This window comes from Diospyros lotus, chromosome 6, assembly GCF_014633365.1.
Source record: "Diospyros lotus cultivar Yz01 chromosome 6, ASM1463336v1, whole genome shotgun sequence".
NCBI classification, from domain to species: Eukaryota; Viridiplantae; Streptophyta; class Magnoliopsida; order Ericales; family Ebenaceae; genus Diospyros; species Diospyros lotus.
Window position 1 is genome coordinate 3,196,691 of NC_068343.1, and position 140,478 is coordinate 3,337,168.

General features: G+C 36.9%; 17 protein-coding genes, 1 long non-coding RNA gene and 1 other non-coding gene across 23 annotated transcripts; 8 read left to right on the plus strand and 11 right to left on the minus strand.

The window, feature by feature from the left end:
• Positions 1-1,708: 1,708 nt before the first annotated feature.
• LOC127803674 (serine/threonine-protein kinase PBL34-like) lies at positions 1,709-9,978 on the minus strand. The gene is made up of 6 exons (XM_052340094.1): positions 9,309-9,978; positions 5,685-6,022; positions 5,454-5,589; positions 4,617-4,753; positions 4,413-4,536; positions 1,709-2,588 (listed from the first exon to the last, which is right to left on the minus strand). Exons 1-6 carry the CDS (start codon positions 9,487-9,489, stop codon positions 2,074-2,076), a joined length of 1,431 nt encoding a protein of 476 aa, XP_052196054.1. The 5' UTR covers positions 9,490-9,978; the 3' UTR covers positions 1,709-2,073.
• Positions 9,979-12,687: 2,709 nt separating this feature from the next.
• LOC127803679 (homeobox-leucine zipper protein ATHB-13-like) lies at positions 12,688-15,027 on the minus strand. Its single transcript, XM_052340103.1, has 4 exons — positions 14,909-15,027; positions 14,603-14,802; positions 14,057-14,436; positions 12,688-13,241 (listed from the first exon to the last, which is right to left on the minus strand). Exons 2-4 carry the CDS (start codon positions 14,730-14,732, stop codon positions 12,873-12,875), a joined length of 879 nt encoding a protein of 292 aa, XP_052196063.1. The 5' UTR covers positions 14,733-14,802; positions 14,909-15,027; the 3' UTR covers positions 12,688-12,872.
• A 3,766-nt stretch (positions 15,028-18,793) lies between these two features.
• On the plus strand, positions 18,794-21,151 carry LOC127803675 (uncharacterized protein At5g39865). Its single transcript, XM_052340095.1, has one exon. It carries the CDS (start codon positions 19,455-19,457, stop codon positions 20,676-20,678), a length of 1,224 nt encoding a protein of 407 aa, XP_052196055.1. The 5' UTR covers positions 18,794-19,454; the 3' UTR covers positions 20,679-21,151.
• A 619-nt stretch (positions 21,152-21,770) lies between these two features.
• LOC127803681 (binding partner of ACD11 1) lies at positions 21,771-27,329 on the minus strand. Of its 2 annotated transcripts, none has more exons than XM_052340105.1 (5): positions 27,183-27,329; positions 24,630-24,789; positions 23,829-23,904; positions 22,997-23,098; positions 21,771-22,586 (listed from the first exon to the last, which is right to left on the minus strand). In XM_052340105.1, exons 2-5 carry the CDS (start codon positions 24,743-24,745, stop codon positions 22,146-22,148), a joined length of 735 nt encoding a protein of 244 aa, XP_052196065.1. In that variant the 5' UTR covers positions 24,746-24,789; positions 27,183-27,329; the 3' UTR covers positions 21,771-22,145. The 2 variants fall into 2 exon arrangements, with proteins under 2 accessions (XP_052196065.1, XP_052196066.1); XM_052340106.1 differs by lacking the exon at positions 27,183-27,329 and adding an exon at positions 26,816-27,149.
• A 2,633-nt stretch (positions 27,330-29,962) lies between these two features.
• On the minus strand, positions 29,963-31,153 carry LOC127803683 (transcription factor PRE6). The gene is made up of 2 exons (XM_052340111.1): positions 30,687-31,153; positions 29,963-30,181 (listed from the first exon to the last, which is right to left on the minus strand). The coding sequence occupies exons 1-2, from the start codon at positions 30,831-30,833 to the stop codon at positions 30,029-30,031; spliced, it is 300 nt and encodes a 99-aa protein (XP_052196071.1). The 5' UTR covers positions 30,834-31,153; the 3' UTR covers positions 29,963-30,028.
• A 4,207-nt stretch (positions 31,154-35,360) lies between these two features.
• LOC127803685 (ABC transporter B family member 19) lies at positions 35,361-42,539 on the minus strand. Its single transcript, XM_052340112.1, has 10 exons — positions 41,927-42,539; positions 41,783-41,837; positions 41,291-41,466; positions 40,934-41,134; positions 40,371-40,630; positions 39,969-40,285; positions 39,661-39,884; positions 38,755-39,574; positions 38,421-38,662; positions 35,361-36,908 (listed from the first exon to the last, which is right to left on the minus strand). Exons 1-10 carry the CDS (start codon positions 42,173-42,175, stop codon positions 35,700-35,702), a joined length of 3,753 nt encoding a protein of 1,250 aa, XP_052196072.1. The 5' UTR covers positions 42,176-42,539; the 3' UTR covers positions 35,361-35,699.
• A 7,834-nt stretch (positions 42,540-50,373) lies between these two features.
• LOC127804312 (tubulin alpha-4 chain-like) lies at positions 50,374-52,347 on the plus strand. Its single transcript, XM_052341165.1, has 4 exons — positions 50,374-50,622; positions 50,714-50,948; positions 51,044-51,414; positions 51,513-52,347. The coding sequence occupies exons 1-4, from the start codon at positions 50,530-50,532 to the stop codon at positions 52,164-52,166; spliced, it is 1,353 nt and encodes a 450-aa protein (XP_052197125.1). The 5' UTR covers positions 50,374-50,529; the 3' UTR covers positions 52,167-52,347.
• Positions 52,348-59,539: 7,192 nt separating this feature from the next.
• Positions 59,540-61,654, plus strand: LOC127804311 (tubulin alpha chain-like). The gene is made up of 4 exons (XM_052341164.1): positions 59,540-59,772; positions 59,864-60,098; positions 60,192-60,562; positions 60,658-61,654. Exons 1-4 carry the CDS (start codon positions 59,680-59,682, stop codon positions 61,309-61,311), a joined length of 1,353 nt encoding a protein of 450 aa, XP_052197124.1. The 5' UTR covers positions 59,540-59,679; the 3' UTR covers positions 61,312-61,654.
• A 4,704-nt stretch (positions 61,655-66,358) lies between these two features.
• Positions 66,359-67,788, minus strand: LOC127804313 (uncharacterized). The gene is made up of 2 exons (XM_052341167.1): positions 67,235-67,788; positions 66,359-66,734 (listed from the first exon to the last, which is right to left on the minus strand). Exon 1 carries the CDS (start codon positions 67,674-67,676, stop codon positions 67,245-67,247), a length of 432 nt encoding a protein of 143 aa, XP_052197127.1. The 5' UTR covers positions 67,677-67,788; the 3' UTR covers positions 66,359-66,734; positions 67,235-67,244.
• Positions 67,789-70,868: 3,080 nt separating this feature from the next.
• LOC127804727 (40S ribosomal protein S9-2) lies at positions 70,869-80,632 on the minus strand. The gene is made up of 3 exons (XM_052341685.1): positions 80,488-80,632; positions 79,497-79,878; positions 70,869-71,282 (listed from the first exon to the last, which is right to left on the minus strand). Exons 1-3 carry the CDS (start codon positions 80,513-80,515, stop codon positions 71,099-71,101), a joined length of 594 nt encoding a protein of 197 aa, XP_052197645.1. The 5' UTR covers positions 80,516-80,632; the 3' UTR covers positions 70,869-71,098.
• Positions 80,633-80,830: 198 nt separating this feature from the next.
• LOC127803472 (uncharacterized) lies at positions 80,831-90,492 on the plus strand. The gene is made up of 4 exons (XM_052339713.1): positions 80,831-84,390; positions 84,717-84,976; positions 86,005-86,592; positions 87,841-90,492. Exons 1-4 carry the CDS (start codon positions 81,007-81,009, stop codon positions 90,290-90,292), a joined length of 6,684 nt encoding a protein of 2,227 aa, XP_052195673.1. The 5' UTR covers positions 80,831-81,006; the 3' UTR covers positions 90,293-90,492.
• A 156-nt stretch (positions 90,493-90,648) lies between these two features.
• On the minus strand, positions 90,649-91,681 carry LOC127803474 (non-specific lipid-transfer protein 1-like). Its single transcript, XM_052339716.1, has 2 exons — positions 91,041-91,681; positions 90,649-90,928 (listed from the first exon to the last, which is right to left on the minus strand). The coding sequence occupies exons 1-2, from the start codon at positions 91,382-91,384 to the stop codon at positions 90,919-90,921; spliced, it is 354 nt and encodes a 117-aa protein (XP_052195676.1). The 5' UTR covers positions 91,385-91,681; the 3' UTR covers positions 90,649-90,918.
• A 637-nt stretch (positions 91,682-92,318) lies between these two features.
• LOC127803473 (protease Do-like 8, chloroplastic) lies at positions 92,319-97,532 on the plus strand. Of its 2 annotated transcripts, none has more exons than XR_008023524.1 (13): positions 92,319-92,627; positions 92,744-92,862; positions 93,152-93,234; positions 93,316-93,414; positions 93,622-93,688; positions 94,138-94,213; positions 94,330-94,396; positions 95,047-95,264; positions 95,452-95,519; positions 95,679-95,758; positions 95,981-96,067; positions 96,213-96,306; positions 97,206-97,354. XR_008023524.1 is itself a non-coding variant. In XM_052339714.1 (13 exons), exons 1-13 carry the CDS (start codon positions 92,413-92,415, stop codon positions 97,332-97,334), a joined length of 1,416 nt encoding a protein of 471 aa, XP_052195674.1. In that variant the 5' UTR covers positions 92,319-92,412; the 3' UTR covers positions 97,335-97,532. The 2 variants fall into 2 exon arrangements, 1 of the variants encoding a protein (XP_052195674.1); XM_052339714.1 differs by having other exon boundaries at positions 96,199-96,306; positions 97,206-97,532.
• A 2,236-nt stretch (positions 97,533-99,768) lies between these two features.
• Positions 99,769-107,454, minus strand: LOC127803323 (uncharacterized). Its single transcript, XR_008023494.1, has 4 exons — positions 107,305-107,454; positions 106,646-107,167; positions 100,289-100,363; positions 99,769-100,198 (listed from the first exon to the last, which is right to left on the minus strand). It is a non-coding gene; the product is annotated as an uncharacterized LOC127803323 (long non-coding RNA).
• On the plus strand, positions 103,656-106,470 carry LOC127803322 (protein FEZ). Of its 3 annotated transcripts, none has more exons than XM_052339450.1 (4): positions 103,656-104,126; positions 104,206-104,498; positions 105,011-105,312; positions 105,413-106,470. In XM_052339450.1, exons 2-4 carry the CDS (start codon positions 104,318-104,320, stop codon positions 106,136-106,138), a joined length of 1,209 nt encoding a protein of 402 aa, XP_052195410.1. In that variant the 5' UTR covers positions 103,656-104,126; positions 104,206-104,317; the 3' UTR covers positions 106,139-106,470. The 3 variants fall into 3 exon arrangements, with proteins under 3 accessions (XP_052195410.1, XP_052195411.1, XP_052195409.1); XM_052339451.1 differs by having other exon boundaries at positions 104,210-104,498; XM_052339449.1 differs by having other exon boundaries at positions 103,656-104,498.
• A 541-nt stretch (positions 107,455-107,995) lies between the features above and the next one.
• On the plus strand, positions 107,996-108,076 carry TRNAL-CAG (transfer RNA leucine (anticodon CAG)). The gene has a single exon. It is a non-coding gene; the product is annotated as a tRNA-Leu (tRNA).
• An 838-nt stretch (positions 108,077-108,914) lies between these two features.
• LOC127803084 (60S ribosomal protein L34-like) lies at positions 108,915-111,562 on the minus strand. Its single transcript, XM_052339107.1, has 4 exons — positions 111,397-111,562; positions 111,061-111,140; positions 109,321-109,430; positions 108,915-109,203 (listed from the first exon to the last, which is right to left on the minus strand). The coding sequence occupies exons 1-4, from the start codon at positions 111,473-111,475 to the stop codon at positions 109,110-109,112; spliced, it is 363 nt and encodes a 120-aa protein (XP_052195067.1). The 5' UTR covers positions 111,476-111,562; the 3' UTR covers positions 108,915-109,109.
• A 7,925-nt stretch (positions 111,563-119,487) lies between these two features.
• Positions 119,488-123,514, minus strand: LOC127804980 (uncharacterized). The gene is made up of 5 exons (XM_052342119.1): positions 122,833-123,514; positions 121,466-122,718; positions 120,234-120,647; positions 119,884-120,143; positions 119,488-119,781 (listed from the first exon to the last, which is right to left on the minus strand). The coding sequence occupies exons 1-5, from the start codon at positions 122,967-122,969 to the stop codon at positions 119,527-119,529; spliced, it is 2,319 nt and encodes a 772-aa protein (XP_052198079.1). The 5' UTR covers positions 122,970-123,514; the 3' UTR covers positions 119,488-119,526.
• A 7,930-nt stretch (positions 123,515-131,444) lies between these two features.
• On the plus strand, positions 131,445-132,027 carry LOC127804777 (mini zinc finger protein 2-like). Its single transcript, XM_052341782.1, has one exon. The coding sequence runs from the start codon at positions 131,522-131,524 to the stop codon at positions 131,804-131,806; it is 285 nt and encodes a 94-aa protein (XP_052197742.1). The 5' UTR covers positions 131,445-131,521; the 3' UTR covers positions 131,807-132,027.
• Positions 132,028-140,478: the final 8,451 nt, after the last annotated feature.

The window sequence follows — 140,478 nt, forward strand, 5'->3', positions numbered from 1 at the left end:
ATTAGAAAAGTACAATAATTTCTAGGTAAAAAATTAAGTAAATCAAATATGTTTAATTAACAATTTTCATGTAAATCATTTTTAAGCAATCCTATTGCCTAGAATTTATTTTCTTTCTATACAAGTTTCATGTTTGTAATCAAACGTACTAAAAAAGAGATGAATGTCTCCATCATTGTCATTGATGACCGAGAGAGAGAGAGAGAAATAGAGGAGAAATTCGAGAAAAAATAGAAATTAAACTAAAAAATGAGAATTTTTTTTTTTAAATATAAGGGTATCTTGGTTATTTTTAATATTTAATAGGGGTTAAATATTTTTTAAAAAAGAGATAAAGAAACTTACTATTGCTATTATTTTTGTTGAGCTATTATCACCATCTTAGTCGAACCATCACCTTCGTTCCACCATTTAAAATTTTAGATTATTCTAAATTTAGAAGGATGATGAACTCAAATCAGATTCAAGTTAATTGAGAGAGAGAGAGAGTTATAATTTTTGTCATTTTGAACATTCCAGGATTTAGAATAGTCATTTAGATCTAAAATCTAGAATAATTATTAACATGATCAAAACTTAGAGAAAGACGAAAATTGTTGTTACTGCCGTTATTGGCAATTGAGAGAGAGAGAAGCAAAAGAAAGATTTGAGAAGAGAGAGAATAAAATTGAAAATGTGGAAAAAAAAAAAAACTTGAATATTTTTTTGATTATTTTTTTAATATTTAATGGGAAGTTAACCAACAATAGTCAAAAAAACTGCAACATAGCACTAAATCTTATGGGAAGTCATTGTGTTTTCTCAAAAGTCAAGGACATTTTTTATAATTTTGCCAAACCTTAAGGATGCCACCTGGAATTTACCCCAAAAGAAATTGGCAAAGACTAAAAAGCTTGGCGCCGTTGAATTTTAGATCGAAACCGATACCAGCCATGACAGTGATAATCCAGGAAGCAAGCGAGTTGATGCGTCAAATGTGAACAACATGCCTGCCATTTCCTATAAAACAAAACAGTGCTGTCCTTGGCATCAAGCATCTGCATGGTGTGGGTCTTAAGCTTGAAAACCGAACTACTATTCTTAACCAAACCTTGTTCGGCTTGGTTTTGGCTACTTTAGCCTCAGTGGCCGCATCCCTTTCCAAATTGGTATTTGGCATTCTGACAACAAAGCACTAAAATAACGCAGATCCCACTCCAGTTGGTATATTTCTAAGGAAAATGCTATTTGTACATAAGCATCCTTATAGAATGCTTACAGAAATTATATATCACGATATTTTAACATCAAAATATTATGATATTTCGCGATATATTTTGTTCATCCTCTTCTCCCTCTCTCTCCCCCCTTCCCTCGCCGTTGCAACCTCACATGTCGCCGTTTTTCGCCTCCGCCTACTCTTGCCGCTGCAATCTTTGCCGCCTCACCCCGTCGCCTCTGCCACCTTGCCCTGTCACCTTTGTTGCCTCATCGCATCACCTTTGCCGCCTTGCCGCTAGGGCCAACGGTGTGAGAGGGAGAGCGAGAGAGAGACAGAGAAAGAGATATAGTATTGAGCATTTGGGTCATTTGGATCCTTTATTGCAGGGATAAAATGGGTATTTTAATTGTCTTGTAAGTGTTTTTGTAACACATCTTTTGTACAAATAGCATGACTCATATTTCTACCACACATTTGATCTTCCAACAGCTGAGCAACAAATCTAGATAACTTTTCAGAAAAAAAAGTACAAGCCACCTGAAACACTCTGTATTTGCTCAAATTGGACAGGCTAAAATAAAAGCAATGAAACATGCAATTTAGAGTTCTATTCTGTTAAAAAAGAAATATAAATCATGGACAGATGCAGGTACACCAGAGGTTTTGAGTTCAAATTAAACCACAAGCCACGCTAGAGTGGCTTCAAGATTCTCTGCACTAGCACCTACCTCCATCACATAGACTGCACAAAGAGGCAAAACCCACCAACCTCTCAGCTCTGAAAAAAGAACTACTATCAACTTCAAGACCCAAATACAATTTTTCTCAGAGCCGCAAAATGGTTTAGTTCCTTGAGAGAGAAATAAATGAACTCAATGTTCTGGTTTTGGTGACCAGTTAGGATAGTTATGGTGACATGGAGAGACATATGAGCCGTTGGGTACAGAGCGACTCCGAGTCGGTTGGCCATTCTTCGGTACTACTCCCGTCTGTGGTCTAGTGCCATTTCTAGCATTCGGGTAGTTCCCAGCCCTATCAGCCTGCATAGCCTGGAAGTAGGAGGAGGAACAGGCCATGTCCTTGAGCTTGGGCAAGGGCTTTAGGATTTCAACAACTTCACTCATTAGAGGTCTGGCTTTTGGATCACGGCTAAGGCAATGCGCGGCCAGTGCAGCTGCCTTCTGAGCACCTCTGATTGAGAAGCAACCTTCCAGGCGGGGATCTATTAGTCGATAAAACCTTCTCCTATCTCCAAGAAATGGCCTTGCCCACTCCACCAAGTTGTGCTCCCCACTTGGTCTGTTTTTGTCCATGGATCTTCGGCCAGTCAAAATTTCAAGCAATACAACCCCAAAGCTGTAGACATCACTCTTGGATGTTAGATGTCCTGGTTCAAAAAGGACAGATATTAGACATAGAAAGTCATAGGAAGGAGCCGTGCATACAACTCGTCATATATAGGATAAGATCTGAGCAACATATCAGAATGAAATTGAAAAACAATGGAAACGAACAACTTAAAAGGTCAAAATATAAATGCCTCAGATTAAGTGTGGGTAGGCCAAATCACTGAAACATGAATTGTGTAGCAATGCAAAACACACAAGAACAGGAGGACTGGAACATAGAGTACTAAGACTAAAAAGGGAGAGAGACAAAGTAGGAGTGCTCTAATAACATGGATTCCAGATCACCAAAGATCCATGAATCTCCTAGGGTGAGAGCTTTCCAATAGATAGAGCATGGCAACCCGTTCCTCCCAGCATATAATTTATGGTAAGGATAAGGACAATCTCCACCCTAAACAATTTGAACCATCCAACATTCCTAATATTATTGAAATCCCAACACCAAACCAACTGTTTGTTCACATGCCAAGATGAACCTTTGTCTCAAGTGATGTTACCCCAATTTCAGTTATCATAGCCTTAGGTGTTTGATGTCAGCACTGCCTTTCTTCCAACACTGGCCAAGTGCCCTAATTAGCCACAACTCGGTTCAGATAGCATCCTAACTAGTGCTCATCACTTGCTGACAAAAGCATAGCCAACACGTTTGGTATTATAAGCTTGTGAAATTGTTCACAAACAACTAGGCATTCAAATGATTATCATGTGCTTCTATTGCATTTAACTCTCCATAGAATGCTCTGACTATAAAGCTTCTTAATTTTGTCAGGAGTGTGATTGCTTACTTTTCATCTGTAAAGACTACACAACTCATCTTTTGATATTTGATCACAGGCTTTTCAGCAAGATATCTAGTTGAAACATTTTGAAGGCAGCAAGCTGATCTATAACTTGTTGAGAGGCAACTATGACAGAAACCCACAATATACTACATCAATACGAAAATAGTTCCAGAAATTCAGTATTATTGTTACATTAGTTTATTATTTTTTGTTGTTAAGTTGTCCCTTTTTTAAAAAGATCTTTGTTATCAACATTTTGCAGCATGCCTAATGCATCCAGTTACATATTTAAGGGAGATTTGTAGAAGTTTTATGAATCAAATTTGAGGTAGATAGTACCAAAATTTGAGAAACCAAGCTACAAATGGTTGGCGACCTCTTCTAAGCATCAGAACTAAAATAAATATGAAACTACATGAGCAGTAATTTGTGTTTGTTCTGAGTTCATCCATGCTAAATAAGATATACATGGACTACAAAAACTTTAAGATTTTGCTCCCTAGCACATTGATCAGATCATTTTTCTAGCTATGATCATGTATATGTGCATTGCTCCTCACAAATTCCACTGAAAACTCCTCAAAAGATAATTTCCATAGCAAAGAAAACATCAAGGAGTAAGTTTAATTTACTTTTACAAGCTATACATGTGCCCTTCATTCATTTGTTTAGGATAGATTTTGGAATCATAATCCTTTTGCTTAAGTATATGAGTTATTCATATCTCTAAATCATCACGTTATCTCATGACTTAAAGTAATCAAGAGAGGGAAAAAGAAAAATAAGGAAAAACTCCAAGTTGAACCTTACTTGGAAACCATGGTGATAGACCAAATTAATGGAACCAGGAGAAATGTGCCAAAAGGGGTATTCTACATTTAAGTAGTTCCCTTCTTACAAAAAGAGGGAGGGCAGAGGAGAGAGAGAGGCATGCTTCATGTCCAAGCATAATAACAGTAAGAACGAGGGCATAGAGATTTCAAATAAACAGAAAAAGGCCATATAGTTTTAAGTGTTGACCTGTCATAACATACTCCGGGGCTGCATAACCATAAGTTCCCATTACTCGAGTAGATACATGTGTCTTATCCCCTTCTGGACCATCTTTGGCAAGTCCAAAATCAGAAAGCTTTGCATTGTAATCCTGGAAAAACAAGATTAAAAAACCAATGAGACTAAAGAATAAGTATTTCATGTTTTTCCAAAAAACATTGAGTAACATACCCCATCTAAAAGGATGTTAGAGGTTTTAAAGTCACGATATATAACTGGCCTTTCAGCTTCTTCATGAAGAAAGGTAAGACCATATGCAGCATCAAGTGCAATTTTAATTCTGATGGACCAAGGAAGAGGCAGAGACCCTGGTATAGAGATCAAGGTTGTTACCAAAGAGTGCTAAAATTGGTGTTGTAGATAGAATTGTACATTAACACTTTATCATTGATAATAATCTCCAAGTAATGGTTACTGGGTCATGAAAACTGAAGGAGACTTGAAAGGATACTGAAGTATCTCAAGACCATGGAAACAAGCATGAAAGCCAAGTGACATTGTGATTCTAAAAGTTCTTACATAAATATTGCTCTTTCTTACAGCAGTTCCCTCATAATTCATACACTACTAGAAAACCTTAAAAGTATTGAAGTAACATCATTTTCTGAATAAATATATGATAGAATTATCTTTCTCGAGTTTCTGCAAAAGTAAAAATAATTAGGGACAAATTGAAACAGTTTCCAGGATTACCTATATGTTCTTTTTATTTAGAATAAATCAAGAAGTTAAAAATGGAATATCTTATGGCTTGATAAGAAAATCACGTGAAACTATAAAAAAAAAGAAAAGTAAATAAATAAATAAATTTGGCTTGTCCAACTTTTGTCACTTCGGTCTAATATCCTTGACAGAAGAAATATCCTGGAGGAAAAGCCTATTAACGTAGAGGCTCCCATGTTATTGGTACAATTCAGGAGTTCAAGCATAGAGATCAAGGTTTATTCTTAACACAATTAGGCAACATAGATGGATACTTGAGAGAAATAATAAGTTCCAGTCACATACTTCTGAACAGGTGGTTCTCCAAGCTTCCCCGAGGCATAAACTCATATACAAGCAACCTTTGGTCATCCTCAATGCAATACCCTATCAATTTAACCAAATTAGGATGAAGGAGGTCACCAAGAAAATTTACTTCAGCCTGCCAGACAGAAAGTAGAAAGGAACTGTAAGTCATTTGCAAGTAAAACAAGTCTATTGTTCTGATGGAATCTTAGTGAAAGGAAATATCCATACAAGCCATTCTTTGTGACCCTGAAGGCCATCATGATTGAGGGTTTTCACTGCAACTGTGAGGCCCATTCCAGGTCTCACTGGGGTAGTTCCACTCTCACTGATCCAACCTTTAAAAACACAACCAAATCCTCCCTCCCCAAGAAGATTTTCAGTTCTGAAATTTCTTGTTGCTGCCTTAAGCTCACTGAAAGTGAACTTTCGAAGCTGAGAAGAAATTTTTAGTTCCTCGCCTACATTAGCAGTGGAGGGAATACTTTCTGTATTGCTTGTCGTTGAAGATGATATAACTGGAGCAACTGGTTGATCTCTGCAGGTATCATTTGTAGACTTACTCTCCACTGTTTAACATTCAAAACACAAAATCTTAGTATCTAATCATAACCAATTGGCTTGCTGAGGCATGGAAGCCGTCACGGTTCTGGAAGTTGACACACCATCAAACGCTATATCAGTCTCAGAGGAATTTTCTTAATACGGAGGAATACAACACACTAAATCTTACGCGTGCCTATATAAATGTGATCAAGATAGAAGCAGCTTTGCAAGTGGTTGACAACCAACAGATCCATGTATTGTGAGAAACACAGTAGATAATAAAGCTCCAACAATGACAATCAATGGGTTAAAACTTTTGAGTTCCTTCTGAATTTCACCATTGCATGTAAAGCTATAGCACATTAATCTTATCTTTCCATGTTGTTTTTGCCCGAGTGACACTGCAAAAATGCTAATATCAGGACAACTTGCTTGGAAGAAAAAATTTGGCTGGTTGTTTGGTAACAATGAAAATAATTCCTTTCCTACTAACTTTTTGCCAATAGAATATTCAGGTTTAAAAGAGGCAATTTGGTGTTTTATGATCTTTTACGATGGCGAAGATGAAAAATATATTTCCTAGAATGGCCTATCTTTTTTTGGTACAAGAATGGCCTAACTTTGCTAGTGCCAATAGGCAAAACAACTCATAAGTTTTGAGTTTTTTTTCATTTTTTCTAAATAACTAAAAAGACAACAAGAAGAAAAACTAAAAAGTGCAAACTCCCAAACACACGTGTAAAACAGGCCTTCCCAATGCACGAAGCTCCCTGCTTTGGCAAGGGTTGGGGATGGGCCATTTTTGTATGCAACCTTACTATTTTTTTGCAAGAAGGTTGTTATCACAACTCAACCCTATGACCTTCCAGTAATGAAGGAACAATCTTACCTTTGCCACCAAGACTGACCTTCATTTTGTGCTAACAAGAAAAAAATAATAATAACGAACTTAACAAAAAAAGTTCTTCAGAATGACCCCTAAGTTTTGCCAATATGAGTCTGGAAATTATGTTAATCATTTAGCTAACTTTTCATTCTTGCTCATCTCATAACGCATCATGCTTCTATGAACATATGCTAGTATTTTTACTCATTGGAAGATAAAAGCATCCCTAAAAGATCAGGAAAGAAGTTGACAAGACAACAGTAACTGTAAATAAAGTGGGAATAGAAAAATAAAATATGGATTTTTTTAAACTACTATATAGGAAAAAAAAATTACTAAGCTACTATCCAAACCAAATTAATTAGCAAACTACTATTCCAAGCAACAATCGCTAGTTGAACCACTGTTTCTTCACTATTTTTTTTGAGAGAGCCGCTAGTTCAATATGCGTTTCTTTATAGTATAGCTAATTTATGATAATGCGAAGCAACCAATAGTAGTTTGTCAAATAATTTCAGAGTAGTAGTAGTTTAGCAATTTTTTACAACTAATAGTAGTTTTAAAAAATCAATAACATGAAGGATCAAGGTTCAATCATTCGACATTTCTAGGTCAAATAAATTCTAACCATTAATGAGTATTAGAAAACGTAGGGCATGTAAAATATTTCTTAGTGGTTAGATAATATGCACTTGCTAATACATGAAATTTGGATCCACAAGATGTCTGGCAGAATTTATACCTGCAAACATCATCTTGAATAGGATCAAATAAGTTAATAGAATAAGGGGAAGTTCATGGTAGACATCCCATGTCAATTTGTTTTTTACACAGCATGGACTTGCATCACTGACACTGTCAAGGCCCAATCTCACATTGTTAGCCTACTAAGAAACCCCAAACGTTAATTTGAGTTTGTATTTTTGGGTAAGGGTGCCTCTAATGCTACAAGTGATATCAGAACTAACCAATGACCAATATATCATATGACTAAGAGCCAAAATGATATATTTGGAACTAAACATAAGTCAAAATTATTAGTAAATAAGATTTATGGTATAAAGAGCCTAAAAAGAAATGAGTTTGCCATAAAAAAATTTCAAGATTACTTTGTTACATTTTCTCAAACAAGTGTTATTTATAAGATTGGCCTTTCTGCATTTATTGGCATGAGTTTGGAATTTGTTATCTATTATATAACCACGCAAAATGAGAAATAATAATAAATAAAGACCTTTCCTTTCTCCTGGCAGCAGAAATGCTTTTGATATGGATGAAGCATTCTTTTCCAATATATATTTCAGCCCTGCCAGAAGTTTCCAAGCCACTACCAGTGGACCACTGGTTAGCCAGGACAACATAGAGGAATTTCCTGGAGTGTTTGGCGCTTTCCACCAACACAATCTTTTGTATGTGTTCAAAATGTGACTAGAGCAAGTGCAGTGCCCCTTTAGGTCAAAACACCCATCATTTTGTATTTTTTTCCCCTTTATATGTTATTAAGATGATATGGTATTTCATATTCTACACGAAACTTCTTGAATCATAAGGATACGTTTCTATGATCTGTAAACTTCTGTATCAAGAAACATATAAATTAAGGCACTCCATATTCAAATCCCAGAAGAGGAAGAATACAAATATGACACGTCCCACTATCAGGGCATGCACCTGTCATCATGCCTTAGTATATATAAAAGGACTCATTTTCACCATAGGCCCATGAGAAAGAGATATGGCAAGGATGTTTTGGTTAGTAAGACCATTAGGAGTCTATTCCTGATGTTTTGTCATCTTTCTTCCTTTCCTTTTCTATTGGTTACCATAATGGCTACTTGGTACTGATAAAAGAAACCAAGGCGATGATGAGGGGCTAGAATGGAAAGCCATGACACAATCTCCAATTCTTTCCCTATTCTAAACGGTAGTTAAAAGTTAAAGATTGGACAAATCAATAGGTGATCAAACATATCCAGAGTTAATGTAATTGACCAGGAAATATATCAAAAGCAGATTGCTATCAAGTACGAAAATTGATGAAAATATCAAAGACTTGGGTAGCAAAGCCAAGAACGGCAAAAACATAAGTGATCATAAAATCTAATCCGATTAGACGAAAAGGTTAACAATGCTGCACAATGAAGATAAATATTCGTCACAATCAACACACGAGAATATCACAGAAAAACATTATATTCAGGTCAAAACAATTTAAAAATGCAGAATATGACAATTGGCTGTTAGAGCAAAAAGAAACTCCATAGGAAACAAATCAACATGCACCAATTCGGGAATGTCATATTTGGGACACAGTTCCCACAATACTGACGGCAAATTTATGAATGAACATATAATCGTGTACAGAGTATTCCGAGGAAAGAAGCAGACCGAGAAAATTTGAGTAAAAGGATCGAAGAGAATACCATCCAGCGTGCTTGCGTTAAGTACAGAGACATCCAGTTTTGGCCTTGTGGGGATGCATTTCTCAAAAAATCTGAACTTAAACCAGCAACCCCTGTCCTCGCGATCGTCGTCTTCCTTCTTCGCCTCCTTTGATTCGTTCAGAACCCAAGTCTCCACCTTAACAGCAGCGCCTAACCCCATTTTCACCCAATGCCTAAATACGAATTCTTATAAGCCAGATAAAAACCTCAACCTGCAAATATCTCCCTTCTCTAAAGAATTTACCCTATTCCAAAGATTTTCAACACGAAAACCCGATGCAGAGTGCTACATTGGTACGAAGTACAGAAATCAGAACCCTAGAAAATGAAGCACAGATGTCGAAGCTTTTGGGAATCGAAAATGCAGTCGGAATTAGCAGTGGAGTGCGTGTTGTGAACACTCGGATACAGAGACACAAAGACAGAAACAGATACGAGCGAAACAATGTCCGAATCTGCTTTGGTGAAGCGTTTTCGGAGAAAGCGACGACGACGTCGACGACGCTGGTTGTTTCGAGGACAAGCAAGAAAGACAAGAGATCGCGGTGGCTAGAGAGAGAAACAGAGCGAGTGAGAGAGTGAGTGTGTGTAGAGAGAGAAGCCAAGCGTCTGCGTGAAAAGCAGTGAGCGATAGAGAGAGAGGGAGGGGATGTTTGTTAGGAATGATAATGGTGAAAAGATAGGGATAAGGAAAGGATGACAGGCTGTGACGGAAAACTGGTAAATGCGAGGTGTCATTGGTCTTTAAATGTCTGAATGACGTGAGAGTATTATGGGAAAGTGGGCCCCATTTCTGCGTCCGTCATGTAAAATTTGCAAATGACACAATAACCGCCCAACCCGGCAACATTCTGAGGGCGGGGGCCACCGACAACCAAGGGTCTTATCTCTCTCTCTCTACCTCTCTCTCTCTCTCTCTCTTGCTGGTTTATCCGGGTTTCCGGGTGGGCTGATGTGAATTTGTACCCGAACCCAGACCCAAGAAATCACGGGCTCAACATTATCTTCAAGTGAGTGGGTTGGGCTTTCGAGCTGTACGATTGAAGCTGCCAAAAAGGCCCAGGACGTAATGGCCCAATTTTAATGATTAAGACGCTCTTTAATATTATTGCCTTCTGTTTGATTTGTTATATTTTGTTGTGTTGTAAAAGTACGTAATATTGATAAAGTAATTATGGTAATTAGATGTTGTCTTGTGCTTATTAATGCTAAAATCAAATAACAAGTGTTTTATTATTATGTTGTACATTAGTGAGATGACTAAAAAATTAAGCTAGTAAGATATTAAATCGTTATTTTGTAAAGTAATAATATAATTATTATAAAGAAAGAGAATGGTTAAAAATAAAAAACATATCAATAATTGTAGGTCCATTAAGGATTATTGTGCTTTTCATAAGAAGCAGGGTCCCTTACTTTGTTTAAAAGAAACTTAACTTAACCTTTTTAGAAAAAGCAATTGTATTTTAAAAGCACAACAATACAAAACCAAAGCTATGGCTTGCATGCAAGTTCAAATTTTTAAGTCATTTAAGAGTGACGTAATAAGAGCTACAGGTAAGAAGGACAAACTTGCTTTATTAATGTTCATCATGGGGGTATTAATCTGGAATGAAAAAGGGTAAAAGATTATAACTTTATCAGATTTAAGAATTGATGAAATCTAAACCATGTTTAATTGGTTGATTCATGGGTTCAACTCATGGTTTCATACTTGGATTGATCAGGGGATTAATTGTTTCAACTAATTAATCGATTAACCTTAGTTATTCAACCAATTGATTTCTTGCTGCCCAAATTTCTGCCACTTGGACTAATTTGACAACTCGTTATCTATTAATCTTATTTGATCTGTCAACTTAATCTAATTTTCATAATTATAGCTAAGTATCTAAGGTATGCCATATTGGACCTCATAAATATTATAGAAAACCCAAACATTTCCCAAAAAAAAAAAAAAACACCTGAATCATATAGTGGTGTTCGCTAATTAAGGTGTGACTATTTACTTTATCGAATCTTGTTTGATCAAATAATTATTCTTAGTATGCTTAGATTGTCCAAGGTTTGGAACATCTCATCAACATGTATCTTTTTAAATAGACTGTACACATGGCCTAGTGACACCCACCTTACTCTTTAACCATTTCGTACCATATAAATATATATATATATGCTACTAATTATGTCTACATCATTGACTGATCAAACGATATTCAATTGATCCCACTTCGAAATCATCGTGGTTACATGGCAATGTCCAACCTAACCCTTAATTGAATTATCATTAATTTGTGCCAAACATTGGCGTCATGCACCAAACAGTACTAGTCATTTAAACTTGGGATGTCGACAGTCAACCTTAGTGACCATTGGGGCAAGGCCTAGAGATTTGTCCGGCCCTAAGAAAACTAAATCAGTGAATTTAATCACAGCCTAACAGCCTGCCCAGCCATTTATTTATTTTGTGCATGAATTCGTCACACAATATATAGTTTAATTTTTTTTTGATCGAAATAGATTAATTTTAGTCATATACAATTGCTATATATATAGGGCACAGTAGAGCGTTGCATGTTTTTGTGCAAATACTTGTATGGTTGCCGTTTTTGTCATCCTTCATCTGTCATCTGCATTATAGAAACAAAGACCCGTTTGGATGTATGGGTTCAGAAGCATTGCTATACACTCGATTTGATGAATGGACCATACAAAGATGCGATGAAAGAGAGGTTTGATTTGATGATGAAAGACAGTGTGGTGGGATAATTGGATATGCATTCACGATCTTAATTGTTGAAAGATAGGGGAAGGGGGGTGTGGCAGTGGCTCACATGGATCCACTGAAACACAGGGCCTGACACTTTCTCTCTATTGTCAGCACCATAGTTACAAAGGTCCCTGTCACATAAAATGACCCATTTCCAAGGACAGCCCTTCCCCCTTTTCCTCTCCCTCTCTCTATTAATTCTTTTCTCTTTGGCCTCTTCCCTCTTGGAAGGAAATTTCTTCTTAGATTCTTCTCTCTCTCTCTCTCTCTCTCTTTTGGAAGGATATTTTCTTTAATATTGGTTTGGTTGGGCACCCATTAACAGTCACGAACCCAATAACAAATTAAAGACGTGATCAACTCTTCGCCCCGGCCGCATCACAAAGAACCTTCTTCAAAAGCACCTTCCATGCATTTTTAAATCACACAGAGCCATGATTCTAAAGCACCACCAGCTATTTAATTGAATTTTAAAGAATTGCAGAAAAGACAATCTCTCTCTTCTCGTGTCATGGCCGCTGGCACAGCGAGAAACTCTTGGCTCACTCCTTGGCAGATGCATGCAAATTTCGTTAATGGGGCCAAGACTTGCAAAAAAATTTAATATTTCATAATTAATTAATTAACAAGCTGGTGATCAACAATAGTGTATATTAAATCCAAAAATGGATGTCCATTCCTCCTACACGCCACTCTTACAGAAATGAGTAAAAAAAAAATTTGAGAATTGGGTTTTGGTTTCGGTACTGGAGATGCTGTTGCTTCGGCTGTGGCTACGGCCATGGCCAAAAACCCGACTGCTCGTCCATGCCGGTGGCGAACATTTTGCAGAAGCTTTCATCGGCCGGAGCCACCTGATGATCAATTTTCTGGTATTGATGATGATGAAGAAGATCTGATCTTGAGGAGCTTTGTAGGAGATGACTGTTAACATTTGTGGCCGCAACCATGGATGGATGGAAGATGGGTTTATTGCTTTGAGTAGAATATAATAATGGCCTGTCTGTTGCCGGTGTTCTTGTGGTGGCCAGATTGAATTCGCAACTGTTGTCACTCGCATTGCTCCAAGAACCCTGATCGGTTTCTTTATTCAGATTAATGGGCCCATTTCCAGTAGACTCCATACCTTTTAGAGTCAATAGCTGCAACGTTTTTGGATCAGCCAATTGAGATAATGCAGGGATTTGACAGCAATTTAACCTCGGATTCTTTCAATGGAAGAAAAAGCTATATATGGGAATAGACCTTAATACAATAATAAAATAATGACAACCATGCCCCATTTGAGTTGTGGGGCGAGGCGACTAAATATTAAAGAAACAGTTTTTCTGCCGCGCCTGAAGCTTCCAAACCATTTATGAAGCAATCCATCGATCGACTCAAAAGCAAACTAAAAGACGGCCACTTTCATGGCGCCCTGCAACTCTCACTCACTTACATGCTTGATGAATTCATCTTCATCAAATTAAAATACTCTTAACGTCCAAAACACGTATGAATTAATTCCTCAAAAAGGAAAAGTATATACAAAACTAGCTAGGTATCGCATTTTTACATTAGAAGAAGAAATCCTCACTTCAACCTAAAAGATCAAATGCTATTTCCCCTGGAAAACCATCTAAACTAGAATTGCTTCTTCACGACTATATGAGAAATCGTTTTCACAGAAGGCAGAGTATCAAGTTAAGATCCACCTGAAGAGGCAGAAAAAAAAAAAACCAGAAACTATATATTTTTAATTTCTTAGCTGAGCAGAAACCTTTTCTGGGAACCTGAGTTTAAACCACACACACACACACACATATTAATCACACTGCAGGGTCTAGGTGAATTTTTTCATCTGCGAATTAATCTATGGTTGACTAGACCTAGTAACGAATTTGAGTGATTCATATATATATATATATATATGCAGTTATATAGAAAGAGAAAATAAGAGATGGTGATTGATTAGTACCTCGGCGTGAAGCTTGTTGTTCTGGGCATGAAGGGCATCGTTGTCAGCCTTAAGAGCCTCAAACCTTCTCTTCAAAAGATCATAATCCTTCTCCAGTTGCTTGGTCTTCCACCTAGCCCTCCGGTTCTGGAACCATATGGCCACCTGCCTCGGCTGCAGGCCCAGTGCCCTAGCCAGCTGCATTTTCCTCTCAGGCTCCAGCTTGTTGCCCAGCTCGAAGCTCCTCTCTAGCGCCTTGACTTGCTCCATGTTCAGCCTCTTCTTCTTCTCCCCAAGCTGCGATCCGTCGTCCGACATGTCGTCGTCTCCATGTACCTCTTCACACTTGCTTCCGACCCCTGAAAACGACATGGATCTCCTCATTTGCACAGCTGAAACACCTGCAACCTTAACGCTCAAACTCAGATATGAACCCAATAATATTTGAGCAACATATAAGCTATATATATAAAGGAAAAGCTCGAGAAAAGAGTGAACAGAGAAATGGAGACCGTGAAATAAGGTACCCTTAAACTAAAGTTTAGAAGAGAGAGAGAGAGACACGACCATGGAAGTCTTGAGGCGGACAAGGAAGAAGGCTGGGAGGAGGGTGGTGGCTGTGGGGGTCTTCATGTGACTGAAACATGAACTGATGATGATCAGCTGAGACAAATGCCATGGCATCATCACAGATCATGTCCAATATTGGCCTATACAACCAGAACCTAACAGTAGGCTGATGACTGCCTGACTTCTTGCGATGTGCCCTGTAGAGAGAGAGAGAGAGAGAGATGGGTTTTGAGACTGGAAGACAGCAGAGATCTAGAGAGAGAGAGAGAGAGTATAGTCTAATTTATAAGAATTTCTAAGCACCTCTAGTGTTATGTTATATGCTGTTGCGACTTGGGTACCAATGGGTAGTGGTGCTCTGAAAGATTATACCCCGAGAAAGAAATTAACAATAAAAAGCTTACAAGATAAAAACTTCTAATTATGCCCACTTCACATTGATCGATGACTAAGAAAAATTATTCTATATATACTGCCACGGTAGTGACTATGATCATAATTATATTCTATTAATGAATTTTTTTTATATTCTACCTAGTTACGTCATATAAGAACTATAATATTGGTCCAAAATTATCTGCAACTTGATTTTTTTTTTTTTTCTAAGATTCCCAACAATTTAAAAGATTGATACCTTCAATAAATTGACAACTATATATAACAAAATAATTCATATATTCATATAAATCGAATAAAGATTTAATGCATTACAATAAAAAGGGGTTAAGGCAACCCAGTGTAACTGAGAAGTTAGTTGTGTCGGTACAGTGTGCAAGAACGGCAAGTTCGAGTGAGGACGTTTAAAATATAACATGTTACTGCATCCAATTCAGAAGGCGCTGGGAAAAATTTATGGCTGCACTCGAAGAAGGTACATGGCTCATAATGTGACTGTGATATCTTTTAAGTTTACATGACAAAACAAGCGGTACGTATGCTGCACAATGAAAATGATGGAAGACGCTTCCATTGCCAACCACCGTCCAGGCCAACTTCCCGGAAAGCTAAAGCGAACCTTTCACTGTCCGACGGCAAAAGCTTGCGGTAAGTCTAGTGAGACATTTCGACAAACAGTTGGAGTGCAAAAAATCAGTACATATATGGATGCGCATATATATATATATATATAGTTATAATTTTAATATGAAGTCTGACCTGAAAACAAGCTAATGTCTCACATGGTGTTGGTTTATGTTAGAGGGGTAGCCCCCTCTAGTTGTGGATGGCTAGGTTGGATCCATGTTACTTGCTGTTTGCCCATTTCAAATTTAATTTCGATTTTGAGAGAGATTTCCCTCTATCTTCCCCCCACATGTTCCCATGTGCATGCATCTCCCCTCTCATGTCAACGAGTTTTCTTCACAATCATTATCCATTAATATTAATTATATTAATATTTTGGGGGACCCTATCTCTCGTTTTATTTAAAGATTAGGTTAATTACTTCTTCTTCTTCTTTTGGGGGGGGGTGTTAATTATAAGAATTATAGAGATTTGTACAAAAACATTTTGTATAAATGAATTAATTTTGACTTGTTTATATATATATATATATATATTCATGTATCGGAAAGAGAGAGAGAGAAATTAAAATCTATAAGAATGAATTATAATTGCTATTTATAACCATAGTTTCTACATAAAAATATTACATTTTTATTGGTAGACACAATGGGAATGCAGTTGATAGTCGTTGAGATGATGCTTCCCCCTTCCAACTTGTTATATTAATATTGCTCCTAAACAAACACACACACACACACATGATGGATTGTCAAATATAAAAGTGTATGCTCATGTAGTGATTGGCTGCAACAAGATTCATAGGAAATGGTACCAACTTAAATATTATTGTTTTTTATGTTGTTTTCATTGATCTTTGGACACTAAAATTTGACATATCCTTTGATGTATAAAAATATTAAATCGGTGTGGTTTTAATGTTTCTTATCTCAAAAAATTAATAAATATTAAAAAAACAATTTTCAAGTTATTTTTATAATTTTAAAAACGTTTTAAGTTTTTGACAACACAAAAAAATCATTATTCGACTATTCAAATAACATGAAAAAAATCAAAAGTTGTACCTTCCCTATCTATCTATCTATCCAACGAATGGAAGGGCATAATCCCTTGGTTTTCTATCCCTTATGTGTCGTAGGGTTGAAATCAAAAAATATGTTACTTTATTGATGTTTCCTCACTTTTTCGATAAAATCTTTTCGTATTATATTATTTTATAACATTGAAAATGCAATGACCACATTAAAAATGGAAATAATCTGTCTTTATTGTCCTCACAATTATATTATAAATAGAAGTAGCTTCTATTTATATTTGTTGAATGGATAATATAATTTATGTTTACTTTAATTGAATAATTATTTTTTATTAAAAATTATATTTACAAAAAGGCTTTATATATTTTTTATTTACAGGTTTTCTTGAGTTTTCACTTTTTACTTTTTTTTTAAATATTACTTTTTTTTATTTTCGTTTCGTTTGTATCATATCCGTTTTTATTTTCGTCCAATATGGATGTTATATTAATATTAATAAAAACATCATTTTCGTAAACTATTTATCTACTTCAACCATGGATGTGTTTCACTAATTTAAGCGAATACAAAATAAATTAGGGTTAGACAAAATTGTAAAGAAAAATTTATAAAGAAATATTAAATACATGATAAATAAGCATAAGAAACTCAATTTAAAGAAGCCCAACTGGGGGCGTAACAAGGAGATCATCTAAGGCTTATAAGCCAAGCATAGAGTGGACCTCATGCTCAATTTCTAATCTTGTCAATCCAAAATAGAAAAAATGACAACCCCCGAAAACCGGCTGGGAAAATATAATCCTAAGTTGGGCTGGGCCTCAACCTAGCCCAAATACATGCAGGACGGAAAACCTGTTAGTATAAGTCCCATTCTAATTGTTGGCCCAGAAACTCAAAGCCCACAAAAGGCCATTATTTCCCCCAAACCAGTACCATAATATGAAATTAATAGCTTGAAGCAAACTTGTTAAAATCGAGATTTTAAGTGAGAACGAAAAATGATCTATAAAATTAAATCGTAAGATTTTAGAGATAATTAATTTTTTTAATATATAAATATATATTCAAAATGATATAATTTTATAAAAAAATAATTAATATTACTTAATAACATGATTATTATAATTCGCAACCGTAAATTTTATAAATAAAATATACATGTATGCACTTATTTCAAAATAATTTCATCAAATGATTTTAAAAATACTAAATAATATAAAATTTCTAAATATTAAGTTCATCATTTGTCATCATTCATCCATAATCAAAATTTTAAATATTAATTTATATATAATATAAATTTCAAAGTTTATCAAGTTTAGTTTACAATATTGAATCGCGAGTCAACTCTAATTTTATAAAAATTTAAATTTATAAACAAATTAATTCGTTTAAAACTACTTTTAACTCGTAAATTCAAACGAATTTACTAGCCAGCTTCACAATAATAATATAAGTCCCATTCAATTTGCTAAGCCCGGAAGCTCAGAGGCCACAAAAGAGTAGCTTGAAGGGCGATTATGATCATAATTTGGAAGAGAAAAATATTTAAAAGAAACAAATATAAAAAGAATAATTTCGTAGCATCTTAACAAATGGCAGAAAGGATTCGAAGAGTAAAATCAAAGATAAAGTAAAGTTTTATCTCTATCTTATGGGGTAATGATAAGAATAATGAATATATAATTCTTGGAACCCATAAAGGACAGAAAGTATGTTTTACTCTAACTAACTATTTTTTGCTTATTACTTAGTATTATGATCATCGTAAATGATTATCCATTCATTTTTTCACTTTTGTAATTAGAAGTATGCTTTACCTCTTATGATTGCAAAGGATATAAATAAAGTGATTATTATTCCAAATGACTTCCCGTTAACGTCGTCGTGGTGGATTCATTAGCCCGGCCCATCAACGAAGCTGCCCAACTGGGCCCACAGCTCTGTCCAATTGTTACCTTTTTCGATGCTCCTTATTCACGCGCTTTCCATGTCTTCCAATTTTATTTCGGATAGAATTTAGGTACACTAAAATGAATTGTAATAATTACTAAATTAATTTGCCTTATATATTTACTTAAAAAAATGGAGATTGATTTGCTAGCCGCAGCGCCATCATGTAATCGTCTCGTCGTCAAGGCCTGTGTTTTGTTTTCTTTTCTTTTCCTTTCTATTAGCCCTAAAAGTATATATTTCCAAGAGAGAAAAAGTAAGAGAGAGAGAGAGAGAGGGAATGATGGGGTGGGTGAAAGCAATGCAGATTGGGTGGATCGTTTGACTAGTGATTCCCATCGCCTTCCCTTTCCCTTTCTCTGCTGCTTCATCAATCAAATTCACATGTCATCATCTTTCGAAGCTCTCGTGGATTCACATGATATTCATCCGATCCGATTTTCCTGAATTGCATTGCTTCATCTCCAAATCTTCAATGCCTGTTTCTCTGAGTGCGGAAACGGTTCTAATTAATGTCTATGGTTTTCGTGTCGGGAAGCTTCTATCCGGCGGTTCCTTCTATGGTAGATCCGTGCGAGTTCTGTTATTCTAATCCTAAATCTCTGCGATAAAAAGGACAATTGACCTAATTCCCCGCCCCCCCCTCCTTTTTTAGTTCATCGATACCTTATATTTAATCTCGGAATCTCTACCGAATTTGCTTGCCGTTCCAGCTCATTCAAACGGGAATGTTCTTTTAATCTTTTATTCGTTCCGATATTGTTGTCCCCTTCGGTTCCTAATATAAAAAGTTATTTGGCGGTTTCGATTCGAGTTTCAATCTTCTTGGTATCGCAATGGGTTGCGCGACTTCGAAGCAATCGCTCTGCCGGAACTGCAAGTCGCCGGTGGCGCGAAGCTACTCAATGCACGTCCACCACCCGCCGCAACGGGAAGGCGACACCTACCACGTCGTGGCTCTCACCTCCTCTACGCTGGGCTCTATCAAACTCGATCCGGTCAAGCTCGGCCGCCGTAACGGCGGAGCCAATGGCCGAATTCAGGACGACGACGGCTCTGTTGTGAGTTTGGATGACAGGAAGAGGAGCAAGGAGTTTCCGATGGGGATGATTGAAGCAAAAACGTGGTCCGATATGATCAGCGAAAAGATCACGAAAGTTGTGCCGAAAACGCCGGTGAGAACGCCGCCGGGCGAGCCGGAGACTATCAACGCGTGGGAATTAATGGAAGGCCTTGAAGACGCCAGCCCTCTCCAGGCCCATCATTTCCGCAGCTTCTCGTTCCACGTCGCGCCCAATTCAATGCCTTCTCCCTGTAATCTTCCCAGATCGAAATTGCCGGGAAGTGGCGACGCGTCGCCGAAACCAACGTGCACTGACGCGGCTGATAAAGAAACCAGTGCATTAATCTCCGAGTTTGATCCAGATGTCATTTCCAAATTCCGGAAAGCACTCGAGGAGCTCCCGCCGGCAAACCCGTTTCATCTCAATTCGCCGGCCGGCCAAAAACAGCAGGCCGCTGCCTGCAATGGCGATTTCACAGTCTCGAAATTCACTTCAAAGAGAAAAGACAGGGTAGTCTTATACTTCACGAGCCTAAGAGGAGTAAGGAAGACATACGAGAACTGTTGCCATGTTAGAGTGATTTTGAAAGGAATCGGCATTCGAGTTGACGAGCGAGACGTGTCTATGGATTCGGGGTTCAAGGAGGAGCTGAAGGAGCTATCGGGGGATCATGGCTTCCGCGGTGGCTTGCCCAGGGTGTTTGTGGGGAAGAAGTACATTGGCGGGGCTGAGGAAATACGGCGAATGCACGAAGAGGGGCGGCTCGAGAAGCTGCTAGAAGACTGCGAGATGGCTGAAGACGGCGGCACAGTTTGTGAGACCTGTGGAGATGTAAGGTTTGTGCCCTGCGATACATGTTCAGGGAGTTGTAAGATCTACTTTGAAGCTGATTACGACGATGAATTTTACGATGAAACTGCGAGCGATTGTGGTTTTCAAAGATGCCCTGATTGTAATGAGAATGGGATCATTCGTTGCCCATTTTGCTGTGAATAATTCTCCAAGGTATTATATAACAAATCTTCTTCTTCTTCTTCTTCTTCTTCTTCTTCTTCTTCAGTGCGGTCAAGTTGCTTGCTTGTGTACAGTGGATGTCTGATGATCATGTTGAAATGGGCACTCATACTTCACACGAGGTGAAAACTGTAACTAGTGTGGTTGAGGTAGGTTTTTACTTTTTCCCCACCCCTTTGGCTTTGCATATAAAAGGACTTGTACCGCTTTTCATCTTCTGGTTTCTCATCACATCTTCTTCTCCCATAGGCTTTTTCCTCTTTCCAGAAACTCCATTTGTAGTTCAACTGGAATGCCCAAAATAGTTCTACTTTTTATTCTTAAAATCTGCATTTACCTAATTTCAGTAAGTGCTATTGTTTTGACTGTTAGATAAGGTGCAGTCGCGCAGATGCCAATCCATGAATAATACTGCTACCCATATTAAGTCATTCCGATTATGAGCTGAAATTTTGTTTGATTCTCTATGATCCAGACCTAGCAAGGAAAATGTTGAATTATTTAGGGTTTAGGGTTCACATCATTTTGCAGAAAAGATTGTGGGTGTCTCAAGGTCGTGCTGTTGTGGTCATCATTGAATAATTCAATTGGGTTGAAAGCTTGCGTTGGAATTGCATTTGGAAGCAACTGCAACGTTCACACTTTGATTCTGGGGCAAAAGCCTGAGTTTCATTAATCGGTTAATTGCTTATTCCAGGAGTTGGGACACTTTTTAAGTTAAAATTCAATGGGGTCAAATTAAATAATTTACCACACACTTAGCTAACCCAAAGATGCCAACAGTATCAATTTAGCAAATAGAATCGTTAGTTTTCATGTTCTGTTCGGTAGAAACAACCTATTGAAATTGCTACTTTTGTGTTTAATGCGTGGGTTTTACAATTATGACATTTAAGAAAAAAAAACTTGGTAATACGACGACTTAGTTTGTCGACAGTTCTGTATTTCAAATTTTTTATACCGAAAGTGGATGGGCTTAATTATGAATGTGGACGGTGCCAGAAGGCTGATACTGACTGGGATTTGGATTGAAACCAAACGCCTTAATTGAAAATGTAAACAGATACTACAAAGTACTCAACTCGGCCTTTCAAATTCCAAAAACCATATATTCAAGATATTGTTCTCTTAACTTAGTCATAATATGGCCCCGCCTGAATTGGAAGAAACATAAAAACCGCAAGACTTCCTACATATGATGATATATAAGCCACCTTTGTACCCCCCCAAAAAAGAAAAATGTCACAGCCAAAGGACATTCTTGGATTTATGCAACTTTTAACCCTATACATGGAGAGGGGTCCAAGAAAGGAAGAAACCATGGCAAGCACAAGCACTGACTGGTCTCAAAACAAGATGACAAGTAGTAGCTATATATGGAGCGAGTCTATTGATTTACATAGGTCATAATTATCACCACAGCAAAGGCTTGTCCATAGACAAAGTAGTTCACTTTTTAACAGCGTTGTTACCAGCATTGTTGCCTAAATCGGCTGCAGCTTTGGCTGCCCGATTCAGGGCATCGGAGACCCAAAGAGCTCCCTTGGCGAAGTAACTGCTGTTGACTACAGCATTCCCAGCCGCCATGGCGGTTTTCCCAGTATAAGATGCAGCCCACATGCTGGCCTCTGAAACATGGTACTTCTCGTTGACAGATTTAGCGGCCCTGATGCCTGCACTGACCTTCTCAGTGAGGCCAATCCTATCGCTGAGCTCTGAAATCTTGGCTGCTGCAGTGGATGACACTTGGTAGGACTCGTCCAGAGCTTTGGCCTTGACTAATGCATCTTTCCCCAAAATGTATCCCTTTGCTATCATGGTTTTCACTGCATCTTGTGCCACTGTTACAGCTTCTCCGGGAGTAGAAATAAATGGCCCGCTTTGTGTACCCTGCTAGGATTATGGACATGAATGAATGCATACCCGGGGTTGTTTAAGACCAAGAAGATAGCCCTTTCCTATTGAAACTAAGATGTCAGCTACTCCTGTAAGTTAGTATTTTGCAGAATGACTTATTAAGCCCAGTTTTATTTTCTGATACTGATGTTGTCAACAGAAAATACTTGTTTCCTATTTCTAATGGAACTCTAGGAAGCAATGGCAGATAACTTTTGCCTCTAATATAATTCTTAAAGATGCGTGCTTTTTCTTCCAGTGGTCATTTGCGTCCTTTTCTATACACATCACCAAATAATTAGTTTCTGGCAACTGCATGCAAAGCCCACAAAAGATTTGAATCCTAAATCGCTGTATTATAATTCATGAATTTACCTATCATAGTAGAAGGAGAAGGTGCATACCATGGAGCTATGTTCGTCTAACGGGTAATTCCAAGGGTCTGATTCATCAATGTATGTACCCCACCGCGATATGTATACATGTTGATCCCCAATTGCAGCTCCCTGAAATTCCAATAGGCCATGTAAGAATATCTCCAGTTTGAGTATCTTGCTAGAGCCTCAGAACATGACATGAGACAAACTTATTTGCATCTTGTTCAAGACTGCAAAAGGTATCAAATACTACATCAAAAATAGGACCATTATCATGACATACAAATGCCAATTCAGCAAATAAACTTCCTAGAAATAACAGTATATTGTTATTTCAACTTCTTAGAAAGTTATAAAAACCAGTCGCTAGTATCACTGGTCATCAATACTTCCTCAAAGTTGTGACGCCCCAAATTCTGAACTCAATGAGATTGCTTAATTATTAAAGACAGACATTTTTATAAAAATTAAATCAAATCAAATTATGAAATAACTCACCGGTGACCAATAGCTGTGACACCCTAAATTGAACTCCAAGAGAGTGCTACCTCATGATTAAAGACTTGACATATTTATGAAAAAAAATGAAGCCAAATTATGACAACTAAATACATCTAAATTGTGATGCCATTAGCGCAATAATTAGCAATTTCAATGAGTTTAACCCATAAGGGCTTAAATTCTTCAAGTCCAAGAGAAATTGATGCAAGGAAAACAAGAATTTGGTACACAAAGCATCATGAAAATCAACAAATACCATTACTTTTTCCCCAACCCATGATTTATTTTTTTGGTGCTTGGTGTGTGTGTTTTCTGTTTTTTTTTTTTTTTTTTTTGAGGGGGGGGTTGTTATACTTACACTGAGCAGGACTGCAGTTTCCAGAGCATATGCATCTTTAAATGTCACATAAGCAGTACAAGCATATTCACCTGATCTGTTTTAAATAATTACAAATTCTCCAATCAGAAACATCAAACCACCAAATAAATGGACACATGTTTAATAAGAAAAACAGTTGGGCACACCTACCATGTACGTATCATGGAACCTCTGTTGCCAGAAGAAGACAGAATATAAGATGCATTTCAAATATATTCATGGCATTGTGGTAATGGGGAAAATACATCAATCTAATTGTCTTAAATTGAGGCTTCTTGTTTAATCTAGGATGGATGCCAGCTGATGTTCCCATTATTAATTTGGTGTATTAACCATCCTAGCTATGAAATGGATCAAACCAGATAGTTTCAAGAAGATATTTCCAGTTATGATTGCAAGCACTTAACAGGTGGCAATTTAAATTTTTATTATGCTCCATCTATCAACGTGCAAGAAAACAATTGAGTATCCATTCAAACTTTTTTATTTAATGATCACAAATGAACTAGGACATTAACTTCATAATATTACAAAATTGCCCATGAAAGACAACCTTACATTAAAATTTTGTAAGAGATTTATTTGGCCTTAGCTATTTGTAAATAAATAAAGAAGGCGGCAAAGATGCATATAATCTTCCTGCATTAAGGAATTGAAACTTGTGAAAAATCAAATTTAACACAGACAGCCAAAGAACTTGATCTCACAAAAGAATTCAAGTTTCCAAAGGTTTTGAAGAATGAATATGTAAAGAAGATGAAATTGTTTAACATTATGTACCTGATGATTTCCACATGTTCAATTTCACCACAGTGAGCAAAAAACTCATGTATGTCCTTCTCCGATGCACTAGGAGATAGGCATGTTACTTCAGCAGTGTAACCACCTGGGTACATTGTTTTGAAGTTCAACCACAAAAAGTTACTTCTGCAGTGTAAACCTGTTTGAAACAAGTATGAAAATGTCAAATTGTTCATGCATAGAAAGGAGGCATTATGACCATTTGAGAAACATGTTCACCATTCAAGTTTCAAGAGATAAGACTGCAAATTTAATTCATTGAGAATAGAAGAGCTTTAAATGAAATAGAAGAGATAATAGATATGCCATAGGTCAGAAAGAGATAGGATTATCATATTTGAGCAAGCCATACATAATTCCCTGGCCATACTCCAAAGTGGTCCCAATCTATCATTGTTAATTGTGTAATTCCAGAGGTGAACTGCACAATCAGAAACTCAGGCCTCCTAGATTTCTCAAGTATGAAAACTACCAAGATTGTGGTATTTTGAAAAAATAAGCCAAAATAATGAATGTTCTGATTTGAAATGAAGAATCATAATGTGCAGGACCATTCTGTATGAAAACAAAAACTATGATTGTATAGCAATAATCATGAGTGTTCTGTCTCATTTTCCTACAAATACTCTATTTGTTTTTGATCTCCTATCTCTGTAATTAAGAGGTCGGAAAAATTTGCAAGAAGATTTTGGTGGGGTAAGACAGGTGGCAAGTTCAAGTTTCATATTGTCAAGTGGAATCAGATGTGCATTCCTCAAAGTATGGGCAAGTTAGTAATCAGAAGTTTTTGCTTATTCAATAAGGCATATTTGGGAAATGGCATTGGAGGTTCACCTGAGCCGGTTAGTTTCAAGAGAAGAATGGCTACTTGTAAATGTAGAAGGGAGAAGGGGACTGGGAGGTTTACTGACATTACTTCCCTTGCAATGTTGGTCACTGGAGAGCTATGATGAGGTTGTAGGCTGCTTTCAGCCACAACGTTAGTTTCAAGGTAGGGAGGGGAGATAGGATTAGTTTATGGCATAACAGGTGGTGGGCCTTTGGTTCATTAACTTTTATGGCACACCTATGACAAGGGTCCCCTCGGATTTCCCATAAAGCTGTTTGGAAGACAAGCGCCACTCCCAGGGTAGACTTCATTGTGCAGACAACCTAAGAAGGAGAATAGGCAAGTGTTGGATTGGTATTGTTGCATTTAAACCAAAAAAAAAAGAAAGAAAAACACCAATTTCCTCCACTGCCCAATTTCATAGAAAATTTGGACTTTGGAGTTTGGCTTGTTATCTTGGGTATATACTAGGTAGAGCCAAGTTCATGAGTAGACTTTCCTTGGAGATAGACCTGCCCACCCTCCATAGAGAGATCTACCTAGATGACTATTCTCCTGTGTGTTTCATAGTGTACCTAGGAGGAGGGAGGGGAGAACCTTTCTAGCCTCCAGGAGCTTGGTTTTGCGCTGAAAAGCTACATTTTTTATGTTATATGCGTCACTGAGATTAGATGCACACTTTTTGTATATTCTCTATCGTACACTTTTGGATGATCTAAATTTTGATTCTTAGGCTAGTCGCAATACCTTGGTTCTTGACTAATTTTTTTATAGGGCCTGCTCCGACCAGTTCCTCCCATACAAGGTTTGCCCCCTTGAGGCACTTCTGTTCTATATATTCACTCTTACATTTCAAAAAACAAAACAGAACAAAATAAAAAGAACAAGAAAATTGTCATAATTAGTAGTCTAATAGAAAATTTTCATACAAAACGACAACTTCTGATTTAAGTGATCCATAAAATTCAGTAACTTCTGATTTACGCGACATTTGCAAGTCAAACAATGCTGCGTTTATGATAAACCCTCTGGTAAAGCAAACCACCTGGTGTACCTTACATCTTTCCCAAACCGAGGCTAATTATCCCCAAAGTCAAAAAACCAACATCCATAAACTTTGAATTAATCCTATCTCAGGTTTTAGAAATTTCGTTCATCAAACTACGAATCATTTCCGTGAAAGTTCCGAAGAAAGAAAAAATCACGGGCAGGCGATAGCTCAAAGCATATAAATATATGAGCATAAACACATGTAGATGAATATTATATGCATATTTATAAATATCTCCAGGCACCAGTACTAAAAAATCAATAGTGTATCGGCTGAAAGACGTACATTTTCGTTAAACATAGGGTGGAATTCCAAAAATCAATAGTGTTTTAGCAATATTTAAGCATGAATTCTTCAACCTCCTGTTTTGCGCAAAAACGAAGAAAACGGCCAGAAAGAGCTATCCGGCCGAATAAAACATATCAGAACACAGGAAAGCGGACAATCCAACTGTGAAGACCCATTTGAAGAAGGAAATCGACCAAATTAATCACCGGAAGCTTCCGAGAAACGGTTAGGGAATCCAAAAATCGAAAGAGAATCAACTTTTCGCAAGGGTTTCCAGTACTATAGCCATGGAAAAACAAATCCGATACTTTCCTGAAACAAAGCCTACAGAAAGATGAACTAAAAAGCCCCAAACGAAAAGTACCTGAATCTGATCTGATGATTCTGAAGAGAACTTTGATCACTTGGAGAAAGGGAGAGGGGGGGAGGGACAGAGGTAGGGGCAACCGACCTCCACCGAAATGATTATGCGCACTGCTTTCTCGGTGTCACGATCTCATTGAATGTAATGGGAAGAGTACGGCCGAGATCTTGAACTACGACGTCGTTTGTGCCGCTATGCTGCTGGCGGCTGAAGTTCTCGCTAATTGGGTCGCACCGCACGTGGGGCTTGAAATGAGACTAGTGAGCTGCGAGATCTGTGGGCGTGACATATTTGGGCCGGATGGTCTGGGCTGGGTTGGGCTCACCATGAGTCCACATTCTCGGTAAAGAAATTAAGAAAGCCCGCGAACTTTCACTCAAAGAGTCGGCCCATGAACTTGATATTACGTGCTCATAAAAAATTTCTAGATTTGATACTCAATAGTATTGTTCACTGTGCGTATTGTTTATTTACATTTAATATATTATAAAATTTAAATAATACAATATAGTCAATGAAAATAAATTAATTTTTTTTTTGATAAATAACGAACTATTAACTTATTTACTAGTAAACATCTTTTGTAAATAATTAATAAATAAGGAGTGTTATTAAACTTCATCAACTTAATTCACTCTCATGCTGTACAAAATTCATCACAAGGCTAGCTAGTTGGAAGAATTATTAAGGGTTTTTGTCTTTCCGCTAATCCAAAGAAACTAATGATACTGTTAAAAATCATATTTAGATCAGTTAATATGGTGATGGAGAGATTATAATATATAATAATCCAAATTCATGTAATTAAAGAACCGACAATCTATGCTTAATTAGCTATAAGTACTATAACCGTCCTAATCACAGCGGTGGCCAGGAAGGATTAATTGATCAGTCAACGAAAATGCGACGGAACCGGCGAGATCAGAAGAATCATTCATTGCAATGAATCATTGTGTCAATAACATGCGTAAATTAACTAACTAACTTGGCCTGCCTGCTTTAAATTAAATGAATCTCCTAATTTGTAATGGGAAAGAAAGAGAGCCTTCGAACAGCCTTTTTGACAAATGAATTGGGCGGCAATTAAACAAACAGCTGTTGGCTCGTCCTGTCGCCTGCGTGTCCAACCCGGCCCGCCGTTGCCTACTTTTAGCTGTTTTATTTTCTTAGGAAACTTTGCATTTATGTGTCTACTACTACTAGGCTGCTCACACTTTTTTCCCACTCAACTCCAACTCCAGACCAAACAAATTAACGACACCGACACATCAAGAAAATCATGGCTTCTTTCACAAAAAAGGTTAATTAGGTACACTGATTGAGTATATATAAATACGTCTATATATAATATTGTCGTAGCCCATGTTTAATTTTAATTAGCTTGCCCTTCTGATGATTAAACCTAGCTATATATATATATATTAATCTTTTAGCATGGAGGTAACTATATAGCTAGTAATTAATTAATTGGGATATTGGGTTGGTAATTTAACGTTTTTGACGGCGAGAAAGAAGGGTCGTAGTCAACTCGTTGGAAATATCAGTGGAGACAGGGACAGAATGTCTATGGTAAAACCTTACGTTAACATTATGGGTGTCCTCCTATTGTGTGACACAAACGAGAGCATTCATGTAAAACCAAACCAAGTGCAAGTAATCGACGATTTTGGCATTGCCTTTATCTTTTAATTTCCCCGCTTAATTTGTTCCTTTAGGGCCGGAGAGAGAGAGAGAGAGAGAAAACGGATCGAGAGCCCAAGGACACGAGGAGAAACATAAGGCAGCAGCCACCGCTTCTGGGAAGTTGCCATATATAGCTAGCTCCCTAGCTAATTATATATGATTACTCTTAAAGTTGGGTTGGTTTGGAGTGATGGATCTCAATTTTTCTTTCTATTTTTTTTTTTTTGTAAACAATTATTTTTAGTTTCGAATCGAATTAAAAAAACTATGAATCAGGATGAAATGCAAATCAAGGGGCCGAATGGATCGAGTGAAACCTTGGTGTCATATTCATGATTTTTAATCCGACTCCTTAATTTGTTGTTATCAAATGAGAGTTTAACCTGATGCTTAAATGACAGATGCGATAAAATACTATAAAATTATATAAATATGTAAACTTCTTAATTAATTAATGTACTTACTTGCTCCGTTCACAGCCCAAATAGTCTTAATTACTTGGTTTTCGTATTCTTTGGATTTGTCTCTTTTTAGTATAATTAATATATATATATTGAGGGAATTATATATATATATATATGAAAAATAGGCATTAAAAATATGAGATGTAATATTATAATAACTATTTCACCTTCTTTTTTGGATTTTTTTTTTTCTTTGCAGCTATTTTTACCTTTCTACCCATATCCGAAACCCTTATTGTCAAAAGTCAAAATAATTAATTAAATAATTAATTAATTGCTTCCAATATGGAAGACCAAGACCTTGCAAACCGAAATAGAGAATCATGGAGGTAATTAATGAAGTTTCCATGCAGCAATTAAGGAGAAGACTTTCATTGCATATTATCCAAGAATCATGGAGCTAATGAAGTTTCCAATGTAGCAAGGAGAAGATTTTCATTGCATATATTGTCCAAAAGCTAATTACACATCACATTCACTGCGATACATATATAAAATATTTAAATTCTAACCCTTGATTAATGCAGCAGCAGCACAAGTACGTACGTAGTAGTGTACTAGTTTTACGCAAATTACAAACCCTAGAAGTATATATATAGAAACAAGCAGCATATATATATATATGTGTGTGCCTATAATTAATTAGCAGTTGCATGCAAAATTAATTAGTATAATTAATATTATATATGATATTATTAATTAGATGATCAAACTCCTAACAACAGCGGCCTCTGGAGAATCAGCATCAATGGTGGCCAGAAGGTGGGAGAGCCTCTCGCTCAGGTCATCCACCTCTCTCCTCAGACTCCTTATGTAGTTGCACGTCTCCTGTAGAGCCTCCGACGCCGATACCTACAATACATACATATATAATTAACATTAATCATGCATTCTTTTAATTAGTTTATTAATTATAATTAGCATTCAAAGGTCAATGAGAAAGGGCAACGACAACTTCCAATATATATATATATACCTCACGTAACTTTCTCTATTACGGAATTTTGGACCACACAGCGCTAGCCACTGATAGTCAATAGATTCTTTTGTCATAGAAATATCTGTGTATATATGTTGAAAACTTATGGAAGTACTGGAGGTTAAGTTTAATAAATTATGATTATTATCAATTATTAATTATTCTTTGTGGTGATTTATATATATAGGATAATTGTAGGATTAGTATTCAAACAAATTAAAATACTAATCTGAGCAATGCAATTAATAAACTGGTTTTCTAGTTACATTACTGAATTTGCCCGAGTATTAATTTGAGCCTGGAGATGTAATTAGAATACATTATGCATTTAAAGTTAACCACATGCAGATACACAGAGAGAGAGAGAGAGAGAGAAACCTTGTGGGATCGTCGTCGAGTACGAATCTCTGGAACAAGCTGCTGTAACTTGGAAACAATGTCAATGATCTGATCATCAGTGATCCTTGAAGTAGTGCTACTCCTGGCGGTAGCTGACTGCTGCCTCGACGACCTTCTGCTAGACATGCTGATTGAGCTAATATTCTTGTATATGAGATAATGTGATGATATATATATATATATATAGAGAGAGAGAGAGAGAAAAAGAGAGAGAGCTGGTTAATTACTTAAAGCCGGAGGGTGGGGAGGAATTGGACGAAGGAAGGAAGAGAGGGAGGTTGCTGGCGGTGAGAGAGAGAGAGAGAGAGAGAGAGAGAGAAGAGAAATTATAAAGAGGGAAGGGAGGACCACGTGGGAGAAGATAGTACGTAATTTGGACAGTGACTTTGGACATGAAGAAGACAACTGCGCTCTAACAAGTGGTCTGCCCTTTCGCCATCCTCTCTCTCTCTCTCTCTCTCTTTATGTTTGTATGTGAGAGAAGAGAGACGATCAGGCGGGGAAGGGAAGGGTGGGGGCTGGGAAGGAGCTTAATTGCTGGCTAGGGGCCGTACACCTGCTTCCCTTTTTCTTCTCTTTCTTCCTGTGAAAGACCCCATATTTATTTATCCTAAAATAAAATAAAATACATATGTATTAATTAAAATTATGATATAAAAAATTAAAAATAAATTTATTACATAATATTTAATAAATTTAAAATTGTACTAAATAATATTAATTACATTATTATTTAAAAAAATTATACAATAATATTATTAACTGAAATTTATGATAAAAGTAAAATAAAGCTCATGATTAAATGTTTAAATTATAAATTACAAATTGATATTCAAATAGTACACATTAACTCTTTTTAAATATTTTAAATTATTATTACATTTCTTAATATTTAAAAACAAAATAAAAATAAAAAGTCTTGACCATTTCCAACACGTACAGTTTTTGTAAAGAATTGACCAATTTTAAATACTATTAGAAATAATCTATTAAAAAATATTTCATTTTGTAATTTAATAATGACAAAATACATATTTTAACCCCTTGTGCGTTTTTTTCATTTAGACACTTCAATTTTTTGTTGTTTCAAATGCACCATTAAACTTGTAATTTCAAATCAATTACACTTTTAAACTTTTTGTGATTTCAGTTACAACACTGAATTTATTGTTCTGAATTAATTTATCAAAATATGCAATTAACTCAAAATTATATAGTTCATACATGTAATTAAAATAATAAAAACTCTAGAATGCAATTGACTAAAAATTAGGAGTGTTTTTAAAATAATAAAAAGTTTACATAATTAAATAACAAAAATGTATAAATATAGAGACTAAAATTTAATGGGATATCATTATATGGATATATATATTGATCGATGGCATGCAGTATGCCATCTCTATGAGTTTTAAATAAAATTTGATATCACATACTTATTTAATTTAACATTTGAGCATACATTTTTATCAGATAAAAAGAGTTAGTTAATTACGATATATGTAACCGATTTGAAAGTCATACATTAAAAAATGTGTCTATGTATGTATAGAGAAAATATTATTGATATATCTTTATATATATCTTGGACTACATAAAAGTATACCAATAACAAAAAAGTTCCTCATGAGGCGAGTGAGACGCATATGAGGTGAGGGATATTTTGATCATAATACCCCTTTATATAGTCCAAAATATACAAAAGTGATGTACAACATCATTCGTATGTATAGACATTAATAAAAAAAGTGAAAGATTGGGGAAATTAAAGTGAACATGTTGGCTCTTTTTCTATGGTCTTAAGAAGGTGGGCCTTTTATGTATGTTTCACAATATACAGCACCATGTGGTTATGGGGGGCGATTTGCAGAACAAGTGCCAGTTATGTCACGTGTCCTTCTTTCCCTTTTTCAAACTCATATATATATATATATATATATACCCATAAGAATAAGATCAGAATAGTGTGAATTAAAAGGAACAAAAAGAAAAAAATGAAGGCATCAACGATCATAAACAAAAATGTTATTTAAAATATTACAAATAGATAGATATTGGGATGACGTACGTTTCTATATAAACCATATATTATTATTTATTAAATAATATAAGAGCTGAGGTTATATGAATAAATTGAATGGATTCATTTGAAAGAGACGAGACGAGACGCGACGATGGAAGAGGAGGAAGGCAAAAAGTGGGAAAAATAATAATTGAAACTTCCGGGGAGGTTATAGGGACATAATCACGAGAGCGCGCATAAGAAGCGGCACTGTCAATGTTTCCTGTCACGTGGCTTTCCGCACCGCACCCCACCCCACCCCTCACGGACAACCCTATCCGTACCCATTCATGTAACACAAATTAACAAACAGTCTTCATAATTTGTTATAATATATGATGACGGGCGTTACAAGTGACCAAAACATCACTCTCCATTTGGTACAAATTTGTTAAAATATAATGCTGGGTGGGGGGGTATATTGTATGATGTGACTTTTCGTCATTAAATCTATCAATAACAATATTATTATTATTATTATTATTGACGAATACCCTTTAAGATTAATTTCCATTTCTTTGTAATTTGAACAAGAAATACATAAATAACCTGTCCTTCAACAGTTGTCGAAATGCGGCATACATTTTAAACTGAAATGAAAAACGAAATAACTTGTCAAATTTACTTGTGGGTATGTGTTATTTTGGGCTTAACTTGCCGATGCATTGGGCTTTTTGGGCTGCCCATCTGGCTTTCTAAATTTTCTTATATGGGTTGGGTTAAACTTGAATGGAACAGGCTGGCCCATTCTATCATATTTGAATGATTCGAATTCCAGCCACAATCAACCCCACGGCCCAATTTCGGGAATTTGAATTTGCTGGGTCTGAGTGGGCCTATCAGGCCCAAGTTAAAATGACTCAGAAGAACAGCCCATTTTTCCGAAACGGACCCTGTGGGCCTAAATTGCTGGGACCAAACCTTTTTTGCTTTTACCGTTTTCAGCCATCGAGATCAAGGGATAAGACATTGGAAATTGACGCCACAGCACTGAGAAGTCATTTTCCTCAAAAGCAATCATCAATAAATAAATAAAGAGGAGGTTATTTTCGTAATCTTCTGTTACCAAAGATGAAACGGTGGCTTGTAAATTGTCCGAAGCAATTGACAAGAGGTACGACCAAATGCATGAATCGAAAGCCAGGGCCAGCTGGGTATAACAAAGATGTCATGATTCAATCATTTTCCAGGCCACCTCGACATTTTTAAGATTTGACAGTTAATGTCCCTAATTATTATTATTATTATTTTTTAAGATAACCCAGATTATAAAAGTCCGAATCCAACAAATTAACTAACCATCACCATGATGTTAGTTGATTTGGTGGAGGACACAGACGTGGTTCATTTGATGCAACTGTTTGTGAAGGGTGTCTTCGTCCATGTTGATGTTATCATCTCCTCTGACATGTATTGTTTGTCTGGAAACAAAGAGATGCATGGCTTTTTCTCTTTTCATGGAAACTTTTGACACCCCATTAGTTATGTTCCATCGTGTCAAATATCAGAACTGTGGGTGCCCAATTGTTTTGGGACACCCCCCACCCCTTCTCTGATGTATATGTTTTTTTAGAAATTTTATGGTATCTAATGGTATTTTTTTTACAACATTAAAGATGTATTATATGTAACATGACGGCATGATATGTACAAAAAAAAAAAATTAAAAAAAAATCTATTATGTATAAAACATGAGGATCATATATAGAAGTTGCCTTATATTTTCATTTCTTTAAAGCTAGCATCATTAAAACGGATAAAAGAGGTAGATTCAGTCCTTCAAATCCCAAAGATCAATTCAATCAATTAACCCATCAAAAGGAAGGGGGCCACTTTCCAGACAGCTTAATTTAGCAGCACTAGAGATCAATTATATATGGTGCTGCCAACAGCCATTCTTTAATTTGGGTTAGAACCATGTGACTTGTCTCTTCATCTGCTACTATGTATCTACCAGTTGTGAATAAAATGGGCTTGTTTTTTTCCCCCTCCATGGACATGAATCAACTGTGTATATCTATCTGTACATAAAAAGCGTTGAATGGGCAGGCATGAGCTTTTCTCAGTTTCTAGCGACTGCAGGGCCAAGTACAACTATGGTGGCCACCTTTTTCTTTCCAAGAAGCAATCAATTGGCCAGATAAAGCTAGTAGAGGTGTCCTCGCTTTTCTGAAGCTTTATCAAGAGATGAGGAAAAGGAAGCCAGCCCATGTTATGGTCGTAGGTGAATATATATAGTACTTGTCATCATCTTAAATTAATTCCAGTGTGGGACACCATCTCCATGCTTACAACAGTTCTTACGAAGCTTTACATCCATATCTATGGCATCATCTATATATATATATAGTTCTGCTTTATGCCCTTTTGGCTAGCTTTAGTGCAATAATAATAATAATAATTCAACCCATATATATGGGCCAAATGAATGTGTTAACCATTTGTTTAGAAATTTAAACGTCAGCCTTTGTGTTATTGGGTGTCAACTGTCCAAAAGTGGATGTGGGCCTTGAGAGCGAGGAAAAGTTGGCCCTTATCTTGGCTGAATATATATATCACACTAGCAAGTAGCAACCACATGCCAAGTGAAAAAAGCAGAAACATGAAAGCTCCATACACACACACACACACATATAAAATAAGGAAGGTGAGCTGATAAATAGAGATTATAGAAACAGCTTATCCACCATTGATATATTAATTAATTAATTAATAATAATAACAGATGCATCTTCATTGGTAATGGAGCACTTCCATATCAATAGAGTCTTCATCAATCTTCTTCTTCTTCTTCTTCTTCTTCTTCAACACTTCCCCTATCTACAGGCTATCACCGTAATTTAGAAAGCAAATATTAATCATTAATGGGACCCCAATAACATAATCTCCACAACCACTGCCATGTTGCTGCCATGATTCGCAAAAACTTGTCATATGTGGTGGTGCTGCAGCTGCAACAGCCTCGAATATGCCCCCTCCGGCCGGTTCACCAGCTCGGCGTGGCTGCCCTGCTCCACAATTCGCCCGTCCTGGATCACTCCGATGCAATCCACTCCCCGAATTGTCGACAGCCGGTGAGCCACCACCACGGTGGTGCGGCCCCTCATAAGCCGCTCTAGCGCCTCTTGCAGGACGCATTCGGATTCGGCGTCCAGCGCGCTGGTGGCTTCGTCCAGCAACAGTATCGCCGGGTCCTTGAGAATGGCTCTGGCGATGGCGATCCTCTGCTTCTGCCCTCCGGAGAGCTGGACTCCCCTTTCGCCGACCGGGGTCTTGTACCCGTCCGGCAAGCCGCTGACAAATGCGTGCACGTTGGCGGCGCGGGCGGCTTCGACGACCTCGGCTTCTGTTGCGCCTTCTTTGCCGTAGGCAATGTTGTCGAATATGCTGGACGCGAACAGAGCCGGCTCTTGCTGCACCAATCCGATTTTTTGCCGGAGAGACTTCAAGTTCAAGCGCCTGATGTCTTTTCCGTCGATCATAACTTTCCCGGCTGTGGGGTCGTAGAATCTTTCAATCAGCACAATCACAGAGCTTTTCCCAGAGCCACTGGCCCCGACAAGAGCTTGGCTCTGACCGGCTCGGATTCGGAGGTTAAAGTCCTTGAACACGATCACATCAGGGCGAGATGGATACGCAAAGTCGACGTGGCGAAGCTCAATCTCCCCTCGAACGGATCCGACCGGTTCGGCGTCCGGGTCGTCTGGGTCGATCCGGGTGGACCGGTCGAGAATGGAGAACACAGAGCCGACGGCTTCGCCGCCCCTGATGATCTCCGGGGCGAGGCTGACGGTCTCGGCGACGGAATTGGCGGTGATGACTAGAACCACGAAGACCTTGATGACCTTGGAGAAGGTGGAGACGCCTTTGCGGACGAGGTTGGCCCCGTACCAGAGGATTAGGGCTTCGGAGGCGTAGAGGGCGAGCTGAGAGATGCCGAAGAGGCTGCCGGAAGTATGGCTCCGGCAGAGACTCCGGCGCTGGGGCATCCGGAGCTCGTGGGAGAAGAGAGATAGGATCTTGCCTTGGGCATTGAAGGCTGCGACTGTTCGAATGTTGCTCACTCCTTCCCCTGCTATCATGCTCGTCTTGGCATGCGCCTTGGCCGTGTCTCCGGCGAATCCTTTGAGCGACAGTTGCTGTAACAATTAAGAATAATTATAATCCAAAATTTAAGGCAAAGAAAGAACCCATAATGATTTTGTATGAAGGCTTTGAATTAGTGCCATCTTTTGATATGATTAATGAGAATTATGTTAAGAGAAGTTTCGTAAACTAGACCATAACCTATACTAGAATTATACTACCCTATTCAAGGCCTAGAAGCCGTAATAATTTCGTAGAATGAATGGGCTACCCATGTAGATTATGAGCTCTGATTAGATTAGCTTAATGCAGGTGATGATCGCTTGACATGAATTCAAATGGAACACGGTTTGATTCAATGAGAAGGGTCCCTCAAGTGCAGACAAACTGATGGCAGTGATATTTATTTTAAAGATTGCAGGCTCGTCCTTCGGCAATCAATCTAGATCACTGTACATCCAGCATGCGGCACCCAATTGATCAAAGCTAGCTACTATCTCTTCTCCGCTATTGTAACATCTGTCCCCATATCAAATTGTTAGTTGGTGCATACATTGGATTTGCTTTACTTTATGAGCACGTACCCTATTCAACTTCAGACCAAGACGTAGAAACACCAAAAGGACACTTATATCCCTCGCGGGGCGCACGTTAGCACACAACTGCATAAGTTAGCAGGAGAAAGGCCTCGCCTCTGCAAAAAACACAGCTTCTGAGTCCCTGCTGCCATGTTGACAAGCCAGTTGATGCCACCATTACTGGCGCGCCTGACAGTCTCCCGTGAAAATATACGGATTTTTCATTTAACTCAGTAAACAGTATAGCAATATAATATGCATATGAGCTAGAATAATGTATTGTACTGTAATATAAAAAAGATGGTGATCACACGGTTCACGGGCCAAGAATTCCTCGAACTTCTCGCTCAGAGCATCTACGCAGTAGTAATTGCAGAGCAAGTAATGTATGTATCTGACGATACTTGTTTGTTTTGGGACTCAAAAAACCAGACACGGAGAGAGCTGATGATATATATATATATATATATGTGAACTGTGCGTCTGTCAAGTGTCGGTGGAAGAAGAAGGACAAGATAGCGGAAAAAGCTCCGGTGAAAAAAAACACAAAGAAAGGGGAACCTAAGAGTCTAAGACTTGACTGCGGGGATAAGCTTTCAACAGTGGGTTTGTTCATGTCTCCATGAGTCGCTAGATAGCTTTTGCAATAAAGGAAGAGAACAGAATCCTCCTGAGCGTGGCGTTGGAGTTGGTGATGGGTTGACGATGGAATCTTTCCTATTCTTTCCTTCACAGTTAATATATATATATATATACACACACACACACACACATCTATCTTTGTGTATTTCTTATTGTATAAACAGCGTATTTGGGTGATACGAGGGACAGGGGGGAGCACGTGCGGCGCACAAGGGGAGTGGTGAATCGTTGAATTCAAGCTTTTGTCGTTTTGTTATTGCTAAGAAGATGATAAAAGCGAGACTGAAAGAAAATATTGAAGCTTGGGAGTTACCCAGAATGCCCTCCAAAAAATTAGAGATTTACCTGAGCAAAGTTGGCCAGGACGAGCAGAGGGAAAGTGGCCAGAATGAGAAGGGAGACCCGCCATTCCACCACGAAGGCAACTATGAACGAAGTGAGCAGAGACGTCATGTTCTGCAGTATCACCGAGATCCGCTCCGCAATGGCCGATTTCACGTCGGCGGCGTCCGTCGCCAGCCGCGCAGCCACCAGGCTCGAGTTGTGCTCCTCCTCGTCGAACCATCCAACTTCATTCCTCAGTATTGCTGCACAAAATAACAAGAATATATCAAGTATTTTATCTTAGGATGCGAGGTCGGGTCTGGTTGAGTAGGGTAAACGAAGTATAGAAATGTACCTGCAAGCATCATTCTCCTCACTCTTGTGGTAAGGTTCTCTCCCATGATGCTGAAGAAGTAGTGCTGAATCAAATAGGCCACAACGGCGTAGAGGCCGGCGCCAATGTAGATGAAAACGTACTCCTTGGTCTTCCTCTCCATGCTGGCTGGATTCCTATAGTAGAACACTTCAATCATATTGCTCATAACAATGGCAAATGTTGGGCCAATGAAGCCAGAGAGAACTGATCCAACGGCACCCATTATAGAATACGGCCATTCCGGAGCATTCAGCTTGAGCAGCCTACAGAAGTACCCGTCCGGCGCTGGGTTTTTTCTGTCAGTTTCGGCATTCGACACCATCTCGATCCGGCCATCCGCGCCTGTGCTGTATGAATAGCTCAAATTCCTCAAGCTGCCGGATCGCAGGCTGAGGGACTTGGTCGACAGCGAGTGGCTGAGTCGGGAAGAGCGCGATCGCCGGGTCGACGGGTTCGAGAAGTCTCTGTTTCCGACCATTTCCTGGAACCGGATTAACGAAGCGTATGCTCCGGCTTTGGCAATTAGCTCTTCGTGCGTTCCAGTTTCCACAACTTGGCCTTGCTGGATCACTGCAATTGAATCAACGTTTCTTATTGTGGAGAGGCGATGCGCCACGACGACGGTGGTTCTCCCGACCATGAGCCGGTCTAGAGCTTCCTGAACGATGCTCTCGGAGCCGGCATCCAGGGCACTGGTTGCTTCATCGAGCAGAAGGATCTTTGGGTTCTTTAACATGGCTCTAGCAATCGCAATTCTCTGCTTTTGGCCACCAGACAGCTGGATTCCCCTTTCTCCGACCTGGATTTGAAATTGAATGCAGAATTAGGCGAGAAGATCAATCCAACAGCTGAAAGGACATTATTGATGTCAGCAATTTCACTAACCTGAGTGTTGTACCCATTAGGAAGCAGGGTGATGAAGTTATGGGCATTGGCAGCAGAAGTGGCGGTTTCTACTTCGGCCATGGTTGCATCGGGCTTCCCGTAGAGTATGTTCTCGAGTATTGTAGTAGCAAACAGAGCCGGCTCTTGATTCACCAGTCCAACTTGATCTCTCAACCATCTAAGTTGCAACGTCTTTATGTCCACATTGTCAAGTAAAATTTGCCCTGTTCGTCCAAATAAGAAGAACAAAAATCAGTGACAATCATTTGAATCATTAACATTTTCAATCTTTAGTGTTCTGTAATTACCCTGATTAGGATCGTAGAACCTTTCTATGAGGGAGACAACGGTACTTTTTCCCGATCCACTCCCACCGACAACAGCAACTGTCTTCCCGGCAGGGAAGAAGATTGAAAAATCCCTGAATATGATAACATCAGGCCTGGATGGATAGCTGAAGGTTACATCTTTGAATTCTATGTTCCCATTAACCTCAGCCAAACACTTCCCATCGGAAGGGTCTTGAATTATAGTCGGTTTCTGGTTGATAATCTCCATTAACTTGTACCCAGCTGCTTTCCCTTTGCTAAATGCCCCAAGATTCGAAAACGACTGACCTAAGCTCCTGCAACAAGCATGTTTCAATTCAAATACATAACCGTGAATAAGCGAATTCATCCAGCAAAACAAGCTTCAATCAGAGATCTTACATGCCCCCAACAATTGCAGAGAAGATGGCTGTGAAGGCCTTCCCTCCATCTGTCTGTCCATTTCTGATGAAAACGCCGGCGTACCAAAACACTAGGGCCCATGACATGCATGCTATTCCGTAAGTACATCCCAGTCCAAGGCCTTTCGCCATCCCAGCCTTGTATCCGAGCTTTAATGTATGTTGGATTGCATCCGAATAGGAATTCAGGGCTTTGCTCTCCCCAACATAAGAGTAAACCGTCCTAACTTGAGCAATGGCCTAGCAGAAGCCATTTCAGAAATCAAACCCCTTCTAAGCAAACAGAAATACAAAACTACAAACCTCCTATTTTTGGGGTAAAAGCACAAAAAGGGAAAGGGAAAGAGAAAGGGGTTAGAAATCAATTAGAGGCATAGCGGTAGGACTTCTGTAGAAACTTGGCCTAGTCGGTTACCGGGCAGAAGATCCACACAGAAGAAGAAAACAGAGAATAGTGCAACGAATAACAAGGTTCTTTCAGACCATAAACAGTGACAAAATGCAATTCAGAAGATTTGGAAAGAGATGCCAAAGTAGGCCAACCTGCTCAGCAATAATGCCAGCATTTGCATACGATTCCCGGCTCTTTGATGTGAGACCCGTGAGGGTATAAGCGTACAACCCCCCAGCAAAGGCGATTCCCGGAATCACTGCCACACTAAGCAAAGCCAACCTCCATGCCGAGACAAAACCAACCACCAATCCAGCCAGAAATGTTGAGAGATAGTGAATGAAGTTGCCCACCTGCAATTACCGGAAAAAGCAATGGAGAACCATGTGCTTTCAAAACTCAGTGAAATTTACAGGCCCTGATCTTGGTTGTAGCCAGATCCAAGAACCCCACTTTGGAAAAAAAATTTAGTATTACACAGATACATACATATATATCTATATATGTACCTTCTCGCTGATGGCATCTTGAACAAGGAGAGTGTCTGTTGAGACGCTGAAAACAATATCGCCCGTTCTGGCATCTGTATCAAAGAACCCAACGTCCTGTTTCAAAACTGCTTCCAGATACTTCTTCCTCAAAGTGCCCACTTGCCTCTCCCCAGTGTACATCCAACAAGCAATTTCTGTTTACAAATCCATAAATTTTCACCAAACAAAGTTAGCCCAGTTACTACCCATCCAAGAGGAAATAGTAACAGTGATAATCCAGCTGCAAATCAACAGTATTGGTAGGAATCTATAGTTAGTTTTATCAGATAATTTCAATTAAACATTGCTTTAAATGGCTGGGAATTGACAACCGAAGAAGAAGTCTAGGACACAGACAAGGTCCACGGACCACGTGCAAACCCAGCACCAACCTGATCCAATTAATGAACTGTCCAAGCAAACTAATCTAGGTCCAAAAATTTTGAAACAAAATATACAGATCAGACTCGCCTGCATATGAAGATACGCATACGATCAAGCCAAGGTAGACGAAGTACAGCGCGTACTGCATTTAACGACAAGCAAGAAAAGAATCAGATCTGAAATGTTCAATGAACTCGAAAGTTAGAGCCGGAAAAGATTGAGATTGTGAACCTTGGAGACTTCATGAGTCATGGTCCTCAAATCGGTTTGGTTCTTGCCGAAGCCGTTGACCATTTCGCCGAACAGAAGGAAGAAGACCGGCATGGAGGAGCCATGAACGATGGCCCCGACGCTGCCGGAGATCATGAAAAGCCAGTCGTACTTGTCCGCGAATGAGAAGAGCTGGTAAAAGGGCAGGCTTTCCTCCTTCTTCTTCTCCGCCTCCGGCATTGCTTTCGCCGCCTCCGCCGTCTCCGCCATTTTTGCAGTACAAAAGTTGAGAACTGATAAAAAAAAAAAACAACTTCCACACAAACGCACAACAGGGTCTAGCTCAATGGATAATCTTCGTTTCTTGGATCCTCACCGGCATTAGATAAGAGGGATACGAACTCAAGAACACGGTTAAGAGAGAGAGAAAGAGATCTGAGAACAGGGTGCTTGGTGAGGTGACAGTGTCGGTTGGGTTTTACGAGTCCGAGAAGGGTGAAGGAGCGAGTCCTCTCATTGAGCTCCGTTTCCCGGAAACAAAATCAAAACGAGAGGAAGTGGAAGAGAGAGAGAGAGAGAGTGGTGATATGCACAAGCACATAGACCAGTGGTCAAAGCAGAAGGAAGAGAAAATGAGCTCAACGAGACAGTGGGCTGAGTGTATTTATAGCGCATGACTTAAACTCGCTTTCCAAAAACAGCTTAACTTAGTAACTTAATCCTTTAACTTAGTAACTATATATTCTATACATTCCATGAGCCCAGTTTTTTTATAGTTAGCTTGAATTTATTCACATAAATGGTCACGTGTTTTTAAAATGTTTGCAAGGCCTAATAAAATTCTTTCAACCTTTTATTAAATTGTGTAAAATTTCCAATTATATCGCTCTGTTGGTTTGAAAATCCTCACTCTTAATACCTCCCATACTAAAATTTTAAATTTTAAATTTCCAATTATTAAATATTAAAATTTATTAAGAGCATTTGACTTTTAAATTACAATGAAACGTAAACGAGTAAAGGATATAATATGAAATAAAAACTAGAAAATTATATTTTTCAAGAAAATGAGAAACGAAAATGTGTAAATAAAAAATATATATAAGTTTTTTTATAAATATAATTTTTAATATAAACAAATATTTATTTTATTTAAAAATAAATATAAATTCTACAAACAAATTTGAAAATAAATTCTGAAAAAAATAAAATTTTGTGTTAAGAATATAAAAATATTTCATTTTTAACTCTTCAAAAACACGTTTCTAATATTTTTTTATATCACTAAATAATTTAGAAATATTTTTAAAATTATAAAAACAGTCCAAAAATATATTTTGACGTCTTTTGGCATTTCAAAAATAAAAATATTTTAAAAATATCGAAATGATACCCCTAATATGTTTTCACGACTTTAAATTTTTAGTAAAGCTGAGTTGAATTTATGACTAAACACTACCTAATTTACAAACTTCAAAATCCTAAACTCTCACTCATCTAACTTAATCTCTCAAATTTTGTGAGGTTGAGTTTAAAAATATTGACATAGAGAGAAATAGCACATTTTATTTTGTGTATATTTTAATTTTATCTTTTTATAATAACTAAAATAAATGTTTATATATATTCTTCTTTACTTTATATATATTTCATATTACTTTTAAATATTTTTATCAAAATAAATTTATTAATTATATATTATTTAATCACAAATATTGAGATATGTACAATAGATGGTGGGAAATAAATAAAAAATAATAATTAAACTCGGTTGATTGGAGGAAATAAAAAACACAATTTTAATTAAATTTTGGTGTTATATTTAAAATTATAAATCATTATAATTTTATATATATGAGTAATATTTTTCATTAAATTTATATTCTTTTTAATTATTTTATTAATAAGAAATATTATTAGTGTTATGTCTTAGGCAAAAGGCAATTAAAAGACTAAAAAAACCTAAAAATCCAAAATAATTTTTTGAGGTAGAAGAAAGTATAATTTTTTCCCCAAGCGAGGGTTTGGTACAAAACACAAATAGGATAATTTCAATGTTAAAATTTTTTTTGAGAGTTTTATGAAAAAATATATTATTTATAAAAAATTATAATTCTTACAGGACTTGAATTATCAGGATAAACATCATTTGTACAAATATTAAATATAATAAATCTTAAAAAGTTTAATTTTTTTTATAAATAAATAACCCATTTTCTAAAAAAATTATTTATCGAATACTAATTTTAACATGATTTTTATTTAGTGTTTAATTTAAACATTAGTATTTTGTTTAGAAATTTTTTTATATTCTCTAATAATTCACTTTTTTTGTAAACTCTTAAGTATTTCAATGACGATATTTTTATTTAATAAATTTATTATTATATTTAAGTGACAACAATCATAAATATCAAAATTAAATTATGAAATAGCATTTTAGACAGTAAACGTTATGTTTTTGGTCCTTTTAGTTTGTATTTTTAAAATTGATTTGAATGGGTTTTGGAGATTTGACCCCTTCGATGGGTACGGAATAGTAATTTTACAGGTAAAAGATGAAAAAAAAAGTTGCAACACGACAAAGGCGTGGTTGCACATGCAGCCTCAGATGTTTATCTCCAAAAGGACTGCACTGTTCTCTGGCTTTGGACCAGACACCTGACATCCCTTCAAGATCCAGCATCCGGGGCGGGCCGGTTAGTTTGAATTTGGGTTCGTCTGAGGCCCATTTCAAAATATTAGAGACCCTATTCTCAACTTGTCCAAACATATCCTGGCCCAAAGAGATGGCAGCCCAACCATGAAAACATCAATTCTCTTGTGCATTTCTACCACACAGCCCCACCCACCAACCCACTTCAATATACTAACTCCAAATAATATAAAATTTTCCATTTAAGTTTTCGCACTTGGGGGTCATCAAAGGAGGTGATAATTTGCTCATCTATACTTTAGTGGCAAGTCTTGTTTTTAAATACCGTTTTAGCATTGTGAGTGACTTACCAAACACGGACAAAAGGACTTCACAATGTTCTCACTGCAATAAAAAAAAAAAAAGCCAGAGATGATAATATATATATAGCTCTTCTCCTGTCCTGGGTATGGGCTTGTCTTGAATCTCTTGTCATGTCATGGCCTCGGAGCAGGAACAATGTTGAATTGATAATTAGTATATAAACCCACATGATTGGAATCTCAAGTACAACTTGTTAATGTGCTCTTGGCGTGGAATTAATGGTCCAAAATCCCAATTACTACACCCTAAACCGTAGCCTCTGCCTAGCTAGGCCTCGAGGACTGTTGAAAGCCAAACCAAAAACATTTGGAACCTACCCACCCACTTAGCTTGCTCTTCCCATCACCAACTGCACCAATTAAGTGATCTACTTAACATAATAATGGTCGGTTGTTAGCCAGATTCTCCCCAAAATGAGTCACTTCAAGGCTGTGCTTTGGACCATTAAACTAATTAAATCTCACAATTAATATATATATATATGTGAGCTGATCAGAAGTGTGATAAAACAACACATGGATGGAATCCTTTATAAGCCAGATGTTTGGTTATATTTTAAATGGAGTGGCTTTGGTTGTGCTGCGCCCACTTTTGGGAACCGTAGATCTGTTTCAGTGGACTCCAATGGACCTAGTTTTCTCCTTATATCTTGACATCATGCACCACAAAAGCATGTGCTTTGCTTCTAGAAATTTGAATGTCCATGGTTTCTCTTCTCTGCCTTCTTATTAAATTATTTGCTATATATTGACTGCCAAACAAAATGAACAGTGTTAAGTCTCATGTGGTCCTTAATGAAGCGTCTAGTTAATGTTAATTAATTAAAATCTAACAAGAAGAGCATCATGAACCCATTTTGGTTGGAGCTACCAGTTAATGATGAGGCCAGTGTGGAATGTGAAAGCTCCCCAAGCAAGAAGAAGAAAACATGGAAGAAAGAAAGCGATGCTAGCTCAAGTGGGAAGCGCCAGAGAGGTTGCCATGAATGCAACTGAAAGATAGAGCAATGGACCACAAGATTAAAAGAGCATGGACACTGCTGCTCATGAACCAGCCAAGCACCCCATTGTTGAGCTGTGCATCCTTCGTGCTATATTCTACAAAACCCTAAACATTTTAACTTCATTTTTAATAAACAAAAAAACAAAAAAAAAAAAAAATCTGCCATCAACGGCAATATTGGGCCCATAATGCTTCATGGCCTCAATTGCCTTCTGCTTTAAAGTCCTTGTTTTTGCTTATTCCTCCAAGCATATCAGACCATGATTATCTATCCCCAAATTCGGGTAGCTTTTGACAAATGCAAATTTAGCTTAATGAGTTTGACAACTGACTTGAACTTTTATCGTGCACTTTATTCAAGTGTTTGATGGCAACTTTATTAAAGACAGACAGCCAAATGACTTTCCTTATTAAGTTCTTATTGTTTGATAAATTGTAATAATATATGGAAAATTTTATCCACCGCTAGTAGAATTATTCTTTACAACTCACATCCCATCAATTTTTTTAATAATTTTAAAATATTTATTTTACCCCCACAGCCAACTCTCTCCTACAATCACCCCTGATCATCAACCATCGCCTCACGTCTTTCTTTCTCTCTCGTACCATACACACACATATATATATATATACACACCTATATATATACATACTCACACATACCTATATAAATATATATATATACACACATAGTATGGCCGCAACCATGAAACCCAGCATACACACCTATATATATATATATATATATACACACACAAAAGCATGGTCGCGGCCATGGAAACCTCCGCACCGTGAGGTGGGGTTCCAAACCCGATTCGGGTTTCAAAAACTCGAATTGGTATTTATTAATGTATTTATTTTTTATTTTTTTTATTTTAGGCCTTTTAAATTTTTTTACTCTTTTTAAAAATATCATTGATTTCATATTATTCTCACATATATATTTAAAATGTGAAGTGTAAAAATATAATTAATATAAAAAATAATAAATATAATTAAATTTATGAGTCTTCTCATTTATCTTATATATTTTAGACATAGTTGGCACATAAAAAAATTTAACTATTTTTTTTCTCCATCAATTTCTATCGAGTAATTAAAAATCCAAAAATAAGTAGCAGTCAATAATAAAAAAAAATCAAAACTAAGGCTAAAGCAATAAAGTATAATTTAATGAACATAAAATTAAAAAAAAAGAAACATTACCTATGCAATTGCAAAAAAAAAAAAAAAAAAGAATCCTCCGCACCGTGAGGTGCAACGGCTTCAAGGGTCGCGACCATGCATTGGTTTTTGGCTCATCATCATCTATCAAAATTGTCAAATAATACAAATAAATAAATTTTAAATATCTACATTTTAAGTAATTATAATTTAACTAATTTTAAATTTTAAATCATTGTGTTGAATTTTTAATACTTAAAAAAAATTAAAATTAATTAATTTATCATATTAAATTACTTAAAAGATACACATGATTTAAAATTTATCTTATTGATCTAAAATTTAAAATTAGTTAAATTATAATTATTTAAAATTTATTTATTTGTATTATATTTTATTTTATTTTATTATAATAAAATTTTTAATTAAAATAAAAATAAGAAAAAAACATCTTCCCCGACTGCGAACCCAAGTTTCCCTGGATGCTAGCAATCGAGGAACCCATCGTTCCCCGGCTCAGGCCAATCGAGGAATCCTAGATTCCCCGATTGCTGCCATGGTAGCGGTCATGTTTTTTGTGTGTATATATATGCCTTCGCATATATATATATATAGAGAGAGAGTGTGTGTGTGTGTGTGGGTCAACTGCCATGGCCAACCCAACAATGGCGATTGCGTGTGTGTATATATATATATATATGTATATATGTGTTTGTGTGTCCAGGAGAGAAAGAGAGAGGTGGGGCGGAGGTTGGCGGATGAGGGTGGTCGGAGGAGAAAGTGGGCTGTGAGAGGGGTATAATAGAAATTTTAAAGTTATTGTGAAATTTGAGAGGATGTGAACCGTGAAGAGTAAAAATACAAACTGTAAATAGAATTTTTCTAATATATGTTGTCTGCTGCAGCCGTTTCTTGATGGCTATGGCTACAAGTCTGCAAATAAATTCTTTTGTTTCCCCACTTTCCTTCTTCTATTAGTGGCTAAAGAATCAGAAATTTCAAAATAAATTTTTAAGTAGACATATAGTTCATCATTAATAAGAAAAAAAAAAAAACCGCTAAAATAACTTATATTTATAAACATTTTATAATCATTTGTTTTCTATAATAATATTATCTTTTAAGATTAAGAGATAAAATAACGTATGTCATTGTTACAATGGTTGAGTTTGGCCAGCAACTTCGAGTATATTGTACTCTAATTTTTTTTTGCATAAATATTAATATATAATATTTATTTTTATATGAAAAATAAACTAAGGTTAATATTTAGTATTTTGATATTTTATTTTATTTTGATATTTTTTAAAGTTCTATTGTTTCAGGAAAAAAAAAAATCGCATCATGCTTGCCGGATTAAGGTTACAAATCTTGTAGCTTGGTGCCCCAAGCTTTCCAGTCCATTGACTCGGAACGGGCCTCTAACGGATAGTGGACCACCTGGCCCAGGTAGCAACGAAGCCCATTAATGTAAATGGTCTGCAAACGGGCCTCCACCAACGAAGCCCATTTTAAGTTATGTTTAAATTAAGTCCTTTTTTTTATTATTTGTCAAATTCTGTAAGTTATTTGATTGAAAGAAGTATAAATAAATGAAGAAATGGATTAAATTATCCCACCGATTATGATTAATTCGGGCGCAAGTGGAATTAAAGGGCCGTTGGACCATTTTGCCCCTTTAATATATAAATCATTTCCATCTTCCCCTTTCTCCAATCACTTTCAAACTCAAGAGATTATGTTAATAAAATATATATTTAAGTTAACCCATATCTTTTATTTTTAAGGGGGCATTTTTGTCAAAAAAAAATCCATATAATTTGTGTAATTTCTCTAAAAATGAGTAATATGGCAACATGTCGTGAGTCTAATCCATTCGTCCAGAAAAGGCCGTTAACATTTACTGGGCCAGACGGCCCGAGTAACAACGCAGCCCATTAGCCTAACGGGCTGTTAAATGGGCCTCAACATGGATTCAAAAACATAATTCTTGAAATTTTAGGTTTTCAAAGAAAAAATATATTATAGAAAAATAAAAAATAACTTGGTAATAATAGAATAAACAAGGGTATGCCATGGGCGTGTAAATTAAAAAAAAAAAAAAATCAGTGGCGCCCTTAAAGTTTAGGGTAATTGTAAAAACATATCTATTTTTCTCTTTTTATTTTAGTCTTTCTCTTAGGTTTCGTCTCTTGATCATCTTTTTCTTTTTGAGTCGAATCTAGATTCCATTAGAGCCCTTTTGCTTTTTTTGAATTCTATTGGAACCTTTATTATCTTTTTCTCTCTCTCTTTTACTCATTGTTATTTACAATTATAGTTGGTAGTTGAAGTTTAGTTTTTAACTTTTTTTATAGTTATATGAAATTAAATTTTAGTATAACAATATAATTAGTTTTAAATTAGTTTTATATTATATATAAAAAGTTATGAGTTGAAATCTTATTGATATAACAATTTTTTGTTTTTAAATAAAATATTCAACTAAAATTTTAGAAAAAACATGTTATTGAAATTAATAGCTTCGTAACACTAAAATTGTATGTTTAATTATATAATAGAGCATATTACTATAATATTGAAATATTTAAAGATAAATTACTCCCATATGATTTAAAAATAATCTTAAAAACATTTGTGGTTTAATTTTTTTATAGACACCCCCTCTATTATTAATACCATAAATTAAACTCCAATTAAATTAAATCATATTAATTAAAGGTATTAAATTAAATAAATGCCAATTTTCAATAAAATAAAAACAAAAAATAAAAATTAGTCATCGCCCACACCTCTGCCATGCTATTCTAGAACACCTTGTGTGTGAGCCAGCAACCCATCTTTTATTTTTGATTTTCTAATTTTATTATGAGTTAATTTAAATTTAATTAACATAATTCTTTTAATTTTTGTTTAATTCACTTAATTTAGTTCAATTGAGATTTAAATGACACGTTACCCAGGAGGGGATGTTTGGGAAAAAAAATTAAATCATAAAAATTTGTATACAAATAAATCAAATCAGAAGGGTGTTTGTGCAATTTAGCCATTATTGGAAGCCCCAAAACAACTGCTGGAATTGGAAAGGCGGCATTGGCGCTCTCACAGACCTTGTTAATTGTTATTATTACGTGCGTTGCAAATTCAAAATTCGAATTTCAAATTTCAAATACAGAGCAAAACGGTCGGTGCCAGCTAGACCCCACACAATTCAGGCCAAATTTCGCAGAGCTTGAAAAGCGCTGCGCTACCAAACAGAGAGAGAGAGAGAGCCGTTGGTTTCTTCCGCTTATTATAAACCCACCACTCTCTCAACCGTTTCTCATCCATCCATCCATCCATTCTTTGTTTCTTGCCCTGACGTCTTTGTATACGTCTCGGCAATTTCAATCTTCCTCTTCTCACAGTTTCTCTGCGAATCAATCATTTTCCGAAGATGAGAGAGTGCATTTCAATTCACATTGGCCAGGCCGGGATCCAGGTCGGAAACGCGTGCTGGGAGCTTTACTGTCTCGAGCATGGCATCCATGTGAGTTTTTTTTGGCCTAGACCACACACAAATTTCTTAGATCTTACTTTCTGAGTGTGTGATTGCGTACTTATGGTTCTTGTGTTTGTAGCCTGATGGACAAATGCCCGGCGACAAAACCGTAGGCGGCGGAGACGACGCCTTCAACACATTCTTCAGCGAAACCGGCGCCGGAAAGCATGTTCCGCGCGCTGTGTTTGTAGATCTGGAACCAACGGTGATCGACGAGGTCAGGACGGGAACCTACCGCCAGTTATTCCACCCGGAGCAACTCATTAGCGGCAAAGAGGACGCCGCCAACAACTTCGCTAGAGGACATTACACCAGTAAGAGATTTGCCTTTAGCCTTTGGATCTTAGAGAATCAACGGTTTATAGACCATATGTTATTAATCTAACGGATTATTTGACCTTGTGAACAGTTGGGAAAGAAATTGTGGATCTCTGTCTGGATCGCATAAGAAAGCTTGCAGACAACTGCACAGGGCTCCAAGGCTTCCTGGTTTTCCATGCCGTTGGTGGTGGAACTGGATCCGGCCTGGGATCTCTCCTTCTAGAAAGGCTTTCTGTGGATTATGGAAAGAAATCAAAGCTTGGATTCACTGTTTACCCTTCCCCTCAGATCTCCACCTCTGTTGTTGAACCATACAACAGCGTCTTGTCTACTCATTCCCTTTTGGAGCACACCGATGTCGCCGTTCTCCTTGATAACGAGGCGATCTACGATATCTGCCGCAGATCTTTGGACATCGAGAGGCCTACTTACACTAATCTCAACAGACTTGTCTCCCAGGTATTTGAGTTGTTTTCGTATTCTCAGATCTATGTTAGGCAGGTGCTTGTATAGCAAAAGCATATGGTGATTTTGTTTATCTATTTGTTTTCTATCAGGTCATTTCTTCACTGACTGCATCTCTCCGATTCGATGGAGCCCTGAATGTGGATGTGAACGAGTTCCAGACCAATTTGGTCCCGTATCCGAGAATCCACTTCATGCTTTCCTCTTACGCCCCTGTGATCTCCGCCGAGAAGGCCTACCACGAGCAACTCTCTGTTGCGGAGATCACCAACAGCGCCTTCGAACCGGCGTCCATGATGGTGAAATGCGATCCTCGGCATGGCAAGTACATGGCTTGCTGCCTGATGTACCGTGGCGACGTGGTGCCCAAGGATGTGAACGCGGCCGTGGCCACAATCAAGACCAAGCGGACCATCCAGTTCGTTGACTGGTGCCCAACTGGGTTCAAGTGCGGGATCAACTATCAGCCGCCCACTGTGGTTCCTGGCGGCGACTTGGCCAAGGTCCAGAGAGCTGTCTGCATGATTTCGAACTCCACCAGTGTTGCGGAGGTGTTCTCGAGGATTGATCACAAGTTTGATTTGATGTATGCAAAGAGGGCTTTCGTGCATTGGTATGTGGGCGAGGGTATGGAAGAGGGAGAGTTCTCCGAGGCGAGAGAAGATTTGGCTGCGCTGGAGAAGGATTACGAGGAAGTTGGTGCGGAGTCGGGAGAGGGGGATGAAGACGATGCGGAAGAGTATTAACGATGCTTCAGTGTTTGTAGTGTTCGAGTGGAAGCCAATGAACTCATTGGTCTTCTCTAATATTAGCCCAATGCTTCCTGTTTTTTCATGTTCTAGACTCTGTTTTGTCATGAATCGGCTGGTTACTGTTGCATTTCCGTGGCTGGTCTAATGAAAAACGTAATATGGGTGTCGTTTGCTATGTCCCTGCCCTTGCATTTCTTAGAGGTTGCTATGACTTCTTCATTCGGTAGAGTGGGGTTTTTAAAATTGCTTTCAGTGGTAGATGAGTTTGCAATTAGTTAAAATTGCTTTCAGAGATTTTCCCCAGCCGGATTGGGTAAGACACTTCAGCTTATTTTTATTTTTCAGTTGTTCGTTCCCTGTCACATGTATCAGATTCCTCTTGCGATGTGCGAATTATGTAAAAGAAAAAGAAGGAAACTTTAGCAACTTTTAGATGTTAGGGACCTTTGTTTTTTACCTAGTTATGAATTCACTTAGGGAACAAATTGCAAAATTAGGTGGGAACTTGGGGCTCTTTTGCTTCTTCTTTTGACTGTTGGAGCTTTGCATTTTACTTCAGGTGTTTAATTTCTTGGTGGGCTTGCACAGCCTTTGCTTAAGCAACTCGAGCAGCAGCTCTTGAAATCTATTTTCACCACTTTCTGCTTGATCGCACGGGTTTTTCGTGAAGTGATGGAAACCAAAAGAAAGTCCCTCTATGTGGGCATAGAGGTTTAATGTATATTGGTCCGTTCGTTGCAGTTTAATAAAAAAAATTATAGTTTTTAACTTTTTAGATTATAGTTTCTAAAATTTAGAATAAATTGTGAATATTTTTTTTTGAAGTTTCTTAGAAGTAGTTGTGGTGTTTGATACCATAAATTGTAAAATAATTTATTTTTATATAATTGTCCATAATACTCTTAGTAATTATAGAATAATAATTTAAAAATTAATTAGTGCATATATATAAGTTTCAAGTGTTATAAAAAATTAAATGAAGTATAGAGAGGGAGGAAAATGACGAGAGAGAGGAAGATATTTGAAAATGGAGATGGCGGTGGAAAAAAAAAACCCATGCAAGCGTAGACAAGAAGGTAATTCTTTGCTAAAAATAAGGACAAAATTGTTATAAAAATGTAATTATTTAAGTAGAAGTTGTAAAAGTTGGAGTATCCCAGCTTTGAAAAAACCAGCTTCTACCCCTTCTAAAAGCTAGTAGAAACTATAAGTTAGAATTCTATAAATTAAAACAAACACTATATCTCAATTTTTTTAAAGCTAGAAACTAAAAGTTACAACTTTTAAGTCGTAACAAATGGGTCATTATCTAAGTGCTTCCAACTGGGCAGGAGATGGATTGAAGTTCATCCTTTTAGCAACTGTTGTCTGTAGTTTTGGCCACTCCAATGCATATTCGAAGTCTAAAGTGACTCTATAAACTATTTTTCAAAAATTTTAAAAAATTCTAACGTCTACAAAATTTATAAAAAATATTATATATAAAAAATGATGTTTTTTTTAATCAAAATTTGTCAATTCAGTTTAGTTATTTTAATTTAATCGATATTTTATTTTGAAGAAATTAAAATATTTCAATTTGAACCATTACAAAATGGAGCACAAAAATTAAAAAAAATAATTTATTAAAGTGACTGAATCAGGCCAGCCAGGCAAGGGAACCGGATTGAATTTCAGACCATATAGTAGTAGTACATTTGTTTGATGTAAAACATTTTTACCCCATTAGCTACAAAACATATTGAAAATGCATTCTTCAAGTAACAAAATATATGTACATGGAGGTTCCTAGTGTAGATTTAATTCTTGGGGAAGCAGAATATTTCTTTCTGAGAGAGGACTTTAGGAGTGATATTAGTGGTGTTAAGGTCTACCACCCTGATCATTTGAACACATTTCTCGATTTACCTTCTTAATATAATTTTAGGGATATGGTAGTTGAGAACATCAGTAATGGAACGTAATCTAAAAATTATATATATATGTACACGATTATCCTATGTACGATAATTAGTTATACAAAAAACGCAAGCAGATTGAGAAGCCTTTTTCTTTTCGAGTGCAATTTTGTTCACTGCTTTTAACGGGAGTGATTATCACTCTCACAATTTTTGTTCATTTTATGTCGTTCCGTTATTTTTTACCCTCACAAAAATTATGAAGGTGATGGTCACGCCCGTTAAAGGGTGAACAAAATTGCACTCGTTCTTTCTTTATTCTTCAGCAGTTCACACTGACAGGAACGATATGGAGAAGGATTGTAGCTTCCTATTAATAGCTCACATCAAATCAATCAACAACAATTAATTAGACATATATGAGCACATGATCTTTGTACATAGATACACGAATGTAGCAGCAATGTCGAGATTGAGGCATCTCCAACCACACTCTTTATTCTATTCTCTATTATATTATAAATAATTCATTCCCTATTCTGATTTTGCTTATAAAATTGTGTGTGCTCCAGCCACACTCCCTATTCTCTTCCCTATCACACTCCCTATCCCACTTATTTATTAATAAATTTTAATTTTATTTATTTTACCTCACTTATAATTTTTATTATTTATTTGATAATTTAATAATCAATATGACAGTATTAGATTTTTATAATATTTAATATATTTATAAATAAATTTTCTAATATTTTTTTAAAAATAATTATTTAACAAAATTATTTAAAATATTTCCATAATTCGAAATTTAATTGTCAAACTGTGTAAAAAATCACAAAAATAAATACTATCCTTGTGATATAATAATTATTATTTTAAATACAACATTAAATAATCTAATTGAGTAATTTTGACATTCATTTTTAGAATCAATTTCAAAACATTATATTAAAACATATAGAAAAATTATGTAATACACAAAATGAATTAAATACACATAATCAATAATCAAATACACACATACACATTACATTAAAATAATGAGATACACACATACACATAATCAATAATTAAATACACAAAATAATCAAATACACACAAAATAAATAATCAAGTACACAAAATAATTAAATACATGCATACACAAAATATATAATCAAATACACAAAATAATTAAATATTTACATACAAATAAATACATAATTAAATACATGCATATACAAAAAATAATCAAATACATAAAATATAATTCACTCAATATTTTAATACATATAAAATATATATAAAATGGAATAGGGAGCAAATTTGAGCTCCTTCTCTATAGGAAGTCATTTTAACCAAAGTCAAATTTTGAGGAGTGACAAGACATATAGAGAGCTACCTTGGAGATGAATTCAAGCACTTTCTTTCTCATTTTTTGACGTAGGGAGGATTTTTGCCATGCATCGGAGATGGTCTGAGAGGATAGGGAGAGTGAGGTCACCTGACCAAAATCGACGAGCTTGAGAACACCATCGGCGACGATGAGCAAATTGGAATCGCGATGGACAATGGAATTGCGGTGACAGCCGTCAACTCCGGATAGAATTTGGATCATCCACCGCTTGATCTCGACGGTGACGATGCTCCTGTCCTTCTTGGCCTCGCTGACAACGGAGGCAAGGTTAGTGGGGAGGAACTGGAGCACCAACATGGCGTCCTCGTCCTCCCGCCCGAAGTACTCATGCTGGAGGTTTTGTGGCCGGCGGGTGAGGGCGGCGGTAGTGCGACTGGCGGGTGGGGGCGACTGTAGCGAGAAAGAGAGAGAGTTGTGAGAGGAATTGGTTTCGTGGCCGGCGGGTGAGGGCGACGATCGAGAGAGAGAGAGAGCGAATAAATAAGGAAGAAGAAGGTCAGCCGCGCGAAATTAAACCATTTGTTTTGTCTGAAAATTGAAAGAAGGTGAAGACATGAAAGCTGGCAAATTGATGAAATTTGCCCTTGAAATTGACGAATGTAACTTGCACCTTCGTCAAAGAAGGTGCACAAAATCGCACACCAAAAGAAATGTGTTCCATAAAACCATGCTTCAAATCTATTTTCTCAAATGATTATTTTTTTAAAATTATATTCTAAATACATTTATATTAAACTCAAAAGTCATGTTTTGATCCCACAAAATATGACAGTACCCTAAGTTTCAAAAGAAAGAGACAAACAAAATGCGAGAAATGAAGAGTCGTAAAAGAAAAAGGTAGACAACATAAGCAAATGATGAATGAGGAAGAAGGAACGATCGATGAATGCGAGGTGAAGTTGCAATTTAAACAACAACGATGGTTGGAAGCAAACGACGATCTGGGACGACAAATCTGGATTGCTAGTTGCAATGCAAGATGAGTGAACGACATTGACGACAAAAGGCGTGGGCGATTGGATGACGAGGGGTGATCGACGATGATTTACAACAATGATGTCGATGGTAGGTGCGAGCGAAAGAGAAGAAAGAAGAGAGAAGGAAGAAAAGATGACACTCAACAATTAGTGTTTTTCACGTTTTGGGTTTTTGGGAGTGTTTTGGTTGAAAATATTCAAAATAACAAATTTTTTGATTTTTAAAAATATAAAAATAAACATATTTTTAGTATTTTAAAAAATAAAAAACTGAAAATAGACTAAAAATAGTAAAAAAAAATAAAAAATTAGGCCCTTTATTTTTCTTATTTCCTTTTACTTTCTTATAAATTATTTTACTTTTTACTCTCATACTTTTACTTAGTGAATTCAAGCAAAATTAAATTCACTTAAAAGACAAGAGGTTTTTGGACCTGTATCCAAACACCTAAAGGTGTAAAACTTGGAGGGTACAAAGGGATGTTTTTGTGGAAACAAAATGAAAACAATGAAGTTGATCTGGTAGTGATTATGACATGAAGTTTGGGGGGGCACAAAGTTTTCACAATGATTTAGCAGTGATTATGACGAAACTTATTCTCTTATTGTGCATGACAATCCCCGAAATGATCCAAAATGCTTGAAACATCTTATTCAACTTTTTAGGAAGTGAATTCAATAAAATTATAAAGATGTTTGTATGGATTAAAACACACATATTTCGTTTATTGTTTTATGGGACGTTTGTTAAAATGAACAAGATAAAAGACATCAAGATAAGTTTAGAATATTTTTCGAATCAAGATATGAAATAATTAAAATAAGGTTGTGAAGCATTTTAAGATTTCTATCAGACTGTTTGTTAAATTTTTTTTAATTCATTGATAATTGTACTTTTTATTTTTATGTGTTTGTTAATGTATATGATAAATATCAAGATAAGAGTTTTTTTTTATTAAAATATTCATATTACACAATTTATTTAGAATTGTTTGTTAATATCAACAACAAATTTGTGATTAAAATAATATTTTATAATTAACATGAATTGTCAAAAAATAAAAAATAAAAAATAAAATAAAATAAAAAATAAAAATAAAATTTTATTTTCTAAATACATGTTAAAAAATAAATTTAAAAGTAGAAATAATTATTGTTGGAATTACAATAATTCTACCTAAATAATTAAAAATGGTCAAAACATATTTTCATAATAGATACTAAAATATAAAATTGAATAAAATAATTTAAAAATTGGTAAAAAGAATTATATTAGTTAATAAAATATATATATATAGAGAGAGATGCAAATTTAAAATTTAAAAATTGGTGAAAGGAATAATGTCATTTAAATTTTAAAAATTGTCAAAACATATGACAATCTAAAAATATATTAAATAATATTAATTATAAGACTTAAATGAATAAGTTCTTTTAATAAATTTTAATTTTTGAAATGAATTAAATGACATTAACTTTTTTACGAGGGACATGTAAGTAATTGAGACTTATCTACAAAATATCAAATAAATTTGTCTGAGATAAATTTATTTTAAAAGAAAGAGATAAAATGTTATATGAGGGCTTTTTCAAATATGGCCAGATAAATTTAAAAAATATGTTAAAAGGCCAAACATGTTGGTTTGACATTTTCTCTATCTTATCTTGATTAATAAATATCTCCTTACTAAATATTTTTTAAAAGAAAAACGTAAGAATGATCTAGGTTTGTTATAATTAGTGTATATGTTGATAACTTAAATATCATTGAGAGTCCCAAAGAACTTTCAAAAATTGTAAATTACTTAGAATTTGTGACGAAAGACCTTGAAAGAACAAAATTTTGTCTTTAACTTGCAAATTGAGCATTTAGCAAATAGAATCCATATTCATCAATCAATTTATATAGAAAAAAGTCTTAAAATGATTTTACATGGATTGAGTGCTCGATTGGTTATTCGGTCACTTGATATGAATAAGAATTTTTTTTGGCAAGTTAACGAGAAATTACGTAACCCTAAAATACCATATCTAAGTGTAATAGGTGCACTAATATACTTGTTCAAGGCAGGTATAGTTCTTAGCAAGATATATTGTATTTTCTATGAATTTCTCAACAAGATATTATTATTCATCGGCACAAAGGACATTGGAAGGGAATTAAACATATATTTAGATATCTCGGAGACATATATATTTTTAAATAAATGTAAATTTCAATTAATTAGTTATGTAGATACATAATATTTATCTGATCATAAATAGGTATGAATGAATGCAATGCTGCATGCTTAGCTCGCTCAATTGAATGGTGAATGGATATATAAAAGGGGACAGAAACAAATCATTATATATATATATCCCTAATAATACTAATAATAATAATAATAAATGCAACACAAACAAATGGACAGATATGAATATGATTGTAAAGCAACGTATCTGTACTCAAGTAGAGAAACAAACTTGAGAGAGAAGTTAAGATATGACTGTTCTTCATGATGTAATTATTAATTGCTGACTAAATTTTACATTTATTATTATTATTATTATTATTATTATTATTATTATTATTATTATTTATTTACTTCTTTATTGTTGTCAAAAATATAACAGAGCTAGACAAAATATAAGACGATACTTATGGTTCACCGTTGTGCGAAAGAAAGTCTATTTTATAATTTTTTGAGAAAGTGACTCAACCAAGTGTGTGTAATGTTGTGTGTTATATTTGCTCTCTCTACGACTTTGAAAAAATACATTTATTTGTTTTAATTATTTAAATTATTAAGTTATAATTGGATGACGCGCAATATGATTTAAAAGGTTTACGAAATGGAATTTAGTGATTTGATTCGGTAAAGATCGATCATAAGGGTATTTTTAATATATTTAAAAATTTCATGGTATTTATTTAACGGTAAAAAGGAAAACGAACTCTGGGTTATTTCTGATAAGTTTTGAGATTTTGTATGTTTTTGACAAACTTAAGGGGTATCAGGTGTAATTTACCCAAAGAAAAACCCTAGGATATTTCGGTTTATTTCACGAACGCCCCTTATTCTCCGCTTATATAAACGCACCAATCTGGGAGCAGTTCTCATCCATTCATCTATTCTCAGATTCTTTCTTGCCCAGACGTCTTTGTATACGTCTTGGCAATTTGAATCTTTCCCGTTCTTCTCCTTCTCACGGTTTTGCTGCTAGGCATTTAGCGAATCAATCATTTTCCGAAGATGAGAGAGTGCATTTCAATTCACATTGGCCAGGCCGGGATCCAGGTCGGAAACGCGTGCTGGGAGCTTTACTGTCTCGAGCATGGCATCCATGTGAGTCTTTTTTGGCCTAGACCACACACAAATTTCTTAGATCTTACTTTCTCAGTGCGTAATGCCGTACTTATGGTTCTTGTGTTTGCAGCCTGATGGACAAATGCCCGGAGACAAAACCGTAGGCGGCGGAGACGACGCCTTCAACACATTCTTCAGCGAAACCGGCGCCGGAAAGCATGTTCCGCGCGCTGTCTTCGTAGATCTGGAGCCGACGGTCATCGATGAGGTCAGGACGGGAACCTACCGCCAGTTGTTCCACCCGGAGCAACTCATTAGCGGCAAAGAGGATGCCGCCAACAACTTTGCCAGAGGGCATTACACCAGTAAGATTCTTGGGTCTTGGATCTGTCAAAATCAATAGGTTCTAGACCAGATCTTGGTGTTAAAACTCACGGATTATTTGATCTTGTGAACAGTCGGTAAAGAAATTGTGGATCTCTGTCTGGATCGGATAAGAAAGCTTGCGGACAACTGCACGGGGCTCCAAGGCTTCTTGGTTTTCCATGCCGTTGGTGGAGGAACCGGATCTGGCCTGGGATCTCTGCTTCTTGAAAGACTCTCGGTGGATTATGGAAAGAAGTCAAAGCTTGGATTCACTGTTTACCCTTCCCCTCAGATCTCCACCTCTGTTGTTGAACCATACAACAGCGTCTTGTCTACTCATTCCCTTTTGGAGCACACCGATGTCGCCGTTCTCCTTGATAACGAGGCGATCTACGATATCTGCCGCAGATCTTTGGACATCGAGAGGCCTACTTACACTAATCTCAATAGACTTGTCTCCCAGGTATTGGAGTTGTTTTCTTTGTTCTCATATCCGTCTTAGATCCTTGTATAGCAAAAGCATATCCTGATTTTATTTCTCTCTTTGTTTTCTGTCAGGTCATTTCATCACTGACTGCATCTCTCCGATTCGATGGAGCCCTGAATGTGGATGTGAACGAGTTCCAGACCAATTTGGTCCCGTATCCGAGAATCCACTTCATGCTTTCCTCTTACGCCCCCGTGATCTCCGCCGAGAAGGCCTACCACGAGCAACTCTCTGTTGCGGAGATCACCAACAGCGCCTTCGAACCGGCGTCCATGATGGTGAAATGCGATCCTCGGCATGGCAAGTACATGGCTTGCTGCCTGATGTACCGTGGCGACGTGGTGCCCAAGGATGTGAACGCGGCCGTGGCCACAATCAAGACCAAGCGGACCATCCAGTTCGTTGACTGGTGCCCAACCGGGTTCAAGTGCGGGATCAACTATCAGCCGCCCACTGTGGTTCCTGGCGGCGACTTGGCCAAGGTCCAGAGAGCTGTCTGCATGATTTCGAACTCCACCAGTGTTGCGGAGGTGTTCTCGAGGATTGATCACAAGTTTGATTTGATGTATGCAAAGAGGGCTTTCGTGCATTGGTATGTGGGCGAGGGTATGGAAGAAGGAGAGTTCTCCGAAGCGAGAGAGGATTTGGCTGCTCTGGAGAAGGACTACGAGGAAGTTGGGGCGGAGTCTGGTGAAGGGGATGAGGAGGATCCTGACGAGTACTAAAGCTTCGCCGTCAAAGCCAATGAGCTCATTGGTCTTCTTCATTTAGTTATTAATGCTTTGTGTTGCTGTGGTAATCTGTTGTGTCATTATTCAGCTGCGTGTTGCATTTTCGTGATGTTCGAGTCACTTAATTGTTTCATCTTCTGTTTGTGTGAATTTCATTCTTAGAACAGGGCATGGCTTGTGCCGAATCGCAGCAACTCTTTTGTATCAAATTGATGTGCGCTGTGATTTTTGGTACTTCGACCAACTAGCCCTCTTAAGTGCTTTCAGTTTGCAATCCAATTACTGTGCTATTTTATTTGTGCGTTTCAATTGGAAGAATTGCTGCTGCTGTCTCTTACCTGTGGCTTGTTTATGATACCCCATCCTTTTTAGCCCAGCCGGGTATGAAAATCTTCTAACCTTGAAAAGAATTCTTATTAATGTTTTGAAAACACCTCAGTTTTTTGGATCGATGTTATTAAAGGTTATATATTATTGGGGTTAATGTTGTGGATGAATGGATTAAGTAAATTTTGGATCTTTTTTGATGCAGGGTTGCATCCTGTCCCATTAAATTGCTCCTTGCATAGTTGCTTCTTTGAAGAACAGGATCCCAACCTCATTTTTTCCAAACCATATCATCTGTGTCTGGTTTCTAACTCGCCAATTTACTGCATGTCTCCTTTCAGACTTAAAATAAAATGGCAATAGTGAAGTCTTTTATTCAGAAGCCAAAAACGGCTGGTGGGCTTGGGATTGGTTCGATTTTGGTTAGAAATAAAGCTCTTTTAATCATGTGGGTGGGTGTGGAGATACTTTCAAAATAAGAATTCTCTATGGGAAAAATTGCTTCAAGAAAAATATAGTTTATATCAAGATCAATTGGCTTCCATGTGTTCTTGTTTTGAAAGACATAGCTTCTTGTTGTAAGATGAGATCCTATTTCAAGAAAATTAGCGGCAGATGGGTTGAATTATTGTGTTGCTAATGATGAAGGCGTTAAGTCTAGGGTTGATTTTTTTGATTGGTACTAAGAATAAGCCACTGAAATTATTACTTCTGAGGGTTTTATCTGTTTTTCCTTCATAAAAATTCCTTAGTTAAATCAGTTGGTTATTGGGATGGTTTTTGATGGATGTGAAACTTGAATAGGAGATATCTATTCAATTGGGAACAAGAGATGTTGAGCTGGCTCTCTCATGCTTCTTTGGCCATAAAGATTTGGTCTAATAATAGTTGGTTTGGACTAACAGATAGTATTTTGTCAGTAAGTCTTTCTGCCTTCAATCTGATTTAACTTTTTTCTTTTACAGGTGATTCTAAAATAGTGGATTTTCTTCTTCGGACTATCGCCCTTGCGCGATCTTTCGCCGCTTGTGTTCTCGATTTCAACATAAATGATAAATCGCAGGTGGAGACATGAATTTCCCTCTTTCACCGTAAAAATGTGGTTGAGTTATATCCCCTCTGAAGGTACAAATTTTTATTTGGTTGGGTATGCTTGATTAGGATTCATGCTAAAGCTAATCTCTTAAAAGAGGAGTTTAATGGTCTGTGGACAGTTTGTGCCCCTTGTGCATGCTGACTCCTGAAAGTTTGAATCATCTCTTCCTATTGTGTTCATTCTATAGATGGTGGGGGGTGGGTTTGGTAGGGTTGATAATTGTTTGGTTTGGATTTGGTTTTAGTTTTTGTCAAAATCATAACCAAATCAAACTTAAGCTACTAAAAACAAAATCAAACCATTACTCATTAGTTTTAAAAATAAAAAATTATAATCAAACTATTCAATTTCAGTTTTAATCATGAGTTTTTTAATTTGATCCATACCAACAAATAAAGACAAATTTTCTAAGGAAAGAAGGAAGACGGGGCATCTCTTGCCAGATTTTTTTAAAAATATTTAATTAGTTATTTTTATTAATAATTGTTTGATTGATAAAAATGAAATAATTTAAGATTATGTTTTATTTTTATTTGTTAATTATTTTATAAATGTTAAATATTTTATATATTTGTAATGCATTACTTAAAATACTTATAAAAAAATGCATTAGTCAATATATATATTATGTTACATATATAATATATTAAATAAATAAATATATATTATATATATAGTCGGTTTGGTTTAGTTCGATTACCTACACATTTAGTTTGATTTGATTCGAGTTTTGGTTTAGATTTAATGAAAACTATAACCAAATCATACCTATTGAAACATTGTTCAATTTTTTCTCAAATTAAATTATTATCTAATCAAACGATTTTTAACAATATTGACCGATTCAGTTTTGGTTCGATTCTTTAAGATTCGGTTGCAATTGGCATCCCTAGTTTTGGGTGTGTCCTGGAAGGTTTTTGCAGTTGGTAAATTCCTTAGAGAATTTTTGAATTGTCTGACCTTTGTTAGATTATCTCTTTGGACACCCACTCCTTATCTCTTATTCGTCTTAAACATTGGGATCCTAGACCAAATGTTAGGGTGTTCCCTCCTTCAGATGGGATTCTAAAATGGAAGAGCTTCTAAGGGAAAACCTGGCATTGGACTATAATTATTACTCGTCTTATGAGTCTCTTCGGTTACAATTATTATACAAAATTGTCTTGATTATAATAACCGTCTTGAACTAATGTAGTTGAATTCTTTTTTCTTTGTTGCTTTTGGCTTGTTATAATTATTATATAAAAATCATTAGTTCTTCAACTCCTTTCTGTGTGTATGTATTTTAATGTATCATTTCATTGTTTTTTAATTTATTTTTTCAAAACTGAAAAAATTAGGCATTGTTTGGCCGGCCGGCCGGCAAGCCGACCCCCTTGAGGATTGGCATGGGTAGGGTGCCCATCTGGCATCCCTAATATCCCATCACAACAAAATGTTACTTGTATTGAGAGGAGCATATAAGAATTGTGAGTTTGGCTTATGATTAGTTCAAGAGAAATTACGATTTTCTAGTATTTTATTTTTGAATTGTGAGGTTACAATTTATTTTGTTCCTTAATTAGTCATAGGCGCTAATGTTTCTTGGCTCACTCCCTAACTCTTATATGAGAGTTTAGTTGATTCATTGACTGATAAAAATAATAGGATGATGACCAAGGATCAAGCACTAGCAAAATTGGTGTCTAAGCAAATCCAGAGGAAAACTAATATGGAGGATAGCCACTAGCAGGGGTGGGTGGATCTGAAATCAATGTAGGCTTACATCTGAAGTCAACACTTTGGATGACATTTAGTGTAACAATCAAGATGAATTGCTAGAAGTGGAAAGGCAAAAGGCAACCTAAAGGCTGAAGAGAATGACAATTAGTGTGATCTTGTGGTGCAGTGATGGGGGGGGGGGGGGGGGGGGGGGGGAGGTCCATGTAGTCAGGAAGCTAATGATACATCTTATGATTGGTGTTTAGATTCTTATTGAGTTACTTGTGTATACACTAGTAAACATATTATTCCGATAGTGAATTGTTAGGATCAATTGTTATAGCGCCGTGTTGATGTAAAACACTTATAAAAAAAAAAAAACAGGATTAATTCTCCCAGCATAAACTTTTGACGTCTAAGGTAATAGAATAAATGAGTAATAAATGTTTTGCAAGCACAATAAAGTCTATTGGTTTATCTGTTGTCGGAGGAGATGGGAGTCGTGGAGGTCGGAGGCGAAGGTTGGACGATGGACGGCGAAGAAGCTTGCGTCCCTTCACAGCCAGGTATTGAAGACCAGGGAGGAGGATGATTCTAATCTCGTTGAGGACATCGCCGACCGTTTCAGCGCAAGGTTAAGGTCACTGGTCATCACCACCATTAGGCTGCTTCGCGGGTCGATGCCCTGCTTTTCTCGACGCCGATCTTGCCGGCGTCGACTCTCGGCGACAAGACGACCATCAAGAATGTCCATTGAACAAATCGGTCGATTGGTGGTTTATTGGTCGAATATTATTATTATTATTATTATTATTTTGCTCCCAGGTTGAACATTAATTTTGAAAATTATATATAAAATATGAAATTAATTAGTTTTAATCCCAAATACACTTTTTTTATTTTATAATTTAGATTATAAAATGTTTTAAATACCCATACTAATATAGTGATGAATTTGTTATCCAATTACTCTCGTTTTAATAACTATTCCTTTTGGGAATTATTACAATACGCTTTCTATACCGTGGTCATGGTGCAGTGTTTAAAACGGGAAAGGGGTGTATAAATAAAATATGCTTCGAGAGTGGTTGTGGTGCACTTCAATGGGGAAAGGCAGGTGTAGCGTCAAGATCAGATAATCAACATATATACCACAAAAAACATGCAGTGTAAGTTAAGGAGCCTTTGGATGGTTGTGTTTAGAATTTGTGATTTTTGAGAATGGTCTTGAAAATATTTGATTTTTTGTAATTTTATATTTAATTAATTTTAAACATTCTTATTTTTAAAATTTTATATTCTTGTATTTGATTTAAATACAACATTCTTGAAAATTTTAGTTATTTTTTAAAATTACTCTTATTTAATTTTTTATTTAAAAATAATATTTTTTTAATATATAAAATATTAAGATTCACAATCTCTTTTAAAATAAAAAAATCAAAAAAACATTATTTTTTACACATTATATATATATACTTACACAAAAGTTATGAGAAAAGAGTTATGAGATTATAAGAGGATAAGAAATATTTTAAATTTTTTTTTATTAAAACTTTCCCTAATCTATAAAAATTCAAGATTCTCAATCTCTCATAATTTTTTTTAAAAAAATTTAATTAAAAATAAAATTTATGAATATTATTTTTTCATTTTTTTAAAAAAAAATTATACTAAACATAAAAATATAAATTTTCAACCTAACATTTTCAAAAATCTAAAAACTTCTCCTGCAGGATAAGGTTTCTTAGAATAGCCCTGGATTCTCACCTTGGTCGATTTCCGTTTTAGGTTGTTGGTTTCGTTGAAAAAACTTCATCAGTAATCTTTTAATAAGAAGTAACTTCAAAGAAAGAAAGGCATTTATCGTTTTTCTAGTCGTGATATATACGACGAGGAGGAGGCGGAATCAATGGATGGTGAAGGAGACGGATGGTTTTGATTTAGGGAAGGAAGAAATTTATGAGACTTGGAATGTGTCCATACCATCACTCGTCCGTTCCGTCGAGGGCACGATTTTGCCGTATGGAAATTGTATTTGTATGTGCAGATCCATGCTTTGTTTAGGTGTACTTACAAAAGAGCAAGAGAGTTCCAACTTGTATAATAGACTGTACAACAGCAAATAGATCGCAACTTCTCATGTCTTCACATGCCCCTGGGATCGATCTTAGCTGAGAAGGAAAACCAGTACGTGGCTACCATCTAACCTCCTAAGTCCTAACACAAACAAAAACTATCAACCTTCGGCTGTGTTACGCACCGTCTCTCTCTCCATAAATGGTGCAGTTCCCTGCCCAAAATCGAAACAGAGGAAAATAAAGTTTGGTTAGCACAATGAATGATGAAAAAAATCAATCGAGGTTCGGTTGGAATACAAGATCCTTGGAATCCGTGTTTCGTTATAATAATAAAATTAACAGCATATTGGAATACAAATTCTTGAAATTCTCTAGTGGCTAGTTGGTAAATACTAGATAAATAGCGATTTCTGGTAGCAATAGAAGTAGAAGCATCGATTTAAGAAGGAGCAACCGGAGAGAAGAGAGGAGAGAAACAATTAAGCATGTGTAGGGTTATTGACCGCTGGTTTTCGATCCTAGTTGATTATAGTTCTGGGGGATAACAAAAATAAATCTCAGCAACACGGACTGATTCTTAAAAACGATGACGAGTCGAGTGAATTCTGGTTCAGATGTTTATTAACAACTGCAGCGAAGATGCCGCCAGAAATTTCTCGTGCATCCAGGAAAAGAAAATATCACACAAGAAGGCAAATAGATAGGGACGAACCTTGATTGGTTCAGCAGACATTCTTGACGGTCGTCTTGCCGCCGAGAGGCGACGCCGGCAAGATCGGCCTCGAGAACAGCACGACATCGACGCGCGAAGCCAGATGGTGAGGATGACCAGCGATCTTATCCTTGGCGCTGAAATGTTCGGCGATGTCCTCACCAAGGTGAGAATCTTCCTCCCTGATCTTCAGTACCTGGCTGTGAACGGACGCAATCTTCTTTGCCGTCCACCGCCCAACCTTCGCCACCGACCTCGGCGATTCCATCTCCTCCGACGACGCAGCACTCTCTTGATCCACCTCCATCTCCGTCGGACACACCTTCCCTTCCGAAAGATTTATTTCCGCAACGCTCTCTTTCACCAGCGAGAATCCCTTGGATTCCCGGATTCCAGATCCAGAATTTCCTTGAATTTCCGAGTCGTTCCGTTTCACGATCATGTTGATTGGACAACTTCCAAGTCCCGGAGAAGGACAGGATCAAGTCACCGGCGCAATTTAGCAAACACTGAGGGGCTCTCTGAATTCTGGTGGGCGACGTGGTGGATGAATGATGGGCGAGCATATATATAGGTAGGCAGAGGCGGGGAGGGATTTTGGGTGATGACGTGTGCGGTACACTTGGCTGGGGCGTGAGTCACACTAATTCCGTTGTGAATGGAGATTTATTTCTGCAAGCGACACGTGTGTAAGTGGTTCGAAGAAAGGCACTATTCACAGTTTTCGCATTGTTGACACCTCCCTATATATATAATATAATATAATATAATATAACGTGTTAATTATAAAAAAATAATCATTTTTGTTGCATTTTTAATTTTTAGAATTACTGTTTTTTTTTTTTTTTGGGTTAAATGTTAACAATCATGTTTATTAGTTATTTCAATTTTAGAATCCTATTAACATCTCTTTTATAATTCCGACTTAATTCTTAAATTACTGATATGTCCATTTTTACACGGAACATCTTATTTTCAGCTGATTGCGAAGATGCCACTTTTCATGTTAAGCTTTAAGAAAACCTCCCTGCTAGTGAAGAACAATGGCTCATCGTCCGAAGCCTCCTCCTTCAATGGCTTCTGCAAGTTTGAGGCTACTTCTTCTTCCCAAATCGTAGCAAATGGTTGCAGTGAGACTGAGGAGCAAACCTCGGATGCTCTGCGACAAGTTTGGATCTACTTGGATTGATTTAGCAAGCAAGCAAGCAAGCAATCTGGATTCCTCTATCTTTGCCGTGACGTCTTCAACCTTTGCACGAACAACAAGGACTCTTCCAGGGACAGTGGAAAGAGGAATTATTTATTTAAAAAGGTTTGGCACTCTTGTAATAATATTTTTGATAAAAATTATTTAAAAAAGAAATAATTTAAAATTTGAAAAATTATTGGAAAAATCCTCCCTCCCTCCCCCCCCCCCCCCCCCACCCAAAAAAAAAAAAAAAAAAAAAATTCTACTTCTATTTATTTCTCTTATGCTTAAGAGAGTAGTAATTTTTTTTTCCTTTTTTTGTGGATAATTTACCATTTTAAGAATAAATTTAGATGAATTAAGGACGCTAAACGTTAAGCAATTCTTGTAGCCTTCCATTGCGGTTATCAATCAATTATGAACTCATCGGACATCTCACAACTGTCAATTTGATAGTGGCAGTGACTTATCCGGTAAAAGACATTGAGCTCGAGATTTTTTTCGCGAAAAATTGAGGCATTCTTTAAGAGCCAATCATACGCGCAATATTGATTTAATTAAAATGAGGGGTCCACAGGACGTTGAGTTGGGTGAGTAGTGTGGATTGATGAGATTGGCACTTACCGTTGCCACAGTGGAGTTGGCCGGGTCATTAGTGGCAAGAAACGTCCACGTGGCGATGATCAACACTTTAGAGGAGGATGAGATATTCGGCCACGTACTAACTAGAATTTTAAGAGCGACCAGTGATGTTGAACCAGACGGACGGCGATTGGGAAACATGTGGCGCTTTGTTTGGGATTTCAGCTTTCGCTATCGGCGATGTCTGGATTATTTGGATATATTCGTTCATTATTATTCATAGACTCACACATGAAGCCTAACTCTTGAAGGGTGACATGAAAAGCTTTTCATTCACTAGATAGATAAAGATATGAGATTGTGTGAGATATTAGATAGATAAAAGTAAAAATATTATATATATATATATATATATATTTTTTGCAAGAAAGCTTACCGGTAACCTCCCACTAAGCAAATTTTGTCTCCAAATTTGAAAGAGTTAAGTCAACCAAGGGCATAGACACCCCCTGTGCAGAAAAAGAAACAAGCATTGCACGTGGTGGGATCTAATTGAATTGGTTTTGAGGGCCAACCCCAAGCCTTGTCTTCACCTGCCCTATCTTAATCAAATCTGATCCGATATATCTCGAATACGTACAGAGAAAGATGGGTTATTTGGAGGCATGGGGTGCGAGGCCGAAACGCCAAGTGCCACGCCCATCACCTAATTTACCTCCAACAAACACTGGTAGGTTGCAAACACAAGGCATAACAACCTGAAAAATTGATGCAACACCACAGCAAAGAGAGATTTTCTACAACACCACAGCAAAGAGAGATTTTCTACAACACCACAGCAAAGAGAGATTTTCTACGTTGGAGAGAGAGAGAGAGAGAGACGCAACCGCTTTACAGGGTGACGGAAAGCTAACATGTGCATGCATATTCTAGTTACCTGGACACACATCAGGTTTTATTTGTTGGTACACTGTATAATCCGAGACAATGGTTGAGAACAAACCTCCTCGCTGATATTTCAGTGCAACCCAATTTTGGGGCTTTATCTTTAATGTACTGTTATTAAAATCTTACGATTCACGATTTGAATCTTACAATTCGACTCAATTCATATAGAAACTGAGTCGAATCTATAAGATAAATCTAAAATCACTTAAAATCATACGATTCAAAATTCGAATCATGCAATTCGACTCGATTCATATAAAAATCGAGTCGAATTTATAAGGTGAATAAAAAATCTCTTAAAATCAACTATAAATCGAACAAATCATCCGTGAATCGCATGAATAGCACAATTTGTCCAATTCGTGCAACTTCGTCAACATGTGAACTTTAATCAAATATTCGTTTGATTTGACTATTTTTGAAAACAAAGAAGATGATAGAAATGATAAACTTGATAATGTTCTTGAACTTAAAATAATTAATAATTAGTGAAAATTATGGACAATAAAATTTATTAATAACCTTATATTTGTAAGTTTTTTTTTTTTTTCTAACTTATTATTTTGAAAGTGATTTGATTTGGTACAATTTGAATTTAAAAACAAGATAAATATACTTTTACCTTTTGATATAATTTTAAACTTAATAAATATATTTAAAAATTTATTTATCTATTTATATTTAAAAAAATTGATCATTTAAAAAAAATTTATTTATCTATTTATTTTCTATAAATATATATTATTTATAATTAAAATTAAAAATATGTACCGAATCTTACAATTCGATTCAATTCTCGATTCATGTTTCATAAAATAAGGATTTCGATTCTCGATTCGAATATCGATTTAACACCTATGCTTTAAGGTTGTATATAAGAGCAAACCACTTGTAATTCATTAAGAAATCACTTACTTTAGCGAGCAAGGCCATAATCCATTTACTAAGCAACCATCATTTCATAACAAGAAATAAGAAAAGGCGATTTAGGAGGAGCATCAGTATTCTAGTCCATGTAAACCAACAAACAAAAACCCCATACCAACATCTACTCAACCAATGTTCTGGGAATGGCAATCAAGTAAAGGGAATTCGATAACGGAAAAGATGATACCCAAACACGTTACCTATATTGATAACAGAATTCACTCCTCATCTTCCTCATCTCCATCTCCACCAGCAGCCTTCTTAGCAGCCGCCTTTTGGTTCTTTCGCTTGACCCTTCCAGGGCGCCCACCTCCAAGAGGACTTGTAAGGGAGAAATCAATGTGCTTCTGTGAGTCCACCCTCACCATAAATGAGGGTATGTTAACCACCTGCCTCCCAACCCTGGCAGAAACCACCAATTTATAGTGAAACATTGGTAACAGCAATATGTAGGTCCATACCATGAACAAATACATATATTTCAGTGAGACTCTCAAAGCTAGCTGATGGGTGCTTCTAGGCAAAACATATTTTCATAGCACATAAAACAGCACATTTAAGCTCCTAGATACAGATCCCAGAAACAGTATTCAGGACCTTTATAATATAATTGCATCTGCAACATTATGTTTTGGAGAATAAAAAAGCATATGCAGCCATTGCAATAGAACAGTCAACAATCATTTAATCAAATTATTGGTGTCTTCGTGAGGATACGTTAACAATTTAGCCTGAGTATCAAAAGCAGACTATTCTGGGGTTGATTGGTGCAAAATACATAACCAAACGCAAGCGAAGCCAAAATGTATCCCTGTTAACTAAAGAGCAAAAGAGCATAGAATCCAAATAAATTATAAGTGTGATGTAGAACAGTGTCGGGAACAGTAACGATGAACAGTATGCAAGGACGGAACAGTAATTACAGCGTAATTCTATTTTAGTCTTTTTTTTTCATGTTAGGGTTTGCTATTATGATTGCTTGTTGCTAGGGTAGTATTTAAACTCTTTTTCTCTTCTTTTAGAGAGTTTTTCTAATAGAATTCTAACAATTTCTTTAAACTTTCTGGTGGAATCTAGTTCCCTTTGATTTCTTAGAGATTTCGCTTGAAATCTTTTCTTCTTTCTGCGTCAAGTGGTATCAGAGCACGGTTTCTCCGTCTCCATATCGTTGACTGCTATCTTTCTCCATCAAATCAACCATGGGTGCTGAGATTGCTGCCATGAAGGCTGAAATTAATGCCCAAAACCAATGGATTGAGAATTTGTCCACACAACTTGGAGAGATTTGCCAATTACTGTTGCAAGTTGTTGGAAATAGTGAAGGAAATGACATTGGAAACCCTCCACCAGCCAACACTGGCAATCCGCAACGTCCTAACCAAAGGAATCATCGCAATATAAACGCCCATGGTGAGAGACAATGAGGAAACAATAGGCGGCCTGTAGTTGAAGACAGTGAATCAAATTCCGAAGAAGATTTTGAGGATCCACCTCAATACCACAATCGTCAACACCGAGGCACCCGTGACGACTATAAGATTAAGGCGGATATCCCTCCTTTCTCAAGAAACTTGAGGATTGAAGAGTTCCTCAACTAGATGGTGGAAGTTGAGAATTTGTGGAGATTATGGAGGTCCTTGAGGAGAAAATCGTTAAAATGGTGGCTTTTTGTTTGAAATCTGCAGCTGCTGTTTGGTGGGATTAGTTGCAGAAAACTCGCCAGAGACACAGAGACATGGAAAGAATAGGGTTCGAACCTAGAGGAAGATGAAACAGCCTATGATGGATCGATTTTTACCAACTGACCATGAACAGATTTTATATCGCATGTATTTGGGATGCACATAAGGCAACCAATTAGTGTCGGATTACACCCACAAGTTCATGAAACTAGTCGAGCGCAACAATTTGATCAAATCTTAAAATCAGAAAGTAGCCAGGTATATTAATGGTCTGAAAGTTGCTTTACAAGATAAAATTGGGTTGTAGAATCTTTGGACTTTATAGAAAGCCATTAACATGGCATTAAAGGTTGAGATGATTGGAGTTGAGAGAGCAGTGACCAACCATTGTAGGGCTGCCACACCTATTGAACAACCACTAAACAATGCTATTGACAAAGGAAAAACGACTGCTAACTCATCTAGTTCCCAGAACAAGGCTAATACAGAAGGAGGTAGCAACAGATTTGCTAATAAAGGAGCAGGGCGAGTTCCACCTCAAAGGGAGAATTCGTATGCCAGGCCTTCAGTTGATATTTGCTACAAGTGTAAAAAATCTAGACATCGCTCCAATAACTGTCCAGAACAAAGACAAGCTAACTTGGTGGAGCGTGAGGAGTTTTTAGAGGTAGAAGAAGAGGTGGCGGATGAAGGTGAATATGATGGAGTAGAGTTTGCTGTTGAGGAAGGATTGGAGAGACTAAACTTGGTGCTGCAACGAGTCCTCTTGTCATCAAAAGAAGAGAGACAGAGACATAACATATTCCGATCGCTTTGTTCCATTAAGAATAAAGTGTGCGAAGTGATTGTGGATAATGGAAACTGTGAGAACTTTGTATCAAAGAAATTAGTAAGTATGTTATAGTTACCAATAGAGAACCATCCCAACCCATATTCCCTTGGTTGGGTGAAGAGGGGACCTTCTGTTCAGGTTACTGAGATATGTAAAGTACTACTCTCCATTGGCAAACTTTATAAGGATGAGGTGATATGTGATGTCATTGACATGGATGCATGCTTTTCTTTAGGGTAGCCCTTGACAGTTTGATGTTGACTCTATTTTTCGGGGACATGCCAATGTGGTGTTATTTATATGTGACAGCTATAAGATTGCCATGGCTCCTCTCAAACAGACAAGAAGTGCGAACAAACAAAGGTCATAAAGTTTTCTTACTCTCACAAGCAGCGAGCAAGAAATTGTGAATTTTGCAAGGCACTCTGACTGCATCTACCCAATAGTGGTAAAAGGACTTATGGTGGTTGGGAAGGAAGGAGACATGATTCCAGTTGAAGTACATAAAATATTAAATGATTTTCAGGTTTTGATTTCAGACGAGCTCCCAAATGAATTGCCTCCTATGCGAGATATCCAACACCAGATTGACCTCATGCCAGAAGCAAGCCTTCCAAATTTGCCTCACTACACAATGAGTCTGAAGAGAATGAAATTTTGAGAGAACAGATTGAAAACTTGTTGAAGAAGGGGTTTATTAGAGAGAGCATGAGTCCGTGTGCAGTCCCCGTTCTGTTGGTGCCTAAGAAAGGAAGGACTTGGCGCATGTGTGTTGACAGTCGCTCCATCAATAAAATAACTGTAAAGTGCAGGTTCCCTATTCCACGACTTGAAGACATGTTGGATGTACTTTCAGGGTCTAATATGTTTACAAAGATAGACCTTCATAGCGGCTACCACCAAATTCGAATCAAGCCTGAGGACGAGTGGAAGACTACATTCAAAAGCAAGGATGGGCTCTACAAATGGTTGGTAATGCCCTTTTGGGTTGACCAACGCTCCTAGCACCTTCATGAGATTAATGAACCAGGTACTTAGACCTTTCATTGGCTCTTTTGTTGTTGTGTATTTTGACAATATTCTCATTTACAACAAGAACAAAGGAGAGCATCTCACCCATTTGAGACAAGTCCTGGACGTGTGGTTGAGGACCAATAAAATCAGCTTTATATCAACCTGAAGAAGTGCACGTTTTGCACCAATAAACTCCTATTCTTGGGCTATGTGGTTGGTGAGGATGATATACACGTGGATAAGGAGAAGACAAAAGCAATCCAAGATTGGCCGACTCCAAAATCAGTGTTTGATGTGAGAAGCTCCCATGGCTTAGCCACTTTCTATAGGCAATTTGTACAACATTTCAACACCATAGTGGCACCACTCACTGAATGTCTGAAGAAAGAAAGATTCAGTTGGGGAGAGGAACAAGATAAGAGTTTCGCCCTCATCAAGGAGGACTTGTGCACTGCCCCAGTACTAGCCTTGCCAAGTTTTGACAAGGTATTTGAGGTTGAATGTGATGCTAGTGGCGTAGGTGTTGAAGCAATACTCTCTCAAGAAAAGAGACCTGTGGCTTTCTTTTTTGAAAAATTGAGTGAGGCCAGACAGAAATGGAGCACTTATTATGATCAAGAATTCTATGCAGTTGTGAGAGCCTTGAAGCAATGGGAACACTAGCTTGTGCAGAAGGAATTTGTGTTGTTCACTGATCACCAAGCCTTAAAGTTTATTAACAGCCAGAAGCATGTCAATAAGATGCATGCTAGGTGGGTAGCTTTTCTACAAAAATTTCCTTTTATGCTCAAACACAAATCTAGGAGTTCAAATCAACTTGTCGATGCCCTTAGCTGAAGAGCCTCTCTATTAATCACACTTTCCCGAAAAATTGTGGGATTTGAATGCTTGAAGGAGTTGTATAAAGGTGATGATGATTTTGGGCAGATTTGGAGCAAGTGTGTGAATCACGAGCCCATGGCAGATTTCCATATCAACGGTGGATATTTGTTTAAGGGCAATCAGCTTTGTATTCCTACCTCTTCCTTGCATGAGAAGTTGATTCAAGACCTACATGGTGGAGGTTTGAGTGGACATTTGGGGCGTGACAAAACATAGTTACTTTGGAGGAACAATATTACTGACCTCAGTTGAAGAGGGATGTTGGTAACGTAGTTCGAAAATGTTATACGTGCCAAACGGTGAAGGGGTCAGGCCCAAAATACTGGATTGCACATGCCACTTCCTGTTCCCCGAGGCATATGGCAAGATCTCACAATGGATTTCCTGTTGGGATTACCACGGACTCAAAGAGGAGTTGACTCAGTATTTGTGGTAGTCGATAGATTTTCCAAGATGACGCACTTCATTGCTTGTTGGAAAACTTCTGATGCCTCGAATGTAGCCAAACTGTTTTTCAAGGAGGTTGTTCGCTTGCATGGGGTTCCCAAATCCATTACTTCTGACATAGATACGAAATTTCTAGGGCACTTTTGGATTACATTATGGAAATTGTTTGGGACGAAATTAAATAGAAGCAGCACTACCCATCCTCAAACAGATGGACAAACATAAGTCACCAATCGTACACTTGGGAATATGATTCGAAGTGTGTGTGGAGACAAACCAAAATAGTGAGATTATGCATTAGCTCAAATTGAGTTCGCATATAACAATGCAATTCACACAGATACTGAAGTTCCCCATCATGTTGTTGATTTGGCAAAGCTACCTAAGGACAAAGAGTAAGAATAAAGCTGCTGAACAGTTGGCTGAAGAAGTGGTTGCTATTTGTGATGAGGTAAGGCAAAAGCTGGAAAAGACTAATGCAAAGTATAAGATAGCGGCCGATTCTCACCGTCGAACTAAGCAATTTCAGGAGGGCGATTCAGTGATGGTGTTCTTGAGGAAAGAGAGGTTTCCTGCTGGTACCTACAACAAGCTGAAGCTTAGAAAATATGGTCCTTTCAAGGTGCTTAAGCAGATTAACAACGCCTATATCCTTGATTTGCCAGCCTCCATGGGAATTTCTAGTACCTTCAATGTGGCAGACTTGACTTGTATGAGTACCATGAAGATTTTGAACCCTTCTATCCAAAATATAACTTGGGGTCAAGTTCCTTGGAGGTGGAAAGGACTGATGTAGAATAGTGTCGAGAACAGTAACGATAAACAGTGCATACGGTGAACAGTAACGATGAACAATACACAAGGACAAAATAGTAATTACAGCATAATTCTATTTTAAATTATGTTTACTTTAGTCTTTTTTCATGTTAGGGTTTGCTATTATGATTGCTTGTAGCTAGGGAAGTATTTAAACTCTTTTTCTCTTCTTTTTGAGGGAGTTTTTCTAATAGAATTCTGGAAATTTCTCTTTAAACTTTATAGTGGAATCTAGTTCCCTTTGATTTCTTAGAGATTTCGCTTGAAATCTTTTTTTCTTGTTGCATCAAAGTGTATAACTAATAACTCACCAATAAATCATATAATTGAAATTTTTGTATATAAAACATATATGTAAAATCAAAAACTCAAACTGCCTAGTGTCCACCAGGCCAAAGCAATCAGAACGATTCCAGTTGAAACAACCAAAGGCATACCAAGCATCAAAGCCATGACAATCCATAGAATCTTCATGTCCAAAAATGTTAAAAATGACTTAATGGCTTCATCTCCAACAATGCTATACTCTCTCGATCCATCTTCATCTCCATAGCACACCACTTCCCTTTAGAAAGATTTCTTTAAGTGGTGCTCCCTTTGAGTGATAAGAATCTCACAATCATGTTGATTGGACCACTTCAAGTTTGAAGAATGATATCAAGTCACCAGCGCAATATAGCAAACACTGACAAACTCTTTTAACTCTACTGGGTAACATGGTGATTGATGATATGTGAGCATATATAAGACCGGAGGATTTTGAGGTGATGAGATGTGCATTGCCCTTGGGTGGGGTGAGTCACCAATTTCATTATGAATGAAGATTTGTTTCTACAAGTGACCATGTCCCATGGGAGCTATTCAAACTTGTTGCATTGTTGACTGCTAAATATCAGATGTGGTGTTTCATTTGGAGATGGGGTTCCAAACTATTACCATTCTTATTGGATCAACTTCACATCATCTCTACAGTCCATCCTTTGAGACAATTAAGTCTTGAAGCAACTCCCACTCATTATAGTGTTCCAAGCTCTTAACACATGCATACTTTTCTATCTTTTATAGCATTTTCCATCTGGCTCTCACATTTAACATTTTGAATTTCTCTATCACAAGTAATTCTTAGAATTAGAAAAGGGTCTCATTTTTAAGCCAAACTTCAGAAAAATCCTAAAGCTTGTCTAAAAAGCCTAAAACATGTTAGATTGCCATCAGATTCTAGACTTTTCACCCACCCCAAGCGTGTTTATAAGTCCAAAAACAGAACAAACAGTGCAATAAAACAATTCTGCAAACCCAAATGATAACTTGTTATGTCCACGTGTTTGAACTAAGATTCTAGAACAATAAATCAATTGCAAATTCAATATGTACAGATTATACATTGTATAGGAATCAAGATTTATATAATTTTCATCTGAAACTGGAGATATTCTAGAGTTTCCTATATTGTGAGTCTAACATGGATTGTAAAGATGTGAAAGAGTGATGAGAAAATCATGTGGAGGAAAAGAAAGCAGCTTTGGAGCTTGTGAGTCTACTTCACAAGTTTTTGCTTCATGGTGTATGTTTCTAAATAACCTGTATATAAGTCATTTGATCTTCTTACTCTAAAATCCTTCATAAGACTTTTCTAACAGCTCTATCATAAGTTTATTTTCAAAATTCAATAAACACCATACGTAAATGCTTTTATTTATCTCTAGACATTTCCATCATGCGTCTCAATAAGTATATAGCTTCTATTGTTAACCTATCTAGCATAAAACAAAATTATCACACTGGCTGAAATATCCTCTTAAATGTTGCTACCTTCTTCCAAAATTTATTAGTGTGGTTCTTTAGCTTGATCTCTCTAAAATCTTTACCATTTTGAATATCTGCTTTGTTCTCATATATAGGTACTGATGCTCCTCTATTCGTCAAGCATTCTCTTCAATTTAACAATTCACACTAGGTAATTTTTTTAACTACAAAATACCCTTTTCTCCCATGCATTTCCACATTTGCAAGGATATTATCCCATCCAACTATTTACCTCATCTTTTGGCTTACTTCACTTCTTTCTGATAAATATGCTTATAGAACATACAATTTCTATCTTTTCAAGATTACTCATATGTCCTAATGTAATATTTGCTATCCATATTCATTAAGTAACTTTGGAAATACTCCTCCCATCTCTCTTAAAAAATTACAGGTTAGAAAAACCCATTTATGTATACTTTTTCCAATATCCTTTCCCATAGTATTAAGTTTTAATCATATAATTCTCTCACACCCTTTAACCTTAACTATCATTTGGAAATTTTAAACAAATCAAATCATCTATAATTGTCCCAGAAGAACACAAATTAAGTGAATAAGAATACTTAAGGGCTTAATAGGAAGGGGTGAGATTTTTTTTTTTTTTCCAAATGCCATCATTTTTAAGAAAACAAAAGAATGGATACATCTAAAACATCACAGAAGCTTTTGATGCCAACATGTCAATTATCCATAGTAGAAACCACTTTCCAGCAATATCAACATTATCATATCACACAACACTAAATTACATCTCAAAGATCTTAACCATCTAGCATACATGTGTTCAGCCAAAGTGGGACCCAACTTTTTTCATGCCATCCAATAAATCACCAAATAAAAGTTCACAACATGCATCTTCAAAAAAAATAAGAACCATGCATCAATATAAGCACCGGGTAAGAACCATGCTTAACATCAAGAAAAGTGTTCAACACTTGAGTAAAACCATAAAGGTGCACTGTGCTAAAAGTTCAGGAAATAAGTAGATTTGGTCATATAGGGCTTTCAAGACCAGAAGCAGTATGGCCAGCTAAGAACTATAAACATGTTCACCATCAAAACATGCTATCACCAATTAACTCAGCAAAGCACATTGCAGTCAAAATGCAGGAAAATAAGATCACGTGTATATACCTGATATGCCTCTGCCTAATAAGCACACGAGCATGGTGAATAGACTTAGCCATACCCGTCTTGAAAACAAGCGTTTGAAGACGTCGTTCAAGAAAGTTTTCAACTGTCAACGCCAAGACATAATCAAGCTTGTTCTGGCTCTCATCCAGCAGCCCGTACCTATTCATCCTGCGGAGAAGTGCCTCACCCTCAAAGATGCGGCGTGGATTCTTTTCATCAAGAGTGAGAAGCATTCTTGCAGCATTACGAATACGGCTAAGGGCATACTGGACCCTCCACAACTCCCTCTTACAACGGAGTCCGTACTCTCCCACAAGCTTCAGTTCTGCGTCCAAACGCTCTTTCTCATATGGACGGCGAGGCTTCTTAAAAGTCTTCCCATCTGTAACAACCCAATATTATTCATCGTGTAAAGGAGGGAAAATATAACTTCAACATGAATGCTGAAGTGCAAAACAACATCAAATTGTACAGGCTACAGCAAAAAGAATTCAGAGATTATAGACAACATCAAACCCCCACATAATCCACTCCGCAGCCAGAAATAATAAATAAATGAGAACACGAGTGTGACAAAATAGCTCGTCCAGAAAATGAAGACTTCTCTGAAAACCAGTTAGGTCAGTCAACCGTGTCATGTAGCTACACTAGTTTAGGCTAATTACTTCATTCCATAGAATCAAAAAGAGACCAAAGTTTTCACTCTTCTCATGTTCTGTTAGGTTCCAGGTTTCTGACACAAACTGAATAGGAAATTGGAAAATCTTAAGAAACCGAATGCCGCAGCTTGAAGTGCACACCAATTTTGAAACGAATGGAAACAGAACACAGAACGTATATTGTTATGAGCCCAGAACTACAAACCTCGATCACACGAGCACTACCAGATCGAGGCATGAACAATGCTAAAGCCAAACAAAGTACAGAAAATTGAGGGGGGGAAAAAAGCATAGAAATCCAAGAATGCGTTACAAGTTAAAAGGATGCTTACAGTTTCGGTAGAAACTGACGTGAACCATGGCTACGCCGGTGGCTTGTCCTTAGCGACCGGGAAAGACTGAAGCGAGAAAATGGAAGAGAGTTGTATCGTTTTGTTATATAGGCAAACCCTAAACCCTAATCAAATTCGTTATTTTTTTCTTTTTTTTATTTTTCTTAAAGCTATCTATCGGCGGCCCGATAACACCCCGCTCACTTTTTGGGTCCAGTTGGCCCAACCCAACAACATGAAACAAGATTAAGCTTATATTTTATTTATATATCGTAATCGTAATTATCGTTAAATCTCCCTCCATTAGTGCATTTATGTAATTTTACACGCAATAATCTTCAACGACTACCCTAACCCCATTGCCCGCAATTTTGCAGAGACCGGCCGCCTCCCCCCTCTCTCTCTCTCTCGCTTCTGGGGAAAAAACCCGACGACGTGGAGATTCTCGGCGTTCTGATATATCGTCGTCGGGCGACGCCGTCTGTACTTAATCTCTCGCTCTAATCTCGAAGCTCGAACATGTCCGCCAAATGGCGTGCGCTGCAACATCGCCACCGCTACACTTACAGCGCCGTCGTATTCCCGCAGTCTTACACCGACGCGCTGACTGAATTGCATATAGATCACGCTCCGTCTTCGAAATACTACTCCGAATTGAAAGAACTCGTCGCTCTCAATTCAACCTACGCCCAAGTCAATCACGCAAAGAGAGTTGCTTCGGCTTTCGGCGACGTACTAGTAAACGGCACAGAGGATTTGGTCTCTGAGGCGGCTAGGTTTTACTTGGAAATCCTCTTCCTCGAAAACTCCTTGCCATTGCACAGGACTTTGGTCTCTGTTCTGGCCAAGAGTCGGAATTTTCATTCGTTGATTGCTAATTGCTTTCGGTTGCTTTGCGACGAGTACGGTGGCGTGAATGGAAAAGGGAAGAGGTTCTGTGTGTCGCGTGTGGCTCTGTCGTTGATGAATTCGCCAAAATTAGGGTATTTGGTGGAGATCATTGAGTCATGCGCTGTTTTGGTGGCTCTGGATGCGGTTTCTGGTTTGGACTATATTGTTTTGGAGACTAATGATTGGTCTCGACCGTCCCCCATTGTTATGGAACAATGCCAAGAGGCTTTGTCTTGTATGTATTACTTGCTTCAGCGTTTTCCCTCCAAGTTCAATGGTTCAAATTTTAGTGGGAGTGACTTGCTTCCCGATGATTCAAATATTTTGAGGATGATATTTGCAACCATTTTAAGCATCCTGAAGTCACAGGCATTTTCAAGGGATTGCTTTGTGGCTGCTGGAGTTAGCTTTTGTGCAACTCTCCAGGCGTGTCTTGGTCCTGAGGAGCTTGGTTGTGCTATCATGGAAGGTATATTTTTTCAGAAAAATTGTAGTCTTGTTGTTTGTTCTTGCAATGAAGTAAAGGATGCAATTTCCAAGGTTCCATTCAAGGGGGATTTGTATTCCGAAATCCGGAATTTTTCTGTTTTGAGTAGACTATGCCTGATAAGAGGAATTCTTACGGCAGTCCCTAGAACAGTACTTAATATTCGTTTTCTTGTATCAACTTATGATGTTAATGGTTTTCATGCTAATGGAGGTAAGAGCAACACAGTTCAGACAATTCTCTATGATGGAATTTTGCCTGAGCTGTGCAGGAACTGTGAGAATCCAACTGATAGCCATGTTAACTTTCATGCGTTAACTGTACTGCAGATCTGTTTGCAACAGATAAAAACTTCAATACAAGCTAATCTTTGTGACACACCTAAAGATTATGATCCAATATCAGAGGATATGGGGACCCGAATATTGAGTATTATATGGAATAACTTGGAAGATCCTCTCAGTCAAACTGTCAAACAAGTTCATCTTATTTTTGATCTGTTTTTAGACATCCAGTCTACCCTCCACTGGTCCAAGGGTAGTGAGAGAATAAAATTGTCCTTAGAGAGAATTGCATCAGATCTTCTCCGCCTGGGACCACGTTGCAAGGGAAGATATGTTCCTTTAGCTTCTTTGACTAAGAGGTTGGGACCAAAGACTATTTTAGATATGAACTCAAACTTGTTGTTTGAAACAATCAAGGCTTACAATGATGATGATGTTTGCTGTGCTGCAACAACATTCTTGAAGTGTTTCCTAGAGTGTTTGCGTGATGAGTATTGGAGCAGTGATGGTATTGAAACTGGTTATGCAAAATACCGAGGTCATTGCTTACCTTCTGTTTTATCTGGTCTTGCTTCTGGCATCTCAAAACTCCGCTCAAATTTGAACACTTATGCATTGCCAGTATTGCTTGAGTTAGATGTGGATGCCATCTTTCCCATGCTTGCCTTTGTTTCGGTTGGGCAAGGTGACACAGTTGAATTGGTTTATCCCGAACTCAGTTATACATGTATGCCTCTCAGAGTGGAGCAGCAAGTGGCCATTTTGGTCTCATTGCTCAAGGTGTCCCGCTTGCTTGCTTTGATTGAAGGTGACATTGACTGGTGTGAGAGTTTTTCAGAATCGCAGAAAGCCAAAGACCCGAGAGTGAATAAGATTGATCATTTTGCTGTTTTCTGCATAAAAGGGATAAAGGTTAAAATTTTGACTGAGTGGCTGGTACTGGCACTCACCCATGTTGACGAGTCACTTCGCATAGATGCAGCAGAGTCTTTGTTTTTAAACCCAAAGACATCAAGTCTACCATCTTATTTAGAACTGAGCCTGATGAAAGAAGCAGTGCCATTGAATATGAGATGTTGTTCAACAGCTTTTCAAATGAAATGGAGTAGCATGTTCAGAAAGTTCTTTTCTCGGGTTCGGACAGCCTTGGAGAGGCAAATTAAGCAGGGAGTTTGGCAACCTCTTGCTTACTGTGATAGTAATGGAGTTTCTCCATACAAGGGAACTGAAGAAACTACAGTTAACAAAGCAGAGAGTCTCTTCAACTTCATGAAGTGGATGAGTTCCTTTTTGTTTTTCTCGTGCTATCCTTCTGCTCCGTATGAGAGAAAAATAATGGCCATGGAACTTATATTAATAATGATTAATGTTTGGTCTATAATACCTCCTTCACAAGGAAAGAGTGATTCCAATACGTCTGATCCCAGTCTATGTCCTTATGATCAAGGGTTTACTTTACCTGATTCAACTTTGCTGTTTGTTGGTTCAGTTATTGATAGTTGGGATCGTCTGAGAGAAAATTCATTCCATATTCTGCTACATTTTCCAACTCCGCTTCCTGGAATTTATAGTCCAGACATGGTCCAAAAAATAATTAAATGGGCTAAGGAATTAGTTTGCAGTCCTCGTGTTAGAGAAAGTGATGCAGGAGCTCTGACTTTAAGACTCATTTTTAGGAAGTATGTATTAGAACTTGGGTGGATGGTCAGACCTTCGAGTAATTTTGTTTCTTTTTATTCACATTCTGAAATGTTAAATGGAGATGTTCAAAATTCTTCCTCCAGCTCTCCTGTGATGGAATATGTGAGATCTCTCATTGATTGGTTGCATGTCTCTGTGGAGGAGGGTGAAAAGGATCTTTCTGAATCATGCAAGAAAAGTTTTGTTCATGGTGTATTGCTTACTCTTCGTTATACATTTGAGGAATTGGACTGGAATTCCCATGTAGTCTTGTCTAATCTTTGTGAGATGAGGCTTGCATTAGAGAAGCTCCTCCAATTAATCATGCGGACAACTTCACTGGCCCTTTGGGTGGTTTCTGCTGATGCTTGGTATTTATGTGAGGACATGGACGATATGGTTGATAACGATGTCTTTTTGTCAGAGGTACCTGTTGACTTGGATGTTTCTGTATCTGCACTTGAACATGACATGAACTCAAAACTCGTACGGGATGTTAGACAGGAAGTTAGACAGTCTGAACAGATTGTCATGGTTGGTTGCTGGCTAGCAATGAAAGAGGTACTTAACTATTTCTCTGTGCTGGATAGTCGTTTGTTCATTGAATACAGCTAATATGGAACATGGCATCATCATCCTGCTTTTTGTTCTTATTTTTCTGCACTTGTAATTTTCTATCAGAAAATGTAAAAATGTCCACGAAAGAATTTCACTTGTGGGAGCAAGTCAAGTTTGTAGCTTAATCTAATATTATTTTGAAAAAGGCTTAGGTGTGCTGAATATGATAGTTTCCAAGCCTTGTGCACTAGATGTTGTTGTGAATACCGTATGCAAGAAGTTATTGGTGAAGAATATTACTTATTTTTACCGTCTTTTGTGCTTTTCAGGTGAGTCTTCTTTTGGGAACCATCATAAGAAAAATTCCCTTGCCTACTTCAGATTCATTAAAACCCGGGGATCCATTTCCTGATGCCGGTGTTACTCTAATTATGGAACCTGATATAGTGCTTGACTTGAAACAACTTGAGACAATTGGGAATCACTTCTTGGAAGTCCTTCTCAAAATGAAGCACAATGGTGCAATTGATAAGACCAGGGCTGGATTTACAGCTCTCTGCAACCGTTTACTCTGTTCAAATGATCCAAGGTACACGCCATTTCATCTTTGTTATCAATGTAGGAATAAGTATTATTTGTAAATGTTTCAAAGTTCATGATAATAAAAATACAAGGTGCCTACAACTTGGCAATGGATTTATCTATCGTAAAAGGAAAGAGAAATGTGACTGTTTCTTTTCGGATAGGGGTTTGATTAGAAATTGATCTTTTGTCGGGCCTTTTGATCTCCCGATATTTTTTAATGAGATTACATCCTGGAATTTATGAAACATTTACTTGGTCGTCGCTTACTGTGTTTCAGAAGCTATTAGTTTGCAGATTGGGGAGTTCTTAGTCTTTTATCAAAAGAAAAGTGAAATTTTGTTACTGATGAAGTTTCCGGGTAATGTTTTTATTTCTTCACAATTGAAATAATTTCTTCTAAATTTCATCTTATTATTTATGGAATCTTCTAAAGAAAACTACTGTTCCTGGGATTGCTGGTGTCGCGACACCAGTCAGAGTTAGAGATACATTCTTTAATATCTGTTACATTAGCATATTTCCGGAAATAGAAACTTGTTGACAAAAAAGCCCCCCGCGGGGGGGGAGGGGGGGGGGGGGGTGTTAAGTGCTTTTAAAGTTTGATGATTGATCTTGTTAGCAAAGTTTATCTGTCAAATGTATTTTTGGCACAACTTTGAGTCACAAATCATATTGGATATGTCCTCTTCAAACTTCTCATGTTTTAGGGCATAGTAGGGTAAATCTGCAGTTTTAGTCCTGGATACAGACAATTGCTTTTTACCTTATCTTTCACTGGTAGAGCTATAGGTTCCTAATAAAAACAACAACATAACAAGCCTTCATCCAACGAGGCTTATATGAATTCTAGCTCGCCAATCATTTCTATTATAGATCTATTGGTTCCTAATTGATCAATTTGGGTTTGTATAGCAACTCATAGAAAAGTTCTTCTGTTGGCCCAACTTTTGTCCATCCAGTCAGGTCATGAGATTTATGCACAAGTTTAAGCATATGGTAAATCCATTTATGTGGTTGTCATCCTTCTTGCAGGCTTTGTAAGTTGACAGAATCCTGGATGGAGCAACTTATGGAAAGAACTGTGGCAAAGGGACAAACAGTGGATGATTTATTGAGGAGAAGTGCAGGTATTCCTGCTGCATTCATTGCTTTATTTCTATCAGAGCCAGAAGGTACACCAAAGAGGCTCCTTCCAAGGGCACTGAGATGGCTAATAGAGGTGGCTAACAAGTCTTTGTTGGATTGGAATTATTTTGATACTGATTCTTCCAACAGTTTGTCTATAAAGTCAAACCAACCAAATGTTTTGCAGCTGTCATCCAAGATGGATGCCAGTGAGAGGACCTCAAAGATTCGTGATGAGGGTGTTGTTCCCACTGTGCATGCATTTAATGTCCTCAGAGCCACTTTCAATGATACAAATCTTGCAACAGATACATCTGGTTTTGCTGCTGAGGCTTTGATTATCTCTATCCGTTCTTTTTCATCCACCTATTGGGAGGTCAGGAATAGTGCTTGCCTTGCATATACTGCCTTAGTTCGTCGCATGATTGGATTTCTTAACATACAGAAACGCGATTCCACACGGCGTGCATTAACTGGACTTGAATTTTTTCACAGGTATATTTTTTGGTATTCTTAACTTCCCAGATACTTTCAGAATTTCATGAAGTTTGGAAGTCTAATGTGTTTCACGTTTTTGTGATTTCTTTCTTAGCCTTAGGTTCTATTTAATCTACTAGGATGTCATATAATCTGAAATGGATGTGATGTTTCCCTTTTATATTTGAAGTTACTATCTATAAAGTTCATTAATGAATTGAATTAATCTGAAAAATGTTGTCCTTTGCATGGGGTTCCTACTTCCTACTTCCAATTAGTTAATTGTAGAGCAAAAATGGAAAAGAAAATATCAAGTGGGAATATTAAGGAAATGGTATTTTTCTTGCTGAGGAATATTTAGTCCTTAACTGTAGATCACTATTTGTTTTGAATACTCAGGTCAACAAACTTTGGCCTCAATTACTTGGTTTTGGAAATCATTGATCTAGTTAAGATCGAGTGAAGCTTGGAGCTCATGAGGAGTCCATTCAGTTGAATATATTTGCTTATTTAGATGGGTGGTTTGACGAGTTAAACCTTGATCTTGGTCTACCTGTCAAACTCACAATGTCCTGTTAATGTAGAATGTAGTGTACAGAGTTCTTCGATATACTTATGTGACAATATAGAAAATAAGCATTAGTACTACCAAGAGACAGCAGATTCCTTCTTGAATAAACTAATTTAGAAGTGATGAATTTTCACGCCTCTTTTTCAATGGCTAAACTGCATAGCATAGGACAAATAACAGTGACCAGATGCAATTTTTGAAAAAAGAAAAAAAAAAGAACATATATGATATATCAGATTTGGCAAATCTAATGTGTAATTTAGTGTTAGTTTTATGCTTGGAAGTTTGGAAATTGAAATACAGAAACCAGGGTAATTTTCTCTTTCCTCTGTTCCGATTGTTAGCATAACATGGTACAGATATCTGCATTCAGTATTTTCCCTAAAATTTGGCAGCGCGTATATATTGGAATTTGGTTATATTTGCAATATTTCACCTACAAACCCTGCTGGGAATTGTGTAATCCTGGTTAGTCAAGGGGTTCCTTTTGAAACCGTGATTTGTATGGGAGCATGGTCCTACAGTCGCTCAGTCAGTGACTTCTTGGTGGCAGTTCACTCTGCAAACTTATTTTTTCCCCTTCGATAAATGGTTCCCCTCTTGAAAATTTCTGTGCAAATCATGCATTCTTGGTTATTGCATCAAGTCATGATGCTTCTTGTTTTCCCCCTTATTCTTCTTTTCTTTTTCTGAAGGTACCCATCACTGCACCCATTCTTATTCAATGAACTGAGAGTTGCAACTGAGTTGCTTAACGATAATTCTCCTCAGCATCCAGAATCTAACCTGGCAAAGGTTGTTCATCCAAGCTTGTGCCCCATGCTAATTCTTTTGTCTCGGCTCAAGCCTTCAGCAATTGCAAGTGAAACTGGAGACAACCTGGACCCTTTCCTGTTCATGCCATTTATAAGGAGATGTTCCATTCAAAGCAATTATCGAATTCGTGTTCTTGCATCGAGAGCTTTAACAGGGTTGGTATCTAATGAGAAACTGCCAATTGTCCTGCTTGATATTGCCTCTGGGTTGCCTTGTACTGAGAGCCAAATGGTACTGGCATCAGACTCATATCGCCCAGTCAGCATGAATGATGAAAAGCCGACTGTCTCTTTGAATTCAATTCATGGAACGCTACTGCAGATGATCTCTCTGTTGGAAATTAATTGTATGAATCTGGCTGATTTTTCTAAGATCGATCAAATTATTGGAGACTTGATTCAAGTTCTAGTGATGCGTTCTTGGATTGGAAGACCCAGATTGTGCCCTTGCCCCACCATCAACAGCTCCTTCTTAAGGGTGCTAGATAACATGCTCAGTATCGCGAGAATGTTCCAGATGAGCAAAAATATTGGTCCCATTTGGAACCTCCTTTGGGAATTATCTTCAGAATGCTTGGATTTAGAAGCTACCCAGGGTGTACCTTATTATGATCCAACCATAGTAGAATTTCGCAACCAGGGAACAGTTTCCTACTTCAATTGTGTTTTTCAAGCATCTAAAGATGATGCTGAAGAAAATTCCCCAATGCAACAACAATGCTTTTCACCTGCATTGCATTTTGTTATGATACCTGAAAGGGAGGATGCCCCTTCCAGGTTTCAGCAGAGGTTGATACTCTCCATGTCAGATGCTTCATATGAAGTTCGAATTGCAACATTGAAGTGGCTTCTTGTGTTTCTGAAAGCTACGGAGTCTGGTATGGGGCCTAGTGACAAATCTATGGCCGAGATAAGCATTGTACAGTGGTTCAAAACTAACCTACAGACAACACTGATGAAGCTTTTAGTGACAGAGAAGAACAAGAAATGTACATATTACATCCTAAGAATTATTTTTACTTGGAACTTGCTGCAATTTCAAAAACCAGGCAGTGTCCAATGTGGGGAATCTGTATACATTGGGGAAATGGATTGTGATTCGGTCTTACAGTTTTGGAGTAAGTTAGTTTCTTTATATGAGCTTACAAGACATGTGAAGACTCGAGAAACAATTATCTGTTGCCTTGGAATATGTATGAAGCGTTTTGCAGATATATTTACAAGCTTGGTTATTTCAAACTTAGAGATGAAGACAACATTTGAGTCTAGCAAATCCGATCAAGTTGGGAGATTGGCTCAAATGTATGATTGTGTTGCTTTCTATGTTTACCTTATCGACCAACACAGTGCCTCGTCTGAGCCTGTCAATATGAGGAGGGCAGCTGCAGAATCTTTGTTAGCATCTGGCTTGCTGGAACAAGCCGGACTTATTGGCCCCCTTGTCTTAAATAGTAGAATACCATCAGAAAATTCATCTACCCGTTTTGAGCCAGAAGAAGCCGTCAATATGTATGGACATAAAATACTAGATATATGGTTCGCTTGTATTAAACTTTTGGAAGATGAAGACGTGGGGCTTAGAAGGAAGCTTGCTAAAGATGTGCAGAAGTGCTTCGCTTTAAATAGATCTGGAGAAATCTCCAAGTCTGCAGCCGTCCCCTCCCAAGTTGAAAAAGTGACTGAATTGAGTTTTGAGCATCTATCATCAGTCTTTGGTAACTGGCTCGAGTACTTCAATTATCTCGCGCAATGGGTTCTGAATACAGCAAACAGTGTAATATCCACGGGCGATCTTGTCAGACGGGTCTTTGACAAGGAGATTGATAATCATCACGAAGAAAAGCTGTTGATCTGTCAGATCTGTTGTTCCCACTTGGAGAAGCTTCCTGTTTCAGGATCCTGGGCAGTTGACTTCTCCGACCAGCAGGGGATCAGGAACTTCTTACACACATGGAGAACGAGATTTCGCAATCAATTGATGTCATTTGCAAATAACCATATTGGCAGCCAAGGTGAGGTTGATTGGATTGGCAGTGTTGGTAACCACAAAGATGCATTTTTGCCATTATATGCAAATTTGCTTGGTTTTTATGCCCTCTCAAACTGCGTCTTCCTAGGGGAATCCGGAAATGGCAAGTCTCTACTCGCCGATGTTGTTGAACTGGGAGAAGCTATCAATCCATTTCTTAGGAACCCTTTAATCATGAACCTGTATCTGTTAGTAGTTAAGTCGTATGAGAAAATGTTGGGTGCATCTCCAGGCCATCTGATTGGCAGATTTGGAGAGGGATCAACCTGGCATGGTTTTGATCCTTATTTTTTGCTTAGGTGAGACATAATTTGTGCACCAGCTAGCTTCTTTTTTGGGAGGGGGGGGAGCAATTTTCTCCTCTTTACCATGTAATGCTTGCTGTACTAGTATTAGTATTAGAGAGAGGATATATTGATCCATTTGTTGTTGTCTACTTGGTTCTCACTGTGAAACTTATGGTTCAGTTAGGTCCATACTTGTGCTGATCACCTCTTCACGTACCACCACTGTGATTATGATTTATGAACCCCAATGCAAGGGTAATTTGATTTTTTGCCAGTCACCAGCTTAATCCTGTAATAAATACATTTATTTGAAAATGAAATATATTCACTACTATTGTGCTCTTGTAACACCAAATAAAAAAACCATTATTTTTATTGCAATAAATTATTAAAAAGCTGAAATTTGATAGGGGAACGCCTCATATTATTATTATTATTATTATCATTATTATATTATTCAACATAAAAGGAAAGACACTTGAATGCGCCACGTGTAAACGATAAACGTTGACAGTGGGATTAGTACACGTGAGTTGGAGCTCCAACTAAACTCAGGAGCCCCATTATTGCTCAAAGACTCTATTCAAGTGCGCTACGAAGTACGAACTACACTACACAGATGCTTCGAGAAGGCCATTGCTATTAGTTTAAGCTGCAAGAACGTTCAAAAAGAAGCAAATAGAATTAGTCAAAGATAAACATGAAGTGTATGGATATGCATAGCAGTAGCTAGCTAGAATGGTTAAGAGCAGAGAGAGACTGACCCGCTACAGTCGATGGTGCGGGAGATGGGGACGTTGAGTTGGACGCCGCACTTTCCCGGGAGCTGGGCTGCCGCGTCGTCCTTGATGTTCTGGAAGCTGTTGGCGGCGTCCTTGGCGCACTGGCAGGCGGCCCGGCGGTCCTCTTTGCTGGTGACCATGGACGCCAAGTGTCGTACCCCCTGGCAGCACGACCCCGCAGGATTCCCGCCTCCGGTCAGGTAGGGAATACAGGGGGACAGGCCCGACTGCACTTGGCCGCAGTCGATAGCCGCGTCCGCCGGCCTCGCCACCATCTGAACCGTGGCCAGCACCGCCACCAAGGCAATCGCCACCGCTCTCTTCATGCTTAGTTTTGGGCTTTTTCTGATCGAAAGGCTTGATATGATTCTAGCTACAGCTTGCGTTGTTTAATTGCAGGGTGGTGATATGGAAGGGATGGGGAGCTAGGAGGAGGGGGTATTTATAGGGTGGCAACATCAACATGTACTAATTAAATTATGAGATATTACGTGAATGCAGCGAGCGCAGCAGAATTAACGATAAGGGATTTGGCGGGTTGGATAAAAGGTCAATATTGTTATGGGGGATTTGGCGGGTTGGATAAAAGGTCAATGTTATGGGTAAGATGGGGGGCGTCATTTTGTTGGGTGGATGCCGTGTGGCGATGCCAGCACAGAGCTCGCCGCAAACCGATTCATGGGGTCTGGCCATGTCAATGCGAGAGCAATGACAAAATATATACAAGGTAGCTGGGCGTTGGGAGATGAAGGAACGATGGCATTCAAATTGAGCACGTACTTCTTTTATTTTAATTTTAATAAAATAACTATTTTTTCCTGAAAGTTGCTGTGGGGGCAGCAAGGCGGGCCTGGCCCAAACGGTGCTTGGCACAGCCTAAGAATAAACAGACTCGCATATAAAACAATGGACCATAGTCACTCCAATTGCGCCCACACCATCTGGAAGTTCATAAATTTATATTTTACTGTAACAACCACTACCATCAAATATTATTGGGTATTTGTCCTACACATATTTTTTGTGTGTTGTGAAATATAAATTATAAATTATTAAAAAATTTCAATATTTAATTCTCAAAAATGAAAAAAATATCAAATATACAGTTATTATTACTTAATGGTAAAAAGAAAACAAGTCGATAGATACAGAGACTCTTCACTCCTGGCTTTAATCGTTGCAAAAGATATTTAATTTTATTTTTTACATTTATTACAAATTTCTTTTGGAAGAAGATAAAAGGGAAACGAAAGCAGGTTTTTAGAATTGGACCTGACAGAGAGAGAACAACTGAGATCTGAGAAGCTGCAGAGGAAGAGCTGGAGAGAGCACAAGCAAAACCCTATCTGCCGCAATGCGAATAATAATAGCTTGCGAGTCTTGTACGCATCTTCTGCAACCTCATCAACGAATTCCAGTTGCTCTTCCCGAACCTAGACGCCGCCGCCTCAGCCGGCGCGAGCTCTGCTTCGACGGAGTTTCATCCGTCTGCTCTCACTCCGAAGCTCATTTTCCTTCCGATTCCTCCTCCGCCGCCGCCGACGATGTTTCTCATAATCCCACCGCGAGGTACTTCACATCACCTTTGTTGTCTTCCACTATCGCATTTTTGCTTTGAACCACATCCAATTCGACCGCTTCAAATATTTCGTCATTGATTCATCTCATGTTTTTACGTCTGTCAGGGATAATAGCAATGATTTGGTTCGACTAATACAGAAGAACTTTTCTTTCACAACTCGTCGAGTGTTGTTTGCAAGCTTGTTTGCGTGCTTATGTTATCATCCTACAAGGTACTTATCAGGTTCGCACAGCTCAGCTTTTTTCCTTTTCACTAATTATTTTTCAGAAATGAAATTTTATCTAGTAGATTGCATAATAAATTTCATTCCCAGACCATGTCTTTTAAGCACATTTACCTCTAAACAATCAAATTTCTGAACATAAATTGGTCGAGAACAAATATATACACTTGAGAAACTTGTGCCAGGCACCTCTTGCTATAATTAGGTGAATTCATCTTTTAGGGCCTGTTACTTTTGTACATGAATGCTGTTTGCTTCTGGTAACATATTGAATTTTCGGATATTCAGCTCATGCTCTAGCGGATCCATCTGTGACCATTGAAGAAGTAACACCTTCCGTTTATCCTTCTGGGGCACTCTTTCCTTCTGAGGTTCTCTTTTGATTATACTAGCTAGTTCTTTTTCTATTTTTCTCTCTGAATGCTGGTCAGTTGATTGTGTTTACTTGTCAGGAGAGGATTGTGCAGCTGTTTGAGAAAAATACTTATTCTGTGGTCAACATCTTTGATGTGACATTGCGCCCTCAGCTTAATGTTACGGGTGTGGTTGAGGTAATATTTATAGTGGGCATTGCAGTTTATGTTTGATTATTTTATTGTGTTGGCGGACATATTAAACATGCTTCTATTCACATGGTTAACATCATTAAGTATGTAATTAGTAGCATACTTGAATTGTATTACCTTCTTTTCGGTGTTTTCATGGTTATAAGATTTGGCACAGATGCAATAAAATAGTCATTGTATGCATGATGGCAGGTCCCTGAAGGTAATGGTTCTGGAGTAGTCTGGGATGGACAAGGTCACATCGTGACAAATTATCATGGTAAGTTAGTTATCAGATAACTCAATCAGATATAGGTCCACAGATGAATGGGTTCTCAATTGTCCATCTATGAGAATAATGTTTTCAATAAGCACATGTTTCTTTTCAATCCTTCTCTCTATACAAATGAGAGATGCTAATTAATTATGACAATGCTGCCTGGCTTGTACTTATGGGAAAAGTTCTGCTTTCTGGACCTTCTCCCCTATCTGTATTTTCTACACAAGTTTGATCTCATTAAATCTTGTACATGCATATGGCCAATTCTTTTCGTGTTTAATGCATTCAATATCTCTAATACATGTGAGTGGTTCCTGATGTTTTCAGAGTTGAGTTGACAACCATTAAGTTGATGTTCAATGTTTGGGTTATGATTGTCTTACACCCTCATTTTCAAATTACATAATGGACTAGTAAAGCTCTGACAAATCTATTTCTTTTATGTGCAGTAATTGGTAACTCTCTTTCAAGAAATCCTAGCCGTGGCCAAGTTGTTGCACGAGTTAATATTCTTGCATTAGAAGGGTAAGATTTTCATGATACCCTTGGCATATTTGATAGATTTGACTGCAAAATTGAAAAAAAATAAAAAAAAATAGTCATGATACCCCAGTTCCTTATTGTGTATAGTTTTTGAAAAGGGTCCAAAAGAATTTTGAAGGTAAGTTGATTGGTGCAGACCGTGCTAAGGATCTTGCTGTCTTGAAGGTAAATTTCTCTTGGAAAATTTTTTAGTCATGAAATTCTTCTATCTGGACTCTCTCTCTCTCTCTATGGTGGTTGGTTGTTGCCCAAATCTATACTTAATCACCCCTTGTTGGTATAACAAGGTTGGATATTGCTCATCCCTCAATTTTTATTGTTTGCTTTAGTTGCAGCTACCTTTATATATATACATATATATATATATATATTTCTCACCGTCGACCCAATGAAGAAATTCAGTCTGATTGGCTCTGTTGATCCTTTTTCTTGATATTTGGATGAAACATAATTTTTTGTGTCTTCATGTTGTCTATTTCGTCTCCATGTTATTGATAACACATACAGTTCCTTTTTTGTAACTTGAATTGCTGGATTTAAGCTGAATGCATTTTGAAGCATCGATCTGATAACATACCGCATCATGAGAACTGCAGATTATTCATGCCTACCACATCAAGAGAACCATGCATCTGCTATTTGATTTGCTGAATTAAATCATCAATCTATGAAATTGGCTATCTTAGAAATTTTGAGGTGATCTTCAAAATTACCTGATGGATGTGTTCTATTGATACTCAATATTATGACAGTTGATATTCTAGTACATAAATATGTTCAGTTTGCCCAGCTTTACATCATTGTTAACTCAACAGGTGGAAGCCCCTCGGGAACTGCTGAGACCCATCAAGGTGGGGCAATCATCTTCTTTAAAAGTTGGACAACAATGCCTAGCCATTGGAAATCCATTTGGTTTCGACCACACACTCACTGTTGGAGTTGTTAGTGGACTGAATCGAGACATATTTAGCCAAACTGGAGTCACAATTGGCGGTGGAGTTCAGACAGACGCAGCCATCAATCCTGGAAACAGGTATATTTTAGGACCATTCGTCCTGATGCTGAAAATAGTAAGCAAGTGTTTTGCTTTCCTTTTCCTGACATAAAATACTTGATTCTGATTTTTATCTTCTCTATTATGTCGCACTTGTCATCTCATCAATAACAAATATATGTGATGTAACTTGTATATGCACATATTTTTTCATGTTATCATGCAGTGGAGGCCCTCTACTGGATTCAAAGGGGAATTTAGTTGGGATTAATACAGCAATATTCACTCAGACAGGTACTTCCACTCCGCCATGATTGTTCCATACTGTCTAGTACTCATCTTTGCTGGTGATTGTTTATGCACTTGTGATGCCTACTGTATTTACTTGAGGTTATTCTGAAATGAAATCTTTCAAAGATGCATTCATGACTGATCTTGTCTTTATTGTGGCAGGTACATCTGCAGGTGTGGGGTTTGCTATTCCATCCTCAACAGTGGTAAAGATTGTACCTCAGTTGATCCAATTTGGCAAAGTATGTCTTTTTTGCAATTATGCAATTCAGATTCTTAAGTCTCCTCTAACTTGATTGCTTCTCTTTTTCTCTCTGAGATATTGGCTTTAAGAACTGCTATCAAGCATTTTGAAGTTGCTTGAAATTGCAAAATTTCCTCAAGCTGCAACATGCCTTATATTCTTATGTAATCGTCATTCCTCTTGATTGGATAAATTCACACCTCATTTCCATCCATTTCAGGTTGTGCGAGCTGGTTTAAATGTTGATATTGCTCCTGACCTGATTGCAAATCAGCTTAATGTTCGAAATGGGGCTCTGGTTTTGCAGGTATGCCTCTGTAATGTCAGAGCATAAACTATGGGCTGTTTTGCAGTACTGCCCTGTCTTGAAATTCAACTGTCTTTTTGCTTCAGGAACAGCTAGCTATATTTACCTAAATTTACTGTTTGGTGATTTAGGTTCCTGGAAATAGTTTTGCAGCCAAAGCGGGGATACTTCCCACCACTAGGGGATTTGCTGGTAATATCGTGCTGGGAGATATAATTGTGGCAGTGGACAACAAACCTGTGAGCCTTTCTCTAGTTCCTACTCTTCCTTTATTTTTATGATCAGACAGGGCTTAAGAACTAGCATGGTGATGGACTGAAATCAGTGATCCATCCTTTCAACATGAATGGTTGAAGGGTCTGGAATCCAGACCAAATTATCTGATCGGTCAATTTCATATGGCTGCTCTGGATTTATTTCTTGCTAAAATATAGGTTCTTTGTCACATGCATAAAATTTTAATGTGCCTAATATACTTAATATAGTATTTACTCAATGTAGGCTTCTGAAATTATCTAGCATATTTTGTTTCAGTAAGGAATATTTAAACATTTTGGGCATCCATTCATGAATGGTACCAATGATTCATGATAGATCATCGATGAAATTTTTTAGTATTCTAAATTAAGGATTTTCTGTTTTTGGTGCAGTGGACATTAGGATTAGATCATTTTAGTTTGTGCTGGTCCAAAGGAAATTATGTTAATTCAAGAAATGTTTAAAATTTAATGTTCAAACTTTAGTCCACCAAACAAGAGGTTGCTGCTGTACCTCCTGTTGTGCAGCACACGGCAAATGTGCTCTGAAGCTGAAGGAGGAGGCCCTTGCAGTACTGCATGTGGCCTTCTATAGTTAAATCCTGTTGGACGTTAAACCACTTCCATGGTTTCGATCTTAGGGAGAAAGCATTTTCTGCTACCTGCATTTTCCATCAAAGTTTGTGGCAAAAAATATTTTTGATTTGTGCATGATTGAAGTAATCACTGGTGAAGTTTGTGCCAAACTTGTTCACTCTCATGTCACAGCCAATGCAATTTGGCAAACGATAAATTTCTTCAAAATGAAGCACTAATACTACTTGGATGTTCTCCTAAATTCCGTATGCAATCAGTAATAACACTGGTATTTGGTTAAACAGGTTAGAAGTAAAGCCGAGCTGTATAAAGCATTAGATGACTATACTGTCGGGGAGAAAGTCGTGTTGAAGATTCAGAGGGGCGGTGAGAGCTTGGAGCTGCCCGTTACTTTAGAAGAAAAAGATTCATAACCCAGGGCCAAGGGGGGGGAGCAATAGCCATTAATATGTCAGATTTAATTACAATTTGTTGATATCGTGTCAATTTATTACCTTTTCTTTATGCTTTTGGCCCCCGGGGGTGGGGTGATGGTGATAGTGATACAGATGCTAATAATTTGTATTTAATTTAATTAATAGCAATGCATATGTAATTGGTTTTGCTGAGTATGAATTCTATATGTTGTATTTCCTTCCAATTATGAGTTCCAAGTATTTCTTTGATTTGGAATTGTATCGGCCACTATGGGCCGATTCTTTGCAGATGATTTGAAATTTTCCAGTGTAAATGTTTAAGAAATGTTTGGAAGCTCTTTCAGTCCATCTGTAATTTTTTTTAAAAAAAAAATTAACATTATTGTTGCTTGAATATAATAATAAAATTTATAATTGGGGAAGTATCTTTAAGGTGTTTGAAAGCTTGCAAAATAAATGCTAATAAGAGGACTCATGGTGTTTTTTTTTTGGCGAAACACAAAAAAAACATAAAGAGTTATTGTAGTGATTTTGGTTTACCTAAAAAGGAAGAGTCTAATTCCTGTTTGGTTAGGTTTTTTTTTTTTTATTATTATTTTAAGTTGGGTAGTATTTAAGTTAAGTAGTCTTTAAACTGATAATATATTTGGATAATTGTTTTTAAGTTATTAGAATATAATAAAAAGATAAAAATAGACATATTATTAAATAATACAAAAAATAAATAAATACTCATTTTTAATAAAATTAATTATAAATTATTGTTACATATATGATAAAATTAATTAAAAATATATATTAATATAATATATATTATTGTTATATGTATATATACACAGAGAATGATGGACGGCGACAAAAGAGGGGCGATCGCGGATGATGGGAGCGGGCGAGAGGCAGAGAATTGAAGAAGGGCAATGGCTTAAAATTGTTCAAAAGATTGAGAATAAAATGGTCATTCATTCGGTGAACATAATTTATTTGGTAGCAATGTTTTGCAAAAGCTAAGGAGAAGAAGCTTTTGCAAAACACTAATATATAGCTTGAATGCTCTTTGTTCAAACCAAACACTTACAACAAATAAGTTGGGTAGCTTAAAAACAACACCAACTTATAAGTGGTCAAATCGCCTAGCACTTTTATTTTTAGAGATGAGAGTTGATAGATGATAGAGCTCTCATTTCTTTTAGGATTGAAGTAATCATTATCTATTCCAACATTCAAGCCAAATACTTTGAAAGTAAGTTAACGTGCTTTTGGCAAGAGTGTGATTTAGAGGGATTTTTAGGAGACCTTTTTCTTTGAGCATAAAACCAAACTCGCTAAAGAGTTTCTTGAAGATCTCTTTTAGAATACTTTCTCAACAAAAGAGATCTTATTTTACCTATTTTATTTTTCACATCAAATGTATTCGGAGTTATAGTGAATTTTTGAAATTATTCTATTTTTTTTTATAATTTGGATGATAATTTAATGCTCTCCCTATAAGGGTTACACGACAATCATGCCCATTTAACAAGATAAAAGAAAATTATAGTATTCAATTACACTATTGCTGATCCTACAATTTAATTAATCCTAATCATCTTTCAATAGGATTATAACTTCTTAACCCAACCCACGAATATTCACTCACCAAGGAATCAATTGCTTATTTATATCAAACTTATCTAATTAAGCGACAAATACAACACGGCAATGCAGAAAGAAACGCAATAAGATGCATGATTATGAAGACATTGAGGCTTTGTTCAGATTGGCCCAATGTTCACTCATTAGAATGTTCAAAATTTGTGCAAAAGGGACAAGAACTCACCTTTCAATCTGACGCCTAATTTATCGATGAAAACGATTGTACTTTGGATTGTTAGGCAATTTCTCTTATTATACAATTCCAAATATAAGCAAGGTAAATAACATAAAAGAAGTCAAAACATCACACGTCTTTTAGACCTTTTAAGAAAGTTAATAAGCCTCTGAGGATTAAACTGTGATTATGTGGTGATGATGAGCGTGAAAATGAGTTATGGCTCAATTGTATGCTATATATATATATATATATTTGGGGGGGGGGGGGGGGGTAAGCTAATGATGTGAGATAAATTGAGATAAAACAAGAGTTTATGAACTAGTTTAATGATTTAAGTGCTGATCAAAATCTTAAGGAGAATTGTCCAAACCTTAAATTATTGTAAGCTCTATTTTATCGTCGTTGTTAGAACGATTTAATGTTGAAATCGTCTGTTTCCAAGATCCCATCAATCTGATTCAAGGTCCCATTCTTTTGTAGACTCTCTAGTTGTTGGCCCAGCAGTGGATGGGTGGGTCTAAAACAAACCACGTCACCACAATATAATACATTAATTGGCAATCAAATACATTTTGACAAGACCAGACAGTTAAATATGCCATTCATCATCTTGTCATCAACTTCAGGTTCATTGTTTATGTTGTCTTTTCCTATATTTGCTTGGTTGGTTTACACACTCCACGCTATAGTAGAGGAATCTTGAGGTTCACAATCAAACTGAAAGTATCCTATAACAGCATGTCACGTCTTCTTTTGAAAAAGAATTCCATCACTTTCCTGGATTTGCACCCTTTCATCAATCACAGCCACATAAAGCATTTAGTAGTTTTCACCAAAAAAATTTCCTAGAAAATTTAAAATCATTAGAGTTCTAAGCTGACAAGCCAACCTGATTGGCAAATGGCAACTGGGTGTCTTTTTACAGGGCTCTCACCAAATGATAAGGTCCAAACAGTAGCTTAACATGCTTGCAGTTTGGACATTTAGAGCTAAAAAACATTATGAAAGCCATGAGAAGTCAAAGTGAAAGATGCCATCAACGGAATAGGCCCTGTATGGGAATGGGTATATTAATAGCATGACAGGAAAATGGGATATGCTTATCCAATCATTTTATAAAAATTGTTATTGATAATCTCACCGGTAGGTGGAGCTGCTTTTATGGCTTCTTGCATGGACTTTCGAGGCTTATGACTTAGCAGACACCGTTTGGGCTCTGTAAAATGCAAATAGTCAAGAAATATGAGTCAAATTTTTGTTGTTTCATTTGAAAATGATATGTTTATCAAGATTCAGCAAGTTTGATAAATGATCTAAAAGATTATCTTTAGGTCCCGGAACTAAATACAGTGGCAGGAGCTTATTGCAAGTTAGTTTCACAGGATCCTATGTTTAGGAAGTTTAATATTTTTTTTTGTTTTCTAATTCGAAGGACAACATTTTCAAAACTTTGATGGAAACAATAGCATTAAACTCCAAAAGTACTTAATACATAGAATTACTCAACTAAGAACAAAGAAAAGGACAATTAGGTGTGAAGTGGATGGAGAAAATGAACTTCCATGCCTTCTTTCACAGACTTTAATGCCCAGTGAATAATTAATAGAAGCTTGGCATTAGTCAACAAAAGAAAATGTGGGTTTACAGTAATGGCCATATGTATGTGGTAGAGTAGAGAGATTAATGATCACACAGAGAGAGGCAGAAAGCTTTGGTTTGAAGAATTAATACATTTTCCAAGTTAAGTTGCACGAATGGGCTGCACACCCAAGGTCATGCAACTAGACAAAAAGGGTTTCAAACGAGGGGCCAAATTTGGAGAAATGCACTAATTTTGGAGCTCCCCGAGTGGCCATTTGACTCCATGATTTTCACCTCACTACTTTATGGCGCCTTCGTTTCCTGCTCTCCAACTAGCAGACAAGATTAGCAAACTGAACAAATCTCAAAAATCAGAGCAAAGGACTGTAGTTTGGGCACCGCCATCCACTGTTCCAAGAGGGAATGAAATGTCAAGAGTACCCCAGACTTGCAGAGACTCTAATAACCGTGGGAACCGAACCGAACCGAAACCGAACAGGTCAACGCGGTTAAAAATTGTTTGACTGTGTAATGGTTTGGTTCGGGGAAAAACCGAACACTGTTTTAATGGGTATGGTTTGATTATGATTTTCATTAAAACCAAACCAAAACCCGAACAGAATGGTGGGTAACCGAACCGAACCGAACCGAATATATATATAATATATTATATATATAATAATATATATAATATGTATATATAATATATATTATATACAACCCCGCCCACCTTAGGCTAGCCCACCCTAACCCAATTGTCTTGCTTGCAAACCCTTCTCCCCTTCTCTTCTCCTTCCTCTCTCAACCTCACTCTCACTCTCTCTCACCCTCGCTGCCTCTCGCTCGTCCGCTCGCCCTCGCCCTTGCTCTCTGCATGTCTCTTGCTCTCGCTCGCCCTCGCTGGATCTCTCTTGCTCTTACTAGGGCTCGACCCCTGCTCTCGCTTGCCCTCAATCTCTCTCACATTTTCTACCTCATTTCTCTTGCTCCTCCGCGCGAGCTCGCCAATCGCCCTCGCTCTCTGCATCTCTCTTGCTCTCACTCGCCAAATCTGGGGATTTCACACTCCGAGGCCATAAAATTCAAGGAAATTGACTTTTGCTACTTGTTTATGTAGACTTAAAAAGTTCCCTTTGTATGTAACACTGTAATAGACATAGCAATGAGGGTAAAAATTTGAAAACACTATCTCTATTGGATGAATAAAGTTCTTCTAGAATATTGCAAAGATTATTACAGCAGCATGTGAAAATAATGTTCAAGTAATAGTTCACTATAGAAGTAACCGATGCGCATCAGGAAAGAACAGCAACAGCAACAGCAGCAGCTTGTTAAAATTCTTGGAAGAGCGCTTTATATTTCTTTCGCTCCAACAGACTTTGCATGCTCAAACATATTTACATAGCATCTCTTTCATTTTAGTTTTAACTTTTCTAAATGAACAGCTTATGTCAGAACTCAGAAATAATGATGCGAATTAACCTGTCTAGCCAAGTAGTTGAACTGCTTATCTCTTACAGTTTGGGGAACTATACCAGTAACCGCACAAGTTAGAGGCGTATTGTGAAAACCCCTGCACCTGGTTAGAAAAGACTGTTTGCCTAACATTTTAGATTTTGGGTCTAGAGAACCTGGGAAATACAATTGACTAGCATTGGCTACCCAACTAAATCAGGTGTGTTGACATGAGAGTATGTTATGGGGGCAAAATTGTCATCCTGTCTGAGAGCTAACATATATGGGCTGTGTTAGAGAGAAGATAAAAGGGCAAAAAATTAGATGCAAAAGAAAAAGTGCATAAAACTTCTCAGCAAAAACAAACAAAAAATTTAACACAAATCATTTTATTAAAAGAAATTACCACATGGTTCTTAGCATGTATCCTGTGCAGATGTATTTTTTAAACTTTTCTTAGAACAAGTTTATTGTTTATGTAGAAGGAATCAGTAAATGGCAAGTGACATGCATATATGATTATTATATTTTAAACAAATAAATGGATGTACTGATGTGAAAATAATTTAGAATTTACTTGAAAGTCTTACAAATTCAATAGTTTCATTGTGTTTTAGAAGAATTTAGAGATAATCCATGATCACAATGGCTCCACAGAGTTCTTACAAAAATCTAAGGGCATTGCATTATAAACTCTTTATCTTTTTTCTTTTTCCATTGCAGTTGATGGTCTGGGACTCTTCTTAGATTTTCTTAGTACAACATTTTTCATTTATTCATCATGTTTTAAGTAAACTTCCTATCCAAATAGCGAACTCAAGTGGGAACTCAACATATTTAAAACTGAAACGTATCTTACTATGTTTACTAACACACACAATGAATAATTAAGAGAGAAACTTTGCTTAAGTATAAATAAAAGCTGCATAAAAACATCTCAATAAGACAAAAATTCAACCCCAAACGCTAAGGACAAAACAGAGCAATAAGAATTCAACTGTTCATATTTTTTGTTTATATTACCATTTTTTCCTTAAGGTGTGAAACTATGAAGCTGCAAAATCAGAAATTTAAAAGTCCGGTGGTTTTTTGTAGCATTCCTGAAAGAGAGGTCCCAGTTATCGCTTCAAGGGTCAAATAGCTGTTTATTGTAAGAGCTTCTGTAGACCCCAAGCGTGACATATTTCATATTTATTTAAAGAATATATATATATATATATAAAAGATCCAAAATATGCCCCCACCTTTGACGGGTCATGTATTCATATCCGGAAGGACAAACAAGGAATAGAAATTCAGAGAAGAATGGAATAGAAAGTGGCATTATTAAATGACACCAAGAATTATTGATATTTATCTAGAAAGTCTCAGAGGAATTTGCAGAGAATCTCCAGATTGAATATAAATTTGAGCTATTGGAAAATAGCTAGTGCATGGGTAACCAAAAATAATATAAACAAAGATTACTTTGAAAAGGTTATGATTTAACTATTGTTATTGGAAGATTGCTTTGTCGGTTTGTCTCCACGGGAAGAAAATATAAGTAGAAGCATACATGAGAAGAGCATGAAAGGGGTGTGAAATCAGTTTGAATGATTTTCCCCCATAAACAGCCAAGTTCCTAGTTTCTTGAGATCAGAAAATTTGGATTTAAAGAAAAAATATGGGTTCATAAGGCAAAAATGAGGTTCGCTGGAAGTGCATGGCCCTGACTTCGGCTCCTCGTTAGCTGTTTTTAAGAAAGAACTCAAAGTTAAGCTTCCACCTCAGTTATTGTGATTTTCCGTACAACAAACTCTCTGCCGTAACCATCCACATCCAGAAAGGGTGCCCAAAGCTTTGGGGGAACACCCTCTTCAGTAAGCACAACATGGCTCCAAAAGAAGAGAATACTGCATGTTCATATCATTGAACTGCTTAGCAGCCTAGTCCTTACTGAACAGGTAAAGAACCACTTCTGCGTCTAGTCTGCTTCTCGAAAAGATTCTAGTTTGGGTAAAAGACTCACTATTCAAGCTTCAGACAGGTAAAGAACCACCTGTACATCTTCAGTTCAGTTCAAGTTTCCAGCTTTATCTTGTAGCTCCACATCTCTAGCCAGAGTTAGGATAAGAGAGAGATAAGGAAGAGAAGCATGGACGAGAAAATTGATAATGATAAGACCGATGATATCATGTTGCCGGGCTTTAGATTTCATCCAACAGATGAGGAGCTTGTTGGGTTCTACCTAAAGAGGAAGATTCAGCGGCGACCTCTTCCCATCGAGCTGATTAAGCAAGTGGATATCTACAAATATGATCCATGGGATCTTCCTAGTAAGATAATCCATCCCTCGCACATGGTGATTTATGAAGTCTTGAGTATGAAAACATACTAATTTGCTTTCTTCTTCTTTGTCTTTTCTTTTCTTTCTACTTTTTTATTGCTTTCATGTTTGGATACTGTAAATAGAAAATTTTCTTCTCTTTTTATCATTTTTATTTTAGCAGCCTAGCAGCAAAAATGGTTCTCTTGACAGTTTCTTCCATAGTAGGTTTCTGTTGCTATCATAGATAAGATGCTGAATATACCAAATCTCTTTCATAGTTGGAGGATTTGGATGCCATGTTCTGAAAGTGAACAGAAACTGAAGACTGTTTGAATCAAGCATTATATAATATGCTCATTTTATTGTCCATGCTATCATTATTCTAAATAGCTATCCAACGAAACCTTTCAAGATTAACTGAAAATCTTATCGTTTACTCAACTACTATATTTTAGTGTTTTTGGCAACTGTTCCTTACTAATGCAGGTTGTCTTCTTTCCCTATAAATTTTTTCATCAGAGGTGGCATCAACAGGGGAAAAAGAGTGGTACTTCTACTGCCCAAGAGACCGTAAATACAGGAACAGTGCACGGCCAAACCGTGTCACAGGAGCTGGTTTCTGGAAGGCAACTGGAACAGACAGGCCAATTTACTCCTCTGATGGGACCAAGTGTATTGGTTTGAAGAAATCACTAGTGTTCTACAGGGGCAGAGCTGCAAAAGGAATCAAAACTGACTGGATGATGCATGAGTTTCGACTACCTTCTGTCTTGGACCCAGCATCAACTAAGAAGATATTGGACAAAAACCTTCCCACAAATGTAAGTCCATCAAAATTTGCAAACCTCTGTTTCTAGTTCTTCTCAGTAAATAATTATTGCTAAACTACAATTAAACAAACTTTTCTACTTGGGGATGCAGGATTCATGGGCAATTTGTAGGATATTCAAGAAAACCAACTCTATGGCACAGAGAGCCCTTTCTCATTCATGGTTATCTCCACTATCTGGTATTAAAGCACCCAGTATATTCATCCAAGGTGCAACCTCTACTCATTTCGGCTCAGAGATCATGTCTTGCACAACTGAAACTGGACCAGCCATCCACTTATGCTGTAATAATGACTTACAGCAGGCCTCGACTGCCACCTTTTCTCCTTTAGATATCCCCTCATACAACAAGCACATGAATCACATAGTTTGCAGAACATCTCCTTTTTCCGTTCCAAATGGAGATATTCCCACTGGCTTCATGTTTTCACCTCTCGAAATGTCGGGACCATCCAACAAGAATACAATTGATGTTGGTTCCGTGCTTTCAGCTCTATCTCCTTCCCTAATCGGGGAAGTTACCAAGGCCTCAGAGAGTATTGACTTTGAAGGGCCACAACAGCAGTTCAATGGTTATTCACCACAAGATATCCAAGAAAGAATAGGCACTAGAGAAGAAGATGGCATGGGTTTGAGGAAAGATCCAAATGCAGTGCCAACCTATAATCAGTGGGGAAGCATCCGAGCAATCGGATTTCCTTTCAGTTTGCCTTCAGATCTACCTGATACGTGGAACCCTGATTTGACATGGGATTCACCTCCCTGTCCCAGTGAGATGTCAACTAATTATTCCCCAAATAATATTATACTCGATTAAATCTATATATAGGGTACATCTCACGCAGGATTCAACGAGTAGGGGCTTGCATCAGGAATATATTCTATTTACTGTACAGTTTTCCTATATTACAAGCACAACACATATTGATGTAATGTTTTACCTCCTATCCTTCCTTCCTTCCTCCATTGTCTTTTGTACTCTTTCTTGTTTTCTACTCATTATCCTTTCTGTATCTGCTAATAGAAACAAGGTCCAAGTAGATTGGAACAGGGATTTTGGAGGTAAAAATCACAAAATTGTTGTTGAAGTTCAATGCTAAATTAGTGGTACTGGCCTATAGTGTAAGCAAGAATAAATAATAGTACAGTAAACTTTGTTCAAACTAAGATTCAGAGAAGCATCCAAAGAACAATTCACATGTCAGAAACAGTAGATTTGCATTAAACAATGATTACATGTAGCAGTCTGTTTCATGAATTCAACATCACCACATATACTATATTTGCGAAGGTACAGAAATGCTACGATCCAACTACAAATTACCTGAACTGTCCTCCACTGAAGGTTGTTAAGCCATAAACGTGAACCGTGTTCCTCGAATCAGTTTTGCAACAACCTGTTGCGACTGCGAAGCACTGAGCTGTTTAAGCCATCACAGTACAAGAGGGACAATGAGAATCCTTCACATCACCCAATTCAACTATGGATCTAATCAATCACCTTCTTTGCGATCATGTCTTGATGCTTACATTCCCATCAACACAAAATATGTAACAACCCTTGAATATTGGGGAGTTTCTTCTCTCGCAGCACTTTTTCTTCCCCCGCCCTTGGCCCACACTCTCTCTTTACTTACCCTTTTGTTTGGTAGAGCAGAATTTACAACCCAACTAATGAGGCAATGGCAAAGCCCAGCCAAACACAAATCACAAGGGGAATCAGACCTGAGAGCATACCGCTGAAGTTCTCATGATGCAGCCGGTTGCGAATCTCATGTTTTCATTTCATTGCAGAACATAAAGACTTGTGGCTCCATATGTTTTAATGCGTCACCATAGAGATGAACTGCAAAGAAGTTGAATCTTCTTAGTCAAATAAGAGAATTCAAGTGCCAGCAAGCACGGGGCTTTAATTTTCTCATCGCACATCTGAATAACCATGCAATCCTTAATGGGACAAGAACTTTCTGAAAATTCACTAACCTTTTAGGTCTATAAATCTCTCTGCCATCATCCATTACAACGATTGGAAAGGAACCTCTTAATTCTTCTATATAATATATGATTCAGAGGAGGAGAAGAGAAACCTAACAGGTCCAACATTTCCTTTTAATCCTTTGGAAAACCGAATTATTTGTATATATTCCAGTCCACATATCCAGTTGAGGTTTCCATATTAAGATGGCAATGTTCCAAGAAATAGGCAGCAACAGCAACGACCATCCCTTGCGCATTATGCAATATAACAGCACAATGAAATGGCAATCCAATTTATTCATAATAACAAAAATCATATGAGAACTTGAAGCGGGACAAAAAAAAAAAAAAATTAAGCAATGAAAATCATTCAACTCCGCCGATTGAGGGCATGAAGAAGAATAAAAAGGGCATCGTCCCCATCAAACTCAAGATCTCCAAAAGAGCAAGTCAGCTTGAATCTTTCATCGACAGAAAAGCAGGAATTGATAATCGCCAGAGTTTTGAAAGCTGTGTGGTGATGGCATCAAACATAGCAGGTGCATGCGAACATGTAGCGCTTGTACAGGCAAATTAAATCAAAATGGTGAAACCGTTACATGGATGTGCAGTTGGCTAATTGAACGGCTGATTCCTGTTATGTGCACCTTCAGCGATCAATAGTTAGATAAGATCTATAGCGAACGCAAACAAAGAAGTCAAGATGGCCGAGTTGGTCTAAGGCGCCAGTTTCAGGTACTGGTCCGAAAGGGCATGGGTTCGAATCCCATTCTTGACACACAACACAACCAACCATTTTTGTTCTCCCTCTTCTAAACGCATTTCTTACTGTCTTCCACTTCCACGCATCAGATGCATTAGGCAGGCGGAGGCGGTGCAGTTGTTCTCGCTTTAGCGCTTCTCCTCTTAATTCGTATTTCAATCACCCCCTCCCTCCAAACATATTATGATTTACTTGTGTTACAACCACCACTACCAACCAACCTGTTATTTAACCATCATTATAACTTAATTTCAATTCTTTAATACTTTTTCCAGGTGAGTTGCTACTAGAGGGTCGACAGCCAACAGAGCAACTAGTTCCCAGCGGTGAGAGAGAAAGTCACATCAAGAACCTCGAAAGACCCCTTTAACAAACTCCCCAAAAAAAGAGTGTAAATAATTACCTTCAAAATCTTTTTCAAAACTCAAGTGTAATAGATAAAAATTATCTGAAACAATTCTAATCTCCAAATATTAAGAATTGTTATAAATAGAGATGATATATATTTCGAGCTAAGCCACTTTTTAGCTATTCAAAAGGTTTACAACTTCCTTTAATTTTAATAGATTTGACTTAAATATTAAAATATTTACACACAAAAAATGCTAATAATTTTCATGTCTGAAGCTTCGAAACAGTTCTTCCTCAGCAAGTAAATTACATTATTATATTCATACTCCAACACTTTGAAAATCAGACCGACCAAACAAACAAACAGCGGCACAACAGAAGCATATGCCCCTATCTATGCCTGGAACATGTAACGATGAAAAATGACAATAACCTCACAACCTGCGAACGAAACACCAAATAGGTTGTGGAAGCATAATAAAGATACCGGGCAACTTCTAACTAGAGCTCTAAAAAAATTTTTGATTTGTCAACAAGCTTACAAGGAAATAAAGTCCAATAAAGGCAAACTTCATTAAGAAAATCTTTCATCCAAGGCACCTTATCGTAACAGTCCACAATCTTTCAGATTCCCAAATCAAAATTTCCTTCCCGCATAATATAATCCTTAAAAAATTTCCTTATTAACGACATTATTTCAGCTCTTCGAGGCAACCTTCTCCTTAGCCTTCTGGATTTTCAGAACCTTTTTCACAATCTTTTGCTCTTCAACCAAGAAGGCTCGGATGATCCTACAGAAACCGCAATGGCAAAAATATAAGAAACCTGGGAGACTCTTATCCAATAGCTTTGAGGTAATAAAATATTAAAAATACAGAATCCCATTATCTGAGTACACATTAACTCACCTCTCCCTGACAGCACCACCCGACAAGACGCCACCATAGGCGCGGTTAACTGTCCTCCGGTTCCTGGGCAATCTAGACCTCTTGTATTCAGCAGGTCTCAAGTGCGGAATCTGCAAACATATCAAAATGTGACACACAATCATACCACTTCTCTCATGGATCTCAAATTCTCAATGATGCTGCTAAAGACAGCTTCATTAGCTTCAATACTTGCGAGGCCGATCTCCAATAGTAATGTAATTAATAATTCAAAACACATATCCGCAGAAATCATCTTATGGCACCCAAGTTTTTCAAATGAATGATATCAATCACATCATACATGGTATCACAGAAATGGTATAACTTAACAAGGACCGAAAAAAAAGAATGAGAGAAGCAAAGCACATAGAAGAAAGTGACTCATAATGGAACAAATATAACGAAATGAAAGAATCTAAAGGAGATTGACCAAGATAGCTCTCATCCAATAAACATCAAAGCCATCCAAGAAAGCACAAGTAGATATTTAGAAATGAAAAGCATTATAAAGAAAAAGAAAAAACAATCAAAAGACGACCTAGGATCCATTGTGCTAAGGCTGAAGGATTATGCAGATGTACAATTTTAGGCAGGAAAAGTGAAAACCATTATAACTAAATTGGTGTGTTCATATCTGCCTATGTCGGGTAAAGTCCAAAACCCAACTATTAAATAGTCTGAAATAATGGTAAAATATTGGAGAATATGGTTAAATTCGTAATTATGTCAAATAGTAATTCCACCTCAGGTTCTGGTCAAGTTGCTAATCCAATGACCTTCGCTATACCCAGCAGTTTTCTTAGACCGTAAGAAGAAATTTCAAAACTCAGCATCTCTCTCCCCCTTTATCTTCTGCTCAGAAACAGTAAGAGCAGCCCAAAAATTTATTTCATGAACGAAGGCAACAGATTTTGGATCTTAGGAATTTTTACCGACCTCAAAATGTAAACGGCCTAAGAGACAAAATGCAGATGAGTTCCCATTACAAATCGCTGGTAAGATGAAGGAAACACAAATAAACCATGTCCAAAGCAATACCAAAGTTTATGTGGCTCAATAAGATGCTTACAACACAAGTTACATAAATTGACTTAAACCCAAGCCCCAAATATGCAGAGTACCATTACACTTGTTTTTTTACCACTCTACCACACTCATAATGCAATTTGCAAATCTATATATCAAAATCTGTTTTGGTGATGTTCACCCATGACCACAATTTTCCACTCTAATACACTCATAATGCATCTTTATTAAGAGAAGAGATTCATATATCTTTTATTTTGTCAATTTGAATCTAAGATTCAAAATTGAAAAAAGATGAGGGGCAAGGTATTCATTATTCAATGGGTATAGATTCAAAGTCGTGGACAAGAAGTTAGCCTCCAACTCCTCCTTTTCCTTCTTGACCCACATCTTGCAGCAGATCATGAACATCCATGATACGTTAATTTAACAACGCATAACTGCAAAATTGCACGGAAGACCAACTAATTTGACAGTGTGAAAACCTTACGGCAGTCAATATACCATGAATCTGGAATATTCAATGGTGCTGCTTAGAGACACAAACATTGCCTGTTGGTGAAGTTGGACAACTAAAGAATAGAGTAATAACAAGACATTCGTCATGTCTTTAGTCCCAAACAATAAGGCTAGGGCACTTTGCATGAACAAGAAACAAAACAGAAAAGAAAACAAAGGAAAGAAAGTGCATACCCCCTGGATTCTCTTTCCTGTAACAGGACACTTGGGTCCGCTGGCTCTCTTCTTTGTGCTCTGGTACACCAATCTCCCTCCTAAATTTACAAGAATTTAAATCAATTAAGCAATCATCTATCTCACAGCACCCACAGCAGAAACGCACAAATGAGAACTAAAACAAATGAAAGAGGGGACGATCAACAGAAAAACATTACATCTTCCAGATAGAGCGCTTCCGATAAACAAACTTTTAGCAACAGTTGAATAAGCAAATTTCAGATTCTACCAGATCAGAAATCTACCGAGAGAAAAACACAAATAAGAACCAAAACGGGATATGGTGGATGATACCGGGGGTTTTCACGACTCTGTTCTGGTTGGATTTGGTGGCATAGCTGTGCCGCTTCCTGTAGGTGAGTCTCTGAACCATCTTCTTCCACTGCTCTCAACGCTCACACTTCCTCTCTTCTTTAACCGAGTGTAGGGATAAGACTTGGAACAAGAGTCCTGGCTATTCGTTGGACGAGTATATATTGCAAATCTGTGGAACCCTAGATCTGACGGCCACAATTTAGTGGATCCCCGTGTTTAACGGATTCGAGTAGTTATCTGTCACCCCTGTTTCAGTTTTACTATGGGTGGAAAGAAAAAATAAATAAATAAATAAATTATAGAGAAAATAAATTTTTAAAAATTAAAAGTTTAAGTCATTTGATTGGTATAATTTTTTATTTGAAAAATAATGTTATTTTTCATCTTTTGGTGTTTGATTGGTAATATTTTTTATAGAATTTAGTCATTTTCTTAACATTTCGTGTTTTGTCGACGTTCGGAATTGATCGATCATGATTTGTTGGTTCGCGATAATCCAATAAACGGAGAAGGAGAGTCAATACAACAAAGATTTTGAGTGGTTTAATAGACTTTCCAACGGTCGGTATCTGCAAGTACTCCAACGTTCAAATCAGTAAGAGAGTATGAAAGATGCAGTGTATTAGTAGGTTAGTAGAAAAAGCCCTTACCTGGCTCTGAAAATAGCTAGCTAATATATAGGAGGGGGGAATGTCCTTCTGAATGTGTCGTGTGCCTGCAGGTGATGAGACTAAATAGCCGACATCAACGGAGGCGCCCAGACAGTGGCATGGTGCCGACGGGACTCTTATTAATGGGGATCCGATCTAAGATAAGCACACGGAAATCCGAAAATGGTTACAATGATATTGTTGCAGGCGGGTACAGGGTCAGGATAGGACCACCATGGGCCAAGAAAAGAGGGTCGAGAGGGTGAAGGCAGATTGGACCTAGATAGCCCAACCGAAATAACCCTTAGTCCACAACTGTTCTCCGGTCACCACGTGACTTTCTTGTCATGCGAGCTAATCAGTTAGGCCAATGATTTGAAAGCGTTGTTGGAAGCTCGCCATCACCTTAAGTGTCGTTGGGAGCTCGCTAAAGATATCATTGGGAGCTTGCTAAAAGTATTGCTGGGAACTTGTTTAGAGCTTGTTTGGTCCCGTGATCTGAGCTCGAGATTTAGCGATGTGCGAGTTTGCTCCGACGAACTTAGTTTGGAGTATATTGGGCCTTTAGATGATTGGGCTGGCCAGCTAGGTTTAGCCTAGAGATGGCAAACGGGCTGGGTCAGGTCGGCCCGGCCCGCCACCAAGTGGCCCGCGGGCCGGGCCAAATTGGCCTGCTTAAAAACGGGCCAGCAGAATGCTGGCCCTAGCCCCGCCCTACACGGGCCCGCGGGCCAGCCCAGCCCGCGAGGGCAAGAGCAAGGGGCGAGGGCGAGGGCAAGGGCAAGACAGAGGGCGAGGGCGCGGGCGAGGGCGAGGTGAGGGCGAGGGCGAGACGAGGGTGAGGGCGAAGGTGAGGGCGAGGGCAAGACAAAGGGCGTGCGAGGGTGGCGATCGGCCAACGAGGGCGAGGGCGAGGGCGGGACAGAGGGTGAGGACGAGGGCTGTTTCGGGGGGGGTTGTGTGGTCGATTAGCGGGCCCAAGCCGGCCGGGCCAAATCGGCCCGGCTTTAAATGGGCTAGCAAAATGCTGGCCTTAGCCCGGTGCCGGGCCGGGCCCCAAAGGACCAGCCCGTCGGGCCAAGCCCATTTTGCCATCTTTAGTTGAGCCCAACCCATAAGAAGTAGATCGGAAAATACCTGTAACATATAGGCATTATTTTTTATGAAAAATGTATCATTTTTCATGGAATTCAATAGTAAAAATGTATTGAAAAACATTGAATCTTGTATAGGAAAATCAAAATAATAATATATTTTAGATTAACTAAATCATTTCTCCAAAAAAACGAAGGCACAAATTTTTTTTTTTCATTTTCTAAACTTATTATACATGATTTTTTTTTATTTATATACATTTGTATTTATCAATTATTCCTCATCACAAAAATCAGGTACAACACAATTATTTTCAACTAATGGTGAACCCGTGTGATACACGGAAAAGTTTAATTTAAAAATAAAAAAATATATTTATTATTTTAAATAATTTTAACATAATTAATAATTATAATTTTTTTAATCTTTAATTATTTATCAAAATTTAAGTTTAATTAATTATTCGTTATTCAATATATTAATAGAGAACACTTTTAATTTAATGTACTGCCATTTAATGTGTTAAAGAATAATTAATATATTAAGTAGATCACTTGACAAAATACTTATAAAATTTTTTATTCATTATATTATATTTATTTATAAATAAATATTATAAAATTTATAATATATCTACTTAAAGACGTTCGTTATTTTTTATTTATTATATTATAATTATAAATATAAATTAAAACTCTTAAATATGAGTAAGAATAAGTTTTTTCAATAATAACAAAATTTTAAAAATATGAATTTTGATTTCTTCCATAGTCTTAAAAATGTGATACTTTAAATATTAATTACCATTGAAAAACCCTAGCATTTGACAACCTTAAATAATTTTTTATGAATTTGTTAAAATATCACATTTTTAAGACTATAATATAATTATTAAAGTAATTAATAATTAATTAATCACTACCTTTGATTTAATACAAGTTTTTGAGGGGAAAAATTCACCATTGATTGACACTTGGCTAAATACTTTGTTTGACTATCATATTTTAATATTATATAAATACATATAAAATATAGATATAAAAAAATATTTTAAATAAATGGACAATTTTTTATAACTTAATTAATAGTTTAAGTTGTCTATTAATATATCTTATAAAACCCATGCAAATTTAATACAAATTTTAAAGACAAAAAATAGCTTGACAGATTTTTGGAGAGAATAAAAATTTGCAAACTATTCTACTTTAATATAATATATTATATATTATTATATTATACAAAGATAAGATTTTATTTAATGGATAATTTTATGTGACTTAGTTAATACTTTAAATGTTTATTCATATTTCTCATAAATAATATTTATTTTTGATTGTTTGACGAATTAATTGATAAGAAGATCTAACAAAAAATATTTATTTTTGATTAATTAATAGTATTGAAAAATTCATGCAAGTTTAATACAAATTTTAGATATAAGAAATAGTTTGGCAGATTTTTGGAGGGAATAAATATTTGCATACTATTCTACTATATATTATTATATTATATTATATTATATAAAAATAGAATTTTATATAAATAAACAATTTTCGATGACTTAATTAATATTTTAAATGTCTATTCATATTTCTCATAAATAGTATTTATTTTTGATTGATTGACGGATTAATTAAATATTTAATATTCACATAATAATATATTGAAAATTCCATAATTAGCATTGAAAAACTCGTGTATTTAAAATCCATTAGTAATTTTACAATAATTAGTACATATTATTTCAAAACAATTGAAAATTTTAAATTATTAATGCAATAAGTACTAAATACAAATCATTAATACAAGTTTTGGGGAAAAATTTTATTACTAATTATTTCAAAGCAATTGAAAGATTTAAATTATTAATTCAAATTACAAATTGTAAATTATTAATGCAATAAGTATTAATTGCAAATCATTAATGCAAGTTTTGGGGAAAAATTTCTTTTTTTTTTTAAATATCCTACTTTTATATATATATATATATTTTTTATATTTAATAACAATAAACACACTTCCTATCTCCCACCCCCAAACCCAAACCCAAACCCAAACCCATTCTCTCACCGTTTCTCAATCTCTCAAATAGTTAATCTGGAATATTTTGAAATTTGAAAATAAACAATAATTATTCAAACCGGTGTTTGAGGATATTATTAAATTTTTGAAAATTTAAGAGGGATTATTTAATTATGTAGTTTGAGGAAAATAAGGAATTAAAGTTAATTAATTAAATTGTTTGGTTGATAATTATTAATTAATGTGTTTGTGGTGATTATTGAATATTTGTGGGTTTAAAAGGAAATATTAATTTATTTGGGTATTTGGTGATTTAAGAAAAATATTTATTTATGTTGTTTAGAGAAAATAATTATTTAATTAGGAATATTTATGGAAATAAGAAAATAAATTAATTTAGTAGATTTTCTGGAAATTCAGGGTATAGGTGTAATAAGAGAAATTGAAGTTCGGGCGAGTGTGCAATTTATGAAAACTGTGGGGGGTTTAAATATGATTTGTGGAAGTGACAACTGATTCCTTTAAGTTTATTAATGTGCACATATACATTGAAGATGCAGCCAGATCGCGCGGTCATGCGCGCGCTGGGAGGAATTAAGAAGAATTTTTGCAAGACAATGGCGCCCAAAACGGCGTCGTTTTGAGGTTGAGGCGGTGTTGCACCTGTGCTGCCACGTGGCAGTTTCTGAAGCTCCCTTTTTTTGACCTTTTAAAGTTGAAATCAGTGTGTAAATAGGCATGGTTTAAGCAACAACGAAAGCAGGAAAATCAGGGGAAAATAAAGCACTGTGCAAGCGTTGTTTGAGGAAAATTCAAGGTTAAATTTGGGTTTAATCCAAGTTTAAATAGCCAGGTAAGTGCATATGTGTGTCCGTGATTGCCGATATATATATATATAATTATACGTGTGTGTGCTTTGAGCAGTCCAAGTGGGTTACTGTGTATTTATATATGTAACGGAGATATATATATATATATGAAGTGGCAGTGGGTTTCGATGGCCATATCTGTATGCATATCTGATTTTTACAGCCTTCCTACATGTGATCGTGAGGGGTACTGAGGTGTTTAAAGGTTGGGAATGGAAGTTTTGATAGGTCGAAGTGGCTGCCATGGCGTGTAGTGATATATATATATATTTTGAGCTAAGTGAGTTCATTGTGTGTACGTGTGTGTGTTCACTTGGGAAGCTTAAGATAATTAATAAGTGTGCTCATTAGGTGTGTTCACGACGGGATGGGAGAAATTGAAGTGATATATTTATATGTATATATATAAATGGACGATGTTATTGTCGTTATTTAATTTAAAATAAATATAAGATTTATTGGGATTTTATTTGAGGTGCACCTATGTAGAATTTTAGACGGTAAATTTATTTAATTAAAGTTGTAATTTAATTTATTGCTAGTAAATGCTTTACTTCGCAGCGGGAGTGTAAGAAAGGCAGGAAATGGCCGTGTAAAATCAAGCTCCTAACCCTCTCCTTGTGTTCTTCAATTCCCGTGAAAGACCTTGTGATTTCTCGTATTTTATCCTCTCTCTTACTTTAATTCGGCACCTAGCCTTATTTGTTGAATTATTATTCATTTGTTTTAATTTAAATTAAATCCGAAACTTCTAGAATTTTATTCATTGTGAGCCTACGAGGGTTTGTACCGCCCCCACTCCATTTGGGAATGATGTTGGACCCAGCCTGGGAACTAGGTTCCTAGACGTGTGGGTTATTTATGATTTTCTCGGATTTATTTATAGTTCGGTTAGAGCTATCGAGCAGTAAGGCAGGGGTCGGTTGTTGATGACGTTGGAGTAGACTATTGTACGGCCCTGAAGTGGACCGTCGGGTGGACACTCCTAGTCACTGGTTGTTGACCGGTGCCGGACACTGTTGACTAGTTCTACCAGTATGTGATTTACTGCATGTTTAGATTCATTATCTTGCTGTTCATGATTTGATATGCACATGGGTACGGGTTGCATGTTGGGATATTCATTTATTGAGTATGCTTGGACACGGACATGCTAGCTTGGTTAGGTTGCATCCAGCACGGGCATATGCATCGCGTGTGGTTTACTATGTGGGCGGAGCATGGCCTGATGCCTAGATGTATGGGCGCCTTGTATCACGTTGATGCTCATTACGCCATTGTATTTTATATGCATTGCATGATTACTGGTAGTTATTAGTTCTTGGACGGGAGTACCGTTCCGAGGGAGCCTCTGGCTCGGGTGTCGGGAGTACCGACATGGACAGGTGATGGGAGTACCGACCCGGGATGGCGCGCGCAGGTTTGTTGGAGATACATGTTGCCTTTCAGGACAACGACAGGTTGGTATGGAACTTGGGTGCCAGGTGTCTTGTGTGGGCCCCAAAGACCGGTATGTGCTTTTATTATGTTATGCTATTGTGTTGTAGCGTCTCATGACTTGTGTGTACCTGAGGGTTTATGCTGAGGAGAGTTTATTGGATTTATATAGCCTTCAGCCTTTCTTTCTTTATGCTTGCTGAGTCTCTCGACTCACCTTGTTTTTCATCATTCCAGGTAGTGGCAACGTGGGCCATGGCAAGGGAGTCAACTTTTAGCGGCAAAGTCGGTATGGTGTACAGGCAGTCCCGTCAATCCCTGTCAACTTTGATGGTTGAGTAGGGTTTACTCTATCATTTTTACTATGCCAGGTCGTTTCTCGAGTCTCGTGTATATTGGCACAGGAGTCTATGTTTATTTATTTCTCATGTGACCGCTTTGTTAGCGGGGTATCCGTAGTGCATGCATATGTTTTGCTTTGCTTCCGCTGTCCTTATTTTCGTATATGCATGCCAAGGTGGTTTCTGTTTTGTGTTCATTCTTTTTCTCCTCCTGTAGGCACTCATGTTCGGGTAGTCTGGGTGGTTGGGGATATCCGGGCGGGAGTGCTTACATAATTTCTCACTCATAAACTCATTCTCTCACCTTTTCTGTCTCTTTCCCACCATCACCGTCGACCTTCACCGCTAACATCGTTGCACCGCCATTGCCCCCCAACGCCGTCGCTCCAACCTTCCATCTATTCCTTTGCCACCGCTCCCGCCATCCCTTTCTTCCTCTATTGTTGATCCTACCACTGCCAGTCGATCTGCTGTCGCCACTGCCCCTTGATCCACCAAGCTTTAGTGAGTCTCTTTCTCACTTGCTCTTTAACTTTCTCGTTCCATCACTGTGAAAACGCTAAGAATAGTGGGTTTACTTGCTTCAATTGCCTTAAAAGTGGGAGCTCCTCTCCTTCAAGGAATTTTGTTTCCTTGATTTGAAGGAAAAATACATCACGTGAGCATAAATAGAAAAATGAGTTACTTTAAAAAAAAATAGCTATCAAACATTGCATAAGTGAAAAATTGGATGGACAAAATGTCTTTTCCTGGTAAAGAAGTAGCTATCAAACGGTACCTAATTATCACCCTGTATGTGGTGATTTGATTTTTTTTTATTTTTTGATTATATTTTAAATTTTTTTAAAGTTAATTTAATTTTTATATTTTAACGTGAAATATATATTTAGTTATTTTAATTTATTTTTTATATAAAAAAAATTAAAAATTAAATTAATTTATAAATATAAGTTTAGGGTGTAATAGAAATAATTAAATTTATAAAAAATAGGTTAAAGTACAGGATTTAAAAATTATATTTAAAAATATAATTAAAATAACAAAAATTTTAAATAATTATAAAAAAATAAAATTACATAATAAAAAATATGTCTTTAGCCAATTAATTGCATCTCTATTAAAAGATTCTAGATTCTGGCTCGCTAGCCGCTTCGCTTGGTTCCCTATTTCAATTTTTTTAAAAAAAATTAACAATATTTTTTAATAATACAATAAAAATATTGTGTTGTATAGTTTTTTATCATTATATTTAAAAATTAATACATATGATTGATATAATATAATTTCCTGTATTAAATTTAAATAACTCCCCAAATATTTTATATTGTCTCAAAATATTAATAAATATAAGAAGTTATAAAATTACAAAATAACATGTTAGAGACAACGTATATGCTAAAATTATATCTTAATATATTTATTTATAATTTTAATTTTTTATTTATCAACCCCATGATGGGGCATGCCGTGACGTTGGCCCAGTGGCTCGAGGCGGCCTGGCCTGGCCCGGCCCGGCCCGTCTGGCACTTCTAGTGTCGAAACTATATTTACCAAATTTTAATATGGGAAGAAATAATTATTGCACAAGCATGTCATCTTGACTTTTATTTATAGTGTTGTAGGAATAAAATGTTAAAATTTATTTACACAGAAAGAGAGAGAGAGAGAATGAATTATTATTAATTATAATTATTATTAACAGGGGAAGAGGAAAAAGGAGGGATCAATGCGTATCTTGCTGTTTACAAAACTAATGGTGCTTAATTTATTGCGACACCATATTAGCTGTTCTGTTGTAATTCTAGACATGTTAAGCACCCTGGCCACCAGTTTCATGTCCACTTGGGAGAAGAAGTATAGCACTTGCTCCGACTCCTCCTCTTCGCTCCTCCTCAGCCTCTTCAGTATGCAATTCCCACTCCTCAGCAGCTCTTTCAGCTTCCTCTCTTTCTGCATTTCCCAATCCAACAAGGCAAGAAGATTATTTATTATTATACGGTACCCATGTGATGGTGATGGTGATGGTGTATCAGGTGCTAATTAAAAACAGACCTTTCTGAGATTTGTTCGGAGCTCCATCAAAAGCTCCGCGTCTTGGGGGTCCTGAAGCTCTGGATGCGGTGATCCTCTTCGTCCACATTTTGCTGCAGCAGCCCCGGTGGAACAATACTTGTCGGCTCGAACAAACCGCCAAAAGATTCGTATCGACTCCTCCATGATCTCCACCAGCATGTCGCTTGTGATGCTGTAGTAGTCGTCGTCGCCTCCCTCTCTTCTTTTCATCGCCTTCTTTCTATCCTTGGCGCTGTCTTCTGCAGATGATCGAGCAAGCCTAAAAATGTTATTGATGATGATGCAAAAACGCAGAGTTGGAAGTTTTATTTTTTTGACTTCTTAATTACCTCTTATAACTGGAACTTGAAGAAGATTGCGAAGGACGCATCGAGTTTTGACATAATTCTGAACTCTCGGGCCCTGAAAAGGCTCGTCCTCGGTAAACCTCTGTACGAGCACTTGAAACTGTTGAAACTCTCCAGCAACTTCGTTGAATTGACGTATTCCACGAGGGTCTGATTCCCACAGCTCCAAGGCCTTCTCGTATTGCCAGTGCAGGATTTCCCAAGAAAGGCACATCTGCCCCACGTATACCACTTCTAAATCACCCTGCAGCTCTTTAACGAACTTCATCATAGGGTCGCTTCCAATTTTCTTGCGTTTGCTTGGGAACAAACTTTGTGAAAAAATGGACCCAAAGGATGGAACTGACGATTTTGGGTTCGACACTGATTGTAACGGGTCCTTTAGCTGCAGAAACCCTGTGGATAGCCACCAAGAACATGTAATCTGAATTTGATAGTTTTTCTTTTTTAAGAAAAAGATTCGTCGTGTTAATTGATCATACCCAAAAAGTTATATTGAGGGTATCAAGAATGAGTATCATAAGAAAAGAGAGCTTTCCCTATATTGTATGATGCTGTTAAAAAAAAGCATGCTCAAACAGAGAAATCGATGGCCAAAAAAGATTTTGTGGAGCCGCTTCATAAATGTAGGTCACTTTATGATAAGAAAACAATTGATACCAAGTTAGGTGGGCAATTATAAACAAACTATGTTTGTCAAATGTGGAGAAATATGAAAGCTTAGGTTATGTAGCACTGCCATGACTATGACCTTTAATTTATGGGAATTGAATGTCTCTCTCAGGCGTAGAAAAATTGGGTTTTAGCTGAATAAGCAATACCAGTTAATTACAATATTTAAGTTAGGTGCACAAGTGAAACAAAACAATTTAAGGGCACACAGATCAGATGGCACCTCTCTGTTTTTCACCTTTCCAGCACCCACAAACTTCAATTATTCATTCTAATCCTTGTGATCCAAAACCGATCGAGTTCATGGCTTTTTTGTTGCTTCTGAGCCTAACCAAGACGATTTAGTAGGTCCATTCTCCTAACTTGTTAATTATGAAAGGTGGGTTAAATTGCTCATGCTAATCGATCAACCGGTTCAGATAACACGCTTATCATGAGTAGAACTAGGAAAGCAGATAGAATTACGAGGGAAAAACGAAAAGGAAAAACCAATAGTAGCAGGATTGTTCCGTAGAAATCGAAATTGGAGAATGGAAACTGACCTATGGCATACATCTTCTGGTAATTCAAGATATCGAATTTCCTCATCCTCTCTCTGTAACTTTTGTAGAGCTTGTGAAGCTCGTCCATTCGATCAGCGTGCTGGAACTTCTCGTCGATCTTCCAGGGCTTCAAGTCTTCTGAAATCTTGGGAGACTCGGATTCCTCTAGAATTGTGGGCAACCCTGTGGCTCTGACCTTTTTCAGCTCCATCTTCAGCTGTTCGATCAATTCTTGATGTTCCCACAATGATTCCAACTTGTTTGAATCCTCCGAATCCCAGTCCGATGAATTCTTCGAACTGACTTTCCCAGAATCGGCTGTTGTTTCTGCCGGCTTTTTACCATGTTCTTCATTCTTGGGATTGTCTTCTTCCGTTCGGAAATCTTTCTCGGAAAGAAAATCTGAGCTTAACTTGCCTACGTTCTGCAAATGAGCCTCTTCTAGTTTCCTCAGTTCTTCCATCGTGTAGGTATCTTCCTCTTCTCCATGGAAGCCATCCTCCTTGTGTACCTTGCTCGAATAATCCAAATAATTTTCATCTAAATCCGACAATTCGTCGTGTAATTCCACCTCGTCTCCATTGTTTTCCGCCAAGTTGTCAAGCTCGAACTCTTCCCTAAAATCTCCGTCCGAGAGAAAACCATCGCTATATGAATCAATCAAACGGTTCAAAATCAAGCGCAGAGGACTAGAGCTGATTGACCCAGAATCAGAATCAAGAGTGGATGAGTCCTCCTTCTCGCCTTGATCGAAGCTATCATGCTCGTCCAGGGCATCTGTTTCTTTCCCCTTCTCTTCCTCAAATGCCATTGCCTCAATTTTCTCGGCAACATTCTCCTGCCCCTGTGGTACTTCTTCGACAACCGCTTTTGCTTCAGAACTAATTTGGACAAAATCCTTATCCGTACTTCGTCCTTCCGCAAAACTGACGGTCTCTGGTTCTTCGACAAATCTGGAACAACTCTTCATGGGCATGAACTCGTACTTGTTGGTCTCTCCAAAGCTTATAGAATCTCCATTTTCTTTCCTGCTTCGACTGAATTCTTCAAAAGTAGGAAACTTGAATTCGAAACTGAACTCAGATGTCTCTTTCTGGCCAAACCCATCGGCAACAAAGCCGACGGCGTCCTGTTCGGCTTCAGCCTCTGCGTCAATCTGTGGACACAACTCCGGTTCGGGCTCATTAGGACTCGAACCATTTCCAGTCTTCTCTACGAAAGAAATATCGGAACGGGTTGTATTCTCCTCTGAACTGAGAATAAGTCAACAAAATCAATCGCAAAACCCACGAAAGTAAATTAAAAAGCAAAAATTATTTAATCGTCATAGAAAAAGAATTAGAGCCAAAGACCGAGATCATGAATACCTGAGAAGATATCTCCTGAAGAAGGCGGAGGCAGCGAACCAGAAAATGCGGAGAAAGAGAAGCAGTTTACGGCACAGAAACTGCGTGGTGGAACCCATGATCACCCAATCGAAATGGGAAAACCGCGGAATGAACATTCACGGAGCCATGAATTTATTAACCAGCCCGTAAATTGAGCATGAAGCAAAAAGCAGAGGAAACAGAGACAGAGCAGTCCATGAGAAAACTCATGGGTGCTTTGAAATTTTCAAAGAGGAATGGACTCGGCACCTGTAAACGAAAACCAAACCCAAGTCGAGGAACCCAGAGCGTGGAGAAGAAGGTGAAATCTGACCTAATTGAGATTTGGAAGCAAGATTGTAGGGGAGATAGTTACCGGCCAGCAAACTGGGGTTGGGTTTGAGTTGAGCAAATCTTATGGGTTAGTTGCTTAGTTTGGAGCCTTCAAATTCTGAATTCTGTTATAGGTTTCTACACTAGTCTATCATCTATGGGCGTTGGGAGATTTGATTTATCGGGTGAAAGAAGGAAAGAGAGAGCGAAAGATAGATAGAGAGAGAGAGAGAGAGAGAGAGAGAGAGAAGGAGGCTGCCTTGTCCTGGCTTGCTGCTTCTTTTCCATGTTCTCTATCTCTCTCTCTACTGTTTCACAAAGAGATAGAGAGAGAGAGAGAGAGAGAGAGAGAGAGAGAGAGAATAGGTTAAATTGAAAGTTTACGTTTTTGACGGGGGGCTACATAAAATTTGGAAAGTTTTCAGTCAGTTTGACATAATTGCTTCGTATATTTTGTGGGCACGGCCACTAGAGGAAAACAAAACAAAACAAAACTATAAAACAGTAGGCCGACCTATTTTACTACCTATATGTTAGGGGTACGATGGCGTTAATTCTTAGCTTAACAGGCCCGCCCCGCCCCGCCCCACATAGTTTCCGTACAACTGGAGCTCCTCCATGCCACGCCGACGCGGTTACGCGGCATTCCACTTCAACAACATGGGAAAATAAATTTTCTATATATATGATATTTAAAAGAATCATCATATAATTATAATTTCGGCATTTATATATTATTATTATTGCAATTGTATACTTAGTTATTTATACTAATATTATTATAAAGTTTTGACTGTCACAACGATCAATTTTTATGAGTCACTTCTGATTCAGAATAATTTTGATTGAAACAATTTCAAAAATTTGTATTTATTTTTATTGATGTATTAAAAAGAGAAAAGAAAAATCCATTGAAGTAGACGAAGATTACATAATAATATTGCTATCCCATAAACTATATTATTTATGTTAAGAATTTTATATCAAATGCTAGTATGAGTATCCACATCATTAACCAATTTATGCCAATGAAGGGCTTGAAAGGGTTTCTAACACTTAACATCCCCCCCCCCCCCCCCCCCCCCCTTGTTTAAATAATCTTGGGTTAAATTTAAAAAAAAAAAAAAGCCCAACTTTTTAACTCTCACTTGTGGATCCACAAATTGAATTTAAACTGCCAAATTTGCCTCAAAGGACTGAAAATCCGATCATCAAAACTAATAATTTATTCGTAGAATTAGGTATTTATAGATTGACTAATCAAATCCGAACACATTTGCAGTGAATTAAAATTCATGATTTATAAACAGAGTATTAAAATAAAAGCAGGGTCGGTTGACGAGCATGACATGTAAAAATAATAAGGAATTATTATTATTATGAAGAAGAAGAAGAAGAAGAAGAAGAAGAATCTGGATTGATCTATCTAGAAGATCCCAACTCAAGGAAGAAAATATATTAGATGTAACGGACATATATGTAGTTTACAAGGTTTTCCAAAAGACCATGGAAAATGAGTCAGGGAAAGGATGGATTCAAACACCTCACCCCTCTCTATTATTACCGTCTAAATAACTAAGATTTGGAAAAATTAACAACACGGCAGGCAGGCAGGCAGGCAGGCAGGCAGAGGGCAGAGAGTAAGAGTAAGTCTCCTGGCTGGCGACGTATTTTGGGCCTTGGTCGTTAGATTAGGTGGGAAAACGAAACGGAAAACAATTTACAGTTTCAAATATATTAATAAATAATAAACAAACAATCAAGAACAAGAGTCCCTGCTGGGTGGCTGCCGCTGCTTCCTTCCTTCCTTCCTTCCTTCCTTCCTTATGCGGCTTAGATTTTTCTCTCACGTTGACCTTCTGGAGAGAGAGAAAGGTTTGTCTGCATTTCCAGATGGAATTGGAATTGGAATTGGAAGTGGATTTCTCGACCGACCGCCATTGACCTTCCCCACATTCCCACTTCTAGAAGCATTTTTGGGTTCTCATTTTTATGATACCCGTTATTTGCAAATAATAATATTATATATATATATAAAGAGAGAGAGATAGAGAAAATTCATACCGTAACGTTATAATGTAGAAAAATTTTAAATAATATATTTATTATCTTAAAATCCCGATAAATTAAAGAGTTACAATTTACAATTACGGCGGCTGTAACCTTTTTAACTTTCATTATCCTATGATTACAGTACAATTAACTCCAAATTGAAGTAAAGCAGCAGGGTTCAACATTCATTGCCCATAAAAAAATTAGGATCACTCTAGACACACTGACAAAGAACGTCTTCACGAGGCCCACAATGAGCGAGCTCACTGGAAATGGGCCCAAAGCCCAGAGAACAGGCCTGAATGGCCCAAACATTTCCGTTGAAGCTGATCGTTTAGCTCTTATTTTGTTTAGTTTTTAGTTTGCTTCTTTCATTTTCAATAAATCAAAAAATAAAAATAAAAATTTAATTGTCGAAAAACAAGATCAAGGAACCGGCTTTTGGAGGCCTGTATTGTTAACTTCAATGGGCCTATAGGAAATGTATTAAAAGTGGTCTCTAAGCCCAGCCCATCCCCCAACACTTATCAGCACCCCAGAATATAATCCAAGTATTATAATCATTCTGATTGAAAGCTTTACAAACTATCTATGCTCCATTGCTTCTCTAAAATTAAATTACAGTGTCACATCAATTATTATCCACTGATTTTTTAGTGGAAAACTTTAGCGGGCCCCGGTTTGCACTTCTCAAAAGATTTTAGTTTTGACGTATCAAATCATCAGTTTAATGCGGAGTTTGCTCGTAGCCTCTTACTGCAGCCCAAATCAAAACCTAAAGCCCTAATCATTTAGCTGTGGATTAATCCAATGGGCTTTGTGTACGCATGGGCCTCGCCTGAAAGATGCAAAAACCAGGCCTCAACCAGATCCGACCCATCTCATCCCACCCGACATATTCTGCCAGATCCGAACTTCCACCCTTTTAATTAAGATATTATTATACTACCCTACTAGTAGATTTTAAGTACATTTTTTAAGATATTCTTTTTAAACAAAAATTGCCCCAAATTCATGAGAGATTGGACAAAATAGTTAACAAAACTATAATAGTCAAATTACTCAAATAAAAATTACAAAAAGTTCAATTTGTAAGATATTTTAGGTCGATCCTTATCATTATCATTATAACACGGTCAAAATCAAAACCGGTCAAAATTAACAATGATCACAATTAAATTAACATTGTTCCTTGAAAACAATTATTAGGTTAAGTTCGGGAATAACAATTTTCACCACAACAACGTGTACCAATTCACTGAACAGTTCTATTTTTTTGAATAATTTTAGGGTAACTTTCCTTTGGAAAGGACAAGCTGTATGAATCATCATATGGAGTTTCCCTATTAGGTAGACTTTCCAATTTGATCATTATGATTAAAGCTTTAATTAGTGACTGGTATTGGTGATTTGTTACGTCAACTGATCCATTCCATTTAGAAAAAGGAAAGTAAAGGCGACATGGAAGCCTAATTAAGATTCTTTAAACAAGGCCACTAACACAAGTCGATCGCGAAGTGTGTTCGGTTGGTGAGAAGCAAAAGGCTTCGTCTTTCATTATTCTTCCCGACACCACACCCAAAGAGGCCCCATTTTCATGTCAAACCAGTACCCTTCATAACATCAAATCCATTTTCACTAATCCTTTGCTACTCACTCTTAAATCAATCTTTGTAATCTCCCAAAGATGCTCATCAAGTGGACTCCATTCATTGCAATATTTGTTACTTACCCACTATATATATTCTTCCATTCATCACTTTGATCTACAGTTGGTCAATCTTAATTTTTTGTATTTTGTAGAAAGGGTTGCGTCAATCATCTACATCCTTACCCAACAACTTTTGCCCAGAGGATTAAGCCGTTCATGAAAATAGTAAAGGAAAAGGTGTTGAGGTTGTTCAATGGAAAGAGGTTAAAAAATATTCTGATAATTATCGAAAAAAGAAATCATCTCGTGTGTCCTTAATTGAGATTGCCAATGGTGCGTCTAATTAAGTCCTTTCCTATAAAGCCAATTGAGGTGAGATCGGTGGTGGTCAATCGCTTCTGCTCGCTTGTGAAGGAACATATAAATATATTTTCTCTTGAGAAACTGAATCTGTCTATTGTAGAAGATAATGTTGATGAGATAGAAATGGATATAAAGAATAAGAGTAAAAGATGTCATGTAAAAGAGGAGAATTATGCATCTAACAGGACATGGGATATGTTCATGTGAAATCCAAATCTTAATTGAAGAATTAGCAAAAGAAGAAGAATGCCCTTACAAAATCAAAGGGCTCCAGGGTAGTAAATCCGGTTATTACTGATCTAGTTTGATGATGTTAGTCTTCTATATATTCTATGTGAATATGTCGTTGGGGTAGTTTTGTGTTTTTTTTTTTTTTTTTTTTTCTGTGATTGCTCGGGAGATGCCTTAATTTAACCTGTAGATGCTTTGTAGTTTTTTTTGTTAATTTACTCTTACTTATAGAAAAAAAAAAACAACAACTTTTTGAATGGGTAATAATATTTGTTAAACATCAATATTCAAAAATCGTTACAGTATAAAAATAAGAGAGATGCGACATAATTTAAAAATAAAAAAGGACGGTCCTTTCATATACTCTAAAATTGTCCATAATTTTTACTTTATTAAAAGGGCATTCCAATTCACAAGTTTTCTCCCTTTTGTTAAGATTCAAAAGATGATTATATTTTACAAAAAGACTATTTTTACTATCTAAATTTATGATATCCTAATTATAAATAAATAATTTTATCTTATGGAATACTATCATGACTCGTCTTATAATAACTTTTACTTTATTATAATAATATATATAATTGTTATGTAAGATGAAGTTGTATCAATTATTAATGAAGTGTACAATAAATTTTACTTACACACCCATAGCATAATTACATTAAATTCATATGTTGATATCGGGGTTAGGTTATTAACCCCAATAGATGGTAAACCTATTTTGACTATATGTTTTACAAATTATCCATGACCTAATGAGTGATGGATGTATCAAATGATTAGTTTCCTCATACAAAGATATGTGAAAAATTGAAAATTGCAAAATGATTATCTCTTTTACTTGAGATAATTGAGAGATAATCTCTCCCACTAGTTATTTATATATATATATATATATATATGACAATGGCCTTCAATGAGAAGACTTAAAGAGTATAATTTTAGAAACTTCTAGAAATTTCTCTTAGCTCATTATTTAATAATGTTACCCCAATTTCTAAGTTATATATATATATATATCGTGAATTTTATAAGAATATAACACTAGTTATTATTCCTCCTATTCCCAGAGAGATTTGTACAAAATAGACAGTGAGACTTGTACCAACAAAGTAGACAAATTAATCACTTTTGTTTTTAAAACTTTTATTCAAACAAAAACTAAACTCTAAATCCTAAAATAGTATTAGAATTTTTCTTAGACATTTGGGCATTCAAAATTAAAATATTATGATTATTTATATTATCATGTTTTCTATAAATTCTGATGACATGTCAAATTACTTTCTGGGGTGGCTTGTTAATTTAATTAATAAATTTTTACTTTTCTATAAAATATTGCTCGGATTTACCTAAAAATCTCATCATAATCTATTATTAATTAACTTAAAAAGGCCATGATGAAGAACAGTGATGATCTAGCTTCTGATGATAGGCCTTCAATTCAGTTCCATAGACAATAGGATGAAGGGTGGTGGAAAGCATTGTCGATTCTTTTTCATTTTTTCATAAAGTATAATATATATTTCATCCAATAGCACAACCAATTAAAGTAATAAAGTATAACTCATCAAAGAATAAAAAATTCAAAATTAATCAATGAACCCCACAAGATGTTCAAAAGATAGCAAAATGTTCATAAAGTATAACTTCATTGGTGTCGATTCTCATCTATAGTACCATGACAAGATAGCAAAATGTTTCAAAGCCTTACCAAGCATTAATTAATAAACCCCAAAAATTGTCAACTCATAGTATAAAAGTTTCCATTTTCAAGTGAAGAGTTAGATGGAAAATATGCCCCATATAGGGTTGTTTTTTTTTCTTACTAACGATACCACCATAATAATAATATCTAGCACTATAATATATATATATATATAGGCAATAAATCTATATAGGCTCTATAATATATATATATATATTTATTAGTACTTTACCCAAAAAAAAAATTCTAATTAAAAAAGTTATTATGAATAACCCTACAATTGTCAATATCTAACACATCAATTGATGTCACACCAGCAAAAATATTTGAAAATCGCAGTTTATGCAACTTTTGATAATTACCAGCAGCCTTCGTGTAAAATTAATAACCTCTTTGCTACAATCACTGTGTCCAGCGTCTTGCTACACAGATTAGCATTTACACAATACACGACCATTTAAGTGAAAAATTACAATTTTTTATTATATAATGTGTACAATTAACGATGAAAATATGCATGCACGCATCTTTCCTTCAGAAATTTATTATCTATGCATCTCATCAGGGGTGGGTCATGCATGGATGCATTATATGAGCGCATGAAAAGAAGGTATAAGAGGGTGAATTGATTGATTGTCAATTGATTCAAGAAGCCTATAGCCAAGAAGGAAATTCCGCCACAATCAAAAGAATGGGCTAATCTAGTTAGCTTATATAGTTCAATGAACGAGATATAAATAATCAAAGAAAGGAGAACCCACATTTGAGCTTCAACAAGATCCACTTCCTGAACAGTTGACGAGAGGGACTAAATGGAAAATGTCTAATTTGGAAATCTAAATGAAAAGGAATAAAGATATCACTCAAAAGTTATATTTGATTACCTTAGTTGATTCCCCATCTTCAAGTCAAAAATTAAAGGCCCGTCTTGCTGATAACATAATCCTATGAGAATTGAGAAGTACGTATCTGAGTTATTCTGAAAAGGCATCTATTGAAACTAAGAGTATGAAATAGAGATGTTCTTTCATTATGAGAGACTGTCATCTACTTTTGAGCCCCAAACCATACCTCAAGATTAAAGAACAACTTGTGAATCCAAGAATGGTGTGAACCTCCTATGGGTTGTGGCCAATTACATCAATGGGACTAGTACTGAATTAGAAAGTTGGATTATATTTGTCGGGACATGTTGGCCCTCCCCTTAGATAATTGATTACATATATATTTTGTGACTTGTTAAGGAATTGTTCTATATATATATATAATGCTAGTTTTGATGAGTAGATGTATTTTGAGGTTTGATTCTACTTAATTTTTCTATTTCTATTATTTAAGATTTGTCTTTGCTAGCTCCTTATTGTTTTATGTGTTTTCTATGATCAAATCATCTGGTATGTAGTATCTTGGATCTCAATTTTCAAATGGCTTTTCTCATTGTTTTGCTTAAAAGAAATTAAAAAATGCTAATAAAAATTTCCATTACTATCCGTAATCTTTATTTGATCATAAGACATATAATTATCAAAGTCAAGATATATGCATATGCAGTTATGTGATTCAATCCATTTTGAGCCAAATTAACTAAACATAAATACTTATTTGTCACAGATAATTAAGTTATCCATATATAGTTGACTGTTAATTTCTAGGGACAAACTGGACGAGGACCATCGTTCCACTGAAACCCATAACCTTCCGGTACTTAGATACAATTAAGTTTAATTTGAAGCCTAACGTAATCATAATTAATGGGATGGAGATTAGTTCTCTGATGCAGATAATAATTCTTTTTTATATAGTTGTACATATAGAGCACTCCCCTCCGACGTTCATATACAGTTTGTACCCATAAATATAATTAAATCATAATTATAAAAATGATAGAAATAAATAAAAATATAAAATTTAACGAATAAATCCTTCATGCATGTATATACGTGTGTTTATGATTGATTAAACAAAAATATCCCAATATTATTATTGTCATATATATTTGGATTTTTCTCATATATAGAGAACCACACTAATTAAATAGCCTATGAGAATATTAGACCGCTGGATGCCGGATTCTAGAAACGATCATTCTAGGGTTTATTGGTATGGGCCTAATGGTGCGATAAAATAGTAAAAGTGTAACAGAGAACATATATAGGTGGTCACTGTTAATGGCTATAAATATTCATTCTAGGGTTAGAGCTTCCCACAAATCAACGACATGATGCGCTTCATCTAGCTAGCCTCTGTGTGTGTGTGTGTGTTTACCAACTCCTGGATTAGTACATCGATCTTTTTTCAATCCCCAGGAGCCAATAATCTCCACAGCAATTGGAGAAGGAGAAGAAGAGATGAGGAAGCGTCAAGTGGTACTGAAGAGAGCCGAACCAGCTCCGCGAAACTCCAGTACTGCGTCATCTCTAAACCTTAGGAGCACTGTGCGATATGGAGAATGCCAGAGGAACCACGCTGCCGGCATCGGAGGCTACGCCGTCGACGGATGCCGGGAATTCATGGCCAGTGGGGAGGAGGGGACAACCGCTGCACTTACCTGCGCCGCCTGTGGCTGCCATCGGAGCTTCCACAGAAGAATAACGGATCAGGCTACCTCCGAGTCTTCTTCAAGTGGGACGTAGAACAGGCCAAAATGATTCTCAATATTCGTTCTACTTTAAATTTGAATCCTTTGGCATGACCATATAAGTACTATATGCCTGCAGTTGTCTTGTTCTATCATAAAGTTCCCTTTCCTTTCATTTCACTGGCTAGGTGATCATTAGATGATGTCTAAAAATGGCCTTGTGATTTGGATTTCAGATTTCTAGTTCTAGTTGTTGCTAATGTTGTTACTGTGTGATGTGAGCTCATGAATTACTTAATTTGCATATTTTGCCCTTAACTGGAATTCGTATGTTTTGCCACTGCACCGCCTACAGTTAGAAAAGTAGGGTTTCAATCTGAAAACACTAATTATTTTATTCCTTTTCTCCCATTATTTCTCTGCCAAAGTTTGCCTAGCGAGCTCGATCGATCTACTTATATATCTACTTCAATTCGAAACTAATTGGAAGAATCTCTTTATGTTTCTTGTGCTAGTTTCTAAGGTTAATTAGGTCAGAATTGCATGGCTGCCATATATATATCTTGATTGAATTTGTGAGTTAATCAGATTAATCTTTCTTGAAAGATCATGATCAATTTGGAAATTTTTCAAGCTTATGGCCCATTTGCATCTAATCATGTTGGTTGTTATAGTGGAATGGCTCATTAACAATGTCCATAAAGGGAGATTAATTGGTCTCAAACCATACCCACTCCTGATGAGTATACCGATCCCTAATTGATATCAATCATTTTGGGTTCATCTTTCGGTTAGTGATTATACCCCAGGAAATTAAGAGAGTGAATGTTCTGAAGAACACACACACACACACATATATAAAATTCAAATGGAAACCAAATCCTACCACGTCTCGGATAAACCCTAGATGTTTCCAGTCTTTTAAATATTTTAAATTAATATCGATTTATGTACTTTCTAACATGCATTGAGGATTAGTAGCATTAAATAAGAGAAATCTGAGAGAAGACTGCAGAACATGACCTGGAAGGCATTTTCAGTAGTAGCATGAAGAAGAAGAAGAAGAGACAAGAAAAGCATTGAGCACGTGGGGTGCTGCACGGAGGTATGGCTTAATCTTAGCAAGTGTTAGGCTAATTAAGTTTATCAAAGCCTAAAACCTCATATTGAACAAGACTGACTTTATAATAACTTTTTCAAAATGAACTTTTTAATTATTGGCAATTTATAAGCAATCCAAAAAATATATATTTTGACCTTGCAAAAGGTTAAAATGTCCTTAAATTATAAATTTTTTAAAGAAAATCTTATATCTAAAATAACTTAAACTAAGCCAAACATGCTTTCAATATGATAAATGTTAGATCTAGCACATGATTAGTTAAGCTATCATGTTAATACTAATAATTTTTTTCTGTAACTAAGAAATTTATAATACAGAAAAAGCAAAACTATATACAAGCATCACTAGGGCACAAGAAACAAAAGCATAGGAAAAAACTAAGCACAGATAAAAAATACAGAGAGAATCAAATAGCAAAGGCCCCAAAAAAACGCTACAAGTTATCTAAGACAACGCAAGGGAATGTGCCTGTTAGGCTAATTCGCAAGCGTACGAATCACACAAGTAATATAATGAATGAGTAGAGTGTCAATCCCACGAGGATTGGATTAAGTACCAAAATTAAATTAACTTTAATATTATTTAGATTATAAAAAAATGAATTTAAATAAATTAAACTAATGAGAACTAAAATTAAATGTAAATTTAAAAGAAACTTAACTTGGAAAAAATGGAGGCAACTAGGGTGTTTCGAATCCACTTATTAATCCATCTTAATTTTCAATCAATTGGGTTTCTGTCAATTCAATGGGGGTGAATATCTAAATTGGTTAGTTTCTTTCCCAAGATTTATTAACCTAATTAAATCTCAATTTGTTAACAATCAACCTATTTCCCAATAGTTATAACAAATCGAAATTCATTGTTAAGTTTCAATCCATTATCCCTCGTAAGATTCAAGTATCAAATCATTTATCAACTCTCTATCTTATGAAATTTATTACTTTAACCTGTTATGAAAATCACCCTCTCGGTCTCAAATCATAATACAAAATCAATTAAATGATGGTGAAATCACTCAACCGCATTAAAAACAAGTAATAAATAATTAAAATCACGATAAAAAATCCAATCAATAAAAATCAATAATTCATAACAAGTTTCATCTCAAACCCTAGTTAAATAAAATTAATTCATGATAAAATTAATTAAAATCTGAAATAACAGTGGGAGCATAAAAAAAAAAAATTAAACAATGAAGAAAAAGAAAAAGATGAAGCTCCCTGCCCAGATCTGTTCCAGATCTGGGTGCTTGCTGCTCCGACGGATCCTCAGCCAATTTAGCCCACTGTCTTGCGTCCGTCTTCTTCTATTCAAGCGCCTGCCTTCTCAATTTCTCCTTTTCAATGCCTTAATCCCTATGCCTTGCGTCCTCTGGCACCCCAAGTCTCCTCCTAGCCTCCTATGCCATCTCCAATTATTATTATTATATATATATATATATATAATTGTGTGTGTGTGTTGCACGACGGCTGCGTTCATTCCTTCCTCCTCCACACTTTATATATTATAATATATATATATATATATGGAGCCCTAGCCCAAATCTCACATTCACGCCATTTACTTTATAACATATATAAATAATATAATATAATATAAAATATAAAATATAATATTTAATATACTATTAGTTATATTAACTTTAATTATATTATAATATTATTTATTTTTATATTTATATTATAATATTAATTTGAAATTAACTTTATAATATCTTTTTTTCTTTTCTTTTTACCTCCAAATCTTCAAAATAACATTGAGTTCTTACAAAAAAAAAAGATTAAAATGATATAAAATCTATATAAACACACATTTTATGTAAGAAAAATTACATAAGATTAAGATGAAAAATACATAAAAATATGCATACAATTAAATCCTATAAGTGCTCAAGGCCAACCCTTGAAGAGACCGAGGGAATTGAAGAGCAAATAGGTACATTTAGATAGCTTTCTGGATGAAATGAGCCAACTGGTTCGCTAAACACTCTTAACCACAGAAGCACTAGTTATTCACGCCAGATGTAGTAGACCATCTCTTGGAGAATTAAATGGTTGCCTACCTGCCGCATACACTTGCCACTCAATCTTTTAGAGGCCCAACATACCCTTGTTCCTAGCGATACCAAGGCCAACCAAATTTAGCCCATCTCCAGAAGTTAATGATATGCTTCAAATAAGGGCACTCAAAAAACAGATGACTATGTCTTTCTGCAACTACATGACATAAGAAACATCGGTTTGGGAAAGGCAAATGCCTATTGAGATGATCAAGAGTCAACAATCTCTCCTTGATAACCAACCAAAGAATGAAGACAAATGCTAGGATCCCTGAGCCATGCCAAACAAGGTCACACCAAGGCACGTTGTAACACCCCGTCTCGCCAGGCGTGTCACTATAAGGGTATCCCTGGGATTTTTTTTTTTTTTTCCTCCAAGCTCAACACGCGTGGTGTGTCAGAATAATCTTCTCATGCAGATACAAACCTCGAGAACCTCAGCCTTGCCCGTTTAACTACCAAGATCAATAATATTAAACTAAACGAGACATAATACAACGCAGCGGATACATTAATATCAAAACACCGTAGTTCTTACATTGCATTTCCTTAGAAAAATACGCAATACAGATCAAATGATAACATTGCTAATATACAACTGTTCATTTACAACCTGAAATACATATTAAAGCCTCCAAACGTTACAACGACTATCAAATTAAGCACCATTAGCCCTCAACTGGCCACGTCCTTGCCCTCGCAGCAGTCCCTGACTAGAACATTAAACGTTCTAAGGGCATAGCCCAGGTTAGATGATAAAACATCTAAGTGACGGCATGAAACAGTTTATACAATGCATGAAAGACACACGAGCATGGCATACGAAGACAACAATATGCAAGACACGTCTAGCTTGAGAAATCACCCTAGCATACTCAACCTCCCATGGAAAACACCATTCCACACACCGTTGGGGTTGAGCTTTCCGCGACATACTTAATCCCTCGAATGCCTCGTTGTGACACTCGTTCACCTGGTTTAACATTAATCCCTCGAGTGCACCGTCATGACACCCGTTCACCTAGTTTAACATTATTCCCTCGAGTGCCCCAGTGTGACACCCGTTCACCTGGATTAACATTGTCCCAATCTCAAGTAGACCCCATCCCGTCCCATACGGACACAACACCAACACGAAGATCAATACCCCGATGATATGAAAATCACACGCCATGCACCGACTCTTTTATAAGTAAAAACAGTTGATGCAATATATCACATGTTCAATATGCAAATGATGCCACAAATACATAAATAAAACGCCTTTGCAGAACAACCGAAGTTCCGGAGGGTAAGACCGCTCACTAGAACTGGTCTCAATTGCATGTAACCTAAGTTCGGGAGGGTAACACCGCCCACCTGAACCCACTACACACCTTCCAACATATTTTCAAGATAAGGTAAAGATAGGATCAGACCACTCACCTCGAACGTATTCGAATTTGCCTCGATCCCCGTGCAACGTCTCGATTTGCGTGCCAAATCTTAGATACTTGAACTTATATGCAACCTCGAGCCACAATACTTCCTAAGCATCATATTTAATTAAAAAAACATTAAAATCCATTTTTCTAAATTATTTCATAATTTCCTCTATTTTCTCCCATTTTTCACCTTGATAATTCCAAAATAATTATTTCCTCAACTATTTTTCCAAATATTTCAACACCATAATTCCTAAAATAATTAAATAAAAATACTGAAGTTGGAATTACGAAAACACCCTTGCTCACACACTTGGCGCGTGTGTGAGGGTGAAGGCTGGCGCGTGGTTGCACGCACCACCGTCTTCTCCAAAAGTCCGGTCACCGGCGGTTACTCTAATGGCTGCAAAACCGGTACCCCCTTGAAGCTCTTGAAGAATCGATCCTAATGGAACCAAAATCAAGCCGAAACAACACCATTAAGGCCTTTAAAAATCGATTTACAGGTCCGATTTGGCGGACCGCCTTTAACCCTCAGCCGATTTCGAATAACCCTCAAACATATACCAAAATGCTTCAAATCGAGCCCAAAGTGATCCTTGATGCCTCGCGACCAAAAGCCCCTTAATCAATCGCTCAAAATCATTCAAAAACTTAGTCGATTTTTGCTTTAAAAGCTCGAAACCCTCGGTCCTATTTATACTAAAATTTCGATCACCTCACGGCCAATCAACGGCCAAGCTTGGTCCCCAAGTGTTCTCCCGACCATATACAACCATCCCCAAGCAAGCCTCGACCATCCCATCGTCGGAAACGGCCTCCACGTGCGGTGGCAGTGCGGCGGCCGAAATCCTTTCGCGTTCACACTATGCCATTTTCTGTTTTTTACACTTTCACCCCATATTTTCTTTTAATTCCATTCTAGCCCCTATCAAGACACCCCTGAACTTTCCAATACTATCACTAAGGCCCAAAAGTCTTGTACTATTCATTTCATCCTTGAAACTTTCGAAAAATTATTATTTTGACCTCCCTCGAGTAATTTTAGAGAATTGCACTTAGGCCCAACTAGTCGATTTGACCTTAAATCCATTCGATTTAACCCAAAATTACTTAAGGGTTGTTCTATACATAAAATATTAGTCCCTGACATGTTCTGTTGACTTTTCGGACGTTTCCTACATCAATTCGATTTTTCTCAGCCCGGTCGACAGCTGTACCGAAAACTGTTCCTAATCCAATTTGTTTCATCACTAAAAATCATAGTTTAAATCGCTCGTCGATACGATATCATTTTTCCTAGCTATCTATGGTCTGGGGTACTCCCTCCGACTAATTCGGTCGTCCAAAACTGCGTTAGTGTACCCTATAGTCTTATGTTTCTGTAAATTCCATTTATACCCTTCATCAAATATTATTTATGGCCTCGCATCATTCTTGGGTATTACACACTTTATACCTCTGAGAAGACAAAATTCTTAAAAGCCTCTCTGACTAAGAAGATACCATTCATCGCCAGAAGTTATAGGAGGAGATCAGGTAATTGATTTACCATAGGCAAAGGCGACATGGAATCTCAGATAACATCTAAGGAGATATTGATCATAGGCCACCATCTCCAATTCCATTGTTAATAATCACAGACACCCGGGCTTCAGAAGATAGTGCCACTTGCCAATGAAGTTGATGCGAAAATCGATCTAACAGAATACCCAAAGGATGCCAATTATCATGCCATAGAAACACCCATTGCTTGCTGTTGATTTTCTACTTGAAGTGTTTTTAAACCACACAACGCAATGACACGAGCGTCCTCCAATACCATGGACACAAATACGGGGTATGGAGAAGCCAAAAACATTGCCCCTCAATCTAATAAGAATGCACCCACCAAATCCAAATGAATTCTTGATTAGCTTGCAATAAATGCCAAATAAGCTTGGTCACCAAAGCTTGATTCCAGACTTAGAAGGCTTAATATCTAGGTTTATTTTCTCCTTATAGGGCAACATATGTCTTTTTAGGCCACTTTATTTTTGTGTGAGTTAAGCTCAACCCCACTCCAAAGAAAAGCTCGAATCATCTATTCCATCTAGTAAATAACCTACTTAGGCAAAATAAATAAAGACACTCAACAAACATGAATAGTTGACAAAACTGACCTGGCCAGCTAAAGGCAATTGTCGAAGGATAACAACTTGTTTCACCATGCACACACTTGATTTTGAACTTTGTCAAGGATTGGCCGACAGTCATTGAAGGACAACGTCATTGTAAGAAGCGAAACACCCAAGTATTGGATGGGAAGGGGAACCTGCCTAAAACCCACATCTAAATATAACTCCTCCCATAAGATCTCATCAGGACAAGAAACAAAACAATCACTTTTGTATGCATTGGCCGCAAGACTAGAAAGCACAAGAAATGATCCAAGAAAGACATGGGGTACCCTTGGATGCCTTGTCCCCATGAGCGAAAAAAAATAGGTCATTAACAAACTTTAGTATGTTGATCTAAGTCCTCTCACACTATTAATGAAACTAAAAATGAACAGTTTTAGCATGATATCTCAGTATCCCCTTCAAAACCTACATCACTAAAACAAATAGACTATTATAGTCGAGTTTTAATCGTACAGACATGTAATTGTTGCAAAAATAAAAAATCAAACGGGCAATGAGGATGATTCTTTTTTTATACATAATAAATAAGATGAACATTTCATTAAGGGGATAAAGACTTACAACATCCACCAATATGATGAATGTATTTTAAAAATAATTATTACTATAAATAACTAAAAACTAAAATTATAGAACAGTAGAACCCAACTATCTAATTAGAAAGTTGATCGAGATGAAGTTGACTCTTCACATACATGGCACACACTCACCCAAAAGGTTAAACAAATTCGATTTTGACAAGCTAATCAAAATCCCAATCTCACTGTTTGAGGGCTCATAGGAAACTTAACAATTGGAGCAGATGGATTCACCACACACACTTGAACATTGACGGTATAATTTCAGTATAATAGTAATTAATAACTCTCTCTCTCTCTCTCTCTCTATATATATATATATATATAAGTATATTGATTTGTACAAATGCAAAAGGCACGTAGGAATTAGTATGAAGAAGGATTATGTTTAGGGATAGCAACCAATCGTCCATTTGACCGTTTACAGATTCATTTAATAAATTTCAAAATATGTCTTTGTCTTTACATCTTTTGAAAATGAATTTTTTCAAATTTATTTTAATTTTAAATGGATAATTCGACTTTATTTTAATAATGTTAAAATAATTAAATGGGCTAATATAGTAACAAAAATCCAAACTTTTTTGAGTTTTTATAATTTAATTCAAACGTTTCAATTTTGACAATTATATCCCGATTTGATCGATTGGATGGAATTTTATCCAAGACCTGAATCCAATTGAAGGGCACGCCACTTGATATTTTAAAACATTTGAGTGGAACTCACATATACACGTTTAAAAAAATAAAATGATATGTTAAATATATATATATATATATACACACACACACAAAGAGAATGAAAGGGATGACAATGACGACAACGACACTAACTAGAGGCAACGACTGATGTGGAATCTAGAGATAGCGATGGAGGTCGATTTGGAATGAGGAGAAAGCCCAACGATTGTCGTCTTTACTTTGTCGCATGACAATTGACATTTCTTGTTTTTTATTTGAGTTTTCACTTGCTCACGACCATCTCATAAAAAGCGATTGACCTCTTGCTGGCCGATGACATCCTTTTCTAGCAACCTCGCCCTCGCCATCAATCACTTAAGCCAACTCTATTGACTTCAACGATCGGCCATCAAGCTTCCAAATTCTAGATAGGCCTCCTTCCAAATCAATATCCATCATTGCCTTTAGTCCAACGCTTTCGCTATGCTCCTTCGTCGTCGTCCATCCCTACCCTTTCTTCTCTCTCTATATATGTATAAAAAACATATATATTTAACATATAATTTAATTTTTTTACACGAATATATGTGGGGCCCACTCAAAATATTTTAAAATACCAAGTGATGTGCCACGTCAGTAAAGGCACATGCCTCTCCAATCAAATTCGAGTCTTGGA

Coding starts and splice junctions, on each gene's coding strand:
- LOC127803674 (XM_052340094.1), bottom strand. CDS start 9,489: ATGGGGTTAGGCGCTGCTGTTAAGGTGGAGACTTGGGTTCTGAACGAA. Junction 6,023..9,308: donor TAACGCAAGCACGCTGGATG/GTATTCTCTTCG, acceptor AATGTTAAACAG/TGGAGAGTAAGTCTACAAAT. Junction 4,537..4,616: donor CTAACATCCTTTTAGATGGG/GTATGTTACTCA, acceptor TTGTTTTTCCAG/GATTACAATGCAAAGCTTTC.
- LOC127803679 (XM_052340103.1), bottom strand. CDS start 14,732: ATGATCTGTGATGATGCCATGGCATTTGTCTCAGCTGATCATCATCAG. Junction 14,437..14,602: donor TCCGCCTCAAGACTTCCATG/GTCGTGTCTCTC, acceptor TTAAGGTTGCAG/GTGTTTCAGCTGTGCAAATG. Junction 13,242..14,056: donor ACAACAAGCTTCACGCCGAG/GTACTAATCAAT, acceptor AAAACGTTGCAG/CTATTGACTCTAAAAGGTAT.
- LOC127803675 (XM_052340095.1), top strand. CDS start 19,455: ATGGGTTGCGCGACTTCGAAGCAATCGCTCTGCCGGAACTGCAAGTCG.
- LOC127803681 (XM_052340105.1), bottom strand. CDS start 24,745: ATGTACCCAGGTGGTTACACTGCTGAAGTAACATGCCTATCTCCTAGT. Junction 23,099..23,828: donor AAACTGCAGTCCTGCTCAGT/GTAAGTATAACA, acceptor TTGGAATTTCAG/GGAGCTGCAATTGGGGATCA. Junction 22,587..22,996: donor TAGACGAACATAGCTCCATG/GTATGCACCTTC, acceptor TAATCCTAGCAG/GGTACACAAAGCGGGCCATT.
- LOC127803683 (XM_052340111.1), bottom strand. CDS start 30,833: ATGTCTAGCAGAAGGTCGTCGAGGCAGCAGTCAGCTACCGCCAGGAGT. Junction 30,182..30,686: donor CTCGACGACGATCCCACAAG/GTTTCTCTCTCT, acceptor TATGTATTGTAG/GTATCGGCGTCGGAGGCTCT.
- LOC127803685 (XM_052340112.1), bottom strand. CDS start 42,175: ATGGCGGAGACGGCGGAGGCGGCGAAAGCAATGCCGGAGGCGGAGAAG. Junction 41,135..41,290: donor AAGATGCCATCAGCGAGAAG/GTACATATATAG, acceptor CGGTAATTGCAG/GTGGGCAACTTCATTCACTA. Junction 39,885..39,968: donor GTTCTACGATCCTAATCAGG/GTAATTACAGAA, acceptor TTGGACGAACAG/GGCAAATTTTACTTGACAAT.
- LOC127804312 (XM_052341165.1), top strand. CDS start 50,530: ATGAGAGAGTGCATTTCAATTCACATTGGCCAGGCCGGGATCCAGGTC. Junction 50,949..51,043: donor CGCTAGAGGACATTACACCA/GTAAGAGATTTG, acceptor CCTTGTGAACAG/TTGGGAAAGAAATTGTGGAT. Junction 51,415..51,512: donor TCAACAGACTTGTCTCCCAG/GTATTTGAGTTG, acceptor GTTTTCTATCAG/GTCATTTCTTCACTGACTGC.
- LOC127804311 (XM_052341164.1), top strand. CDS start 59,680: ATGAGAGAGTGCATTTCAATTCACATTGGCCAGGCCGGGATCCAGGTC. Junction 59,773..59,863: donor GTCTCGAGCATGGCATCCAT/GTGAGTCTTTTT, acceptor TTGTGTTTGCAG/CCTGATGGACAAATGCCCGG. Junction 60,563..60,657: donor TCAATAGACTTGTCTCCCAG/GTATTGGAGTTG, acceptor GTTTTCTGTCAG/GTCATTTCATCACTGACTGC.
- LOC127804313 (XM_052341167.1), bottom strand. CDS start 67,676: ATGATCGTGAAACGGAACGACTCGGAAATTCAAGGAAATTCTGGATCT.
- LOC127804727 (XM_052341685.1), bottom strand. CDS start 80,515: ATGGTTCACGTCAGTTTCTACCGAAACT. Junction 79,879..80,487: donor CGTCAGTTTCTACCGAAACT/GTAAGCATCCTT, acceptor GGGTTGTTACAG/ATGGGAAGACTTTTAAGAAG. Junction 71,283..79,496: donor ATTAGGCAGAGGCATATCAG/GTATATACACGT, acceptor GGTTTCTGCCAG/GGTTGGGAGGCAGGTGGTTA.
- LOC127803472 (XM_052339713.1), top strand. CDS start 81,007: ATGTCCGCCAAATGGCGTGCGCTGCAACATCGCCACCGCTACACTTAC. Junction 84,391..84,716: donor GCTGGCTAGCAATGAAAGAG/GTACTTAACTAT, acceptor TGTGCTTTTCAG/GTGAGTCTTCTTTTGGGAAC. Junction 84,977..86,004: donor CTCTGTTCAAATGATCCAAG/GTACACGCCATT, acceptor TCCTTCTTGCAG/GCTTTGTAAGTTGACAGAAT.
- LOC127803474 (XM_052339716.1), bottom strand. CDS start 91,384: ATGAAGAGAGCGGTGGCGATTGCCTTGGTGGCGGTGCTGGCCACGGTT.
- LOC127803473 (XM_052339714.1), top strand. CDS start 92,413: ATGCGAATAATAATAGCTTGCGAGTCTTGTACGCATCTTCTGCAACCT. Junction 92,628..92,743: donor TCTCATAATCCCACCGCGAG/GTACTTCACATC, acceptor TACGTCTGTCAG/GGATAATAGCAATGATTTGG. Junction 95,759..95,980: donor AGTTGATCCAATTTGGCAAA/GTATGTCTTTTT, acceptor CATCCATTTCAG/GTTGTGCGAGCTGGTTTAAA.
- LOC127803322 (XM_052339449.1), top strand. CDS start 104,318: ATGGACGAGAAAATTGATAATGATAAGACCGATGATATCATGTTGCCG. Junction 104,499..105,010: donor TGATCCATGGGATCTTCCTA/GTAAGATAATCC, acceptor TTTTTTCATCAG/AGGTGGCATCAACAGGGGAA. Junction 105,313..105,412: donor ACAAAAACCTTCCCACAAAT/GTAAGTCCATCA, acceptor TTGGGGATGCAG/GATTCATGGGCAATTTGTAG.
- LOC127803084 (XM_052339107.1), bottom strand. CDS start 111,475: ATGGTTCAGAGACTCACCTACAGGAAGCGGCACAGCTATGCCACCAAA. Junction 109,431..111,060: donor CAGGAAAGAGAATCCAGGGG/GTATGCACTTTC, acceptor ATATGTTTGCAG/ATTCCGCACTTGAGACCTGC. Junction 109,204..109,320: donor GGTGGTGCTGTCAGGGAGAG/GTGAGTTAATGT, acceptor CGGTTTCTGTAG/GATCATCCGAGCCTTCTTGG.
- LOC127804980 (XM_052342119.1), bottom strand. CDS start 122,969: ATGTTCATTCCGCGGTTTTCCCATTTCGATTGGGTGATCATGGGTTCC. Junction 122,719..122,832: donor TTCAGGAGATATCTTCTCAG/GTATTCATGATC, acceptor ACTTATTCTCAG/TTCAGAGGAGAATACAACCC. Junction 119,782..119,883: donor TCCGAACAAATCTCAGAAAG/GTCTGTTTTTAA, acceptor TGGGAAATGCAG/AAAGAGAGGAAGCTGAAAGA.
- LOC127804777 (XM_052341782.1), top strand. CDS start 131,522: ATGAGGAAGCGTCAAGTGGTACTGAAGAGAGCCGAACCAGCTCCGCGA.